Source organism: Tamandua tetradactyla, chromosome 6 (assembly GCF_023851605.1).
Source record: "Tamandua tetradactyla isolate mTamTet1 chromosome 6, mTamTet1.pri, whole genome shotgun sequence".
NCBI lineage: Eukaryota > Metazoa > Chordata > Mammalia > Pilosa > Myrmecophagidae > Tamandua > Tamandua tetradactyla.
The window spans coordinates 30,474,037-30,618,215 of NC_135332.1; the positions used below are offsets into that span (position 1 = coordinate 30,474,037).

Below are 144,179 nucleotides of genomic sequence, written 5' to 3' on the forward strand. Positions count from 1 at the left end.
ACCAGCTGATTTTTGACAAGGTGGCAAAGACCGCTCAATTGGGAAAGAATAGTCTTTTCAACAATTGATGTTGGAAAAACTGTATCTCCATTTGTAAAACAAAGGAGGTACCTCATACCATATACAAAAATGAACTGAAAATGGATCAAAGACCTTAGCATAACAACTAGAACTATCAGACTTCTGGAAGAAAACATAGGGAAGCATCTTCAGGACCCTGTGCTAGGTGATGGTTTCTTAGAATTTGCACCCAAAGCACATGCAATGAAAGAAAAAAATAGATAAATGGGACCTCATCAAAATTAAAAACTTTTATTCCTCAAAGGGCTTTATCATGAAAGTAAAATTACAACCTACACTATGGTAGAAAATATTTGGAAGCCACATATCTGTTAAAGGTTTACTATCTAAAATATATAAAGAAATCCTTCAATTTAACAGCAAAAAGAAAAACAACCCAATTTAAAAATGGGCAGAATAAAGGGAGAAAAGAAGTGTAAGAAAGTATCAGTGGCAGAAAGAGTTCAAATGGAGTTGAGAGGCTACTCTGGAGGTTGCTCTTACACAAGCTTCAGGTAGAACTTACTACCTGTCATAACCCGCCAAACCCCAGCCAGGACCATTCCAGCCAATCCTAGAGAACACCTAGGCAATATATGAGGTTCCACAAGGGTTCCATGCAGTAGAGTAACTTTCCAGAAACCTACAACCTCCAGATGGGTCCCCGGTCCAGATAAGTCCTGAAACCTAGCCCAGCCTCTCCAGAACATCAGATAATTCCATTTCCCTACCCCATATTAGTGACAGACCCTTCCAATATGAAAAATTCAGAATTGCTGTAGCCCAAATACCCCTAAAGAGAGGGATGGAAAGATCAAAGGTGATGGTGGAGTTATACAGAGAAGATAGGATTTAACAAATGAATATGAATGCTGAATCATTAAATTGATATCTCTTTTAGTCTCCAGTATTTTAGAGCAGCTAGAAGTGAAAATCTAAAATTGTGGAATTGCACCCCATGCCAAAGTCTGAAATATGTTCTACAACTAATTGTAGTGCTGTGCTTTGAAATTTATAGATTTTTTGTATATATGTTATTTTTCACAAAAAGAAAGGGAAAAAAATCGATTGTGATAAAAAAAATTATTTAAGCCCTCTAGCCTCCTTAATTCTGGAGTAGCTAGAAGGAAAAATCTGAGAGGATCATATGGTAGCCCATGACAAACTCTGGGATCTGTCCTGTAACCACTTGTTGAAGAGTGCTTTGAGAACTATTGCTTTTTTCTTTCTTTGCTTTGTATATATGCTATACTATACAATAAAAAAAGTTTAAAAAAATGGGCAGAAGACTTGAACAGACATCTCTTCAAAGATGACACACAAACCCTGAGTGTCATGCATGGGGAATGAGGGTGGCATGGTATTTCAGGGTTCTTCAAGGTTGCATGAGGGGATACATGGGCTTAGAATGATATCAACCTATGGATTTGTCTGCTCTAGTCATGATCAACCTTTTCCATAATGTACACAGGTGACCGGAGTAAAGTTAGTGAACACTCATTCATAAAACCTGCCTCCCTCCTAACTGTCACACTGATGGTCTCTCCTTGTTGTCAGGCACTTGTTTTTGTTTGAGATAGAACACTCTCAGGGTTCCAAGCTGGCAGTTATAGACCAGTAGCTACTGGCCAGAGGCAGATCTGAGGGTACTTTGGGTCCATGAATGTCCTACTTAGTGCCACAACAATGTCTTTTCAGCTATTACTAGTACAACTGTCCAATGTTTTTATGGTTTTACGTGAAATTTTCTTGGAAATTTTAATATGTGCTCCTTTGATTGCTCTCATAATACAAGTCCGTCGATGTGGTTTGAAAGCGAAAGCACTAGCCAAGCAAACTTCATCTCTGTGTGAGAAATACCATGAGTTCATTGAGCAGATAGGAGAGATTACCAAATTGTATGAAGAGCTCAGGTTAACTGCAGTGGAGACCTCTCCTCCAATGTTACAAACCCTGTGTCTTGTAACACTTAACAAGGACACAAACCGGTTCCTCTCGCCAATTGAAGATTTATTAGAAATTCTGGACAAAGAACAGAAATGTGAGTCTCCGAGATTTTCCTTCCAGAGAATGATTCGGGGTCATTGTCAAGGACAGAAACAGTCACTTGATGAGACATTCAAATCCCCGCAGTGGAATGAGACTGGGGCCAACGAGATATTAAAGTCATCTCAGCAGGATGGAGAACAATGCCAGGAAGAAATCCTTGAGAATTTGGATGAAAATGCTCATCTTCATGGAACCCTAAACCTGCATGCCTTAGAAGATGCTGTATGGAATGAACGTGTTGAGGGAGTAAAGGAACAAATGAATGAAAAACTAACAGTTCAGAGTAAACATCTGGAAAATGAGCAGGGGGCACAACAGCAAGATAATGAACAGTTAGGAAATGAGATTGAAAAGCTTCAGCACACGCTGCATGTCCTTCCTGAAGTACATCAGCATCGCCTCCTGCAACTTCACCGGGAATCAGTCCAGCAGGAAAGTGTCCGCTTGGGCATGGAGAACAACCTTACTAAGGTGTATAAAAACATACAAGATCTAGAGCAGCAAGCTGGCACTTACAGAAAGATGGCTGAAGAGCTGGAGAAGGAAATGGAGAGTACAACTTCTTACCATCAGAGATGGATTAGGCACCATGAGAGAAATTCTCAAGAAAATTGCCTGGCAGCTCTGGCTGCAGAAAGAAAGCTCATTGAGCTAAGACAGGAAAATGAGCAGAACTGGCAAAAATTGCGGGAAAGAGAGCATAAAATCCACCTTTTCCCAAGGGGTCCTTTGGTCCCCACTTTTCCACATGCAGCCCAGGGAGGCTGGAGAGGTTCAGGGCAAGCCCTGCATCATCAGGACCCCAGTTGGGGGGGAGGGGACAGCAGCGAGGGCTCAGAAGTCCAAGGTGATTCTCTTGTTTGACTCACCTCTGCATCAGTCAGTCCCTCACGGTTCACAGCACTTGAACTGAGGATGTGTTTTGCACTTTCAAAGAGATTGGGCTTACTAACTTCTTAGTGTATTTGAATTTTTAGTTTGTTTCTGTTAAGTATATCTGAATTTTTAGTTTGTTTTAGTTTGTTTCTGTTAAGTATATTTGAATGTTTAGTTTGTTTTAGTATAGTTAATTAATCTATGCTGTATTTTCTGTTATTGAAATTTTACAGAATTGTACTACAAAGAAAGATTTTTCCAGAATATATAGAATTGTCATAGTATTTTAGGAACATGCTACCAGCCTTTTATTGAATCCCATAGTTTTATGTCACAAAGTATGCATGTTAAACCTATTAATTGTCCCACCATTACTTACAGAATTACAGAAATTTGCCATGAATGGGTAAAATATTTGTGTAACATTCACGTTTGTAATTATATATGTGAGATAACATTTAAAAGATGTAAAAGAACTTAGTACTTACAGCATTCAATTTTAATAGTTTTTATAATCTCTAAAGAAATAACACACAGACCATTATTATTCTTAATATTGTGTCTTTCTATTCTCAGTGATTTAGTTTTGGTACTTGACTTTTTGTAACTATTTATTTCGTTTATCGTTTCTCTTTAAAGTTACCAAATTGTTCATGTTATTCTTAGCAATTGAAAAATGTATAAGTTTCCTTCAATGAACTAAAATTTCTTCACTATTCAAAAATATAGAAACCAAATGTGGAGTATTTCTTAACTTGTATAGCTAATAAACTTATACAGATGCAAAAAAAAAAAAAGATGACACACAAATGGCTGGAAAACACATGAAAAGATGCTCAATGTCATTAGCCATAACGGAAGTACAAATCAAAACCGCAATGAGATACCATTTCAAACCCTTTACAATGACTGTTACTTTTTAAAAAGGAAAATATATGTGTTGGAGAGCACGTGGATAAATAGGAACACTTCATTGCTGGTGGCACTGTAAAATGGTGCTGCTGTTGTGAAGGACAGTTTGGTGGTTCCTCAGAAAGCTAAGTATAGAACTACCAGATGACCTGGCATTCCAACTAGCAAAAGACTTAAAAGCAGGGACTGGAACAGACAAGTGCACACCAATGCTTAAAGTGGCAAAACAATGGAAGCAACCCAAGTGTTCATCAACCGATGAATGGATAAACAAAATGTGGTATTTACATGCAATGGAATAGTATTCAGCTGTGAGATACATGCAACAACATGGATGAACCGTGAAGACATTATGTTGAGTGAAATAAGCCAGGCATAAAAAGACAAATATTCTATGATCTCACTGTCACGTAGAAAACAGTATCTACAGGTAAATGTTCTTTATATCAGTCTAGACAACAAAGCGAAAGAAGTCGGCAAGGGCCAAAAAGGAGAGGCATGTCCCAGGGCTCAGCCCTGGCTGAGCAGAATGAGAATGAGAATTGGGACATGCAATTGAAGAGTATCCGCCCCCCCCTCCCAAATTCGTGTCCATTCAAAACCTTTAGAATATGAACTTATTAGGAAGTATGGCCTTTGCAGATGTAATTGTTAAGGATGTCAAGATGAAATAATTCTCGATTTAGAGTGGGCCCTAAATCCAATGATTGGTGTTCTTTTAAGAAGAAGAAAGGACATGGAGACACAGAGAGAAGGCTATGTGAAAGAGTTAGAGACTGAAGTAATGCAGCCACAAGGAACCAGGGAACACCAAGGATTACCAGAGTCACCAGAAGTTGGAAAAGGCAAGGAAGGATTCTTCTCTAGAGACTTCAGACAGAGCATGTCCCTGCTGACACCTTGATTTCGGGACTTCTGGCCTCCGGAAGTTAAAATAGCTTCTGTTACTTTAAGCCATGTAATTTGTGGTACCCTGTTATGGCAGCCCCAGGAAAGTAATGCAAGAGGTGTGGCTTTAGTAGAGTAAGAGAGGCTATTTGTGGTGGAAAAAAAAGGTTTGGTCTGTAGGAAAGCAAAGGCGGCAGAGGGGCACGCGGGCAGAGGCGCTGCAGGCAGTTCTGCAGTTACTGGTTAAGTGGACCAGATGGAGTCCTCTTTCCTATCATCCCCAACAACCCATGCTTCACCTTGTGGGACAGATCTCAGGACTCCCAAGCGTGGTCCCCCATGTCTGGGGAATGTTTCAGTCTCTCCACAATTGGAGTTCCAAGCTGAGGTCCCCAGCTTTCTTTTTGACCTTTCCTTAGGGACGGGAAATTTGGACCACAAAGATATGGGAAAAAATGACTCCCTTGAAAGGACCCTGTTCTTTCACTCAGGACAGTGGGTGTGGGTCTTAATAGGCCCAACCCAAACATGTCACATCATCTCCAAATACATAATTTCTATTCCCTTTCCTTGCGGTAGCAAACTGGGCAGAAAGATGTGGCTCTCTTAGGGGAAGGAAGGTAAATAGAAGAGTCTTAATTTGTAACTAGCTGATGTTTAAAGTTCTAATTTTGCAGCTTTCTAGGGTAAACACTATTTTGTGTTCTAAGTTGTCTGGGATGTTGTTTGCTTACCAAAGCCACCATCAGCCACCTCAGGCTACCTGCATTCCTGATTGAAAGTTCCACTGTCCCAGGCCTATACTGGGCTGGTATCCCCCCACTGAGGTCACTGGATTTTAATCTACCATCATGCTAGCCTGTAATAATGAATATCTTCTCACTGGAGCCCAGCATGAGAAAACAGAAAACAAACAAACGAACAAACAAAACACCCCAGCTGTGAAATCAATGCATCAGTTGAAGCAACTCAGTAGTTTCCTAAACAGATTTTCACAAAATCACAACCAGAAAGCAAGAAAAGCAATTTCTACATGCTGTATACCAAGTGTTCTCATTTTCCTGTTCAATATTTCTGACACCGGGGGAGCAGCCCTCATTCCACTGACAAGTCAATCTATCACTCCTTGGCCTCTGACCCCTTGCAGGGTTTGATCTGGTCACAAAAGAGGGACTGCAGGGGGCTAGTGCTTATATATTAATTTTACAGGGACTCCCCACCCCAAACATGAACATCAATCATTTACTCAAGGAAGAGACTTTTCAGCTAAAATCTTCTTTAGATTAAGCTGCACCCACCCACCAGACTGGCCACACTCTTGTGGTTAATTTTTCCATTTATGGACAGCATTACAAAATGTGATTTGCCACTATTTGTGGTTATTAACATTCACTGGCATCAGTGGGCAGCACAGAATACCAGCCCAGGGAGTTATGCACCAAATACAATTTTCTTCTTCCCCAGTGTTGTCCTTTAACATCAAGTCCATATTAATGGGATCCCACACGACACAGGTACTCAGTACAGGTTAGCTGTGGTCTTAGGTTGGGCGGTTTGTGAGTAGGAGTTTCACTGCCCATTGACATTCTTCCTTTGCTGTAAGCCCTCAGAGATGCTGGCAAAGCTCTGTATCAGCCAGAATTCAACCAGACAAATAGAATCAGTAGGATACATATGTGAGTGTAGGTAGGACAGACAGATAGTAGATAGATGGATAGATGGATAGATAGATAGATAGATAGATAGATAGATAGATAGATAGATAGATAGACACAAATTTATTGCAAGGAACTGGTTTATGCAATTGTAGGGACTGGCTAGCAAGTCCAGTACCTTTAGGACAAGCCGAAAGGCAGAAATTCTGAGGCGAAGTTGACACTGTAGTTTACAGGTGGAATTTCTTCTTCTTCAGGGAAAATCATATCGATGCCTAACATGATACAACTGTCCTGGTACAGCAAAAAGCAGGCTAACTCTTTCCCCAGAAGAACATGCAAATCCTTGGGTAATGTCCACTCTTCTCTTGATATACTATAACTTAAATACTGTGATGTAGAGTTAACTGTTATTAATACATGTTATGTTGGATGATAAGGGGATAAGAGAGGGAAGAAAACAAAATTATTTGACTTATGTATACCCCCCCACAAACATATTCATAACAAAATAAGGAAGAAATAGTCATAATAATTACTGCCCTCATATGTGCTACTGACCACATAATCATAGCTATTATTTGTAACTACCTTCCTCAACTACCCATTCCATGTTCCCTTTACCTTCAGCAAGCACCTCAGCTGGGCATGATTCTTTGCCTGACAGGATGACCCAAGCAATCATTCCTGAAGGGCCTTGGCCATTAGAATCTCCTATATTCCAGACATAATCTTCCTTATCTCCATTGTATAGTAGCAGCCCAATTTCCCCTTGGCAATCAGAATCAATCAACTCAGCCAACACAGTAACTTCCTTCTTTACCTCTTGATTCAGAGGCGCAAGATGTTCATAGTGGCCAGGTAGCAGTTGTAACTTCCGGTTCAGTGGGATCAGTGTTGTGTTACCTAGTGGAAGTGTTCCTTCCTTAGAAACTAAGACCTCTAGACCAGTAGAGCATAAGGTCACGGGAATGGGAAGCACAAATTTTGCTAGTAAGTCACTAGGGGTAATGATAAGTGGTACCATTCCATTTCCACCCTTTGATTTCTTGAATCCTGCCTATGGGAGAAATAGCAACATATATTTGATGCTGATTTACAGCACATCCGGCCTCCTGGAGGACACTGTCCCTGTTCTGCAGATATTGTTACCTAACTGGGTCTTTAAAAGGCCTTTTCACCATCCTACCATGCCAGCTGCTTCAGAATGATGGAGCACATGGTGATACCAGTGAGTTCCATGAGCATGGGCCAATTGCTACCCTTCATTGCTGGGAAGTGAGTTCCTTGATCAGAAGAAGCAATATTGAAAAATATATCCCTTCCAAATAGAAAATACATTCACCCTCTCCCAAGGTTCTCAAGGGTCTTATACTATTACAGCATCAATTCAAATTCCAAATATCTCACTTAAATACCATAAGCTCAAAAGTCTAAGATTTCACTTGTCATTCAAATCAGGTGCAAATAAGGCTCCTGAGTATAATCCATTAATTATGGCTCCTGGGCTCGATTCCTCTCTATCTGCGGACCTGTGAAGCTAAAGAATAAGTTCTCTTCTCGCAATATTTCTAATTTACATTGGTGGGATGGGCATAGGATAAGAGTTATAACATTCTGGTTCCAAAAAGGGGGTTACCAGTCCAATGCAGTTTTTAAATCCAGTCAAGCAAACTCCCTTAGGCTCCAAAACCTGAGAATCCTTTATGGCTCTTGGTTCTGCCCTCTGGGCTCTTGGTTCTGTCCTCTGAGTCATCTTTCCTTTTTCATGGAAGGTAGCACATGTTTGCCACTGAGTGGTTTCATCAGCCTGCTTCCTGCCAGTAGAATGTTGGGGAGCCGAAATTTTCCTCTCATTTTGTACTCTCTCTGTCCCTTTCAGTTCAAGCTGATACTGTTTGTGGTGGTATAAAATTCTCAAGAACCTTATGCTGTGCATGGATTTCACACAGATTGACTCCATTAAACAAAAATTCCACATGTCTTTCTCTAATTTTGGCTTCTGTGGAGATGGCTAAGAACCAACATCATGAAGCTTCCTAGAGTTCTTCTGGTTTGATTGAAAAGATCTATGAGATCTGGTGATTGAATAATCTGGCTTTTTAGTTTTTCTGAGCAAAAGGCTATATACTGGGCCACGGTGGCTCAGCAGGTAAGAGTGCTTGCCTGCCATGCCCGAGGACCCAGGTTTGATTCTCGGTGCCTGCCCATGTGGAAAAAAAAAGGCTATTCACTGGGCCTTTTCTTCAGGTCAGCTTTTGGCAGCCATTTCTGAATTTTGTTATCTTTTGCCATCGGGATAGGCTGAGAATTTCCCAAATCACCAAATCCTGATTCCATTTCATGGCACCAGCAGTGTCTTTAATGTCCACGATTTTACTAACTAAACAATCTAGGCTTTTTCTACATTCACTTCAAAATTCTTCCAGCCTCCACCCACTGCCCAATTCTAAAGCTATCCCCACATTTTTAGGTATTTGCTATGGCAGCACCCCACTTCCAGGTACCCAAATCTATTGCTGTATGCAAATAACACAAACTTGGCACTTTAAACAACACAGATGCCCACAGACTTACTTGCCTTCAGCTGGTGATTAAACACCTTCTGATTTTCATTGTTTTTCTCAAATGCATCAACTGCACTCATCAGGAGCCTTCAGAATCCATTGTTTTCACAGTTAGCACTTCCACCAACCTTTCAAAGTCTGCCATATTGCACCCCTGGGCATTCCCTTCTACAGGTTCCCCACCAGTGAAAGTTTTAACATTGCGCCACAGCAGCATGCTAGGGGTACGCTGTTCCACCCCCCATAGAGGAGGGCTTCTTCATCCCCAGCTAGCCAGTAGGTAATCTAGGTCCCAAATCCTGTTTTAGAGTCTGCTTCCCCGAACCTCTCCTGGCACCACTGTGTTGGCTCAGGTTCCCTAGAGACTGACTCTGAGTATTGAGAAATGCCCTCAAGATCAAAACTTGTGGGCGAGTAAAGAAAGAAGGATTGGATAATGGTCTTTGCGGACACAGAGCTGAACTGTGACACAGTCCCAACAAAGGCCTCAGCTGATCCCGTGGGAGTCCAGGAGTGGGGTGGCCTTTCAAAAGGGCCCTACGTTGTGACAGCAGGTCTGAGCCTTCATACCTCTGCATCAAGCAAACATGGCAAGCCGCCGCCCCCCACCCCCCCACCCCCGGGAGGGCCTGTGACCTCAGGTTAGGCTCTCTTCAGCCCAGAGCTATTTCTGGAGAGTGGCTCAGCTGAGTGCTGTCAGCAGGAGCACTCTGGAGCAGAGGGGAGAATGAGTGGCTCAACTCCAAAGGGAGAATGCGGGTGGAAGGCATAACACAGCATCCGCTGCAGTTATTTCCTGTTATCTCCTAGTAGTTTGTATTTATACTTTATATTAGTTGTCTGTGGCCACATAACAAGTTACCCCAGAAGTCAGTGGCTTAAAACAAACTATTCTTTTTTTCTGTCTCTATAGATTTATATTTACATTTCATATAAATGAAATCATACCACATGTCATACCTTGTGTCTGATTTCTTTCACTTAGTATAGTGTTCTTTAAAAATTATCGCTTTCTTTTTTTTTTACTAGGGAAGTTATAGGTTTATAAAAAGTCATGTAAAAAGTACAATGTTCCTATATTCCCCCTCCCTCCATTGATACGTTGCATTGGTGTGGTATCTTTATTACAATGGATGAAAGAATATTAAAATAGCACCATCACCTATAGTCCACAGTTTACATTAGGTGTATTTTTTCCCACATGCCACCCTAATATTAGTAAACCTGTTATTAATACCGTGTAGTGGTGTGGTACATTTGTTATAATTCACGAGAGACATTCTTATACTTGTACTTTGGTTAACATCATCCACAAAACAGTTCACTGTGTAATTCAGTCTCATGTTTTATCTTCTAATTTTCCTTCTAGTAACACACATGATCCAAAACTTCCCCTTTCAACCACATTCACAAACATAATTCAGCACTATTTTTATTTATTTTTTTATTTTTACATGGGCAGGCACCGGGAATCGAACCCAGGTCTTCTGGCATGGCAGGCAAGCATTCTTGCCTGCTGAGCCATGATGGCCTGCCCTAATTTAGCGCTGTTACTTATATTCACAATAATGTGCTACAATCACCTCTATCCATTTCTAAACATTTATAATCAACCTAAATAGAAATTCTGCACAAATTAAGCATCCTATCTCCTGGTAACCCATATTTCAGATTCTAACTCTATGAGTTTGTTAATTATAATTAGTTCCTATCAGTGAGATCATACATATCTGTCCTTTTGTATCTAGCTTATCTCATTCAACATAATGTTCTCAGGGTTTATTCACATTGTCGATGTATCAGGACTTCATTACTTCTTGTAGCTGAATAACGTTCCATTGTATGGGATGGATACCATGCTTTGCTTATCCATTCATCAGCTGATAGACACTTAGGTTGCTTCTATCTTTTGGCAATTGTGAATAATGCCGCTAAGAACACTGGTGTGCAAATATCTGTTCAAGTTCTTGCTTTCAGTTCTTTTGGGTATTTTACCTCGTAGTGGGATTGTCAGATTATATAGCAATTCTATACTTAGCTTTCTGAGGAACCACCAGACTGTCTTCCTCAGTGGCTGCACCATTTTACATTCCTACCAATGGTGAATGAGTGTTCCTATTTCCTCATATCCTCTCCACACTTGAAGTTTTCTGTTGTTTATATTTTTAATAGTGGCCATTTTAGTAGGTATGAAATGAAATCTCATCCTGATTTTGATTTGCATTTCCCTAATAGCTAGTGTTGTTGAACAACTTTTCATGTACTTTTTAGCCATCTGTACATCATCTTTGGAAAAATGTCTATTCAAGTCTTTTGCCCATTTTTGGGATGTTTGTCTTTTTATTGTTGAGTTGTAGGATTTCTTTTTCTTTCTTTCTTTTTTTTTTTTTTTTTTGCATGGACAGGCACCAGGAATTGAACCCAGGTCTCTGGCATGGCAGGCAAGAACTCTGCCACTGACCCAAGGCTGCACCACCCTGTAGGATTTCTTTATGTATATATTCTGGATATTAAACCGTTATTGGATATGTGGTTTCCAAATATTTTCTCTCATTGAATAGGTTGCCACTTCACTTTCTTGACAAAGTCCTGTGAAGCATGGAAGTTTTTAATTTGGGGGAGATCTTATTCATCTTTTTTTTCTTTCATTGCTTGTGCTTTGGGTGTAAAGTCTAAGAAACCATTTTCTACCTCAAGATCTTGAAGATGCGTCCCTACATTTTCTTTTAGGAATTTTATGGTCCTGGTTCTCATATTTAGGTCTTTGATCCATTTTAACTTAATTTTTGTATAAGGTGTGAGATAGCTTCTTTTATTCTTTCATATATGGATATTCCGTTCTCCCATCACCACTTGCTGACGAGACTATTCTGTCCCAGTTGAGTGGATTTAACATCCTTGTCAAATATCAATTCACCACAGATGTGAGGGTCTATTTCTGAACTCTCAATTCAATTCATTGATTAATATACCTCTCTTTTTGCCACTACCATGCTCTTTTGACCACTGTAGCTTTGTAATATGCTTTAAAGTCAGGAAATATGAGTCCTCCCATCTTGCTTTGCTTTTTCAAGATGTTTTTGGCTATTCAAAACCCCTTACCCTTCCAAATAAATTTGATAATTTGGCTTTTCCATTTCTGCAAAGTAGGCTGTTGGAATTTTTATTAGGATTGCATTGAATCTGTAAATCAATTTGGGTAGAACTGACATCTTAGCAATATTTAGTCTTCTAATCCATGAACACGAAATGTCCTTCCATTTATCGAGGTTATCTTTTATTTCTTTAGCAGTGTTTTGTAGTTTTCTGTGTACAAGTCCTTTACATGTTTGGTTAAACTTATTCCTAGATATTTGATTATTTTAGTTGCTATTATAAATGGAATTTTAAAAATTTTCTCCTCCTCAGATTACATATTACTAGTGTATAGGAACACCACTGATTTTTGCATATTGATGTTGTATTTCACCACTTTGCTGAATACATTTATTAGCTATTAATTTCCCATTTTGCAGATATTGAAAACAGGCTCAGAGGGGATAAAAAAACTTGCTCATGACCATGCAAATTACCATGTAGGAGAGAGAGGATTGAGCCCAGGTTTTTCTTACTCCTTTGATATACTGTGTGTTTCTAAGTCCATTCTTATAACCCTGGGAAGGATCAGAGCTGCTATAGAATATTGAAGCTAAATAGGTTACAAGGCCAGGGAATAATACTTTAGGCACATAGACTGTGTATGAGATGTACAAGACAGAGGGCTCTAAAACCAAGCATTTCCTAAGCAAAGTTCAGGAATACGATTTGGAACATGGAAGAGCAGAGTGAAGAGGAACTCTGAAATGGTTGTGGGATTGGTGAAATCTGATGTAGACAGGTGTATGCACTCCTTTTCTTTCAGTTCATAGTTGCTAAGTGTAGATTGGAAACAGAGGCAGCAGAGACCTAGAAACTAAAGAGCCAAAACCTCAATTATGGCCACAGAAAGTTAAGCTTCTCATGTAAGGGGCTGTGCAAAGATACAAGCTTCTAGTATTGTTAAGCCCTAAATTTAGGGACTGTTTTAGTTATCTATCACTGTGTTACAAACCACCTCAAATCTTGGTGGCTTCTACAACAGTAATTTATTCTTTGTGTTTCTGCGGGTTGGCTGGGTGGTTATTCTGCTGGTCTCACCTGGACTCCAGACCACACAATTTAGTGGATCAGCTGAACTGGAGTCTCTGAGTTGTTTTCATCCACATCTGGAGCCTTTCCAAGGACAGCTGGGACCTCTATTTCCATGATTCAGTAATCTAGCTTGCACTGCTTTACTAGGTAGCTAGGCTTGGAAGGAAGGAAGGTGGAAGCTACAGATGAAGAGGTTTCAGAACTTGCACAATGTCACTTCTGTCATATTTTATCGGTCAAAGAGTCATGATGCCAGCCCAGATTCAAGGGAGAGAACAGCAGGAGCAACATCATACTACAAATGGCATGGAAGCAAGGCAGCATGGGTCCTTAGCAAGGAGTCCTTGAAAAGGGAAGTGTTATTTAAATTGCAATGAAGTGGTCCAAGTTATCTTGGTAGTGACAGTGGGTTATAGATCCCATGAGGAAGGACTGTGTGATGCACCTGGGATTTGTATAGCCTCCTCTGTAGGGCACTGGAATGAGCAATGACTCATCTGTCAAGGCTGCTTCGGAGTTTGGATCAGTCAGAAATAGAAATGCATAAAGGCTTATAAGGTTGGAAGGTAGTTAGGAAAACCTGATCCTCCTATGAAATTAAATTCATGCTGCTGTTGGAAAGGGAATGAATAAAATATTTACACTGCTTTAGAGCAGAATTTTTCAAACTATAGATAGGACCCTTTAGGAGATCTTAAAATTAATTCAGTGGCTCATGATCAGTATTTTAAAAAGCAGAATAGAGAACATGAGAGCACAGCACACACAAGTGTAGTCTTTCCTGAAATTCTTTATTCATTTATATACTTCAGAACATGTATATGTGCACTGGATAGCCAACTATTAGTAAGATATATATTTTACTATAGGTCATGGTCAAAAGTTTGAAAGCCACTGTTCTAGTTTGCTAGTGCCAGAATGCAATATACCAGAAATGGAATGGCTTTTAAAAAGGGAAATTTAATCAGTTGCTAGTTTGCAGTTCCAAGGCCGAGAAAATGTCCCAATTAAAACAAGTCTATAGAAATGTCCAATCTAAGGCATCCAGGGAAAGATACCTTGGTTCAAGAAGGCTGATGAAGTTCAGGGTTTCTCTCGCAAGGGAGAAGGGCACATGGTGAACACAGTCAGTTTCTCTCTCATCTGGAAAGGCACAAGGTAAACACAGTCAGGGTTCCTCTCTCATCTGGAAGGGCACATGGCGAACATGGCATCATCTGCTAGCTTCTTCTCCTGGCTTCCCCGGGAGACATTTTCCTTCTTCATATCCAAAGGTCACAGGCTGGTGGACTTTGCTTCTCATGGCTATGTTGTTCTCTGCTCTCTCGGAGATCTCTCATTCTCCAAAATGCTTCCTCTTTTATAAAACTCCAGTAAACCAATCAATACCCACCCAAACGGCTGGAGACACATCTCCCTTAATCCAATATAACAACTACTCTTGATTGGGTTACATCTCCAGGGAGATGATCTAATTACAGATTCAAACATACAGTATTGAATAGGGATTATTCTGCCTTTACAAAATGGGATTTTGATTAAAACTTGCTTTTTCTAGGAGACATACATCCTTTCAAACCAGCACAGCCACCAAATTAGTATGTATGGGATGGAAGTCACTATTCTGTATCTATGAAGAAACTGCATTAATATCAGTATCTAGTCAGAGATAAAGGATGATAGAAAATAAGGTTGTAATTCTATGATTTGGGTGGTTTTGCTCCATTTTAAGAGGTTTCAAACAAAGGGAGAGATTTCCTTTCTATATGTTAAACTTCCTTATTAGAATCCTCAAAAAGGGCAAAACAGGATGGATCCTGAGTTGGAAGGCTTGTGTTGGATCTAATTTATCTTCTAATTGGCTACAGAATAGCCCTGAGGGCAAGACTTCACCCAGGGAGCAAGCCACAGGACACTGTAATTAATTTGTTCATTGTCGGATTTCCTCTACTGGAGGGCAGGGACTTTGTCTTGTTCACTAGTGGCCAGAAGAGTGCCCAGCACATATTAGGCACCCAATAAACATTTGTGGAATAAATGAATGAATACATGAGTGCAATTAGGAATAGGGAGAGGACCCTCATTCCAGTGCCATATTTTACAATCTTTGCTTTTCACTCAATATACTTTGTTAGGCAGGTTCTGTCTTTCACCTGGTTCAGAACAGGATCCTGATCCTTTTCCCAAACACTGTTCTCGAGAATATTTTCGGATTGCTGCTCCGGCTGGACAGAGGAGTGCTACTGAAACCAATCAGCACTAAGGCAGGCAGGACTGTAAAAAGAAAACTAATTACTCTAACTTTGGTCAACAGCCTTGAAGACATGTTATCACTCTTGAAGAAGTCAGGCAGGGTACGTGGACTGGAGAAAAACAGGATAGTTCATTTTACATGGAAAGGACAATTCAGTAAACAAGAATTCAAAATGATGCCAGTTGAGGGTGAGGAAGAAGAAAGAAAGACACACAGATATGGCTAGTTTTTTTTGTTTTTTTTTTTTACTTTGAACATTAGCATTAAGTTGGTTACCGTACACATCCAAAGGCCCAGCATCTCAGAAATATCATGAAGCGGCACATCGTGTACCAGAGTCTCACGAGAATAAAATATACAATACTACATTGAGTGGTTAAAAATACACAAAAAAGTAGTTTTAACAATCTATAATTTTTTTATACTTAAAATCATGATTGAGTTGAAATAAAAAAGTGCATTTCAATTGCTAAAAAAATAATATTGGTATAGTTAACACAAGGGGGGAAATCAGTATTTGAGGGATCTGGCAGGATGCTGAAAAAAAAAAAGAAGACTCAGGGAAGCTAGTCAGCAGGGGCTAGTTTGGAGATTAAGGAGGGAGCTTAGATCTACTTCACTGCAATTCCCTGGGGCTAAGCATCTCTCCCCTCCCTGGTGTTTTTACCATCTTAAGAGATCCTCTTCTGCCTACCTGTCACCTCCCCAACCAAAGACTCCTCTAAACCTCTTTGCAGTGTGAGAGGTACCTGCCCTACACTGAATCCAACTTGACCTTCAATTGCATCTCCGCAGAGGTAGGAGAGGACACTGCCCCGTTCTGGACTTGACATAAGTACCCCAGCCACACTGGCCTTAATTCTTATGACCTATCAGGCAGAACAGGGACCAAGCAGCTTCTATCTTGTCAAACTCCTTTGGACAAATATTCAACATTCAACAACAAGCTCTGTAAACCTAATGCTAAACAATTCTGGCAAACAAACTGGATATTCTTTTCTTTAAGAAACAAGGGAAAGTGCAAGTGATTTCAGTATTGTTGGGGGAAACAAAAACGAACACAAACAAGTTATACCAGGCCACCTGCTACCTAAACCGATCACAACTTCGGTTTTGCTTTTTGTAAAGTGTTAGAGTTGCAAGTTGACATCAACTATGTCTGGTATTGCTCAGGGTCAGATTTTGCTGGGCGAAAAGTGTCTAGGCAGAAATCGAGTAAGAGGCCATTCCAAGTATAAATGCCTCCGGGCTCTGTGGGTAAACTACTTCTGGAATTTTCCCATCATTGATAACTGACCTGCTTATATTGTGAAAAAGATGCTGCAATGAGCATAAACAAACCTCATGGTCAGAGATGATTCTGCCAGAGACAGAAGCCCTAAAACAAGAGCCAACAAAGGGAGAGCACCAAACCGAATTCTAGCTTGGAGGAGCACCTTCTGCAGGGCCGTTCTTGGGCTCAGGGGAGAAGAATAACCCCCGAGGACTCACAGCCTGGTGTAACAGACACCCACATAGAGCAGAGAAGGCAAGAAGCATTTCCTCATTCATAATCCAGAGTTGCTCTCCTCAGAGATGTTCTGTGGTGGTGAGATTGGGAAGAAAGAAGGAGAGTAGCCTTCCTGCTCTTGCCCTTAGCCCATGATGGATTCCCTGTGGAAAGGTCCTGGGGATCTGGGGGCACCATTATTTAAAGAGGTCATTATGATGCCTGACCCATTTTATGATCCAAGGCACCCTGGCACCTCACATCACTCTCTGCTTGCATCATGAAGGCTGAGCAACAACTGGACTTAGCTACGAGGACAAGATGTCTTAAAAATCAAGATATGTAAATAAACACTGAGCTGAGAGGATATTCAGTAAGAGATGTTAAAGGGAGATCTTTCTTCAGAAGGTGGAGATTAAAGAAGCTAAGTACTTTATTGCTCCCTTGTGGACAAAGCTGGTACTGCTCATGGAAGAGAATCAAACTGTGCATATGAAAAAAATCAATAAAACCCATATGAACATGGAAGATTGAGAAGAATTCTTCAGGTTTTCAGAGACTGGTGATCCAGCTTTAGAAGTAAACACCAAAATTATGCCACACTGATTCTTTTTTTCCTTTTCTTTTCTGTAAACTTATAACAATGAGTTGAAAAAAGAAGCATAGAAAGTTATTTTTTCCAGGAGGGTTAGAGGTTGTTGGAGAATAAAATACTTCCCACAACTTTTAAACGCAATTAAGCAGTGTCAAGTTCTATGTAGGATGTGAATTGGAGTCCCTGTCCTTTGATCACATAGTCCCTCTTCACCTGTAAAAGACAGGCAGTAGGAAGCTGTGCTCACTCAGAGGAGCTGGATGTTGAGAAGCAACACGATTTGTTGGCACACCCAGTACAAAGACAAGGCTCTTCAGTTGATTAAAACAACCAGTAATGCAAGTATCAGATTTCCTTCTGCAGTTAACTGAAATTAGCTTCTACCCCTCCTTGCCCAATCCCTATTTCCTACACCCCGCAAATTCTTTTCAAGTAAATTTGTAACAATGCTGACTCAGTAGAGATGCTAAAGTAACTAGCGAGATAGTAACCTGAAACTACTCTCTGCCACAACGCTTTTCAGGGGCAAGCCTTCTTTGATACTTGCACCAAAAAGTTTCCTACTGAAGACATTAAACAAGTCAATAGCTTGTCTCGAAGGATGTCACTCCTCCAAATGTGAGCCAAGTAGAGCTCTCCACTGTTTTAATGCCTGACTTCCAAGAGAAAAAAGGCATGAATTTAAAAGTAGATACTTTAGTAGTCAGTTACTGCCTAAAAGAGGCAAATTTATAGGTCAAAAATAGGGAAAATCAAGGCAAATTAAAGTGAAAAATAAACAAGAAACTCTTGTTATTTCTGTGACACAGAAGTCTACCTTTTGCATTTTGTAAACTAGTCTTCCCATTCCAAATAGCCAGCTAAGGCTTCAAATGTTTTGAATTTATTCATTTCAAACATAACCAATTCTCACAATTTTGCACTGTCCCACCAATAAATATACTGTTGCCAGACAAAAAGGATTAAAAATTTATTAACAGCTGCCTTTTTAGACTCCCATCTCACAAGGATTTAGTCTTGAAAACCTGAGTATTAATAGCTTTAAAGAAAAAGGCATGACATTTTAAATCCAAAGGAAAGATCGTAACTAAGGCCAAAACACTCTACTTAATAGCTTTCATTCACTCAAACAAACAAACCATAATCCATTTTCCTCATTTTAGAGTCCTTTTTGTTTTCAGTTTTGGAAGAACTAAAAGGGAGCAAGAGACCTGTACACACAGACAGCACAAACTTCAGCTTTGGCTGTGAAACAGTCAATTGCTAATATGTTTTATTAATAAGATGCTTGTGTCACATGGAAACACACAGCCATCCCCTTTTTATTCAACCTTCATATTCTATATCAATCACACTTTAAAAATGAATTAAATAGGAATGGGGAAGAAAAAAGAAACTAGAGGTTTTGAGGAAAATGGGGATGAGAGAGGCAGATCAAGAATTAATAAAGGATTTTCTGATAAATCCAGAGAGCAATTTTAAATTGATTAAAATAAAATTATAGGTACAGCTTTGCGAATGGTTTCTTAGGGAGAGAGGGCCTGTGGGAAAGGGCAGAGCAACAGCAGCAGCACCGAGGACCCCTTGATCAGAAAGGAGAGGCATTTAGGAAGACTTACGATGAGAAAAAGAAGTTCAAAAGAGATTTTCAATGACCTTTAATTTTAAAGGAACGTCTAGTTTCTGGTGAAAGAAAAGAAAGCGAAGAGCAAGGTAAGAATCAAAATTTTCACCACTAGGGATGTAATATGTGAAGAAATAAGATATAAATAAAAGTTTAAAATGTCATCTAAAAATCACATGACAGAACAAAACAGAAATACGTTCAAAATTCTTGTCCAAAGTTTTGGCCAGCTTGTAGACCTAAACCAACCACAATCAGGGTGAGTTCCAATACTCAAGGAGAATAATCAGAGGTAGGATTTAGACCAGGAAAAGAATTTTTCAGGATGCTGGCTTTTTGAAGGCACTCAAGAACAGAGTGAGAGGGACTGAAGCTGCAGTGTGATAACAGAGATTAGAGGGAGGTGTATATTCACTTTATCTACCATAAAGAAATAAAACTCCAGGAACGTTACGACAACACATATATTATTGAGTAATACATAGAGTAACAAGGTAGAAATTCATTTTATAAGTAGTTTCATACAACCATGTAGCTTCTACTTATGGAACAAGGAAGATAAGTTTGTTTTCCAGATAAGCAACTTTGCAAAAACAGTTTTAACTTAAAGGGTGAATTTGATAAATGGTACATTATCTGGTTCTTAAACCAAATTTACCAAAGCTAAAGTTTCAAAGTTGGGACAACCAAGGAGTCTGATTTTCCTTTGAATCTTGCAAAACCTATCCTCTAAAACAAAAAGATCTGATCATAAAGTCTATAAAAACGCTCCAGAGTATAAAAGTATGGATCTGTGAAAGGGGATATATTGATGGCAACTTTATGGCTTCCATAGAAAGTGTAGCGAGGATCTCTGGTTTGCTTTATCGAGGTAGTGTTCAGGGTTGGAAGGTAATCATTATTCATGATACATGCTACAGCTGACAAAGCAGGGTAGCTGGGGTGCTGCTTATTGCATAATGATCCCACTGTCTCTAGAGGCTTATGACCTTTCATTCTTGAAAAAAGTGACTTTGTGGGAAATGTCTTATCTTGCTTTATTTAGGCAAAGGAAAATTAAAACCCAATATTTACTTAGCTCAATTTCATAGTTTGAAGAATTCCAAATGAATTGATTTTCAAATGGTAGATAACTGATAAAATTCTTAAATTTAGGTATGTAACACAACCCCGTGTCATCAAATATTCCCCATATTGTCCCAGAATAGCATTAAATGTTAATCATATGGATCAACAATGCAATAAAAGTTGTCTTTTCTTATAATAGCTCAAACAAAAGGGTTTTTCGGCTTTTTTTTTTTTAAACATTAAAACCCACCTAACAGCCTGTATTTCACTGACCATAATCTGTAAAATGGGGTAAGTATCTATATATCTGCAATGGTCTTCTATCTGGCTTCACCTTCTCACAATTTAAAACTTTCATTGAAATCAAAATGAAACTATACATACATATCCACTCAACAAACACAAAAACTGAAAAGGATTTAAATTTAGTATTCTAGGGGCAATCAAAGGGAGAGTCCTGACCATCGTGAAAAGATACTTTCAATGCATGTAGTTTTAGAGAGATGGTACAACTATGGCAAAATCTGTGCTCAGTCATTAATCTAGAACATTAATGTGAACAGCAGACCATCAGAGTATATGTAGCTGATCTGCAAAGGCTTTTTTGAACTATGATAAAGTTTTATGAAGACCTCCTCTGCTTGCTAAATATAAGAATCAAATTACTCACAAATATATATGGTCTTTAAAATGTTCATCTCCTTTATTCAGATTTAAAAATCTAACTTAGCATGAGCCTAAATGACTCAATTTGGTAAAGCAGCAGCCTTTCATTAAGGCTAAGTAAAAGTTTATATTTGAATAAAAAATCTAGGAGAAAACAACAGAAAAATGAAAAAGGGGAAAAAAACAACAATGTCAATTCAAAAAAGCCCTTTGAATTTCCCTCAAATAGGTTTTACTTCTAGCAATGATAGAAGCCTTTGAGCAGAGTAAAATTAAGTAATGAGAGACAGCCTCAACTGATATCTTCGCATGCTGAAATGTGGCCTTTGTTTTCTTTAAAAGACTTATATAAGTACAGAGAACTTGAACTCCTCCACGGTTCTTTTTTCATAAACAGAAAGAAAGTAGGTAATGAGTTTTGAAGAATTTACAGAACTGGTGCCATATGTGGGAGGGAATACACCACATAATGCAACATTTATCTTGGTAAAGGACCTTGACCAAATTTCCAACCCTGAGTTTTTTGTCTGGGGCATGTTAAACCTGATGCACTACATATATATTTAAGGCTTAATCCTGTAGATGTTAAATTCAGAAGCATTAATGTTGTCAATATTTTTCATGCATTTAATTATTCATTTGCAATATGACACTGATGAGTCATTAAGTTCTGAGCAGTTTTTCTGAGAACCACAGTTTCCAAGTCAGGGAAAGTATTCTCATCCAGGAAAAAAAAAGCAGATGTTTTCAATTTGTTCCACAATACATTTCACTAGGAATTATATTGTGTGACAATGCTGATTTCTTTTTCCTAATCCTTTCTTGCTTCTGTTAAGGATGGTGGTGATTATTTGCTTAATACTGGCTTTTCTATGTAGCAGATATTTCCTTATGGCTATATTCATTTGAATGAAAAAGTAAAGATGACTACCTGAATTTTCCAATGTATAATTATAGTACACCTCATGAAATGGTTGATCCAATGGTCTCAAGTCTAGTATTCAGAAATGATGCCTAATACTGTAAATTCATTTACAACAAAATAAGGTATAACCAATTAACTAAGCTACAATTGACATTTTCTTTTGCCCCAAATCATTTTAAATATAATAGGTTTGATCATGAAAAAGTGACATACCTACATTAAAATGTAGATTCACAAACTTGTCATGGAATGCAAAGGATATTGTAGGGAGAAGTAGAGGCAGCCACTAGCAATATAACAGTCATAAGCAAGGAATTAACTCTCCTTGTTGGCTTGGGTACCTGGATGCTCAAAAAAATGTACACAAATATTAAAAATAACATTCTTTAAAACATATCCAAAAACAGGAAGAAAAGTAGGTATGAGATACTTTTCTGCCTTATTGCAAAATTTTCCTATGCTTATTATAGAGGACAAAGGCAATAATCAGAAGGAAGAAATTTGGAAATATTAAACCAAAAAACTAATAGGGAATGTGATTTTTAAAAATAGGGGCTTAACCTCAATTGAAAGAATTCCATTTTCCTGTTACAGAGTTAATTAGCCAGAAAAGTGCTTGAAGCATATCTGCACCTTTTATATTAAAAAAATAAATAAATAATGTCAGGGTTCTAAATAAGGCAATGATTTAAGGGCCTGAGGAGAGAAAGAGAAATGAAGGAATTTCAAGATTAAAAAATGGAGAGAGAGGAGAGAGAGTTAGAAAAAGAGAAAGAAAGAGAGAGAAAAGTAGATCTAGAAATTTTCAGCTATACTGAGTCAGGTCTAGATAAATTTGATCATTTAAATATAACCAATATGTTAGCCCTTCGGTTCTGCCTTTCCTATAACAAACTCCTGATTGAACATGCTCTTCTGAAGTTCCCCAATTTGAAAGTAACCTGCACATGTAAGGGTGCCGGAGGCGCTGCTCTCCTTGTCAGTTATGAATGCTGGTATCACATAATTCTCTGCAGAAGATAGGGCAGAAAAACTTAGGAGTTTCCCTCCCTACAATTAAACTGTGTTAGAATAGCTCAAAGTTGTTGCGCTATTCTATAAATTATAAAGAATGCTACATTTAAAGCTTAGGACCAGTTTGTGTTCTCATCCACATTTCTCTTCAGCCACTATGAGCAAGATTATGTTCGTGATTTTAATTTACTATTTTATCTCCTCTTAACAATTCGAGGAAAATAAAGCAACTTCAAAACAAGCAGTGTATTACATGAGATTCAATTTGTCATCCCATAAAAGTTAAACATGAACACAGTTGCTAAGGGAAGTGAGAAACGGACATGACTGAGAAGAAACAATCTCCACTACTTCCTCTTCTTGATAGCGAACAGCTGTACTCAAAATGTGCAAACTCTTAGGTGACTTCCAGAACAAGACCCAACCCTCTGCAAAGCATTTCATTTAACACACTAACTGAACTAAATGAAACTTGGAGCACAGGAACATGTCAGGGAGCCCAGCAGACATCTGAGTGTTAAGCAGAGATTCAATAACTACAAAGAACTTTTTTTTGTAAAGTTCTGAAAGCAAAACCTCATTTTTGCAGTAACCTGGTCTACAGACCCTCTCATATACACCTAGTCTCTGAAGCACCTTTGAGTTGTACGGACATAAGAATAACTTTGAACTATAGGAGTTATATGAATTTTTAAGAATCACATTTTGATGATTATAAAAATTTTTTCTATTTTACAACATAGGTCCAGCTACACTGAAAAAATTACACCGCTTATTGAAATACATTTCATTTTAGAAACAGACTACTAAAGAAGTCTATACAAAAACTCTAAAATAATTTCTGTAGTAAAATAAAGAGTGCATTAGGAGAACTACACAAAGAACATTTCTGTCTTTCTTTATAATGCTTGATATACTATGATACATGGCCAGCTCAACTTTGTAGCCAGTACCAAAAGCCAAAAAGAATTCATTATGATACACAGTGATACAATTAATGCTCTGGATTAATCTCACAGCCTTCCCGATTAGTACAAAGGAAACCAGGCCTAACCCCTCTTTGAGGAGAAGTCCAGGATATAAAAGCAAGCATACCTCATCAGTTGATATGAAATTATAAAATTCCACAAGTCTGAATTTTTTTAATTTATAAAAGTCACCAGAAAATGCAAGCAAATTGGGCTTTAGTTCATTGGTTCCCCTGGTTTAGGTGACAGTTCCCTCTGTGAGCTCATGGTAGTCTTCTTGTTCACTGCCTTCATCTGTGGATTCACCAAGAGAGTGACAAAGGTCTTGGTGGAGGCCGAGGAGAGTCTGACAGCTACAGAAATGCTCACCAACTCCCTCCCTGCAAACGCACACATAGGAACACAGCTCCCCTCCCAGAGAACACACTTAAGGAGACGGATGTTAATGGTGCTGTGCTGAACTGTTCTTCTCTGCCAGGTGCCGTAGGAAGTTGTCCTCACTCTGGCCTCTGTGATTTAAAGGCTCGCTCTTAAAGAGAGCGGGGGGTGGGGGGAGATGAGGGACTGGAGGGATAGGAAGGTGGTGTGGGTGGTGGGGATGTGGGTGAATGTGAAGGTGGGAGAAAGGGTGGGGGATGGGCCGGGGGGGAAGAGTATTTACGGGGTTCATATTGATTGAAGGGGCTGGGGTTGTGGATGTGTTCACCACAGAAGGAACTGGGGTGCCTGGGGAAGTTGTGAGTGGGATCTGGACAGCAGGTGGCACATTCACGGGGCTGGTCACCCGAAAGCACTTCTCCTTGTGGGCCTTAAGCATGTTGGAGAAGCGGAACCGCTGGCCACACACATCACATGGATAGGGCTTCTCGCCTGTGTGAGTTCTGCGGTGCCTCTTCATGTTGGGGCGGCTGGTGAAGCTTTTGCCACAGATTTCACAGATAAAGGGTTTCTCTCCTGAGATGAACACAGACACAAATAAAGTGATTAACATAGGAGGCAGTAACTTCCTCATATTAGAAAAAAAATTAAATTACTACTCCTCTCCTTTATTACATATTATATACTAAGAATTACAAAGGTATCCCCCAAATTTGGAGCTTACCAAGTAAGAGCAGATTTGAATAAAACATACAACCTACTATTTGGGCTTGGTTTTAAAAAAAGAAAGACATTATCTACAGTAGCAACCTTTACATTCTAAGTGAAGAATTGTTCACATGGCTTTCCTGCACTCAGAGAACTAACAGCACTGATGAATTCCTGTCTCGAACTTTAGGCAAGTTGATAGATCTGTAATCAATTTCTGACATTCCAACCAAAAATAAGACTGGAAATGCCCTGTGGAGCAAATCAGACTCTTCACCTCTACTCATATATAAACCTTAGCATGTAGCTTACTTTTCAGTTTTTGACTTGGAAGATACTGACTTAACTCATGTTATAACATGAATTTCACCCTGCAGTGTTTCTCAATATAAATGCTACTGGCATTTTCTGCAGAATTCTTCATTATGTGAATTACTGGGTACACTAAAGAACATACAGCATTCCTGGTCCCTACCTACTAAGTGCCCCAATGAACTAAATGAACAATCAAAAATGCCTGCACAATTCCAAATATCCCAGGGTGGGCGAGGGGGTACAGTTCCTGGTTGTGAAAGACAGGATCAACGAGCCAAAAAGGGAACAAAATCCCATAGTTCTCAAGGCATTTAAAAAGGAAATTAGGCTTGGGTTCTAAGGCTTAATTTTTAAGCTTCCTAACTTTCCTATGGACTCATTGCTTATTTCCATGCTACACCTGCCTGCTTCGCTATTCAAGCTATAGAGCAGACAAAAAAAGACTTCTGAATACATATGTCCATATAATGATTTCATATGGAATGCTGAGGTGAGGTGTGGAGTATCTGTGTACGCTTCATGTAACCATATGCTTGTATATATCAGTTCATTCATCACTTCTCAGTGTATGTAGCTTGTATCTTTATGGTAACACCTGCTACAAGATTTTGCTATCACTTCAATTATTGCTCCCTTTCTTTCCAATAGGTATATTTATTCTACTCTATATTAATAACTATTTTGTCCTGAGACTTACTGTGTTCTGGGCATTGCTCTAATTACTTTACATTTATTAATCCTGGAAATCCCAACAGGGACCCTATGAGGTCGGTATTGTTAAAAGGAAAACTTTAGATGCAATTTAGGATCTCATAGCTTTATCCAGCAATTTGTGAATGGTGGAGTACCATGCAGAGAGGAGATCTACTGAGGGGATGGAAAGGGGACTTAGAGCTTTTACAGGGAAAACAAAGAAGCCAGTAAGGAAGTGTTCTGACTGGCTAACATTAAGTTTTCATTTTGCATTGGGAAGGGTTGGATGAACAGATACCCATAGATAAGTACGGTATGCTTGCTTCTGATAAGCTATCTCTAAGTATTGCTCATCTGCAACCCTGTAGGGTATATTTCTGTTTTCTCAGAGTAAGTCAATTCGTTTTGTCTTAGAAAATCCCTTCTTAGAAAGGGGTCCTTCCTGGCAATACCCCATGTAGGCTACCATTTTATTTTACTTAACAGTGTTATTATTCCTATTTTACTGATGAGGAAATTAAGAAACAAAAGGTTAAGAATTTCCCCAGGGTTATACAGTTAGGGAAAGCTTTATAATAGAATCAAACCAGGGTCTCCCACATGGTAGGCAAGGATTCTATCACTGAGCTACCCTTGCCCCTAGGGTCTGTGCTTTTAACATGTAAACTACAACACTTCACACCTCATACCTTCATGCTTCCTGCACTTCTACAAACACAAAGGAATGTATTATTCTACTGCTTTCTTCCACTTTGGGAATCCTTCTTATACCAAAAGCAAACACCTCTTTACCTATGCCACAGTCCTTATTTCTTTGTGCCTCTCATTCTAGTAGAAAACTGAAATCTCCTTTGCCCTCTTCCAGGGAAACCAGAATTTTCCTCATTTCCCTAAGAGGATCAGTTTTCTCCTTAATCATCAATACTACCATAAACAGAGCTTATTTTTCTGCTTTTCATTATTTATTCACTGCCACCGCTAGGCTCTTCATTGCCATTCATTCATCCTCATCTTTCTAAATAAGTTATGAGCCCAGCTTGTTTTCCTTCTTTTTAATTCATGTTCTCCAAGCATCTTTAAAACTTCAAATTCTATATTAAATGGAACAGGTTAATTATGGTATATCCATGTTATGGAAAGTGCCATTGAAAACAATGTTATCAAAGTAACATGAAAATCTATATTAAGTGAAACAAGCAATGAAAAATGTATGCATAGTATTATCTAACTTTAAAGAAAAAGTTTGCATAGAAAAAGTATGGAAAAGAAACAACAAATGTTACCATAATTATCTCTAGGTAAGGGTATCATGCTTAACTTGATGCTTATTTATATTTTTTGTTTTTCTAAAAGAAACATGATTTACTTGTATAATAAAATGTTTTAAAAGTATACTTGTTTAATAACCTATTGAACCCCTTAATCTCCTTGCTTTGACTCTCGCACTCCCAAGAAATTTTAAGGGAACAGAGGAATATCCAGACCAAAGAACCTAATCTTTGATTTATTAGAAATCTACTATGAGAAAACACTCTCCCCAATTCACTAGTTGCTTCTTAGGTTTATTAGACACTTTATTTGTGAGCAGCATATATTTATCAAAAGTTTACTGAAGGGTAAGGGGTATGGTATGTATAATTTTTTTTTCTATTATTGTTTTATTTCTTTTTCTGTTGTTTTTTTTATTTCTTTTTCTGAATTGATGCAAATGTTCTAAGAAATGATGAATATGCAACTATGTGATGATATTGAGAATTACTGAATATATATGTAGAACGGAATTATATGTTAATGTTTTTGTTCTTAATTTTTTTAAATTAATAAATAAATTTTAAAAAAAGTTTATTGAATGTGGGTGCTCAGGTGGTTTAGTGGTAGAATGCTTGCCTTTCATGCAGGAGACCTGGTTTCGATTCCTGGACCATGCACCACCATCCCCCCAAAAAAGTTTATTGAATGTATGGGTACTGAACTTCCGGTTATATAATCAATCTTGGATTTCTCATGACTCACAGATAGCTCCATCTCCTAATTATGCTTAACAGCTGATATTAAAGTTACCCTGAAATCTCAAGGTGTGTGGCTGGAAGCTATAGTAACAGCTAAGTCCATCAAGAAACTAGAAAAGCACAACTATATCAATACACCTAAAGATATGACCTGTTACATACAGATAAAGCTAATTAACCTAATTGTAAGAAACAATATCATGTTGAGTTTGAAGAAAGAGCATTGTAAATGGAGAAATAATTGACAGAAAAGACAGAAAACAGCAAGAATTTGGCTAGCTGTTTCTTTCACTGTTCAAAGGAAAGAGCGATTTGGCCAAAAAAAAGCATTCCAATTTGCTTAATATGAATAATCTTGAGCAGCACCAGAAATCTATACATTCGTATTCTAACTTAAATCTCTCTCTTGAGCTTGAAATGCATTTTTCAAACTGCCTACTGGATATCACCACTTGAATGGCCCATAGATACCTCAAAACTAACAACTGCAAAACTAAACATCCCCCTACCTAGCAAACCAGTTCTTCCCCCCACTATTCTCTAACTTGGAAAATGATAGCCAAGCCTCAAATCTGGGACTAACCCTAGATTCTGCTCCCCCACACCACTCATATACAACCATTCAGCAAATTCATTTGACTGCACTTTGTCTATCTCATTTACTTCATGCACTGCTTTTACATGAACAGTCTAAATCATGGCAATTGTTCACTTGGATTACTGCAATAACTACCTGACTGGTTTCACCATCTCTGTTCTTACTCCCCACCTTCCAATCCATTCTCCACACTGTAGCCAGAGTGAACGTTTAAACATACTATCTGTATCATACTCTGCTTAAAACCATTCAAGTACTTTGCACTGTCCAAAATCTTTAAAGGACAGATGGGGTTTTTCGTGATCTGGTTCCTCCTGTTCTCTGGTATATGTGCTATCAAGTTTCCCTCTTCCCCCACATACATTCATCAAATTCCAGTCAATTTTTTTTTAGTTCTAGGTACTTACTATGCTCTCACTGCCAAATCTGTTGTGGCTTGCTCATCTATCACCCCAAGCTGACTACAAAGTTCTGTGGCCCTAGAGGTTATTTCAGTCTTGCTCATCACAGTAACCCCATTTAGTAGATTCCTAATAAATATTATATAAATGAATGAACATTTGTTCTAAGACATGCATTTCCACCCAACATTTTAATATCTCTGAAATTGGTATACATCTTACAATAGATGCCTTGTCATGGCTTAACGTGCAGCATTTTCTTAACAGTATATAAAATGTTTGTCTTAACCAGTGATGGCGTCTTAGATTTGGTGAACTAGGGGACTCACCATTAAAACCACTGAATCACCTTCTTGTGCTGTAATTTCCTGTTCTGACAATCTTCTTTGAGTAATTTAGTTTCTAAATATCGATTTTTTTAAGGTGAAGAATATGTTGGTCAACTAACATAACTTGGCACTCAGCTTTTTCATGGTAAATTAATAAACAAATAATTTTATTTATGTGTCATTAAAATTACTGAGCATCTATCAGGCCTTCTGAAACTGATCTGCTTGAGAACAGTAACAAATGCTGGTAGTTGAAAACCAGACCTTGGAATGGTGATTTTACCCTCATGATGTGTGTGTATCTCTTCATTTTATCAGTTACTATATTTAGATCAGAAATTTATATCAGAATCATTAGGCATGTGGGTTCTGGAATTAGACAGCCTTCGATAAGTTATTTAATCCATTGAGTCTCAGATTCCTCATATGAAATATGAAGATAGTAGTAATCTACTTAATAGGCTATTGTGATGAGTTAAAACTCAACTAAGTGCTTAGAACGGTGTCTAGCACATAGCAGACACTCAATGCATATTAGCTGCTATTATTATTATTGCTACCACCACTACCAGCACTATCACTACCACCACCACCATCATCAGACTAAGCTCCTGGAGGGCAGAAATTGGGTCTTAAGTCATCTTATTCCTTAAACACTTAGTGTTGTGCCTGGTACAGGGAGAATCATCCTTTCTTCTATGGTGAACTCACCCTATGTTCACATCATCCTAGGAAACCCTGTCTGAATGGCTCTTCAATTTTCCTAAATAAGATCTGCCTCACTTCTCTTTAACTGCAAAGAAACAGCTCAATCAATGTCAGTTCCTAAATTGGCTCTAATTTATCAAAATGTACTGTTGTCTCTAAAGGTAATTTCATCCACCCTTAAAAGAGCTTTTCTTCTCTAAAGCTAACTCTTTCCCCCACGTCCTCTTAGGAACTACTGTCATCCTCATTTATTCCAGAGAACCAGAGGCCTACACAGGTTGCATAATTCACATAAAGTCGCAGCTGTTAGCAAAGGGTAGAGCCTGGTTTATCCAACTCCATAGTCAGTTGCTTTCTTAACTTAAATTTGTATAAACAATATGAAAAGGTAAATGGCAAAAGAGAAGAAAGTATTTCAGTATAGGTGTTAAACAAGGTCCAAAAAATGTGCTATATAAACAGCTGTCATAAACAACAAGAAAAAGTCAAATAGTGCAAGGGAAAGATAAAAACAGAAAAGGAACATGCAATTCAGAAAAGAAAATAGATGGATACCCAATAAGCATAATAAAAATGTCTCACTACTTTCTAATTTAATAAGTGCAAATTAAAACAATAAGAAACCATTTTCCATCTATCAAATTATCAAGAATTTTATTTAACACTAGAAAGAGTTGGGGAAATGAGTATTTTCATGCATACCCAGTAGTAGTGTATACAAAGGGCTGTTTTGCAAGATATACCATAATTCTTAAAAATGTGCACATCCCTTTTCTCTAATAATCTCACTTCTAGGAATTTATCCTAAGTAAATAATTATGGATGTGTCAGCCACAAAGTTATTTATCCCACTGTTACTTATAACAGTAAAAAAACTAGATACAACCTAAATGTTCAACAAGGAACCAGCCAAACAAAATGAGGATAACATTATTTTATACTTTATAGGGTTGCAAGTATTAAATGAGATTCCAGAGAAATGGGAACTAAGTATGTTAAGTACTTAAGATAGACTTTGCATGTATTTACATAATAAATGATGACTGTTATTACAGCAAATTTACAAGGTGGAATACTATGCAGTCATTAAAATGATATTCTTAATGACACAGTACAAGAAATAAAAAGCAGGTTACAGAATATAAAGACCCACATTTTTGTTTTATTACTATACACATGTACACATGAACACATATGCATATTTGTCTTTATGTGTAATAAAAAACAAAATAATTCTTTAAATAGGTGTATAACTAAGTATTAAAAGTGGTGATCTCTCAGTAGTATGATTATAGATTATTTTATTTCATTGTTTGCCATTTTCATGTTTTCTAGTATGTTTTAATGAATATTTATTACTCCTGTTAAAAAAATTAAGTGATTTTAGATGGTTCTATTTCTTTAGAAATTATAGTAAATGTTCAGTTTGCCTATTTGGTCAAACTACATAACATAAATTTTTATTCAATAACTATAATTATCATATAATTTACATTTTGATTTCATATTGGAAGGAAGGAAGGAAGAAAAATAAGGACAAAAGGAAGCAGAGAAAGAAAGAAATGCAGAAGAAGAGAGGAAGGAATGGACGCACAAGGAGACATGCAGAGAAGAGGAGGTAAAAGCAGGTTCCTCTCAATCACGTGAAAAACGTTTACCCAGCACCTACCATGCGTGAATCTGATAGACTTTCTACCTTCAAAAAAAACTTAACGTTCTGTCTAGTTCCATAGTTTCTAGCCAAATAAAAAAAGAATGGAATCCTTAAACACGACTGACTCAGAACTAAGAGACTATTCAAGAACCACTAAATTAAAAAAGGAGAATCTGTTAAATACTCTGGTACAGCATGTTATCCACTCACACACTATTACTTCAAAGTTACTAGTTGAGGTTGATTTTAAGTAACTAATTTCCTCTCAAAATCTTCATCTAGTCTAACTCTTAAAACCTGAAGGGGGCTCTGCTTTGAATGGGAAAGAAGTCCACCAAGCAGGCATTTTTCTTAGGACTGTAACAGAGAAATGGGAACTAATGAGATCCAGCCACTGACAGAGTTTCCTTGCCAGGAGTTCAGCAGAAAGAACAGCAGGCGAAGCAAGATAATCTCTTGTGATTCTTTGTAGCTCTGCTACTCTGCAAACTAACAGAACCTAGAATCTCATGATTAGATTGTACTTAGAAACCTGAAAAACGTTTTTAAGCAGTTCAGTTTATACAAGACAGCTAATACTAGAGCATCAAGTTAAGACTGAGATACAATGATAGCATTTATAGAGGGAGCTATCGTTTTAACCAGTGCCCCAGAATCTGGAAAACGAAATGCCTTCAAAGATTCAAACCTATGCTATGGGGCATATACCCCTAAAAACACAAAGTGGTTAAAATATTATTTAACCTCATTTAATGGATATATTCCCCAGAGTAGTGGATTTTGGTAAATCAAACTAAATTTACTGATTTTGTAAATCAATCAGACTTCAAGCATATAGGGAAGGTATTCTATTTAAAGCAGTCAGTACCCTATATTTTGTCCTTTGGAGAGGTCCTTTCCTTAAGTAACATGCATAATAACAAAACAATTTTCATACAATTTTAGGAGGTCCTGAGCACCAGGTAAACAACCTATTGTTTAAAGAAATCTACAGTTTAAAGGCAACCACAGGTAAACTTTTTAAGTAAATGGACTTACAAAAACCTAATTTCTCAGCAGTATGTATTTGTATTTCTATGTTTTGGGTTTATTTAAAGTGGCATTTTCATTTAGAATGCAAATTTGTAGTTTAGATTGTTAAATAAAAAGACCCATAGATGATGATCAACAAGCAGTTGAGACATATCTGTACCTTTCCCAAGAAATTCTTACCAGTGTGTGTTTTCATGTGTTCGTCGAAGTACTGCTTCATGTTGAAGTCCTTGCCACACCACTGGCACATGAACTGTTTGTGCCCAATGTGGATGCTCATGTGGGAGCGCAGCTGATACTTGTATTGAAACCTTTCGTCACAGTTCTGCATTGGACACAGTGGAGATTTTTGAATGCCAAGCACTGCAGCTTCACTTGGGCTCACCTTAACATAATCTCAAAATAGTACCTGCATGTGTCAATTATTTGGATTTGCTAAATTTATACATCTGAATTTTTAATAAAAGGGACATTTTCTCGTATAATTATCTCTGAATCACTGAACAAAAAAAATTTAATTCATTATGTATTATCTGAAATTTAACCTAATCTAAAAGAGTTAATAGTGCTTTAAAATTTATCTACCTAGCCGTGAGGTAACACACAAAGCTCAGAGCAGGTGACTGAAGGTTTTGTGGAAATGTAGCCTTGTGTCCTTTACTGCAGTATACCACTTTCTTGCTGTTTCACCAAAAATACAAAAGCTAGCCCCGAGGCCTGGGCCTGGTGCAGCACATTCCTTACCTCACACCTGAAGGGCTTCTCTCCAGAATGCTGCAAGGAGTGCACCTTGAGTGACATACTGCGTTTGAATGACTTTCCACAGGTTTCACATGTAAATGGCATGTCTTTTGTGTGTGCTGTAACACAGAATGTACTTACACTTAAAATTAAGTCCACTGAAAAATAAACTGGAATAGACAAGTGTCCTACTGTAAGGCCATTACACCATCTTAATTTTCAACACTGTAATTTATGAAGCTTTCATATTAATGTCCTGAAGTATAAAATAAATAATGTTGAAAAGAAATCTGGATGTAGAAGACTATCCCATCCAATTTGGTGATGTTTACTGAAGACACACTGCATTTCAACAAGTCAAAAATTGATCAAAATAAGGCAGTTTCTCATATTCTACTCAGTCCAAAGCATACACCAAAGAACATGAAAAAATTACAGGTATGAGAAAAGAAGCAGAAAAAACTTACCAACCATGTGTTTCCGCACATGAGCCATGGTATAGAATTTCTTCTCACAAATTTCACAGGAAAATTTCTTTTCTGCATATCCATGGACAATCTTGATATGTTCGTGAAGGGACCAGAGTTTCTTGAATGATTTGTTACAGGAAACACACTGATCAGGATAAATAGAAATAATCTTTATTTATAGGTGCTTACAGGTAGCTGTATCTGCCTGATGGCAGATGAAATGGGTGTGGTTTGATTCACAGCACAAAGCCAAAACCCAGACAAATGCTATTTCCCTCCACAGAGTCCAGAGAGTGCGGATTCCAATACCAACATCAACGCGTTATATATTTTAGAGACATTTTGGGAGTATGAAAACAGAGGCAAAAGCTAAGACAAGAAGAAACGGAGAGGAGGAAGAGCAAGATGGTGGAGTGGGGAGGTGTGGAATTTTAGTTAGTCCTCTAGGGCAGCTCATAAATGGTCAGGAAATGTCTGGAACAAATGTTTGGGGGGCTTCCATGATCAGACACACATCATACCCCAGACTAGAACAGGTGGAAGGGCCAAGATCACAGCACAGAACCATGAGTTCCCCATACGGTGGACTGACACCACTTCCCAATGTCAGAGCAGGCTATTTTGGAGACAGTTACTAGTGGGAAATAGAAGCCCTCTTTACTAGAAGCAAGGCAAGGAAAGCTCAAACAGGCTCCAAATGGATTTAGTTAACAAATTCAAACTGTTGAATACAAGCTCTGAGCACAGATAAACCCAGAGCAAGCGCAAAAGGAGCCCTGAGGTCTCTTCTGGAAGAGGGGAGGCAGAACTGACAAGGGGTGGGGGAAACAGGCTTTTAGAGCCCACAGAGTTCAGAAAACTGGAAAAGGGCTGAGCCCTAAGAAAAGGTACACAAAGAACTGGATATCAACTCCAGCTCTTGACTAGCTAATCCATGGGGGTTGGGGGGTGGGGCTGGGGACTGGCTCTGAAAAGGATATCAAAAAAATTTTTTTTAGTGGTCCATTACAAAAAAAACCCTCAGGCATTTTCCATTTTTAGCACTGACCTAAGCAAAGACAGAGCCAAAATATGTCTGAAAGACAAAGTATCTAGTCAAGTGAAGGAGATAATCCCCTAAGGGGCATATCTTTCCCAGGAAAAGGGGTGGGGTGGGGGGAGGGCCCAGCACAAGTGGTAGCTCTCATTTACAGAATTCAGACCCCAGGATTGGGAAACAGAAACAGCTTAAAGCCCACCTTCTACCTCAGTCATGGTCTCAACTACATCCCTGGCGGGACAGGGGTCCCTGCCTGAAAATTAAAGACAGTGTAGCACTTTATGCTGGTGAGGAGCTGTGGGCTAACATGCACCACCTGCTGGGCGGGACAGGAAAACCCACAGAGTCAAGAGGCTTCCTGGGAGAGACTGCAACCTGCTGGGTCTCAACCTCAGGGAAACCTGATACTGATTACACCCTCTTCCTGAGACTTGGGCCTGTCATTTCTGGGAAAATCTGACTGGAGTCGATCATATCTGTGGAGACTCTCTTCAAAAAAAAGGTTCCATATAGGCAGAGCAAGAACCAGAAATACAAGAACTGAAAAATTCTGATCAAACAGAAGCTATGCTAGAGGTCTAGAATAAGTTGAACTGAACGTCAAAGAAGAGATCAAGAACAAAGCCAACCAACAAGAAAACACTAAGTAAAAGAGAGAAAATCATCAAGGAATAATCAAGGAAATCAGATGCCTAGACATGAGCAAAAAATCACACGTCATAAGGAAGAATGAAGATATGGCCCAGTCAAAGGAACAACCTAACACTTCAAATGAGATATAGGAGTTGAAACAACTCATTAAAGATGTACAAACAAATCTAAATAAAATCAAATTCAATCAATGAGTTAAGGGAAGATATGGCAAAAGAGATGAAGGATATAAAGAAGACACTGGGCAACCATATGGAACTCAAAGGCTTGAAAAAACAAATGGCAGAACTTATGGGAATGAAAGGAACAATAAGAGATGAAAAATACAATGAAGACATACAACAGCAGATCCAAAGAGGTAGAAGGATCAGTGAACTAGAAGACAGAACATCTGAAATACTATACACAAAACAACAGATAGGGAAAAGAATGGAAAAATATGAGCCCATGAAGTGCGTGAATATACATGTTATGGGTGTCCGAGAAGGGGAAGAGAAAGGATAAGGGGCAGAAAGAAAAATGGAGGAAATAATCAGTGAAAATTTCTTATTTATTTATTTATTTATTTTTCAACGTGGGCAGGCATCGGGAATCAAACCCAGGTCCTCGGGTATGGCAGGCAAGCATTCTTACCTGCTGAGCCACCATGGCCCAATTTCTTAACTCTTATGTAAGACTTATGTAAGACATAAAAATTACAGATCCGAGAAGCACAGCATACCTCAAACAGAATAGATTCAAAAAGACCTACTCCAAGATACTTACTAATCATACTGGCAAATGTCAAAGACAAACAGAGAATTCTGAAAGCAGCGAGAGAAAAGCAATCCATTGCATACAAGGGAAGCTCAATATGATGCACAGATTTCTCAGCAGAAATCAGGGAGGTGAGAAGGCAATAGTATGATATAGTTAAGATACTGAAAGAGAAAAACTCCAACCAAGAATTCTATACCCAGCAAAACTGCCCTTCAAAAATGAGGGAAGGAAAAAAAAAATGAGGGAAGAGTTTAAAATATTTTTAGACAGACACTGAGAGTTTGTGAACAAGAGACTCTACAAGAAATTCTAAAGGGCGTACTACAGGCAGACAGGAAAAGAAATGATTGTGTTTAAATGTACAAATATATGAAAGTTTTCATATGAAGGAGAACAAATCAATGTCAACATTGCAAGGTGCTGAAAATGGGATGGTATATGAAAAAAATACAATCAATGCAAACTAGGGTCTATAGTTAACATTGTAATATGCTTCCATATTAGGCAATATACCCAAACTAAATGTCAATAAGAGGGGGGTATGAGGGAAGGGTATGAGATTCTTGGTGGTGGTGTTGTCTCTCCTTTCTATTTTTTATATCTTCATTTCTTCTTCCTCTCCTTCTTTTCCTGTGGAATAAATGGAAATGCCCTCATACAGATTGTGGTGGTGAATGCATAACTATATAATACAAAAAGCCACTGACTGTTTACTTTGGATGAATTATATGGTGTATGAATAAAACTGTTCAAAAATAAACAGAAAAATAAAAGTGCTGGAGAAAATGCGGAGAAAAATATATAACTATTCACTGTTGGTAAGGAAGTAGAATGGTGCAGCCTCTCTGGAGGGCAGTGTGGTGGTTCCACAGCAGGCTAAAGTTAGGGTTGCCATATGATCCTGTAACCCATTATTAAAAAATACTTGGAAGCACCTAAGCAGGAACATAAATGGACATTCACACACAGGTGTTTATGGCAACATTATTCATGATTTGTAATGGATGGAGGTGGCCTAAGGGTACATCAACAGATGAACAGAAGGATGAACTTTAGTATATACATACAATGGAATATTGAGTGGCTGCAAAAAGGAATAAGTTGTGAGACATGTAACTAGGTGAATGAACCCTGAGGACATTATGTTGAGAAGAAACAAGCCAGAAATGAAAAGAGAAATATTGTAAGACCTCGTTAATATGGACTAACTATAATGTGCAAACTCAGAGAATCCAATTCGAGGATAGGTTATCAGGGGATAGAATGTTGGCAGAGATTCAGCAATCAACAATTAAGAATGTTCAATAAGGCTTATTGTAAAGGCTCTTTGATTGTAAGCTCTTCCAGCAGTCACATCTATTCCTGAGTTTTAACTGTTATTTCTAAACTCTGAGATGCATAGCTCTTTGTGTATAACCTGGTCCCTGGAACTCTGTATATCTGAGTGACAACTGAGACTCAGAGTTAGAGTTCTGCAGCTCTGAAAGTCAGCATTACCCCATACAGCAACCGTTAATGATGCTGAAAGAGATCGGATTTCAGTTAGAGGTATGAATGATCTGGTTAGGATTAAGGTAAATCAGACTAAAGGGTAAAGGATGATATTGACTGTGTTTTAAAACTTCAACTTCTATGTTCAACCAAAGGAAGAGATGTTTATTTGGTACAAAATTTCTATTTTCTGTGGCATACTATCTAATTTAACCCGTATGGTCAGTTTATTAAAACAACATATTTACATGGAACCTTGAATAGGGAACGAGATCTTGCTGTTTTGTACAGGCTAATATAATACCCAAATAAATTCCAGAATAATCTGGGCAGAAAATAAAGTATTTGCAAAGTCCCCATGAGGGCCTGGGGAAAATGCAGAAATATTAAAGTTCCCCACCTGGGATACAAAAAAATTAATTAATTTTTTAAATACCAAAAAACACCAAACAAACACAAACATTCTTAACTTTTGATCATTCCGGTCTACATATATAATCAGTAATTCACATATCATCACATAGTTGCACATTCATCATCATGATAATTTCTTAGAACATTTGCAACTATTCAGAAAAAGAAATAAAAAGAAAACAGAAAAAAAAAATTTATACATACCATACCTCTTACCCCTCCCTTTCACTGATCACTAGCATTTCAAATTAAATTTATTTTAACATTTGTTCCCCCTATTATTTATTTTTATTCCATATGTTTTACTCATCTGTTGACAAGGTAGATAAAAGGAGCATCAGACACAAGGTTTTCACAATCACACAGTCACACTGTGAAAGCTATATCATTATACAATCATCTTCCAGAAACATGGCTACTGGAACACAGCTCTACATTTTCAGGCAGTTCCCTCCAGCCTCTCCATCACATCTTGACTAACAAGGTGATATTTACTTAACGCGTAAAGAATAACCTCCAGGATAAACTCCTGACTTTGTTTGGAATCTCTCAGTCATTGACACTTTATTTTGTCTCATTTCACTCTTCCCCCTTTTGCCCACGTGGGGAATTCTTGATATTCTCACAAGCATTAGCAAATATCAATTTAATAAGCCAAGCCTTCGATTTTAGGGTTTGCCCTTAAGAAACTTATGTCTGCAAAGAAGCTAAGCCTGTTTACAATTATGCCCAAGAGTCACCCCCAGAGAACCTTTTTTGTTGCTCAGATGTTGCCTCTAAGCCAATTCCGCAAATAAACTCACTACCCCCCTCCCTACGTGGGACATGACTCCCTGGGGTACAAATCTCCCAGACAATGGGGATGAGCCTGGCCCTGGCATCATGGGATTCAGAAAGCCTTCCTGACCAAAAGCAGGAAAAGAAATGAAACAAAATAAAGTTTCAATGGCTAAGAAATTTCAAATAGTTAAGAGGTCATTCTTATGCACATATAGATATTCCTTTTTAGTTTCTAATGAATTTGAATAGCTAGAAGGAAACAGCCAGAACTAATGGATTACAGTTCAACTGTAATCCAATAGTTATATAACTTCTTCTCGAAGAAGATTATATCACTTATAGCATTTACAGCGTGACCATGTGATCATGAAAACCTTTTGACTGACATTCCCTTTATCCAGTGTATGGGCAGATGAGTAAGAAAATAAAGACAAAAAAAAAGTAAATAAAGGAGGGGATAAGGGGTGTAGGATTTTGGGGTATTCTTTTTAATTAAAAATTTTTTTTAGAGTAATAAAAATGTTCTAAAATTGATTGTGGTAATGAATGCACAATTATAGGATGATCTGTGAACCAATGCTTGTATACTTTGGATGATTATTATGGTATACAAATATATCTCAATAAAATTGTGCTTAAAATGTCTGCAATTTAGAGGGAAATTTAATCTCTAAACCCTTAATCACTTTAAACTTTACTCATTCAGATGGTGTCTATAAAGAGGAACTGTGCTCTAAGAAACCTATGAGACATTAAAAATCTTGCTCCTTCCACTTTCTTTTGCCAGAATAGAAAAGAGTGATTGCCAAAAGTAAATGTAACTTTACAATCAAAAAAGGAAAAAGAAGATGAAATGGAGAGTTCCACTAATATCAAAGGAGTGGCTGCTGTTATCAAATTAATATTATATCTATGAAAATAATCTTCAAGGTTTTTTGTTTGTTTGTTTTGCTTTTGCATGTGCAGGCTCCGGGAAACAAGCCTGGGTCTCCGGCATGGCAGGCGAGAATTCTGCCACTGAGCGACCATTGCCCGCCCAAGTTTTTTTTTTTATGTATGTATGGATTACCAAAAGTAGCTTCCTCCTACTCATGGATCACCATACAGTTAGTAGGTGCTTACCAGATAACACAAACTAATTTTAAATTATAATAATAAAAACTAAACAAAACACATATTAAGGGTTTTAGAGCTGTTAAGGGTATACAAATGTTTTGGTACCTTGGAGAATGCATGTGGAGCCTCTGTTATAGCACAAATAATTGAAATTTTACTCCATTTTCCCAAATCTAATTTACTCTATTAAACACTTCCCCCTGGCAGAATTTAACATGACCTCTTATTTAACTAGTATCACTCTCCCTTTTCCCTTATAGTTCAGTCCAGATCTGTCTTACATATCTATAGGAAACACATGCCTTCCTATCCTTGTGTCATGAAGCATAATAGCCTGAAATATCTGGTATAAAGTGTATCAAAATAAAATACTTTTGGATAAAGCAAAATAAAACCAGAAAGTTCTTGGTGATCTCCAAACTCTGGGATACCTATGGGAAAAAGTAAATATTCATTGTAAATAAAGATCCTTGACCATCACTGTCATTTTAGGAAACAAGAAACTGAGAAGAGTTAAAAAGCTAAGACTCTAGGTGGCTTTTGCTCAAGAAAAGGACAGACCACTCCTATAACTCCTTCTGTAGGTAGGGTTTTAATTTTTACCTACTACCACATCATTAGGATTATCAGGGAATAAAGGAAGAACAAAGTACAATGTCCTTTAAGAGTATAAAGAGAGTTCACTCAGCAGAATTCACACAAAGCCTAAACACAAATTTAAATGTATTATGGTAAAGAACAGTGAAGAAAGTTACAAAAATGATTTATTAAATCTTCTTTACTATAACTTAATAAAACAAATTAAAGTAAAAAAAAAAAGCTATTGTTTAAAAAGATCAAGAATGCCCTTTCAACCTGAATCATTACAGAACTTCAGTTTGACCCCTAGGGTGCAGCACTGTATCACACTCCCTTTGGCCTTAACTGTTGCAATCAATTCATCACCAAACGGAGGCCATAGTCATTATTGGAGGATATGAGCACCACAGTTCAGTCTTCTTTTATTTACACAAGGTTCGGAGATCAAGTCACAATTAATGAATGAAAAGCAGTGGATTTTTAGCAAACGCAATTTATATATTTTTAAAAATCTCTTTAAAGTAAAGCAGCTATCTCAGTTGTTGAGTAAAAGCAACAGAGGAAAAGTAAAACTTACAGGTGACTACCAATCTGAGCAGCATTTCCAAAAATCAAAACAATTTCATCTTTTAAAAGAAGTTTAGCTTAAATACAGAACAAAATATTTCTATTTTATGTATCTTATGGAGAAATAAACTTACCTTTTATGAATATTTGTTAATATACATTTACATGTACAAATGCAATAAAGCCACAATCCGCTCAACACAATACAATTAGCATGCCTCTCAACCTATCACAATACAGTCTTTTCAAGGCACAAGCCTGGTTTGAATTCCCTGTTTTGTTATCTTATATGTAACCCTACTGCCAGGTGGGCAACATTTTCAACCAGCTTAGCCTCTGTTTAAAGCTTGCATATTTCCATGGGCTCAGCCTCTTGACAAATTTAGTGTTGTCATCTCTCCACTGGTAAAAGCAAACTCACTCCTGGAGATCTTCCATTTCCACCGATCTGAGTCATATGATTTTTGTCCCCATCAGATGCACTAGAATCTGGCATCCTTTTAAGCCTAAAAAGGGACCTTTCTCTACTCCTGACCCTTATTCCATATCCCCCACTTTGGCAGAGAAGATGCCAGAATGAATTATATTACATGTCCTACAACAGTGAATCTCAGAGCAAAGTTGGTGTTGACTTTACCTCCTGGGCAATCACCTACAACAGATCTCCCTTTCAGTGTACCCGGGTTCCCACTAGTCCAACGTCAGTTAAATGTAATGTTTTTGAAATAAATTTTTAAGCCTCAGTTTTGAAAAACCTAAAGCAGGAACTTTAAAAAAAAAAAAAAAAAGTGAAATCTGTCCCTTCAGCCTCTACAGCATTTATTCTCTTGGGCAGATACTAGATGAGTCTCAACAGCCAGGTTCTATCCTGGAAAGCGTGCCCTCTTGGTGATGAGACCTACCTGAATATTTTTTTCACAGTCTGTTTGCTGGTGAAGGGACAGCTCACTTTCCAGGACAAACTTCTTGCCACATTTATCACAAATCTGCATGCGCCTATGAGTAACGTTCATGTGCTTCTCCAGGTACCAGCGAGTATTAAACACCCTGGGGCACTTCTCACAGGTCAGAGTCTCTTTCTCTTCACACTTAGCTTTCTGGACTGGTGCTCTGGGCTCTTTTGTGGCCCGCTTCTTACGCTTAGGTGGTTCTACACTCTTCCTACGACCTCTTGTGGTTCTGGGAGTAGGGGAAGTAGTAGCTGCAGCAACAGAGGCAGCTCTCCTTGTTCTCCTTTGTGCAATGCTGACTTTCTCCACTATCTTCTCCTTTTTCTTCTGCTGTTCATTCTCGCCATAGTCATTGCTGTCATCTGTGGCCTCTTCCTCACTCTCTTCCTCTTCCTCCTCACTACTTGTTTTAAGAACAGGAGTCTCTTTGGACTGAGAAGAGACACCCTTTTCCCCTTTAGACACATTTAATGTTTGATTATTAAGGTTTACCTCCACTATGATCTGCTCCCTTTTGTAAGAGACTTCTTCCTCCTCTTCCTCTTCTGTGTCATCAGAATTCTCCTGGTCTTTAACAGGATGCACGTCGGACACTGATCTTGTCTCCCTGAAATATGGTTGTTCCTCTGTTTCATGGAGATGCGGTTTGCTCATCTTGGTGTCCACTACCACAGAATAAGGACTTCCTGATTCCCTTTTGTACACTTTGGTGGACAGGTCAAGTTCTTGGTTGGCACCATGATAAAAAGTAGATGGCACTTGACCACGACGGCTGTCTTCTTGTGCCATCCCGGCTACATGCACAGCACAGTTTTCAACCAGCTCTTCACAAGAGCTGGCTGTGTGGCTCATTGGTAAATGGCCCAATTTATTAAGCAGTTCAAATTACAGAGAAATAGCTTTAAAATAGAGCAATTATTAAGACTTAAATTTTTTTCCATCCACAAAGAATCACTCGAATGCAAAAAAGGTATTCCTGGAACCTGTGTGCAATTCTTCTAGTGCTACAGCACCAAAGCATAAGTCAAAAGGCTTGGTAATATGGCAAGAGTGAAGCACTAGTGATTTTTCTTTTGAAGACAGCTGCCAGTGGCTTGGAGCATCTTATCTACAAAGAAAAGCAAAAAGGAGAATAAAAAGTCAGTAACACGATTTCTTTCTTATAGCATGCACTTCAACAAAAGCATAGCTAAAAATTACTAAGCTCTTTATATACAATGCTTTATATGGATTAAATGGTTCAGTGTGGGCCATTACTTTATTGGATCTCATGAATTCAACAAATACTTTCTGTATTTGTACAGAAATGTAGATTCTATGTCAAGAGCCACATATCTATCCAATTCACCAAGCTGCAGAGCTTAGCACAATGCTGTGCACATGGTAGGTGTTAAGTATTTATCTGATGGATAAAGAATATCTAGTATTGCACAGCATTCTCTATTCTAGATGCTATGGACATACTGATATGGCAGAATATATGGTCTTCGTTCACAAGGAGTTTACAGTCTAGTTATACAATATGCACTCCACATGAAACACACAAGGGCTTTATGCTGGCTGGCCCCCTTTTCAGTATCAGTCATCAACATCCACCACAGTGATGGCTCATAGAACAAAGGTGGTAGTGGGGTAGGCACTGTGAACCAGGGAAATAAGCAACTAATTGACATCATTATATAAGAGAAAAAATGTCCCTGGCCTTAAAGAATTTATAATCTAGTTATAGATATTGTTTTAAGGTTATTAGAGTAATTTGAAGTTGCTAAGTATATTTAAATTTGTTCTATGTATAGCTCACTAGAACCATTCAATAACTGGGTGATTTTTCATATGTCATTTGCACAGAAATCTAAATTCTAAGTAACAACCATTAGGTCGATATGGTTCCAAGAAAAATAAAACCATCCACTGAAAAAAAGATCAGAAGGGCAAATAATTTGCTTTGTGACATATACCTCACATGGCTGTTTAGCCAGCTCCCTAACCTCTGAGTCATCTCAACATTACTGCAAACACATACCCCATCGAGTGGGCAAAAGGAGGAAACTAATATGTACTGAATGTCTGTTACATGGTGGCACTGTAAAAATACTTACTGCTCATTATCTCGATTTAATCCTCACAAAATTTTGGGGTAGATTTTTAAATTCATTTTTTATTTATATCAAAGTCATCATAAAAAAAAGCACACATAGTTTTAAAAGCCAAAAATACTACTAGGTTTGTAACAAAACTCAGCAGTTCTCTGTTCTATTCCATCCCATCCGAGTTCCATACCCCAGTGGCAATAATGCCCAACAATTTTTGCTGTTTTCCTCCTGATATTCACTTCCAGATTATGATATGGAATATGATTATATTCCTATTTATTGACTTTGCTTTTCAACTTTAGATATTATTTCTTGTCTTCCACTATAGTTTTCTTACCTTATTGCTCCCAGTGCTTCCCTTATCCTACCAATATGCGTATCACAATTTTTTGTTAAATCAGTTATGTATTGTGTGGTAGTAGTTTGTTTCAGGTGTCAACTTGGCCAGGTGAAGGTGCCTAGTTCTATTGCTGTGGACTTGAGTCAATGGCAGGTGAACCTCATCTGTTGCTAATTACATCTGCAGCTGGCTAGGAGGCGAGCCTGCTGCAATGAATGATGTTTGAGTTAATTGGCTGGTGCTTAAATGAGAGAGCTCAATGTAGCACAGCCCAAGCAGCTCAGCATACCTCATCTCAGCACTTGCAGCTCAGTCCAGGCCTTTGGAGATGCAGAACGGAATCACCCTGGGGAAAGTTGTTGGAACCAAAGAGGCCTGGAGAGAAAGCCAGCAGAGATTGCCCTGTGCCTTCCTGTGTAAGAAAGAACCTCAGTTGAACATTAGCTGCCTTTCCTCTGAAGAACTATATGTTAACTAAATAAATCCCCTTCTATTGAAAGCCAATCCGTCTCTGGTGTGTTGCATTCCGGCAGCTAGCAAACTAGAACATACTGCTTATATTATATACATTTATACCAAATTTTTGCTATCTATGCATTATGACTATGTATACCCACAACTAACATTTCTATCATTTCTCTGCATTCTATTCCTGTGGATTTCTTCTTCCTTTTTTAAAAATTCTTTTATTTTCATTTTAGTGAAATTTCAGAAAGGAGTGGTGATAAATGCTACTTTTACTTGGCATCTGAGCAGATATATTCATACCTTTTTTTTGTATTTATAAATGAGGAAATCATGGTTCAGAGAGAATAAATAATTTGTTGAAAATCACATATTTACTAAATGACAAAGGCAGTGTTTGACTCCAGGCCTGCTTAACTCCAAGCTCACAGTCTCCATATTTCTACTATGAAACCATCACCTGTTGCATCTCAGAAGGCAGATAATATACCTCAAGAGCTTGTGTAGCTCTAGTGGAAAATATACTATTTAGAGACTGTGTTGTTTACTGTTGGCTGTTTGTGAAAAATTATTATAGAAAAAGGATGAATTCAGAAAAGAATTGCTGAGTTTACAATTAGAAATAAAAGGAGTCCAGAATGTCAGGGATTTGTAGGGTTAGAAAAGGGAAATGCTTAACATAAAACTGAGAATGTCTTTGAGCTACAAAGACTTAGAATTCACCCTTAAGACAAAGGTCAAATCAATGATTTGGCCTCCACAATCACTGATAAACTCTCTTAACTGAATTAAGGTAGTATTCAGCAAAACAGCTTCTCTAAAAAGAGGCTAATGATGAAGCTCTTTCACCAAAGCAGTCTCTCAACACAGCTTTTTTTGCTACGATGCATATTTCCTTAATGTGAATGAGTGTAAACACTATAATAAATAGGGAAATGGTATCAGTGTAACAGAGAAGTCACGTTAGTTTATATTGAATTTTTTACTAGCAAGTTAATGTTTTAAGTGATCAGGAGCAAACTTTCTCACAATTAAAGAAAAGACCTTAGCAATATGTGAAGACCTTAAGAAAAAAAGGAAGTATCCTACTTCTGTGCTTTCTTTTAAAGCCAGCAGTGGCTGGTTTAGTGGCTTCATGAACCACTACACTTTCCACTTTATAAGATATCTGGTGAAATTGAAAGTGTATATTTTTCTTCCTGTGTTTAAAAAATAATAATAGAATTTTTGATTGCTGAAGCCTATCCCATGGATCAAATTTTTTATTTTTATGAAACTGGTCCCTTTGGAAGTGAATGTCCTCAAGGCTCCATATTTCAGAGGAGGAAACAAGAGTCCTTGAGGTTAACCTATAAAGATGCAATTGACTGACAGAGGCTACAAATGCCAGTGGCAATTTAATATATACTGTATTTATAATTGTTATTGTTTTTATTAGTGCATTGGTTACTGCATTCCACAGATTTTGAGTGGTCTGTATCAACTCTATAATTTCCTATAAGCCCCATGACTTCAGTGTACAATTTTGCAGAATGTGAGTTTTTTTGGAAAGCAAATGTGGCATAAGAGCAGAGATACCTTTACTGGGAGACACCTTTACTCAAAATTAAGTCAACGAAGACACATTGGGACCCATAAAGCATAGCTATACAGCAAATCTAAGAAGTATGGCTAGAAAATAACTGTGGATATGGATAGGACACATGGGGTTAACTGGAATAAAATAAAAACCCAACTAAGTTTTTGAGTGAGTTTATATTGGCAAAAGAACTACCAACTTGGGCTAAAAGAGACTGTGACTATTTAAGACTTAAAAACCTTTGGATTCCCAACCACATATTGCAAGAAGTGGGCTAAGAAAGCTATTCATCTCCCAAAGAGGGCATTTTCCCCAATGTCTATTTGGCACTGACCAAGGACCAAAGAAGAAAGAAGAGGAGGAAAAGGAGGAAGGCGGGGGAGGGAGGTTGGGAGGAGGAGGGCTGCTGCTACCACCACCACCACCACCACCATCCATGAGGATGAAGATACAAACAACAGAAAAAATAGATGAGAGCTTTGTCTAATGAGCAAAATCAAGATCTATTCAACAACCTTCTCCAACCTGGGGTAGGTGCCCTATCAGTGACTTCTCAGAGGTAATTCAGAATATGCTGCAGTCCAGTGACATCTATATGTCCCCTATTCTCTCCCTTTCAAATGGGAGTGTTTCCTTTTATTATCCTATCATGATCATTAGCTATATTGAGGGCAGGAGTGGTTGGGGCAGGCAGCAGATAACCTGCCAATTTCTTTCATCAGTTTCTGGATCAAGAGGAATAATATCTTGACCTGATGTAGAGACTACTGTCCATCATCTCTTCGTGAACAGACCACCAAGTATACCCTTGCATCACTCAGAGATCCTGGACTTTGAACTTGATGCCATGATTGGCCAGGACGTCAGGGTTCTCTACCTTGGAGAGGAAGTGAATCTATTTTGCCTGTATGAGAGAGAGAGTAGACTGAATACAAGATGACCAAGAGGACAGTCTGTGGTAGATGACCATGCTGCTCACCAAGTATTATCAGTGCTCTGTCTTCCTGGCACAGGTGTACTATGCTTCCTGGCCCTGTTGCAGTTGTGTGGGTCGACATAATAGTTCTGGCCATCATGTTGTAAAGGTAAGTGATGTGACTTACTTCTGAGCTACTGTATTTAATTGCTAATGAGAGACCTCCAGTCCTCTTGCCTCAACATGGTGACCATCTGCTTGGATCACTGAGTGATGATATAAGCAGTGCCCCTTTACTGATCTATTATGGTCACGTAGTGTGAAAAAGACACTTGCTTGTTTTAAGCCACCTAGACTGGGGCATAGTTTGCTATTGCAGCATAACCTAGCCAATGTTAAGAACTATGAGTTATCTGTCAACCAAAACCACTGATTTTAATGTTTTCAGTCTTAAGCCAGAATGTAGACAGCAGAATTAAGTGAAAAGTTAAAAAGCAGAAAGACAAAGGGCTGAGTTCACAGGGGAATCTTCTATCACAATAAATTAGAAAGTATCTTTCTTCTAAAAACTTCTAATTAAAGCCCTTAATTCTATTGTAAATGACTAGCACATACATGCAACCCCACATGAACCTCAAAGTGACATCTCACCACCATTCAAATCACAAAACAGAAATGTCAGTAAATCATACTGTCACAATAGAAAACTAATTGTTCACTTTGAAATACACATGGGCTCTCTTCCCATATTTTACTTTCTTCATTCGATTTTGGCAGCTTTTCACTGAGTTTTGGTAAGAATTTTCTTTTTCTTTCCAGAAAACTTAGAATATGACTGAAAGGCACAACAGAATAATCTTTACAAAACCAAAACACACCAGTGAAATTAGGACCTTCCATTTTTCATTATTCTACTCATTGTTTATTCTCCACCCCCAACTTATTTAACACAAATCACTTTAATTTTGTATAAGACTCTCTAGGTGAGAGCTCTTAAGAATCTGAAAGTAGGTAGAAGAAGCAACTAAGAAATAACCTTGACATTTGGAACTGTTTAAATCCATCTCTCTATGGTATTAAAAAGTTCATCTGTTCTCAGAGATAATTTTCTACTCTTTCATAAAATAAATTCCAAAATAAAGTCAGTCACTCTTTAACGTCTTGCTGTACTTAATATACACATTATTCTATACAACTCAGGGGAAAAACATGGTGTGTATGTTGAGGGATCCTGGCACTCTAAAAGCTTGACCAGTTACTGGGAAGAAAACAGAATTTTAAGAAAAAAACTAGAAAATATGACAGCATATTATATGAAGTAAATTATAGCTTCCAGAAGGTTTTTCAATAACATTTTTTCCAGGTATATAATCTTCAATTGCTTATTTACATTGCTTTAAAAGGAAAATAATTAATTCTGTTCCTTGAGAAGTTTTAATAGTTGTTGTTTTTTGAGAAATTCAACCATTTTTATTCTATTAAAATATCCTGCTGATGGCAGCGCACAGGTCAGATTTGGCAAAAAAAAAATCCTGCTGGCAAAATAATTGAAAAATATTCTATTTATGACTAATCTTTTTTATTAATTTTTTAACTTTTTAAAAAATATAACAAAACACATTCTTAATTTATGATCATTCCATTCTACATATATAATCAGTAATTCACAATATCACCACACAGTTGCATATTCATCATCATGATCACTTCTTATAACATTTGCATCAATTCAGAAAAAGAAATAAAAAAGACAACAGAAAAAAAGTCATACATCGCATACCCCTCATCTCTTCCTTTCATTGATCACTAGCATTTCAATCTAAATTTATTTTAACATTTGTTCCCCCATTATTTATTTTTATTTCATATGTTTTACTTATATGACTAATCTTTTCAAGGCAAAAGAGCAAACTACAAGGCATATCAGTCTGCTACCTCTGCTTACTCCACTCCTTTCAGAGCCAATTCCACTGACCTGTTTCCAAAGCTCACACTACCCATATGCTTCCAGACCATTGAATAGAGAGCATACAACCGTCTACAAGGATCAGGTCCAAACTAAAGTTATTAAGAAACTGAAAGGAACAAGGAGGGAAGCATAAGTATTGGCAAAGTTCTTCCAAAAAAAGTATCAACTAGGAAGACATCTTCATGTCTGTGATAGTGATGGTCTTATACTTTATTCAAAATTTTGCTACTTTTGCCCATTTCACCTTTCTCTTCATTAGGAAAGTATGCCAGTGACACATATATCAACTGACAACTATGTTCAAAGTTTTGGACGACTGAATAATAATTTAACATCTACTATTTGCTTATTATAAAGCAAAAAAAAGAAGTATAAAGTAATCCAAAAATTCAGAAGTGAGGTAAATAACAGTTAGTTGGGAAATTGGGAAAGGTTGATGAAGGACAGTATATTTCAGAACAGCCTTGAAAGGAAACAGAGTTTAGACTGGCAAAAAAGGACATTTCTAATGAAGAAAACTCGGAATAGCATAATAATAGTGTATATTCCTGAACAGGGGGCAATTTAAGTTGTTTAGTTTTGCTGGAATACAGGAATTGTGGATGGGAGATGTGGCAAGGCATGTGAAATAATGCAATAAAAAAGGTGGACAACATGGAAAGCTGTGCTAAAAAATTTGTAGTTAATTTGATAGGAAAGATGGAGCCACTGCAAATTTTTAAAGAAAGGACTAGTATGATTAGAACTGTGTTTTAGGAGTCAAATTATATAACAGCAAACAATTATAGGCCTATATTTAAGTATATTTTTTGAAATATATATATAATAAAAACAAATACATAATCAAGCAAGACAAAATACATTTAAAATAAGAGACTGACGTAGAAGAAAAATAGAAGATAATGCCAGAAACTAGGATAATAAATAAAATGCAAGTACAAATCATTCTATACTAAATCCTATGATATATCAGTACTAACTAGAACAAAACAAATATCTGAATTTCAATTTTTTAACTTCTATAATAGGCAAATGGTGCTCCTCATAGGAGATAATTAATTGCCCTACCTAATAATTAAATAGAATCTAAACTCAATGTCCATACTTAAAAACTTTATTTTTTTTCTAGATACAGTAAGTTCTACCTGTTTGAAATTAATGAAATCTTGCCAAGTCCCGACTCTTCCTTAAAAGTAACCTCTATCAGTAGGAAACCCGTCAATAAACTTTATGGTGCACACTGGAGTCATGAACCACTCAGGGCACTCAACTGCCATATAATTTTAACAAATATAGTGAGTCATTTAGATCCCTTGGTCTTGTTTTTTAAATAAAACAAACCATATTATGGCAAAGGATGTGAGGACCAAAGGGAGTAATGAAAGGACCAATGAACTAACTGGGTTCAATTTTAACCCAATTTTTTTTTTTTTTTTTGCTTGGGCAGGCACCAGGAATCGAACCTGGGTCTCCAGCATGACAGGTGACAATGCTGCCTGCTGAGTCACCATGGCCCACCCAATTTTAACCCAATTTTTGATAGTCAACCCTTAAATTTTAACAATCTATACCTTCGTCTATCAACCAGAAAAACGAGAGCCAAGGAAACAAACTACATAACTGAAAAGCTTGGTAAATTCTACTCTCTTATCTGCAAAATGCATATGGGAATGATGATTTTAAAAAAACTGCCTATTAGGGCAGTGTAACGGTGGCTCAGTGGCAGAATGCTCATCTGCCATGCCAGAGACCTGGATTCGATCCCTGCAGCCTGCCCATGACAAAAAACAAACTGCATTTTATGATGATTAAGTTTACATAAAGCACATTTGTCATAAATTTTTTAAACATTTATTAAATGCCTACTATGTGTGAGACACTGTAGGAGCTTTGAACACCCTTAAGGTGTTCAAAGGCCTAACCAGGGAGACAGACATAGAAACCAGTAACCACAACAGTGTTACAGGTACAATAACAAAAGACAGCATAGCATAACGGTTAATGAGACAGACTGCTTGCATTAAAAATATGGCTCTGACACCTACCATTGGGATAACCATGGACAAATTACATAACCTCTCTCTCTATGCTTTATTTTCTGCATCTATAAAATGGGGATAATAATGGTACCTATACCTCATGGGCTTATTACTGGGATTAATATTTACAAAATGCTTCATTGCACTTAGCAATAGTAAACACTCTTCTAAGTGTTAAATAAACACTCATCTATACATATAATGTACAGTGGCAGTGTGGAGAAGAAGGTGATTAGTTGCAGAAAAGATGATGAGGGTGTCAAGGACAGTTTCAGAGATGAAATAAAGCTGGAGCTGGTCTTGAAGACAGGCAGAAGTCAGACAGTTGGAGAAGAGAGACAGGCATGTTGCATACAAGAAATAGGTATGAAAAGATGGGTAATTTACCACACAGTATGCTTTTACTAAACTTATTTAAGCATTATTGCTCTATTGCTGTATAACAAAAGACCTGAACTGCTGCTGCTCCTAATTTCAGTTGAATAACCTCCCCATTGTCATTGCTGGTAAGTAAAGAACAAGGGCTAGAATTCTGGTCTTCTAACTTCTAGTTCCAGTTCATCCCACTGTCTCCTACTGAGCTAAATAGTAAACAGCATTATCTCAACAGATGCACTTAGGCCTTGAACAAATAAATACCTATATGACACAAAAGTAAAAAGTAAAAAACAAAGTATTCAAAGGTCTAAATTTTATCCTTGGCAATGGAATTCACACTTCCCTTCCAAATGCCCTGCATGTGAGATTAATTCACATACATATGTTGTGAATTATACTTGATACACCTGCAATTTGTGTTTCATATTAACCATTTTTTGACACGCTAAGGGCTAAAAGCTTAAATTACGTTTTAGTTCATTTTCTTGCAACAAAATGGTTAAATTTTCTAGTGCATATAACTAAATAATTTTGTGGTCTTTAAACGTGGTGTTCAAAGTAGAAGTTATAAAACAGAATTTATAATGAAAATTTACAGTAAAAGTTTCAATATCACAGCATAGTGATAAGCATCATTCATTTCCAAAGGTGCTCACAAAATTGGCCTGGAAAGTACTAGTTACCACCACCAATTTACATAAGTCAATTTTACAATAAAACCTCAAATGACATATATCACTGGGCCATATTTTAGATAAGCTTTATAATACATTCTCAGATGTCTATATTTTATATAGCTGAAAAGCAAACTAATTTAATACAATCTAATCAAATAAAAATTGACATGTCAAAAATTATTTTTTAAATCAGTCCATCTACTTCATTCTTTGTAAGAAATGGAACTGAGAAATGCCTGTCACTTTTAGTTTTGTTTTGTTTTGTTTTGAACATGGGCAGGCACCGGCAATCGAACCCGGGTCCTCGGGCTTGGCAGGCAAGCATTCTTACCTGCTGAGCCACCGTGGCCCTCACTTTTAGTTTTGACAAGCTTTATAAAACTAAAATTTCTCTCTCCAGCCACCACAACAAGCAATTTCACCACCCTCCCCCTGTCTACGTTGGACATGACTCCCAGGGGTGTTGACCTTCCTGGAAACGTGGGACAGAGATCCTAGAGTGAGCTGAGACTCAGCATCAAGGGATTGAGAAAAACCTTATAATGAGCTGAGACTTAGCATCAAGGGATTGAGAAAACCTTCTTGACCAAAAGGGGAAGAGTGAAATGAGACAATGTGTCAATGGCTGAGAGATTCCAAACAGAGTTGAGAGGTTATCCTGGAGGTTATTCTTATGCATTAAGTAGATATCATCTTTTTATTTAAGATGTAATGGAGAGGCTGGAGGGAACTGCCTGAAAATGTAGAGCTGTGTTCCAGTAGCCATGTTTCTTGAGGATAACTGAATAATGATATAGCTTTCACAATGTGACTGTGTGATTGTGAAAACCTTGTGTCTGATGCTCCTTTTATCTACCTTGTCAACAAAGGAGTAGAACATATGGAATAAAAGTACATAATAGGGGGAACAAATGCTAAAATAAACTTAGTTTGAAATGCTAGGGTAAGGGGTATGGTAGGTATAATCTTTTTCTTTTCTGTGTTCATTTTATTTCTTTTTCTATTGTCTTTTTATTTCTTTTTCTGAATTAATGCAAATGTTCTAAGAAATGATGAATATGCAACTAAGTGATGATATTGTGAATTACTGATTATGTATGTTGATGTTTTATTTGGTTTGTTAATTTTTTTAATTAATAAATTTAAAACTAAAATTTCACTGTATTTTTACACATGCATTTAAATTTAAATTTAAAGCTATAGTGTTTACTGAATAATATGCAAATACAGCTGAAGGAAGAGGACAAAGGAGAGGTGGTCCTCCTAGATACTATCTAATTACCTTCAAGCATCAATAGTCTCTGCATTTCTTTATGACAATAAAAACTAATGTACATTACTGATTCTATAGTCAGTTTAAGCAATTTAACGTTCACCAATGCCCCCTCCACCCCGCCCCAGGGGCAAAGAAGAAATCAAATACTGAGTAGGCTATACTGCAGGACCCAGATGATTACAGTGCATATTCAAAACATTTTTCCAATATTCAATTCAATTTACAAATGTCCCTTGAAGATAGGAGAATATAATTTAAACAAAGGAAAACATTTTTAAAGGAGGGTAAGAAGTTTTGTGTATATTACTGTGATCTTTTCTGCTAAAAACTAATCAGCAAAGTCCTGGCTACATGAATGTTCAAATAAAATTCAATGCCCTTAGAAATAACCAGAAGAACAAATCTACAAGATATATAATCTTAGAACTTCTCAGTCTAGCTTTGACTGAATGCAGTTATTTCATGCAGTAATCCATTTTCAAAATAACGAACTATGCAAGCTCTTACAGAAAACACATTTATTGCAGGGTTGTAACTACTATTTCTAAATTCTGAGATACTGAGATATTTTTGTATAACCTGGCCATTCCCTGAAACATCAGGTATTTATATGACACCTGAGACTCAGTTAGAGCTCTGAAACTATGTAAGTCAGCATTACTCCATACAGCAACTGTTTAAAAGGATGAAAAAGCCATCAGACTTCAATAAGAGATATGAATGAAGCTGATCTGGATAGGACTAAAGTAAATCAGAATTCAGGATAAAGGATGAGCTGGTCCATATTTTAAAACTTCAACTTCTATGTGAGACCAAAGGAAGGAGATGTTTATTTGGTGCAAAATTTATATTTTGGGTAGTGCATTATCTAATTTGACTTGTATGGTCAGTTTATTCAAAACACCATAATTACATGGAATCTTGAATAGGGCGTTGAGAACTTGTTGGTTTGTACAGGTTAGTGTGATGTCCCAATACATCCCAGAGTAATTTGAGCAGACAATAAAAAAGTATTTGCAAAGTTCTCTTGGTAAAAAAGAAAGGAGGAAATATTAAATGTCCCCATTTGGGGAATTCTTGATATTTTCACAAGTGGTAGGGACAACCAATTCAAAAGGCTAAGTCCTCGATATTCGGGTTCAACGCTATGAAACTTATTCCTGCAAAGGAGAGAATCTACGCCTACTGATAATTATGCGTAAGAGTCACCACAGAGAACCTCTTTTGTTGCTCAGATGTGGTACTTTCTCTAAGCCAGTTTGGCAGGTGAACTCAATGCCCTCCCCACTATGTGGGATGACTCCCAGGGGGATAAATCTCCCTGGCAACATGGGACAGGACTCCCCGAATGAGCCTGGACCTGGCATCATGGGATTGAGAAAGTTTGCTTGACCAAAAGGGGGAAGAGAGAAATGAAACAAAATAAAGTATAAGTGGCTGAGAAATTTCAAACAAAGTTGAGAGGTTATCCTGGAGGTTATTCTTATGCATTATGTAGATACCATTTTTTAGTTTATCATGTTTTAGAGCAGCTAATGGGAAGTATCTGAAACTACTGAACTGTATTCCAGGAGCCTTGATTCTTGAACATGACTGTATAATGATATAGCTTTTACAATGTGACTGTGTGATTGTGAAAACCTTGTGTTTGATGCGCCTTTTATCCAAGGTATGGACCCATGAGTGAAAAAAAAATAAGGACAAAAATAAATAAATAATGGGGGGCTAATAAAATAGGGTATACTGAAATACTAGTGGTCAATGAGAGGGAGGGATAAAGGTATGAGATGTAAAAGTTTTTTTCTTTTTTCTTTTTATTTCTTTTACTGGAGTGATGCAAATGTTCTAAAAATGTTCATGGTGATGAATTGTGTATTCACAAATGTGATGATACTGTGAGCCACTGTATACTTTGGATGAACTGTGTGTGCGAAGATATCTCAATAAAAATAATTTTTTAAAAAAGTAAAAAGACAACCTACAGAATGGGAGAAAATACTTGAAAACCACATATCAGATAAGGGTTTAATATCCAGAATATATAAAGAAATCCTACAACTCAACAACAAAAGGAGCAAAAAACTTGAATAGACATTTCTTCAAAGAAGATCTACAAATGGCCAAAAAGCACATGAAAAGATGCAAAACATCATTAGCCATTATGGAAATGCAAATCAAAAGCACAAGTGTGATACCATTTCACATTCACCAGAATGGCTACTGTGAAACAAATGGAAAATAGTAAGTGTTGAGAGGATGTGGAGAAATAGGAACACTCATTCAATGTTGGTGGAAATAGAGTATGATACAACCATTGCGGAAAAGTTGGTCAATTCCTCAGAAAGTTCAGTATAGATTTACCATATGTAGTAGTTAGGTTCTGGGGTCAACTTGGCCAGGTGAAGGTACCTAGTTCTATGGCTGTGGACCTGAACTAATGACATGTGAAGCTCATCTGTTGCTGATTACATCTGCAGTCGGCTAGGGGGCATGCCTGCTGCAATGAATGATGTTTGATTTAATTGGCTGGATGCTTAAATGAGAGAGCTCAATGCAGCACAGCCCAAACAGCTCAGCGTACTTCATCTCAGCACTCAGCTTAGCCCAGGCCTTTGGAGATAATCACCCTGGGGAAAGTTGTTGGAACCCAGAGGCCTGGAGAGAAGGCCAGCAGAGATCGCCCTGTGCATTCCCGTGTAAGAAAGAACCTAAGCTGAAAGTTAGCTGCCTTTCCTCTGAAGAACTGTACATTTTTAACTAAATAAATACTCTTTTATTAAAAGTCAATCCATCTCTGGTGTGTTGTATTCTGGCAGCTTAGGCAGACTAAAATACCATATAACCAATCCCACTTCTTGCTATATACACAAAAGAATTTAAAGCAGGGATTCAAACAGATATTTATATGTTCATGTTCACAGTGACATTGGTCACAACTGCCAAAAGATGGAAGCAACCCAAGTGACCATCAACTGATGAATGGATAAACAAAACGTGGCATATACATACCATGGAATATTTTTCAGTCATAAAAAAGGAATGAGTTTCTGATGCATGTGACAACATGGATGAACCTTGAAGACATCATGTTGAGTGAAATAAGCCAGACAAAAGGATAAATATTGCATAATCTCACTGATAAATAATTAGAATAAGCAAACTCATACATGTCAGATACCAGAATATAGGTTAACAAAGGGAGAGGTGGGGAGAGGAAATGTGGAATTAATGCTTAGTTGGTATTGAATTTCTGTTAGGAGTGGTGAAAGAGTTTTGGTAATGAATTGGGTGATGGTAGAAAATCATTGATGAATGTAATTAAAACTACTATACCATATATTTGAATGTGGTGAAAAGAGTAAATTTTAGGTTATAGAAACGTTACTAGAATAAATTTTTTTTTAAATCATAGGACTGTAAATACAAACAGTGAAAGCCTATGTAAACTATAGACCATAGTTAAGAGTACAATTATAATAATATTCTTTCACTGACTGTAAAAAAAGTACTACCCTAATGCAAAGAGCTAATAATTGCAGGGTTTATGGGAACTCATATTTTCTGCATGATTTTTCTGCAAACCCACAACTTCTCCAAGTAAAAAGAAATCATACTAAAAAAAAAAAAAAAAAAAGACAGGGTAGTCAGGGACAGCTTCTTTGAAAAGATAACATTTGAGGAAGGATCCTAATGTAAAGAAGCCAGCTAGGTAAAGATCTGACAAAAAAGTAGCCTTCAGAAACAGCCAATATAAAAAGACTTGAGATAGGAATCAGGTGGAAAGAAGGTCAATGAGGCCAGAGCACAGTAAAGGATGGATTGGGCATTACAAATGAGGTCCAAGAGATATGTAGGCACCAGTCACATAGGGTCTGGTATACCCCAGTTTTGGATTTTTTATTCTAATTACAGTTATCAGTCATAGAAGATTAAATTCAAAGTACATGACTGATATAATCTGAATTGTTTTTTTAAAAAATCATTCTGACTGCAGTATAAAAAATAGACTATAGGGAGGCAAATGTGAAATCAGATCATAAAGATCAGTAAGATGTTTTGATAGTCTAAGTAAGTGATAATGATGGCTTGGACTCAGATGGTGGAAGTGACAATTGGGAGAAATGTTCAGGTATCTACTTTGGAGACAGAAGTAAAAGAACTTGCTGAGAGTGATGGAGAAAGTGTGGAGGGGAAAAAAGAAAAATAATCAAGGCTAATGCCTAGGTTTTTACTTAAGCAAGCAGAGAGATGCCAAAGACTAGGAAAGAGCAGTTTGTAGGAAGGAAAGGAAAACAGAAATCAAGAGCTGTATTTTAGATGCTGCAGTAAATAGTTGGTTGCAGTAAATCATGGTAGACTCTTTGATTTTGTCCAGATATTTACCCACTAGGCAAAGTGATTTCATCCCTTAGCTGGAGGGTAAATACTAATTTCTTATCCCCTCCCCTTGTTAGTAATTGGTTAGAAATGGATCTATGGCCAAGTTTTGGACACTGAGATTTGCGTGGAAGTCTGCTGCAAGGTTTCTAGAAAAGGTTTCCTAATTCATAAAAAAAGCATAAGGAAGAAACAACCACCATCTTCCGCTGCACGTCATCTTGTCTGGATGTGATGCCTGGAACTGTGGTACCCATCTTGAAATCATGATGGAAGCTGGCCAAAGGACAAGGCAGACATGTTGAGGCTGGTAGAGCAGAAAGGTGGAAAGAACATGGATACTGGATGTTAACCACACACTTAAATCAATCCTAGACTGAGGCATCTTGTTATTTGTGATCATAAATTTTCCTTGTTTTGAAATTATTTTTAATTTGACTTTCTAGTATTTGAAACCCAAAGCTTCTAATTTATACAGTCATGTTGTTTGAGGGGCAAATAAGACATCTAAGTAGAGTTATCAGTAGAGAATTGGATATAAAGGTGTGGATATCAGGGTAGAAGACGGGGTTGGAGTTATACATTTGGGAAACACAGGCATACAGAAAGAATTTAAAATTTGGGGTGTGGAAGACAGAATGAAGAGAGAAACGGGGCTAAACACCAGGTCTTAGGGCACCCCAAAGACAGAGGAGAAATAGTTAACAAAGGAGAAAGAGAAGAAATTAACACAGGTAGAAGGAAAACCACTCAATTGCAATGCACAGAAGATAAGAAAAAGATAGAAAAAGGTGAACGTTGAATTTAGTGACTGAATAATTCCTTAACATGAGGCCTCTTTCCCTTTCTTTGTTTTTTTTATACATGGGCAGGCACCGGGAATCAAACCCGGGTCCTCTGGCACAGCAAGCAAGCGTTCTTGCCTGCTGAGCCACTGTGGCCCACTCTGTTGTTCTTTCACTAGATCTCTTTTCCCTGGAAAAACAGTCTTGAATTAATTAGGACAATGGTTAAGGCTCATACTTGAGCTGAGTTCTAAAACTATCATTGGGGCTTATCTATGGGGCCTACTTAGCCTCTTTTAGCCTTGATCTTTTTGTTAAATGAAGATAATAATGATATATCTCTAATGGAGCTAGTGTGAGGATTAAATATGATGAACCTAAAGTTAATACAACACTTGGCACAAGAAAAGCAAAAATGTTAGCTACAGTGGTTGTAATTAGCCTTCTTTACTCCTCCTCCATTTAAGTTGTTAGAAGAAAAAGCCACACTGGTGTGCCATAAATTCCTGCTCTCCAATCTCAGCTCATTGGCACTTGGCAATATAGTTAGGACTCAATTCCCTCATATCACAATTTATTCCAGATACCCACCATTCTCCTCCAGCCTTTCTTTCATTCTATCCAGGTCTCTCTTTCAGATCTCTCTTACTTCACAGGGAAAATTAAGATTATTAGGAATGTATTCTTAAACTTGTTTAAATCTGTTTCTTCTATCTGCCCAATTTCTAGGGTGACTCTTCATTCAGAGATTAGGTGCTCAGGCTTTGTTGATCCCTTTCCCTCTGGCTCTTGCAAGCACAAGTTTTTGTTCTGTTGATAATAATGCCCCACCCCTCTCCTCATTTCTCTACAGGACTCCATCACCCATCATAGTAAGTCACAGTCAAATCTCTATCATTAAAAATAAAAAGTAAAGCAAAGCAAAACTTCCATGGCTAACTCCATCTCTAACCACAACCCTCCTCTCTTCCCTTATGTTTCCAGCCAGGATCTTGTCCACGTTCCTATATTTTATTTCCTCATCATCAATTTACTTTTCTTTTTTTTAATTAAAGAAGTTGTTGGTTTACAGAAAAATCATTCACAATCTACAGAGTTCCCATATATCACCCTATTATCAATCTACTCTCTGACTCACAGCAATTGGATTTCTGTTTCCATCACTCCACTGAAACTGTAAGTTAGTGACGACTTCCCATTGCTGAGTCCAATGGGCAACTTTATTTATTTATTTTGCATGGGCAGGCACCAGGAATCGAATCCGGGTCTCCGGCATGGCAGGCGAGAACTTTGCCTGCTGAGCCACCGTAGCCCACCCAGGCAACCTCATTTTACTTCACTTCTAGCTGGACCTTTCAAACTAAAAATTCCATCTCCTTAAATAATTTTCTTTCTTATCATAATTTCTTCTAGGTATTTGTTTCTGACATTCCTTCTAAAAGTTTTTCTTCCCCCCTGCCCATCTCCTAAATACTGATTTCTAAAGTTCTGTCTTTAACAGATTTTTTTTTAACTTTTCCAAGTGATAGCTCATCATTCTTATGGCTTCAAATTCTATCTAAATACTGAGAACTCCCAATCCTTATTTCCAGGGAAGATCTCTCTTTGACAATTCTCCATCTGGCCAGAAATACAATGGTAGAAAAAGGAGGCCCTTTGATACTCTTACCACCATGGTTGATTATATCCTCTTCTGAGCCTCAGTTGGAGATAATATAGAAATAGTATCTATCATGGGAACTGACCCACTAGTTATAGATGCAAACAAACAAAACACACCATTTTACAGTCTTCAAGAAACAACTGTCCAGAAACACCTTTTAGTTAAAAAAAGAAACTGCAGTCCCACCTAAACTACTAAACTACCTACCAAAAATGTACATATGCTAAATCACTACAGAAGAGATGTATGTGCCTATTTGGTGGTGGTGGTGGTGGTGGTGGTGTGCCTATAGAGAATATTACTTCACACAATCACTAAATATTAACAATTCTGTTCTCTGTGTAAATGGTATCAGAGGGACAGTCATGTATAAATATGGACAAGATGTACCCTGCTTTTGAGGACCTCAGACTCTAATGAGGAGTACAAACAAGCAATGACCACATAATATGATAAATGCCACCATAGAGGGTGCACAAGGTACCCAGGGAGCCAAGAGAGGAGTGTCATGGAAGGGGGAAAACTTCATTAGAGGACGCAATTGCCAAAGTGTAATGCACAGGAAGAGTAAGAGTTGTTAGCCAAGAGAAAGTCAGGAAGTGAGTAAGTAGCAAAAAGGTGAGTGTGAGAATAAGACTTACGCAGGCAAGAAGGGGCAGCATGCACACAGACTAAAAGGGGGAAGAACCTAGACTGTAATGTAATGAGGAGTGGGAGCTGAGGAAGGTGGTGGAATACAAGCTAGAATGGAGCTAAAGACAGAAGAAAGGTTTGAGTTTGATTCTTTTTTTAAAGGGACAGTCATGAGCATGTTTAAATGCTGATGGGGAGAACACCTCTTACCACAGAAGAACTCCATTACAAGAAAACATTTTGGAATCCATTACAACAAAAGTTCATCAAATTTTTAAAAATTATATATAAAGAAAGAAAAGTATGATAAAGTTATAATCTTCATTTCAGAACACATCAGCCAAAGGAAAAAAGATGTATACATTACAAAAAATACAAGGAAAGGTAATATAGTGCCTAGTTTTCTCTTCCTTATATTATAAGTATGATTCCAATATTAAAACACAAACTCCAAGTACTAAACCACAAACGCCCAGGTATTTTTTAAAATGCAGTTTTATTGAGATATATTCACACACCATTCAATCCTTACAAAAAATGCCCAGTTTTTTTTTTTAAGCTAAAGACATCTATAATATACCTACTTAAATCCAATTTCATTTGGAATAGCCTCCTAAAATACTTTGTATTCATCACTTTCTCAGATTTGGAAAGTTTTTTTCTTTCCCTTTGGTCTTATTGAAGAAATATGTTGTCTTGAGACAAACTTTCTATAAACTAGTGTACAACCACATAAGAAAATATTAAAACATTTTCATGTTCACTTCAGGAAATTCTAAACTTTAAAACCACTCCAAATTAAAATATGACCACTTCAAAGAAAAGGGGACAATATCAAAGGTAAGACCAAAACAGCTTTTGATACAAACCACTGCATGTTGCAGAAATAGTAAGTTAGTTTCATTTTGAATGTATTGTTTGTTGCCCTCAAGGGATATGCAACTTTCGAGCAAGAATTTTTTCATTAACTGCCAGGTAAAGCAGAGAGAGAGAGAAGAAAAAAAAAATCAATATTATCTTCATGTGGAAACACATCTCAACACTTCATTTTTAAGGGAAGAAAGGCACAATCTTTATGCACACAAACATACACATACATGTATCATATCGGTTACGTCTCTGTTACTGGTGACATACCACTAAAATTTTAACTCAAGGCTAAACTATAGAACACAAGGCAATTTAACAATCTGTTTGTGAGGAAGAAACATCCCTCAGCATCACATAAAATTATTCTTGGCTATTTGCTCCGTGACACGACACAGTAATAACCTGAGCTGGTAAAGCTGATGGAACACGTTCAAATATACAAAGGTTTTCTCCACACTGAATTCTTAACTACCTTTTCAGAAAATGTGGTTCTCTATATGAATTGTGAATGACTGTGCATGTTTCAGTAAACAAAAAAATAAATCCCAAACATCCAAATTTCGGAATGTACTATCTGTTCAGGACACTATCTCCTCTCAAATTACAAAGGAGCTATTTTTAGGATATAAAATTAATTAATTAGTAACAGTAATTCTGGACATCATCTCAACTGCACTGAACATCTAAAAAAAAATGAGCCTATGAGCCTCAAAGGCACTGAGCCAAAGAGGAAGTGAACAGACTCCTGGCTTGCAGACAAATGAGTAGGTGGAGGAAGTATTTACGTGGGGAGATGATTTTTATACAATGCCTTTATTAATCTAAAGAAAACCACAGCTCTTCACAATATATGCACTATAAGTAGATATAATCAGTCTAAAACCTTAATAAAATGCTCTGTTTGTTTGCTTTGTGAGTGTGTGTTTAACTTTTGTCATAATCCAAATCCAATGAGTGGTCAAAGAATGCTGATTTATTGCCAATATGATGAAGCATTTGGACAAATGCAGTGAATGCTCATTTAATGCCAATATGACGAAGCAGGCTGCCTAGCCAGAGACCTAGAGACATGGGAGTAAGTCTAAATCCTTTTCATTTAATTATGGTAAGAAAATTTTTTAAATAATAATGCGGATTTTTACTGTAATATCTTTAAATATACTTCCCTTGTCAAAAGAATCAAAGAATTTTCACCCAGTTCACATCAATCAAATTTTCTATCACTACTTTTGACAATATCTTTAAGAAATGTGCCTAGAACAACCAAGGATACTTCTGTGGTTTTTTTAAAATTTATTAATTAAAAAATTTAACAACAAACAAACTAAAACATTAACATGAGATCATTTCGTTCTACATATAAAATCAGTAATTCACAATATCATCACTTAGTTGCATATTCATCATTTCTTAGAACCCAAGGATAGTTTTGATCACAAAGTGTATTTGCTTCCCCGACCAAAAAATTTATCTAAGAATCAGAGTTTCTGCAAATAAGTATTACTCTTTTATAAATGTAAGAGACTTGTTGAGAGAAAGAACTAATCAAGTATATAATTATTATCTACTTTTCTCCGTTAAAATAAAATCCAACTAGATAACAGATGAAATTTTTTTTGTGGCGGGGTAGGTAGAGGCAGTGATGAGGTTTTCTAGATTTTCTAATTTTTCTATAATGAACATGTATTATTTCTGTAATAATCAATGCTAAACTTAAAAAATAAAAATAAAAAATGAATTCATTAAATCCGTTCAGATTCAATGTCTAAGCTCATTCAGATCTAAGTGTTGATGAAAGGAAGTCAACAAAATATGCAATCATAATTTAACCAGGCGCAAAAAACACTCCTCAGAAATAATTCTCCTTCTATCAAACTTTTATATCAGTGCTACTCCTATAACAAGCATTGTGTTACACTGTGGTTGTTTTAATATAAATTATACCTCACCCACTATAAATTCATTGAGAGAAAGGAAAGAAATTTACGCTTCCTCATGATGCCTAATGCAATGCTCCACACATAGACACTCACAGACACAGAATTCAGAACTTAGCTCTTTAGTTTAAATAACAGACACAACAAATACTGTTCCTTTTTCCTCCTCTTTGACTCTGCAAAAGGAAGGTATGCTTCAGATTTAATATGTGTTTTCTCATCAGAATGCCAAGTTATCTTTACACATTTTCACTTGTTTCCTAGAAAGCATGAGGATGTTTTACTTTTAAAAAATGTGGTATGCTGTACAAAAAATTAACTCAAAATAGGTCAACAACCTAAATATATAGTGCTAAAATTATAAAACTACTAGAAGATAACAATAGGGAAGTATCTTCAGAACCCTGCATTAGGCAGTAGACTTGGACTTTATACCAAGAGCATGTGTGACAAAGAAAAAATAAGTCAGATTTCCTCAACATTAGAAACTTTGTGCTTTAAAGGACATTACCAAGAAAGTAAAAAGACAATCAAGAGAACAGAAGAAAATATTTAGAAACATATATTTAATAAGAAATGCTACAACTCAAAAACAAAAAGAAGGGTGCACGGGTGGTTCAGCGGTAGACTGTTTGCCTTCCATGCAGGAGATCTGGGTTCGATTCCCGGACCATGCACTCCCCCCAAAAAAGACAACCCAATTTAGAAATGAATAAAGGATCTGAATATACACTTCTCCAAAAAAAGATATACAAATAGCAAAAAAAACCCAAACAAACATGAAAACGTGCTCAACATTATTAGGCACTAGGAAAATGCAAATCCAAACCACAATGAAGTAGCAACCCATGCCCACTAGAATGGCTACTAATAACAAAACAGAAAATAACAAGTGTTGACAAGGATGTGGAGAAACAAGAAGTATCATATATTGTTGGCGGGAATGTAAAATGGTACAGCTGCTGTGGAAAACAGTCTGGCAAGTCCCTCAAAAAGTTAAACTGAGAACTACCATATGACCCTGCCATCCAGGTATATACCCAAAAGAATTGAAAGCAGGGACTCAGACAGATATTTGTATATTAATGTTCATCACAGCATTATTCACAATAGTCAAAAGGTGGAGGCAATCCAACTGTCCATCAACAGATGAATGGATAAACAAAATGTGATAAATACATAACATGGAATATCAATCATAAAAAGGAATGATGTTCTAATACATGCTGTAAAATGGATGAACCTTGAAGACATTATGTTGAATGAAATAAGACAGACACAAAAGGACAAATATTGAATCATCTTACTTATATGAAATAACTAGAATAGGCAAATTCATAGAGATCAAAAATAAAGCACAGGTTACCAAGGGTGAGAGGTAGGGGACAATGGGGGAATTAATGCATAATGGGCATAAGGTTTCTGTTTGGGGTGTTGGGAAAATTCTGGTAATGAAATGGAGTATAACATTGTGAATGTGATTAATCACACTGAATGATATACTTGGGAATGGGTGAGATGGGAAAGTTTATGTTGTATATATGTCCCAACAATTTAAAAAAAAAAAAAAGAGCAACAAAAGACAATAAAAACTAAACACAATCCATGATCCTGGACTGGAACCAGTAATGATTGACAAAAAGCCCCAAAACATTGGAACCTATGAAAAAACTGGAATATAGACTGTAAGCTTCATATCAATGTTAAATTTCTTGACCTAGGTAACTGTGCCGAAGATGGTTAAATAAGTGAATATCTTTGTTCTCAGGAAACATACATGGAAGTGTTAAGTGTTCAAGGAATATGATATATACAACCTACTCTCAAATGTTCTAGAAACAGATAGCCAGATTAAAGGGAAAAATGGATGGATGAATGGATGGATGGGTGGATGGAAGGAAGGAAGAAAGGAAGAAAAGAGAGAAAGAGAAGTAGAAAAGCTATGAAGTTGGTGGATTTGGGTATCTTGGAGGGGAATATGTTGGAATTCTCTGTAGGGGGGTTGCATTATTTTTGCAACTCTCCTGTAAGTTCGAAATTAAAATGCATAAATAAATAAATACTTAAACGTAAAAAACTTGCCAACAGAAGGAATACTTACAAGTGCCATTTAAGCTAGAGGGAAAATTATTTTAAAAATCCATACCTAATCTGCAAAGCCCCCTTCGGGGAGTGGTGAGAATGGGGAGAAATTCAACTTCCCCAAGTTGAATTCTTGATATTCTCACAAGCAGTGTGGACAACCAAAGCTATAGGCTGAGCCCTCAGTCTGGGGGTTTGTTAATATGAAACTTAACCCCAAAAAGGATAGGTCAAGTCTACTTAAAATTTAGGCCTAGGGCGGGCCACAGTGGCTCAGCAGGCAAGAATGCTTGCCTGCCATGCCAGAGGACCCAGGTTCGATTCCCGGTGCCTGCCCATGTAAAAAAAAAAATTAGGCCTAAGAGTCACCCCCAAGAGAGCCTCTTTTGTTGCTCAGATGTGGCGTCTCTCTCCAGCCAACACAACGAGCAGTCTCACCACCCTACCCCCTCTCTACGTGGGACATGACTCCCAGGGGTATGGACCTTCCTGGCAACGTGGGACAGAGATCTTGGAATAAGCGGAGACTCAGCATCAAGGGACTGAGAAAAACCCTAGAATGAGCTGAGACTTAGCATCAAGGGATTGAGAAAACCTTCTCGACCAAAAGGGGGAAGAGTGAAATGAGACAAAGTGTCAATGGCTGAGAGATTCCAAACAGAGTCCAGAGGTTGTCCTGGAGGTTATTCTTATGCATCAAGTAGATATCATCTTGTTATTCAAGATGTAATGGAGAGGCTGGAGGGAACTGCCTGAAAATGTAGAGCTGTGTTAAAGTAGCCATGATTCTTGAGGATGATTGAATAATGATACAGCTGTCACAAGGTGACTGTGTGATTGTGAAAATCTTGTGTCTGATGTTTCTTTTATCTACCTTGTCCACAAAGGAGTAGAACATATGGAATAAAAATAAATAATTGGGGGAACAAATGCTAAAAAAAAAAAAAAAATCCGTATCTACTTGATGTTGCCAGTTCCTTCCTCCTCTGCTGTAAATTAAGCTGTTTCAAGGAATGATTCAAGTTAATACTGTGAGTTTTGGTTGCTATGGTTTGTCTCAGGACATTACATTAGCAAGTCTGGAGTGAAACATGCCCAAGTAATACCCTATCTACAATGGTATTCTGTCTTATTACAAGCATCTTTTTTTTTCTTCTTTAGGAATAGTCAAATACTTAAATACTCTCAGTAAGATATTAGGGACAGTTACACCAGCTTTCTAGAGTAGAGTTGTGACCACTACTCTTAACAGGTAAGTTAATTTCCTAGCAAAAAAAGGTGGCTATTTTCCACATGCTCCTGGAAAAAGTGGCTTATAATCATGCTGAAAAGGGTACTATAGAGCGAGAACTAATAGATATTATGAATCATGTTTCTGCAGAGAACACAAGAAGGGTGAGGAAAAGGATCATGAACTCTACCTTAAAATGGCCTGGGGAGCAGACCTGTGAATGCCAAAAGATAACTTTCAAAGAAATTAATGTCAAAGATAACTTACATTTATTTAAACAAATATAGAAATCCAAATTCAATATATATAGTATATAAATATCTAGAATGTATATTATAATTAAAATAAATCTAAGAATCTAGATTCAAGCTCGTTTAAGTACAGAGTTTAAAAGCTTGATTTAAGATGTTTCCATAAGTGGAAAAACTGGTGAAATGTGAATAAAATCTGGAGTTTACTCCAGATTACTACTAATACATCAGTGTTGGTTTCTTGGTTTTGAGAAACACATCATGATAACGTACGACAGTAATAACAGGGGAAACTGGGTGAAGAGTATACAGATATTCTCTTTGCAACTTTTTTGTAAATCTAAAAATAAATTATACTAAATAAAAACTAAAAATTCCTTTTCTAAAAAAGCACTTATTGGGTGGGCCATGGTGGCTCAGCAGGCAGAGTTCTCGCCTGCCATGCCGGGACCTGGGTTCGATTCCTGGTTGTCTGCCCATGCCAAAAAAGAAGCACTTACTGGAATAACAAGTATTCAGTTACCACTTTAATTAAAAGATTTTCTTTGAATCAAAAGTGTGGGCTGCTTTACAAATTATTTTTCTTAAAAGTGTGATTTTTTTTTTTTTTTTTTTTTTTAAAGGAAAGACAGAGAGAAGGAAGGAAGGATAGAAGGAAGGAAGGAAGGAAGAAAGGGAAACATTTTTTAAACATTTTCTTGTTTTTATTGTATTCTGTTTCTCCGTTTTTGTTACATGGGCTGGGGCCGGGAATCGAACCGAGGTCCTCCGGCATAGCAGGCAAGCACTTTGCCCGCTAAGCCACCGCGGCCCGCCCAAAGTGTGATTTTTTAAAACTGACTTTTTTTTAAGTTTTGGTGTTTTTTTGTGTGTTTTTTTTTTTTTACATGGGCAGGCACCAGGAATCTAACCCGGGTCCTCGGGCAAGGCAGGCAAGCATTCTTACCTGCTGAGCCACCGTGGCCCACCCAGCTTTGGTGTTTTTAAACATACTCAGTTTTACTTGGTAAATACTATTTATCAACTTACAAACAAGCTGAGTTTTTTTCACCAGGACCATTTACAAACATATGTAATTATGTTTTACGGCTTAAACCCCAAACTGGCTAATATCAAGATAACCTGACTGACTTCCGACATTAACTGGCATGGCCAACTATGGCTTATGTATATAATGCTATGTGACTACGGAACAGCCTTCCTTAGAGCAAGACAGAACTACTTACCTAAGTGTGAAGTATGCATATTTTCAGACCCAGACAATGTGGAATTCACAACTATAAAAAGAAAAAGATGTGTGTACAAGGATATTATAGCTTTATTATAGTAAAAAACTGAAATAAAATAATTGTACTCATGGATGCTGGCATACTATGTAGCCATCTAAACTATAAAATATAGATTTACAAAAACTGACATAGAAATATGTGCCTATGGAATAAAAAAACAGGTTAAAGAACATGTGGGAATGAGATTATGCAATCCCATTTATATAAACTATGTACATCATGTACATATACGTGAGCTCACATTGTGAAAGAGATGTTCGAAGGATGTTTATTAGAATAACAATAATGACTGCACCTCAGGATAGAGGGGAAGGTGGAAAAAGGGCCTCTTTTTTCCTTTATATTTTTCTGTAATCCTTAAATGGTTTTAAAATAAGCATGTATTTTTTTTAGAAAAATGATAAAGTTATTCTTTTTTAATGCTATATAGAGGAAACTAGTTTCACTCCCAAATAAGATATTAAGGACCTAAATATGTAATATTTTAAAAAAAGATCCCTTAATCATGACAAGAAAACGGTAAAATGTTTGTTATTAAACAGCATAAAATTGTAACTCTAGGGAAAAAATAGTTGCATTATGAAAAACATCAGCCATTAACCAAAGACTCATTGCAACACTAGCTGTATTTTTAGTTTACAAATACAATTATACACCATCACAGTATTATTGTATTTAACTCCAAAGTCTAAAGTCCCAACTGTATTTATAAATATCGTTATTTTACATGAATTCCATTTAGAAAAAAATAAACATATATATACATACATATATTGCTAATAGTGTTCCTACTTTAGCTGAGAAAATCAGACTATTTTGTACAAGCAAACACAAATCTGTCCTCTTGCCAAGGATTTATCTTTCCACATATTTTCATGAATTTGAGAGCTAAAAGAGAATTTATAACCCATTCACTATAACCCTATTACATGAGAGACGAGAAAACAGAGGGTCAGAAAAGTTAAATGGCTCCCCTAAGGTACCAGTAGCTTGCTAGGTGCCTGACAGCAGAGCTGGGCCTAGTACCCAGAAGTCAAATCATAAGGCTCAAAATGAATTATTCCTCCTGTGCCTGTGAGAATGGTACATCATTCAGGCCAGCCTACCTACCTAAGTATTATGACCTGTCAGCCTTCCCCTGTGTCCGACTCTTAGGCCTAGAATGTGGAGCTCCCAACAATACACACCCTTCTGCGGAGATGGAGCCAGGCGGGCTAACACCCCCTCCTGTCCAGCATACTCATTACTGCTACTTGCTCAGTTGCCGTGGTAAACACTCAAGAGTCACCTGAACTACTGTAGGGCCAAACATGCTCTTTTTGTAAAGTATGTCTCATTAATCAATCTATAAAATTGTTCTATTTTTTAAAAATGCTGACACTATCAAGTGCTGATGAGGATGCAGAACAATTGGAGCTCTCATACATTGCTGGTAGGGATGCAAAATAGTATAGCCAACCTGGAATCGGTTTAGCGGTTTCTTACACACACTTACCATATGACCCGACAATTTCATTCCTAGGTGTTTATCCTAGAAAGATGAAAATCTATGTTCACGTAAAAACTTGCCCAGCTTTATTCATAATCACCAAGAACTGGAAACAAGTTGAATGTCCTTCAACTAGTGAATGGATAATCTTGTGTATGGCACTTCCATACAATGGAATACTGCTCAGCAATAAAAAGAACAAAACTGTTGATAAACACAAAAACTTGGATGACTCCCAAAGATATTATGCTGAAAGAAGCCAGTTTCAAAGGTAATATACTGTATGATTCCATTTACGTAACCATTCTCCAAAAGACAAAACTAGAGTGATGGATAATACATCAATGATTGCCAGACGGGAGGGTGGGGGAAGGTGTGAATGCAAAAGGACAACACCACTGGGTTTTGGGTGATGGACCTATTCTATAGCCTGACTGAGGCAGTGATTACACAAATCTATACATGAGCTCAAATTCATAGAGCTGTACCTATACCAAAAAGTTGATTTCATTATATGATAATTTGAAAAATAAAGCAAATGATTTACACAGCCTCTGGTTTCTAAAAGCCAGAACTTCATCAGAAAAAAAAAATTAAATTACAGATTTTAAATTCTATTTTTTTTAAAATAAGTTTTCAATTAGTAAGATAAAATGGATCAATGGGTCTTCTCTTATGATATTCCATTGCCAAGAAAAGAGTACATTCAACTTGGGAAGTTACTTAACTTTACTTTGCCTTAATTTTCCGACGGGTAAAATAGGGATAACAACATACCTACCTCAAATGGTTATTATGAGGATTAAATGCTAGGTGCTATGCAAAGCTTTGACAAATACATATATATATTTACACACACACACACACACTGCATACACCTTTGGTACATTGGTACAGAAATGAAAGATAATTTCTGGCCAACCAGGTCCTGCTCATTGCTTTTCTGATAGAAATGTCTCTGAAATATAGTCTCAAATCCAGAGTCTGATTTTTTGCAGAGAAGCAAATGTTTACTTTTGAGTCTCTAATGTTTTTTTATTCTGTAACCACTCTACACAAGTAAATTATTGTTTAAACTAGGCTCTATTAAGTTTATACTATAAAGTTAAAAAAAAATCCTTTTCTTCATATCATTAATCATCTCAGTTCCACCTAACGTAAAATAAACAGGTGGACTATGTGTGTGCATTTGTGTGTGTAAAGCAACACCACCTCTCTGAAGAGCAACCAAACTCAACCCTTTTCAGAGTTACGGATCTTTTAAGTTTTACTCGTCTATATGGAGTAAGGTCAAAAATAAATTATTTTCTTCAGTCCACATTTCTTAGCTTTCTAGTAATCCCATACCTCCAAGCAAAGCTTTCCATTTTATCACTCTCTTTTGTTTATTTAATACAATAAACATTTGTTCTGCATCTACTACAAGAAAATAATTTTTAAGCACTATTTAAAGCAGTGATTTTCAAAGAGCCTGTCTCAACGCAATTTTTTTCTAAATGAAATAGAATAGAACAAAAAATAACAGACTGCCTCACAGACAGCAAGGGTTAACTACTGTTTCACGAGGCTTTTGTTTCAGCTGTGGGTGTGGACGTGAAAGTGAGTGAACATGGGTAGCTAACTGCTCGCCCTCACTGCTCCTTACTGTGGATCATGGACAAAACTTTGAGAAATACTATTATAGGGAATTAAATAAACATCAGTTCTAGATTAAGAACAGCCCATCCCTGCAACTGTTCTCTTCTGTGACAGCGTGTCTTTTAGTGCCAGGTGAACCACCTGGTCTTAGACACACAGGTCATCTTCAAAGAAAAAACTATCTAATTTTCCATTTGGGTAACAAAAGGATTGAGGAGATACAGGAAGGCAAAACAAACGATCTTTTCAATACTGATTAAATACCTGACAAGTAGGAGATGCAGACATTCATATATTCGTTACCATAACCTGACAGAATTAGCCGATTGAAATGAAATAATTTCTTTCTACTATGTGTGTGTTTTCCAAATGTAATTGAAACATTTTCTACTCATTAAGTATTTTTTTAAAAGCTTACTATAATACGTACAATTTAAATATATTCTGTCCAACAATCAAATATTTTCCTTTAGAGCAGAGCAAGACATAATTAAGACCACAAAAAGAGAGCCATATGCTTTTTAAAAAATTATACCCCTATTATATACATAACTTTGCTATGTTATATACATATAACATTAATCCTTTCTGTGATTAATCTTTTAGATAACAGCTGTATTCCAAGGTAATTTGCCTTTATCCACCAGGGGACAATAAATAGTCTCTCTCTCTTTTTTTTTTTTAAAGATTATTCACCTACTTAGACCCATACTAAAATCAATTTCCATATTTAAAATCCTATTACCGTTTAGGCAACTATCTAGTTAGTGTTCTCTAATAAAATAAACTAAAAATGAGCTTCATGTACTAAACCTAACAAAGTCAATGCTAAATTGCTTCTTGCCTACAAGCATCAATTTAGCCACTAGTTGCTTTACAGCAGGATTTTTCAACCTCAGTATCGACATTTGGGCCAGATAATTATTTGTTGTGGGGGCTGTCCTGTGTTCTACAGGATGGGTAGTAACATCCCTGGCCTCTACCCACTGGATGCCAGCAGCAGAGATCCACTCCTAGTCATGACAATCAAAAATGTCTCCAGACATCACCAAACGTCCCCTGGAGGGCAAAATCATCTCTGACTGAGAACCACTGCTTTACAGATCTATAGTTTATTCTTATTTCCATGTTTGGGCAAAAAGAGAGGAAAAATGGCACGACTGGAACTAAAGCAAAAAAATGATCATATGCAATTATTTTAACAGAAATGACGATGCCTCTGTAGTTTATATTCAAGTATATGGTTACTTATAATTACATTCCATCAAGCACTGGTTGAAATGTCTACCAAATTTCAAAATATTCAAAACAAAGTTAACTACATTTATTTTAAGTAAGTTTTCTCATGTTGCTTTTTGTTTACACCCTTGGGTTTCCAAAGAGGTTTAAAGATACCAAAAATGTTATAAGAATTACATTAAATATTTTTAATATTTAGTAATGCAGGAAAGATTATGATTTCAATATTATGAACTGAGACAGCAAAAGAAATATTTGGCATTATAAAAACAAATATTTCAGGTATTGTATTTATTTTTAAGGCATTTTCCATCATATTTAACCACTCTTTAAGATAAAAGAACTGTATTTGTTGACTTGGAATCCTCTTAATTCTGTGAAAATCCAAATTAGGTCTTTAAGAATGTACTTAAAAAAATTGTTTGAAATTACTTTTTCCCATCATATATTTCAATTTTTATTTTAAAATAGTACATTACAATTTTCCTATAGCTCAGTTGGAGGATACATTTTTAAATACAAATAAGTATTTAATAGATTTACATTCACATGGGTCAAAAATGTTCAGTATAAAAGAATATATAGTGAACAGAATAGTATTATTCATTATAATCAAAAATCAGAAAAAAATCCAAATACCCAATAATGACAGGATAGGCAAATAAATTACAATATATTCATATAATGTAATATATGAAAAACAAATTGTTACAGACAAAATATGGGTGATCTCATAAACATAATCTCCAGCTAAAGAAGTAAGATATAAACTTAGTACATACTATATTCTACTTATACACAGTTCAAAAAAAAAAAGCAAAGCTAATCTATGGTGATAGTTCTCTGGACAGTTGTAACTTTTAGCGAGTAGTAACTGAGAAAAGACCCGAGGCTTCTGGGATATTCATAATCTAGTCCCTGTTCTAGGTGCTAGTTACAAGAGAAAATTCATCAAGCTATACACTAATAATTTCTCTACTTTTCCACTTTAATTAAAAATTTACTTTTAAAAAAAGTATGTATCTCAAGTGGATGTTAATTTGTTCAGAATTTCTATTTAGGCTGATTATAAAGGTTTGGAAATGGATGGTGGTGATCGTAGCGCATTGTTGGGAGTGTAATTAACAGCACTGAATTACACAAGCAAATATAGTTAAAAGGGTAGGCTGTATGTCATTGGAATAAAAATTAAAACACAAAACATAGGACTGTATAACACAGTGAACTCTATTGTAGACGATGGATTATAGTTAAATAGTACAAGTAAATGAATGTTCCTTCATGAATTATATGTAGGATACTAATACAAGATATCAATAATAGAGTGGTATATAGGAAAAATTATACCTAATGCAAACTATGGACAATAGTTAATAGTACTATTTTAATAATCTTTCATCAATCATAACAAAGGTAATCACTGTTGAAAAAATAGTACAATTATAAAAAGTGCTATCATCAATTGTGACAAATGTTCCACACCAATTTAAGGTGTTGGTGGTGGGGTGGTATATGGGAATCCGGTATTTTGTGTATGACTGTTCTGTAAACCCACATTTTCTGTAATTAAAAAAAAAGTTTTATAAAAAGTATACATCTCTCTCCAACCCTGGTTCCTGAGTCATCCAATTCACACTCCCAACAGACAACCAAATATTATTAGTTTCTTATGTGCTTTTATAGTTATTTTACAATAACAAGAAAATATCCAAATATATTCTCTCTCCCACCCAAACTTTTTATACAAAGTAGTACACTTTATGCACTACTGTGCACTGTGTTCTTTCATTAACACTATATCTTAGAGATGTTTCCACGGCAATATATAATGAGTTTCTCATTCTTTTTTGCAGCTATATAATACTTATTCTATTGTATGAATATACCATACCCAATTTACCAATTCTGTACTGATGGATATTTAAGTTGTTTCCAAACTTTTGCTGAGTTAATTTTAATTGAAATGACTCTGCATGATAAAAATAAAAGTGTGGGGTTTCCTACAACAAGGATCTTTCAGCAAGGTAATTTCAAATATCTGTATCACAGCTGTAAGAGGAATGGGGGAAACACACAGATTTATCCACAGAACTGAGATCACAAACATATACTCTCCTTACCCCCCAAAATAACATAAAATAAACATTTAACCATCTGTTCCAATGTTCATAACCCACTGGTATTACTTAAAATATATTGAAATGATACATTCAGAAGGGTGAAAACAATTCATAAGACCTAGTTATAAATCTCATTTTTGTAGACTCATTTCAATTGACTGCCAAACTGAAACAAAATTCAAAATTGGGCCATATCCTGTACTAGCATTAAAGGCAAAAGGAATCACACACCATATATCTTGTTGAAATCAAGCTGAGAGTCATAACCCTCTGATGCCACTGGCATAGTTAAACCAAGAAATGAGGCTATAACGCTATTCTTTGCATCATTTCCATTTCTGTTCTCTTTCAACAATTCCTTCTCACACCACACACTCACTGGTTTATCAAGAAACTGACAAAAGCAACCAGTTATCTGCTAGTTCACTTGACTTTAGAGGACCAGGGAAAACAACGGTTAAAAAATAATAGGTTCCCACTTCCCTGTCTCCCTTTACACTCTAACCTTCCCCACAAACAAAAAAAGTTTACTTAGCAAAATGTACTAGAGTTGAGGAAAAAACATGTAACTCAATCACCTACAATTTGTATTTAGTCATTCTGAACTCACACAGCATAAGTGCTGTTATTACTACTCATACACTATGGCTAAGATTAAGCTTTCTCAAGTGTTCTGCAAAATCCAAGTCAAAAACCATTATTTGCCAATTCCTTTTTAATAGAAAACCAATATTAGTGAATGATTTCTCTAATGGGCAAGTCCCTAGGTATCTCAGTAATAAACGAAAACAAATATTCCTTTGAGGTAAAATTTAATGAATTAATGTCGTGCATCTTAACTCAAAAGTTTCTAGGTAACCTGTGGGCGCACAGATTTATCATGATAATCTGTAAAAATTGACATCATAATTTAATTCTATAGTAACCCCCAAAATCCTATTTTTAAAGCCGTATGCACTGAGTATAACTGTATACATGCTCTTGAATCTACTTTTCAAAGTAATCAATCTCTTAAATTATGCTCAGAAAAGGAAAATGGTAATGTCACATTTTACTATAAAACTGCCTTTTTATCTAAAAACAAGGGCAGGAACTACATACACAATCGACTGGCCTAAAGCAGAGAGCCGATAAAATATGACAGGAAAAGGGACCTACTTTTTTTTCCTTCCCCAAAATAAAAATGCCTAAGGCACTCAAACTTATAGTTTCTATAACAAACCTGAGAAGAGCAATGGGATTCTATAGGAGAAAATGTTTCTAAGCATTTTTAAAAATCAAGATAACTGCTATATAAACAATCAGATTAACTAAAATAAGCATCTCATGTCTCCACTGATTCTACCAAACACTTTATGGTTTGCATTAACCATGAAAATTTATACAAGGCTTTGCATGTGATTCAACTCTGGACACAGAACTCATTTAGATACAGTAATGTCCTAAAACATCTCTTTCACCACTAAGCTCTGAACAGACTGAAACAAGCACAAACTGGAGGTAACACTGTAGAATCTGGAGTTCAGTTTTACTGTCTCCACCAAGTTCAGCCAGCCACAGAGCAACGAATCAAAGTTCGAATAAGCCCAATGCACCTGCAAGACTCAGTTATGCTCCAAGTCAAATATTTGCAATTTTCTCATTCCCAAATCTGCCCAAATGAAAATATGCAGATCACAGTCTGAAACGAAGCGCAATTTACTCCCATTTACTGAGTCCCTACAGGTGCATGTGCCAGGAACTGTGCGAGGAGCTTAAGTACATTATCTCTACTCCCCCTAAGAAATCCCATTCTGCTAATTAGGAAACTGAGGCCAGGCAGGTCAGTGCGACCTGTGAAACACCACAAAGCCAGTAAATGCTGGAGCTGGGATTCAAACCTAGTTCTGCCTGGATCCAAGGAACTGTCTCGCTGATCCTCCTTCAGTTAAAGTCACAAAACGCAACACCAACTCACCTCTAACAAGATATATTTAAGTGCTAACTATCTGAAATGATGACAATAACTGAGAAAAATATACCTAACACAGTAACATAAGACCCAAGAGTTTCCAACAACAGAATGCAGTCACCTCCTTTAGAATAACTCGTTCCAAAATATGGATCTAAAAATAAGAGAATTCACTTCCTACCCCCCAGCACCCCCACCCCTCTTTGGGGTCTCTCAGTTGAGTTTTCAGAACAAGGGAAATGAAACTCAAGCATATATTCACATTATTTAGTAAAATTACTTAGAACCCTTGAGAAAAGGGATTTTTTTTCTTTCTTCTTTTTTAATAGTTCAGGTTATGGTTTAGTTCAGCAGGCTTCAGAGATTCAAAAACAAAAATCACATCAGTAGTATTACTAATCAACTTTTTTCTACAGACTTGAAAAGTATTTTCTTACCACACTATAAGATTACTTCCCATACTTAGAGCAGAAATGGCAACAGCTCTGGGTGTCATGAATCACATCTTGAGGCCACAGTTGCCGAAAGTAGGTGCTGTTTCCCTTGAGTAGTAGGAGCTGCTGATCCGAAACCTCCTAAGGGAAGGGTGTCTGAAGAAGTGTGGAAGAAACTACAGCCATCTGTTTATATTAATGAGACTGAACTGCTAGCACTACTCCTTAAGTGTTTCACTGCTATGCAATTGTTTTCCAGCTCTGAATCTGGCAGGGAGAATGCTTTGTCACAGCCATACCTGTTATATGATCAGCTCCTCTGTGGCGTGTGGGTGTTTAACTAGGTAAGTGTCTGGTTAGAAGAGGTTCTGCACTATTAAACCAAGGAAGCACGTTGTTCCAAGATTATAATGGTCAATTTCTATGCTGTGCTGACAAAGTAACATATTTGCAACTTTAAAATGGTTTTGGTTTAGGCTAGGCAAATAATTTCCAACAGTAAAACTTCAGACAAGACATGAAGAAACAATACAACCTGTAATATAAGCCACTTCAAGCATGTTTATTAGATAATTTTTTTAAAAAGCAAAATTTGCAACCTCAGCATGCCTTCCTACTTCATAGGGTACACTGCATAATTATTAGAATAAATGCTATTGTTCAGGTGTGTGGAACAGGTTCTGTGCAAGATTCTAAGGCTCCCCCACCTTCCCAAGAGCTGTTAATACCATGAATTCCTTAGCCTCTCAGAACCCAAAACATGCAAATATATATAAAACCTTTATGGATTCTTTAACTGAAACATAGTATGAGAATCATAAGCTGCAAGACAGAGTTGGGGGCTGTGTTTATTTGATGTCATTGCCCATCACAACACTATCACAAGCTGGAATAAATGTCTTACTTTAAATATTATCAAAAAACAAAAGGCAGGTGCAGAGTAACTCAAACAAAAGTATCTGATATTTGGGCAGTACAATGGTGACTCAGTGGCAGAATTCTTGCCTGCCATGCTGAAGACCCGGGTTCGCCCACCCATGCACAAAAAAAGGGAAAAAAAGCAGCTGATATTTATCCCCTGTTTAGTGGGTGCAATGTGTTCATTCCTAGTTCTAGATTCTAAATGTGGAAAACTGAATTCTCTAACTATAATGAAAAGCTTGTCATTAAAACAAAATAAAAAATTATGCCAATGGTTACGTCATCCTCATTAAAGACATAAAATCATATTTAATAAAATGGAAAAAACTCTTCTTCAAGGAGCAGATGTTTTACTGTGGAAATGATAAAGCTTTCTTTTAGAAGATCAACCTCAACCAACACGTCACAATTTCTAATGGGCTTTACAAAACAGGCCATGTACTCTGCAGTTGAAATTGTTACAAATACAATACAGTATAAGGAAAGTACATATTAATTGATCAAATGCAAACATGTTATTTTAACTCTCGTTTTAACTTTTTCTGAGACTCTCTCACATATACACACACATCTGCTGTTTACAGGAAGACTGAGAAACAATACCTTACAAACATCTAACTCACTATACTAAAAGAACAAAATATAAGGGTAGACACATAATCTACTATGTTGTTTATGTTTCAGCACCAAAGTAACGCCAATACTTAAGAAAAAGCAAAACAAAATACAAAACTCAAGTTCCTTTCACTTCTGCATAGATCCTAACCCAAGGCCCAGGACCAGCTTAAGATGACTATAACTGCAAAGAAAATGCAAAGTGTCTATTTCACTGAGAAGTGGGCCCTAAAGATTTCTATGACCCCAAAGAAAGGTTAAGGACCACTGAAGTAGTATTTTCAGATCACTAAAACTTAGTGGTGAGCATTTTAAACAAAATTATCCTCAAAGGCAGTATCTATCTGAATGGCTGTGCAAGTTCTGACACAAACAGCCAAGCTGCCAGTGCTGACAATCTGGCAGTACAGCTCTCTATGTACAATTCAGCCGCACTTGGACACATCACCTGCATACAGCACATACACTCACACATCCCAGCAACAGCAGCTCTTCTTTCCCTAAATATACACAGGTTGTCAACAAAGCATGTGCTAGTTGCCATTCGCAGAATAATACGGGTCTGGTCACCCGCTGGAAAACAACACACATATTTTCTTCCCAAAATATTACCTATTTATTTTTTTATGTCTTGACATGTAGACATTGAACACTACAACAACAATAAATTAAATTCCCACCCACCATATGTACGTAGAGTAACTGGAAAAAAATCCATTCAGCTATTACTGAGAGTCCATGGGAGATGCATACAAGGGAAACACAATAATAATGATGCTTGGACACGAAGACAATCTGCCAGGAATCCAAAACAGACTCACTCAGGAACATCCTGAGAATATGATTGTGGAAAGCACCCTTTTCCAAAGGCAAAAGCACATTCCTTTGATACGCACAAGGCATTCCTGACAATAGATTCACGATGACAGGGGCTGCTGGCAATCAGGAAGTGTGTGTGTGTGTATGTATGTGTGTGTGTGTGCGTTGGAGGGGAGACGAGATGTAGTAAATGCGATCAAAGACTGACCTCTCCAAAGAAGAGCATATGGGATTTTAAATCGTAAAGACAGGCTTCGAGGGTGAGGTAGGGACATTTATTTTTTCTACAGAAGACACCCCTCCACAATGAACATGTTATGTAGAGATATAACGGGGGGGTGTCACTACCTTTAGTCTCTCCCATCTAAGAATCTTAAGTAGAGCCTGATTGGAGGGCGGGAGGAGGTGGAGGTGGAGAAAGGTCCCCATTGGGGTGAGTGCTGGACTGTTGGTGGTGGGTGTACATTAGATGCATCTTATCCCCTGGCGGCACAATACTCCCGGGGATTGGAGGTTTGGGCACAACCGCAGGGCGGGGGAGGCAGCGGGTGCAAGCCACCAGCTGCAGGGCAGGAGAACGCTTGCAGGAGGTCCGGCGCAAACCTCCCCCCCCCGACCCGCTAATCCGTGCAAAACCCCAACGTCCTCTCAGGCCTCGGGGAGTACCGACTGGCTGCAAAACTGCAACCAAGCCCGGATCCAGAACAGAGGGGTCGAGAGGGCAGAAGCGGGGCGCCCCCGGCCTAACCTCGGTGCCAGATGAGCGAAGCGCCCGGGGCCTCCCTGCCGAATGGGGGCTGCTCCGGCCTAGTGCGCGCAGCTGCCTGAGCGAAGGGTTAACCGGGTCCCCACAGCTCTGCCCGACCCCGAGGGCGGCGGAAAGGTAGGGCTGCAGCGGGGAGCGAAGCCGCGAGTGCGGCGTGTGCATGGGGGGGAAGGGGCCCCTACTCACCCGGGCCGGCCGCCTCCGCCTCCGCCGCCCCGACCGCCGCCTCGGCGGTCCATCCTGCGGCGGGGGCCTGTAGCTACGGCGCTCGAGTAACAACCGCCGGCCGGGCCGGCCCCTCCCCCCCCCGCCCAACGTCTGTCCTCAGGGCCGCTCCTCAGACCCGGCCTCGGCCGCCACCGCCGCCGCTGCCGCCGCCGCCGCAGCGCTACGTGGCCGCCGCTCCGACGTCTCGCGACTCCCTTCCAAGCGCGCGAGGGCGAGCGAGGCCGGCGGACGGGCGGCGCGCGGGGAGGGAGGCAGGGGAGAGGGTGTGCGTGTGTAGATGTGTGTGCGGAGAGGGGGGCAGGGAGGAAGGGAGAGCGGCGGCGAGAACGCGCGCTCGCGCGCCCGCGGCTCCTTCCCTCGCCGGCCCCCCCGCCCAACAGGATCCCGACACCTCCCTCCGCCCGCTCCCCCCTCGGCATCCCGGTCATTGGAAAGGGCAGCACGCATGCGCAGCCCCTCCGGGCTGGCCCTGGCGCACCTTTTCTCTCTTCTGCCACTTTGTGAGCGTTCCGCCGCCCAGATAACTGCCGACTCTCCGCTCCGCCCCCGCCCCCTCCCACTCCGCCCACTCCCTAGTGCCCAGGTAAAGGCGTGGGTTGCGCATGCGCGCCGCTTTCCTTGGGTCGGGGGCGTGGTTGCTGAAAGGAAGCCAAAACGTAGAGTGGGAGGTTGCTATGGGCGGAGGGTGTGGGATTGCCCAAAAATCGGGGACGGGCTCAGATTAAGGAAAGGTGAAGTGAAGGGTCAAAAGGAAAGGGGGCCGAAGTGAGATTTGGAAAGTGAAAGAGACTTTGGTTTTGAAATAAAGTAAAACAATCTGACTGCCGGCCTCCTTGTTACTGGAGGGCAGTGTGAGGGATAGAGGACGGAAATACAGAAGGCAAAATACGAGCAATAGTGGTCATTCACAAGATAAATGGGACTGTTAATAAAAACTGGAAAAATTTAGGGATTGCCAAAGTGGTCAGAGAAACAGTAAGATTTAGAGTAGCACTTGTCCCATGGCCAGGAATAGGGAAGAAGTTGTGTGTGTGTGTGTGTGTGTGTGTGTTTGAGACATAGAGCTGCTACAAGAAAGGAAGCCTCTATTATAAGTATTACAGCATTGTGACTAATTAGCTATTAATCATTAATATAATTAATGGTACTGTTAGCTAACAAGGTAGTATTTATCCAAGTTGAGAGCCAAGAGATTGTGCCCATAATGAAAGTGCTGGGGATACAGGGAGGGAAAATGAATCTTTCAGGGTGAACGCCTAGGGCAGAGAAGACCCAAGACAGCAACTCCGGGTCAGGATGACCCTTTCCCACCATAAACCAAACTTTCCTGACATTTTCCAAATGTTATCTTGATTAGAATTCCTTATCTTCCTTCCACTATTAAAAGCCAGGAATAGGGCTTTTAACAAATATTCCTGTACTAAGGCTGACCTCCCTAGCACATAAACATTTTCTATAGAGATGCAGCTACTTCTCCACAACCTAACACTTCCCCCAAAATAAGTCTTGTAGGGAATAAAACTACCTGAGTGTGGGGCAAGCTTAAGGAAGAGATTGAAACTTTATAAATAAAGGGATCCGAAAGCTGGCTCTGAGCTTGGCCCCCTCCAAAAACAGATGCTTGGTTCTTATAACACTTGGACTCCATACTTCAGGGATCACAATTTTGGCAACTTTGGGTCATGTTCCTCAATAGTGAGTGTCTTCAGTGGATAAACACTAAAAGTAGTATCATATTTCAGCAGTTAGAGAGAAATCTTCAGGCAGAACAGGAGGAAAAAGATAAATAATAAAAAGAAAGGCTTAGATTCAGGGTAAGAAAGAATTTGGCATCTGTGGGGCCTGACGAGCCTGGGATCTTGACTGAGATGTCCAGCTTTGCCTTCTTGGAAACTTGATCCATTTCACATGCTCTGCCAGCCAGGAACTATCCTGCTTGAAAGAGGCATGTGCGGCGTGATGGCTAAATAATGAGGTGAACTTCCGAGTATCTGTGCCTTCCCATCCACAGGGCTCCTAAGTAATAATATTATCTTCCATTTGAAGGGTGCTTTATGGCTTTTTCAGGGCGATTATGTCCATTATTTCATCAGATCTTCCAACAACCCTGCAAGGCAGGCAGGACAGGTATTATTCCCAGTGGAGGAAATTCAGGCCAAGAAAGATTTAATGGCTCTGCCTAAGTCACCCTGCCAAGTAAACAATAGAGCCAGGATAGAACCCAGGACTCCTGACTTCAGTGTGTCGTTCCTTGAGGTCTGGCAGACCCATTCTGAAAAACTACTACAGATTCCTGTGGGGGTAAAAGCAGGTACCCTTTGGCATGTAATGGAGAATAATTCTAATCTTCAATTCCACTTCTGCATCTCCTTAATTTAATGGGTTTTCTCCTCCTTTCATTCTACAGGACCTTAGATACAATGTAAGACTTGCCCTCTCTTTCTGGAGCTTTGGTGGCCGGTGCTTTGGAGGGTCGCAGGCCTTGGGCCTGGCAAGGTCCCTCCTTGGAGATGCCAGTTCCTCTGCTCTGCTTTAACTCTTCCCCTTCACATACTTACCAGAGGGTGGTGGGGAGTGGGGCAGGGGTGTGTGTGTGTGTGTGTGTGTGTGTGTGTGTGTGTGTGCACTACCAACCAGCATGGTCACTCATCAGATGGCAAGAAAAAGGCATTTACTCTTTGACAGACTCCCTTGAAGTTCAGCTGCTAGCACTGCAGCTTGGTGGAGTCATAGCAAGCAACATTTAGCACCCACATTTGGCCTTATCAGGGTCTGATTGGCAGAGAATCAGACCTCTGTCATCCTGTATTCCCGGCTTTGGATTATTCATCATTATTTTCTTCATTAAGGCAACGGTCAGAAACCAGCAGAACCCAATTTTTTAAATTCAAATATTTTATTACAAATTCCATACAGTTTGATAGCTCTTAAAACCTTCATACATTTTATTTAAACAGCAGTGGAGATATTTGGTTTCTATAAGCTGAATTGAATGGTCTGAAGCAAGCTCCCTGCTCACCACATTTCCTCATTAAGTTTCCAGGTAGGTACCCCAAGTCGGTAGTAGTTCTTGCCACCTTTACTTACACACGGGCAGTGGCCATAGCTCTCTGCTCGCCCATTAACTAATATTGCCTTGTCCTTCAGCACCAGACTAGCAACCAGTGTCCATGTCATGGCCTCCTAGGTTCTCACACTTTGCTCAATCACTTCATTTTTTAGGCTGTAAAAAAAGGATTATGTGGCATTTAGGGAGATCTGATACTTAATATTCTACTGTAGAAATTTGACTACGTTCATTAGTATCTTGCAATCCAATCATTTCCTAAGAATTGCTGTCCAATTCTCATCTCTTAGTCCTTCCTACAGAAAACTGCACCTTATATAGAGTGAACAAAGCTATCCTAGCTTTCCCCCTATTTACTAGCTTTTTCTTATATCTCTAAGTAACAGTGTTCAGACACAGCTCCCAAAGCGGGACTTTTGTTTTTTCTATCATAGGGTTTGTGTGTGTGTGCGTTTGTGTGTGTGTATGTGTGTATGAAGAGTCAAAGCCATTCTTAAAGGGACGTCTGTGCCATAGCCACCTTCACTTTGTGTCCCCTCACCTCATACCATCCCCACTTGAATTCTAGTGAAAAGTTAAAATAGGATACCCTAGAAGAAAAAAAAGGGGTTGCACTAAAAGGTCGTTTGTATGTGTGGGCGCAGCTGTTCTGCCCTGGGGATAGAGACGAGGGAGACCGTTGGAATTGGCCAATGTCTCTATGCTCTAAAGTTTGGTTTTAGCCACAGCGCTTTCTACTCTAATAGGGCCCCTCTCTGACAGCTAGCCATTTCAATATGGCCTGGGGCCACATATGGTTCCTAGCACCCTGCAGTACCTTGCAGCTGTGGTCTCTGCGTATCAGCTTCTCTATCTGAAACATCTCAGAGTTTGGATTTTGATTATTCTTACCATCAAAATGTGTTTCATTATTTTAAAAAAAACATGTTTATGTCACAATTTCTACAAATCTTTCTCCTATATCATCTCACTGAATCCTTCCCTCAACCCTGGGTGGTAGGAAGGGCAGAAAATGTTCTTAAATTTTTTTTAACACTGAAAAAAATGAGACTAAGATTTTAAGAGCCTAACTGAAACCAGGGTCCAAGTCCAGCACTTTTCTGTGTCACCATGCTGCAGCCATTTGCTGGGTACTATATAAAACTGATTAAACACACGTGATCTCTGCCCTCTGGAAGTTTGGACTCGAATGGACAGCCACGATTTGGACAAACATAAAAGAACAGTGTGATTCTCGGTCAACTCATATACACCAATAAATAAATGTGTTAAATAGGTAAGGAAAGGCATATTTACCTGGTCTTCTAATATATATATATTTTTTATTCCATTTGGATAGAAAAGACAATTTTAATAAGGCTAAGGTTTGGGGCCTATTTGCTTTAAGAATGGAAATATATTTGTAACTCTACTGCAGACTCTTTCTCTCCTTGCCTTCGACATTCTATAAACCTTCCTTGAGCTTCTGCTAAGAGTGATACAAGGTGGAAATCAAGGACAATTAAGAAATAATCTCTCATAAAATGTGCATGCAATGGAATATTATTGGGTTGTAAAAAGGAATGACATTTTGACACATGCAACAACATATTTGGATGACTTAAGGATGAAACTTAAGACATCATGTTGAGTGAAATAAGCCAGACCCCAAAAGACAAATATTATATGATCTCATTTATATGAAAAAAACTAGAATATGCAGATTCATGGAGAGAAAGAAGATTATAGTTTATGAGGAGTGGGGTGGAGGAATGGGGTGTTAATGCCTAATGAATATAGAGTTGTTTGGGGTGATGGAAAAGTTTTGTTAATGGGTGATAGTGATGGTAGCACTGCTTTGTGAATGTAAATTACTGCCACGGGAATTGTATACTTGAAAGTGATTAAAATGGAAAATGTTATGTTGTCTGTTACCACAATTTAAATTTTTTAATTAAAAAAACCAAATCACCTCTGCCCTCATGAAACATCTTCAACCGTTTTCCTAATTCAAACCAATTTAAAAACGCATGCTAATCTTACATATACTATCTCTACTGATAGAAAAAGGATAAATCAACCCAATACCCATCCTATTGTCAGTCCATATGAGATTTATCTTCATCCATACAAGACAGCCAGTTAGGATAATGGAAAGGTGGACTTTTGAATTTGAGAGAAACTGGTTTTATCCCAGAGAAACCAGACCACTAGCCCACCTGCAGTGGTTTAGCTTAGGTGGTTATCTGCTGGATCTCTAAGGAAAGGCACAGAGGAAGTCTGGAGTTAGGGAGTGTGGGCAGTGCAGGACCCCATAGCAGGGAAAAGTCTCCCTAGCTTTAAGTGGACTTTTGCAGTCCAGTTCTCCCCCTGGGAGTCCTGCCGCAGAATCTTTCTACAGCAGAGCGATGCAAGGCAGTTAGGAATCTTTAACAGGCTCCCAGATTATTTTAGACAGCATGCTTAATTGTTGCCTGTAATTGATGTGACATATGCCCCAGAGGCATGCACCGAGGTCCAATTCAAGGGATGTTTTTTTTTTAAGTTGGAATTAATTAATTAAAGAAGGCAGCTGCATGGGGCTGTGCATTAGTGCCAAGCTCAGTAACCCTAAACCGGCCAACCCACCCAACCGGCCACGCCACCTAAGGAACAGTCCCCGCTGTTCTCACCTAGGTGGGATGGGAACCTGGGAGGCAGTGCAGGAACTGGAGGTTGCAGGGGGGAAGGTGGGTGCAGGGGAACATCTTTTAGTTTTCATAACCCCTCAAAAGACTTTGTGCTTGAGAACCAGTTGATTGCAAAAAAAAAAAAAGATTGTGTTGGGAGAACTAGGAACCGGCGGAGAAAAGGCCAAAAAGAGGTATGTGAGATTACGGGGGTGTGGGAGCGGGCAAGGAAGTAGCAAAGAGCAGAATGGATGTCTCTGGAGTAGGGGGGATGAACTGGGAGAGAGAGTTGTTGGCAGAAGTTGAGAATGATGGAGCTGCTCACGTAAGGACTGGGAAGATGGAGGCGGTGGGGAGACCCTGTGGGCAGAGCTCAGAGGAGGTGGAGGCGGATGTGGAAGCCGTAACATGGTGCCTGAGGCCCTGGCGTTCAGGGGAGGTAGTAATTAAACCCCTGACCTGAGGTCATTAAGAAAGCTGTGGCAGCTCTTCAGAAGAGTTGGGTTAATCACAATAATAACAATAATAATAACAATTAACGATAATGAGACCTTATCTGGAGCAGGTTGTTCCTAGAGCTTTGTAGGCATTAATTAAGTCATTAATTCCCCTGGCCCCTCAGGGCCGTCTTTTACTAAACGGTGAAGGAGAGCGCAGCTAGTATTTGTGCACCTGTGGACCAATCTGACATCCCATTACCTGTTCCAGGCCTGCTGCCATTGGCTGGGCAGGTTACTTGATTTACAGAGGGATAAAATCCAGGGTTCTTTGGGGGCTTCATAAACTGCTACAATCTTTATTTTTACATTTTTTTCACTATAATCTTTTGCATTGGTTACACATCTCTGAAAAGATGCGTAAATGGGGTGAGTAGTACAGAAAGTAGAACAACAACCCCCCCCACCCCAAGGTGGCTGAACAGCTTTGATGTGAAAGCTCAAGTCGCAAGCCGAGGGCACCATATTGAACAGCATGGTGCAATGAAGAGTGGCCTGGAAACCCCTGGCCGTCTGCTGTGGTGGAACAGACCCAGCCTCACCACCAAGCGGGGTAAGGTGAAGGACTTATGGCATCTATCCTTACAGACCCAGGAGGGGAATTTAGACTCAGGGCTTGGGGGAAGTAAAAAAGAGGAGAGTTGTTTTAGATTGGGGAACTGCCTGGGACAGAGCCTGGGCACAGAAACCTTGAGGAAGCCTCAGTGTTAATAGTGACTCGCCTTGCAGATTGCAATTTCTCTCTCTCTCTCTCTCTTTTGTACTTCAAATACCAATGGTTACTACAAATTATGTGCACCTAATTAAAAGGCAGAGTTGCAGTCGAACCCCCTACAGTGGTGAGTCATTATTGTTATCCTAGTCAAGTATCAAAGGCCAATAATATAAAGCATGCATTATATAGCATTAAAAAAAAAACTCAGTGTACTTAAAGTGGGTATCCCAGTGGTCCCCAGATCATGGGATAGCGGGGATGATGCTCCCCATTAATGAAAGGGGCAGGTAAGATCCAAAGCAAGAGCTGAGTTTATTGGAATCTAAGTGTTGGGCAGCAGAAGGATCTGCATCACAATTGAGGGCCATTGCCATTTGTGACAGAGAAATAAGAGGGACCCGTCTCCACTCTCCTGATCCTAAGTCCCTCACCATCCCTCTAGAATGAATCTGTCGCCCTTTCCCTGAGTTACTACAAAGGAAATCACCTGGAAGTAGGTACCTACCGTAGCTTTTAGGGCTTAAATACCAATCTGCCTTGTAGACTGCATGAAAGAACATACAGTGACGTGTTCCATAGTGAGGCTGGGGGACAGAGTGTTCTGGTTAATCAAATATTCTGGTTAACAACACAGTATTAAGCACAGTAATATTTGAGACATACATACACTAAAATTATTTGTTGCTTAACTGAAATTTAAATTTAACTGGATGTCCTGTACTTTATCTGGCACCCCTACTTGCGGGTGACCTGCTAGGAGATAGATATCTCCTCCTTTGGAGTTCCCTACAGGAAAAAGCAACAGGGAGGAGAGAGATACTTTAATAGCTTCAGGTTCACAGCCTGATTTTCTTTGCGTATAGCCTGATTTCTTTTAGTTTGATTCTAGGAAATGGGGACTGATGGTATGTTAGGGGAGCAAGGGACACCCACTGACACTGACAAACACAGTCATTGTCACACCCAGTGCATGGGTAAGATGTTCCCAAGTCCTTAACTGACCCCATGTCAAACAGTTTTTTTTCCCAGAGATCTCAGGAAAGAACATCTAAGATGAAATATCATCTATTCTTTAATATTATCTGCCCAACATCAGAAAGAATCCAACAATAAAATGGAAACAGATGGGATCAGCTTCTCCTCCTCATTTCTTTTTTTTCTTTTTTCTTTTTTTTATTAATTAACGGAAAAAAAGAAATTAACCCAATATTTAGAAATCATACCATTCTACATATGCTCTACATATGCTGTACATATCCTCCTCATTTCTTTATTGCAACAGAGAGGAAGCAAGCAAGGGTTGCACTGACCAACGTGGCACCATTCAGTGGGGCTGCATGTTTCCCCTGTGCCAGAGATTCCCTGATGCTTGGTACCTCCTTCCAGATCGTGCTGATGGACCTGTGGAAATGGGTCCCATAGGGAGATGGGCTTTGTTCAGCACAGCATTGACCATGACAGTCCTTTTCCTCTACCTGGTCTCTGCTCTTAGCGCTTACTAAGTGTCACTATGTTCCCAGTTTTTGAATGCTTTCCACATGCCAGGCACTGTCCTAATAATTTCATCTCTATTAACTCATGTAATCTTTCCAGCTACCATTTTATAGTTGAGAAAACCAAAGAAAATAAGTAAAAAATGGTTCAAAGTCACCTAGCTTTTAAGTGGCAGAGTCAGGATTGAACCCAGGTTGTCAGACTTCTAGCACCCAATCCTATCAAACCATTCTCCTGCTCAGAATTCTTCAGTGGCTCCTGTGGCACACAAAATAATGCCACCACCCCCAACCCCACCCAAGATGTTCACACCCTAATCCCCAGAACCTATGAAATGTTGCTTTAATTGGCAAAAGGGACTTTGTAATTAATCTAAGGATCTTGAGAAGAGAAGATTACCCTGAATTATTCTGGTGCAATCAGTAGGGTCATGATAAGAGTCAGTGAAGGAGATGTGATGAAGGAGGCAGAGGATGGAGGGATACAATTGTTGGCTTTGAAGATGGAAAAGAATCACAAGCCAGGGAATGCAGTCAGAGTCTGGAAGCTGAAATAAGCAAATAATTGATTTTCCCTTAGTCTCCAGAAGGAACCCAGCCCTGCCAACATCTTTTTTATTTTTTAAAAAAGATGCAAAAGTTTTTATTGGCCATCCATTCCCCAAAGGGCACCCTGAGTCTGCTGCCTCAATGCCTCAGAACTTTGGTGTCGTTGGTCTCTGATACCACTTTGCAGTCCAGAATCCTGTGGGTGGTGGTCTTGTGGATGGTTTGCATAGAATTGCTGCTGCCCAGGGTGCCGCTGAGACTGAAGTCCTTCCCGTCTTCTAGCAGGCAGCAGTAGGTGGAGATCTCAGTCTCCAGCTTGACCTTGATGTGCAGCAGGGCCTTGTATTCCTGGGCCTGGCGCTGCCCCTCTCCCTGGGTCTGTGCCAGCTCTGGCTCCAGCTGCAGCAAGACCCCATTGAGCTGCTCCATCTGCAGAACGTAGTGGGCTTCCACCTTCCACAGGCTACTCTCCAAACTAGCCTTCAGATTTCTCATGGAGTCCAGGTCAGTTTCCAAGGACTGAACAGTACATCTCAGCTCCATGAGTGTCATCTCAGCAACTCCTATCTCAGCGAACTGAGAGGTGACCGCTGTGGTGGTCTTCTGAGACCAGTACTTGTCCAGTTCCTCTTGATTCTTCTGAGCCAACTCATCATACTGGGCCCAGATGTCTGCCATGATCTTGCTGAGGTCCTGAGACTTGGGGCATCCACCTCCAAGGTCAGCTCAGAGCTGCCAATCTGGGATCATGGACCCTTTACTTCTTCCTCATGGTTCTTCTTCATGAAGAGCAGCTCCTCCTTAAGAGCCTTGATCTCCATATCCAGCTGCAGCCGAATGATGTTTGTGTCATCAATGACCTTGAGGAGCCCATGGATGTCATTCTGTACAGACTGGTGCATGGCCAGCTCAGTCTCGTACTTGACTCTGAAGTCATCAGCAGCCAGTTGGGCATTGTCAATCTGCAGAAGGATGTGGGCATTGTCACGGAATTTTCAAAGATCTGAGCCCTCTGTTCCTCAATGGTCTTCAGGTAGTGGCCCCAGTCCCTGACCTGGGGTCCCTTCTTTTCCAGGTGTTCCCAAATTTTGCCCTCCAGTTTTCATTTCTAAATCTCCAGACTCCTCACCCTGTCCAGATAGGCCAGGCCGTCAATCAGGGCCTGCGTGGTCTCCTTCTTACCCTGCATGCCCTCCATTCCCACCAGACCCCTGACCATCCCACTAGCCAGGCCCCCAGGAGCTAGAGGAGCAGGACACAGAGATCCGGGAGCCCAAGCCGCCAGTGCCCACATAGACGCTGGCCATGCTACTGGCCAGCCAGACCCAGTAGCTGGGCAATTGAATGGAGCCCAGAGATTGGTAGTTGGTGGAGAAGGTGATGGAGCATGTGGTGAAGCTCATGTTGTCTGGGGAGAAAGGTGAGAGGCCAGGATTCAAGATATGGCTGCCCAGCACCTTGATTTTAGCCCAGTGAGACTTCTGACCTTCAGAAATGTAAAATAAAATTTGTGTTGTAATTTGTCACAGCAACAATAGGAAACCAATACCACTCCCCATTGTTTAGAGGAAAATTTCAACTGTATTGCAAGTCATTGAAGGGACTTATGTTCTCTAGCCCCTGCCTAACTGCCTAGCTAGACTCATCTCATCCTCCCTGGACTCCCACTGAGCTTTATATAATGAACTTCGTGAGGGTCCTCAATAGTCTATCATGCTCGATTTTACTCCAAAACCTTTGCACATGCTATTTCTTCTGCCTCACACAACCTCTGCTCATTTGTTTGTCTGGCGAACTCCTCATGCTGCAGATCTCCGCTCAGACAATACCTCCTTTGTGAAGCCTTTCCTACTTCCCCCAAAGAGACTTAGGGCTCTTGTTCTTTTGCCTCTGCTGCATTTTGTACGCACTCCCATTAAAGGAGTTATCCTATTTGAAGAACCTTTCTGTTCCCTCTCTGGACTATAAGCAACTTGGGGAATGGAACGTCCTGTTTCACCTTTGGACTGCCTTAGCACCTAGTACCACCTCTGGTGATGGCCTCCTAAGACTAGAGCTCTTATCCTGACTGCCAACATGCCCTGGACCAGTGATGTAGCCTCTCTGGCCTTGTCTATCCAGAGATAACATGCCCTAAGCTTTTCACCCCTTCCCTTCCTTCTCCTAGTGAGAGATGAGGACAAAGGAAATCAGATATGGAAATGTTTCAAGTTCAAAAAAGTAAAGGGTGCTAATCAGTATTTTATAATATTCTAACTGAACTGCTTCTTCTCTTCGTCTCAATTTCTTCAACTGGGAAATGGATCTAGACTAGAGACGTCCATGAAGCCAGAAACCATGTCTGCATCTCAGTCCCGGTGTCTACCCCATTGTTCTTGATGCTCTCAGATAAATTCTCTGGTGTTGGTTGGTAAAGATCTTAAAGGAGGGTTTCCCATATTCTTTGGATTCAAGGAGTTTCTCTCTAATGTAAATGCTGGTGCTGGGTGACATCTTGAGCAAAGTTTTCCCCACAGTCACTGCATTCATATAACTGAGTTCCATGGTATTGAGTAAGGTCTGCTTTCCAAGTCTCCAAACTTACCCTGCAGGCTTTCCCATGGACATATCCAGATTCAGAGTTTCTTTCCAGTAGGAATTCTCTGATGTTGTGTAAGATCGTTACTCCACCCAAATTAAGGCTTATTCACATTTATTAAACTTATTAATGTTTTTCTCCAGTATGAATTCTCTGATGTTTAATGAGAAGAGAAAGGTAAATGAAGGTCTCAGTAAAGACCTATTAGGTGCCCAACCCTATGCTTAGTGTTCTGAGGAACTCTAAAATGGAAGGAATGGTCTCTGCCCTCTATGAGTTTACAACCTTGTTGGGGAGACAAGACTCATGCACATAAAACAGCTGGAGAATATGAGACATTATATAATCATATCAAGCTGCGTAGTTGAGTGGAATTAAGTGGAAATTCAGAGAAAGGAGAGTTCAAGCAGAGCTTAACTAGGTGGGGAAGTTGTCATGAATATTTTCTTGGCCTGAAAGGATGGTAGGATTGAGGCTGGAAGGAAGAGGATGGGTGTTCCAGCCGTGGCTGTACAGCAATATCGAAGGCATCCTTCAGTAGGAACTCATTATTTTAGGAATGCTTTTAAAAGAAAAGGGAGGAAGGAAGGGAGGGAGGAAGAAAGGAAGGAAAGAAAGCTAAAATACAACGCTTTTCAATGGAGTGATTTTCCCCTTGATTTGGGAAACTTCCATAAACGTAGGGCAGAAGCCTTTGAAAACTGTATTTCTCTAATGCTTTACTCGTTTTAGAACTCAAGCCACTTTCACATTTACCCAGAACACCTAAAAAGGAGCAGGTTACCACTTTCCTCCATATGCACAGCCAGTCCTGCTCAGCATTCTTGGGACCTATGCCTGACCCACCACCAGGTACCCCCAGAGTGGCAGAGGCACCAAATGGGAAGAGAACCCCACTCAGGAGAGAGTCCCAGGAGAGGACCCGCGAGGCCTGTATTGGTGCCTGTTTGTGTCCTCTGTCTTACACCACCAACACCACCCCCCACCCATAGCACAGCCTCTAAAAAATTTCCATATGGGATGTTGACACTTCAAGAGGGTGAGGGTCATCAGGGCTAAATGCTTTCTGCTTACATCAGTTTTATAGGTCTTTTCAGGAAGTATTTGAAGTAGAGACCTCTATATAAACTTGGCCTTTTATTCTCCATCCTGCAGAGGGTTGGGAGATAAGCAAGAGAACCGAATTCGCAGCTTGTCATCTGGGTCAGCCAGTTGAAGATTTCTCTCCCAGTTATAGTGGTTACTCAGTGACTCAGCATCAAACAACTGCGTGAGGGATGAGAGCCTTCACTGGTGCATGAGTTTCTAAAAATCCGGGTGTGTAATCAGGGCCGGGCCGGGTGACTGTGGGGTCCCCTGGGAGCAGGGGGCAGGTGGGAGGGACCCTCCTGAAAGTGTGAGCCAAGCGGCTGGCCCAACTGGATGCTCAGGTTGGAGAAAATGAAAAGGAGGAAGCGAGATGAAGGGAAGGTGTTCTAGTTTGCTAGCTGCTGGAATACAATATACCAGAAACAGAATGGCCTTTAAAAGGAGAATTTAATCAATTGCTAGTTTACAGTTCTAAGGCCAAGAAAATGTCCCAATTAAAACAAGTCTATAGAAACATCCAATCAAAGGCATCCATCCAGGGAAAGATACCTTGGCTCAAGAAGGCCGATGAAGTTCAGGGTTTCTCTCTCATCTGGAAGGGCACATGGCAAACACTGCGTCATCTGCTAGCTTCTTCTCCTGGCTTCCTGTTTCATGAAGCTCCCCGGGAGGCATTTTCCTACTTCATCTCCAAAGGTCGCTGGTTGGTGGACTCTGCTTCTCGTGGCTCTGTCGTTCAGCTCTGCTCTCTCTGAATCTCCTCCATTCTCCAAAATGTTTCCTCTTTTATAGGACTTCAGAAACTAATCAAGACCCACCACATGGGTGGAGACATGTCATCACCTAATCCAGTTTAACAACCACTCTTGATTAAATCACATCTCCAGGGAGATGATCTGATTACAGTCTCAAACATACAGCATTGAATAGGGATTAGAAGAAACGGCTGCCTTTACAAAATGGGATTAGGATTAAAACATGGCTTTCTAGGGGACATACCTCCTTTCAAACCAGCACAGCAGGTGAAGGCTGCTGCACGGCTGGAGATGCCACCGTGGGCCTCGAGCACCAACTCAGCCACCACCGTGAGGAGTAGGCGTGGCGCGGCAGACACGAACCCGGGTCACCCCTCTCCTGGAAGCCGGCTTCCGAAGCTCTGGCTTCATCATGTGCAGGGGCAGAGAGAGCCCGGACAGAGAAGCGGGCCTAGGTGCGGATGGGGATGACACTCTGGAGTGTGGGAAGTGGACTTCATCCCCTTCACAGGTGAGGAGAGAGAGGCTGTGGGTGCAGTCCTAAATGGTCACCCTGCCAGCACCCACGTGGGCCTGAGGTCTCTACATGGGCCAGTAATGAGGTGCCCTCCACCAGCGTCCGTGAGAGCAGCGAGCATGCCACCTCACAAAAGATCTGCAAGAATGGTGGCTGTGCTGGTCTGAAAGGATTATATACCCTAGAAAAGCCCTGTTTTAATCCTAAACCATCTGGTGGAGGCAGCCGTTTCTTTTAATCCCTGTTCAGCACTGTAGGTTGGGAACTTGATTCAGTTATCTCCATGGAGATGTGACACGCCCAATTGTGGGTATTAACCTTTGATTAAAGGGAGGTGTGACTCCACCCCTTCCAGGTGGGTCTTGATTAGTTTATTGGAATCCTTTAAAAGAGGAAGCTTTTTGGAGAGAGCCACTGGAGAGCCACAGAAGAGCCAGTAGAACCAGGAGAACCCATCCAACCAGAGACCTTTGGAGATGAAAGAATATGCCCCTGGGGGAACTTTATGAACCAGGAATCCTGGAGAGAAAGCTAGCAGATGTCGCCATGTTCTCCATGCGCCTTTCCAGTTGAGAGAGAAACCCTGAACTTCAGCAGCCTTTCTTGAATGAAGGTAACCTCTGTTGGTGCCTCAATTTGGACATTTTTATAGACTTGATTTAACTGGGACATTTTCACGGCCTTAGAACTGTAAATTTGCAACTTAATGAAGTCCCCCTTTTAAAAGCCATTGTCATTCTGCTATATCGCCTTCCAGCAGTTAGCAAATTAGAACAGTGATGTTGAGAAAATCACTGTCGACTCAGCTGTGACCGCCTTTGAGGCCCTGAAGTCTCGAGTCAGGGAGCTTGAATGGCAGCTATCCCATGGGGATGGGTACAAATGTCTCATCTGCAGAAACTCCAACCCCATGCCCCTGCCATCCGTCCAGTGCTGGCGTGTGCACTGCAGGGCGTGCTGGCTGTGGACGCTGGGTGCCAAGAAGCTCTGCCCTCAGTACAACACAACCTCAGCACCCATGGCCTGCAGAGGATCTACTTGTGCACTAGGTTCTCCAGGCAGGCCTTACCTCGGCAGCCCCCAGCCTCTGTGACATGGACCCTCTCCCCTTGCACATAGGCTCTCCACGTACATACATGCACATGCTTACACACATACACACACACATACACAACACACAGGACTCTGAAGCCAGAGTAAGAGGCTGAGGCCCAGGCTGCTGGCTCCCACCAAGTTTGGGGGCCTTACCTGTTCCCGGCTCCAGGTTGGGGCAGGGAGGCGGGGGTGGAGGGAGCAGGCAGACAAGGCTTCCAAGATGCTGCCCCAGACAGACAGATAAACAGACATGCAAACATCAGACTGAAGCACATGTAATATAGACTGTGTGTGTCTACAATGTTGTTTATAAATGGGACAACTCTTCATCCTCTATCTCATCCCTTTGCCTTTGGTTGTATGATTTCCTTCTTTTTCTAAGAACACCTGGCAGCAGTGCGGCTGGGACTCCTGGCTGCCAGTACCCTCCTGGGTACCTGCCTCTCTCTACCCCTATGGTGTCCCATTCTATCTCCCATGTTCTCGGTGTTCCGGGGTGCCTGTTTCTTCTCCTAGACATACGGCACATGCCCCAAAGGACATGATCCTCACCTTAGTCTTATCTCGTGGGGCTTTTTATAAGGAGTCAGCAGGGGTGGGGTGGGGGGTGAAGTGGGGGTGGGGGTCAGGAAATGGGAAACCAGCAAAACAGATTGGGACTAGAGGAGGGTGCTCTTAGCTATCCAGCCTTCCACTGAGAGCCATTCCTGGGATTCAAGCTGCTGATCCCAGGGAAAAGTGTGGTCTCCTCACCCCCACACAGGCCCCATGGTGAGCTGCTGTGTCTGTATATTCTACACAAAAGTACTTGTCCTTTCCTTTTGTAAGCTACGTTTGCCTAGAATTAAACCAAAATAAACAGCAAAAAAAAAAAAAAAACCCTCAAAACAAAGCAAAAAACACGGGTCCACCCCCTGCCATGGGCAGTTTAGTCAGAGAGCAGAGGCAGCAGGATTTCACACCCAACAAGGTGAGGTCTTCTACAGAAGCTTTGGGATCTGATATTTCAAACACAGTGAAATTGTGCAGTGCCCTTTGGGCACCCCCAGATGTTTTTTTTTAAATCACTTTAAAAAAATTTTTATTGATAAAACATTGTACAAGCACATACATTCTTAACATACAAACATTCCATACATGGTATACAATCAATGGCTCACAGTATCATCACATAGTTGTATATCCATCACCACAATAATTTTTTGTTGTTGTTGTTGGTGTAGAACATTTATTCATTTTTCCATGAAACACTCAAAGTTTAAGTCAGTGGGAAATATTTTTAATCAAAGAATTGTACATTTTCTTCCCACAAATTCTGCTTTGTATTAGGAAATGACATTGTGATCCATTTCACTACAAGTAAAATATTACAAAATATTTACAATAAAATATTTAAAATAACTCAAACACAAAAGCCAAGATGGGGTGAAATAAACTGGTTCCTCAGAAATCTCTACTCCAGTGCCAACAACATACAAGAGAGTAAAAACAGATTAAGTAACTGAGATCCCCCAATGACGTTTCAAAAGAATTGGAGAAGGGAAAGAAATGGGATGGAAATGGTGATATGAAAGGGAATGGATGTTAGCAGCACTGCTTCAATAATCAATATATTCTGAGTGAAATACCCCTGCTTATATGCAGTAAATTTTGACCAAGGCTAAACTTTAGGATATTCTTTCACTGAAATTAAAATATACCTTGACAGTGGAAGTAGCTCTTTCACCTAATCTTAATAAGAGCCTCTTTCTCCATGAACCACTGATGTGAACAGAAACCTGTTATAGAATGAAAAGCTGTTACAGTAACCCTTCCATTTCTTTCATGAAAGCTTCATACACATCATCCTTAGTTTGTACTAAGACAGGAACAGAAGGACCAGATTTGGGGGCTGCTTTGGCAAGAGGTACAGCAGAATCATCCTCTGACTTTCTTTGGGGAGCAGCAGTAGCCCCTTTATTCTCCCGACGTACCCTCAGTGCAGTGGGCACAGATCTAGTCATCTCCGCCTTGGGATTAGTGATCTGTGGCTTGGCACTGATGGTTGCTGTGGCTTTCTTCTCAATGGTGGCTGCACTTGTATCATCTGCCTTGGGTCGCTGAATCAAACTGGGTGGGGCACTTGAAACCCCTGGGTTTGGCAAGGGAGCTGGTGGGAAAAGCCCAGGTGGGGCAGGTCCAAGTGGAGGCACCAAAGTTGGGCGCATCATGCCAGGACGAGGTGGAGGGATACCTGGAGGTGCAGGGGGAGGTAGCCTTGGGGGAGGTCCCCAAGGAGGAGGGCCGGGGGGCAAACCTGGAGGTGGGCCTGGGGGAGGGCCAGGTGGTCGGCCTGGTGGGGGTCCTGGAGGTAAAAGTCGGGGCAAAGGCCCTCGGAGTCCTGGCATTCCAGGTGGTCTCAGGAATGGAGGTGCTCCTGGAGGTGGCCCAGGAGGAAGGCCTGGAGGTGGTCCAGGTGGCCGTAAAGGTGGTGCTGGTGGTGGCCCAAGAGGAGGTGGTCCTGGCATGGGAGGTGCTTGTATCTGAGAAGGAGGAACAGACTGTGGAGGAGCCTGCTGCTGTGAAGAAGCTGCAGATGTACCATCTGAAAGAGATTCTTCTTTATGCTGTTTTTGTGACTGCTTTTCTGTTTCAGAATCATCAGAATCATCTTCATTATCAACCTCTGAAAATTCCTCTACTTCTCGTCCCTCCTCTGGGATTTCCTGACCTGCCATTCGAAGCATCATGGCTTGAAGAGGAGTCAGTTCCTTCATGTTCTTCTTTTTTTTTCTTGATTTTCCAGGCATATCTGCAAATCGTACACTCAGACCTGACTTTTTTTCTTCAGTGTTGTCTCTCTCACTATCATCACAGTGCACAAATTCATCTACCTCACTTTCTCCATCTGACCTGTCAGTATCACTGTCATCAGTGCTGTCATCATGTTTATCTTGATCCATGTCCTCAGGATAGCCATCATCCTCACTGGTGCTGGAAATATCATCATCATGCCCTCGCTGAGCAAGTTCAGGACTATATAACATACCTTCGTCTCGCCTACGAGGAGGAAGATCTAGGGCAAAGCCTACTTTACGGCCATATATCTGCAAGACTTGAGGAGGAGGTGGACCAGGGGGAGGACCAGGAGGTTTTCTACCAGGGGGCAAATGTGGAACACCATGTCCAAGAAGAGGAAGTATAGAAACTGCCCGAGTTGGAGGTCCATAGGCTGAAGTCTTTTTAAGGATAGAAGGTGGCTGGGCACCAGGAAGTGCAATGTCCTGGATCAAGATGTTGGAAGGAGCATGAGGCATATCTGGCAAAGGAATACTCTCAACTTCCATGTGCTGAGCATTCTTGACAGCCTCAAAATATTGACTAAGTTGAGCCCTCTTTTGTTCATATTCTACTTCTAGCTTTCTCAATTCTTTGTAAATATCTGGATTCTCTTTTTCATAGAGTCATAGAATACGTTCAAAGGTTTCACGCAGCTTTTGACGTTTGTCTTTCAGCACCTTCTCATTTAACTGGGGCTGTTGCACAGGGTTAAATTCCATTTCGTCTAATTTCTCCGTGTCTCGGATAATCTGTTTGGGATCCTTCATCTTCAAAACTGCAGCTCGTACCATCATGCGCTGTTTTTTGTTTTTTTTTTTTAAAGGAAAGACAGAGAGAAGGAAGGAAGGAAGGAAGAAAGGGAAACATTTTTAAACATTTTCTTGTTTTATTGTATTCTGTTTCTCCGTTTTTGTTACATGGGCTGGGGCCGGGAATCGAACCGAGGTCCTCCGGCATAGCAGGCAAGCACTTTGCCCGCTGAGCCACCGCGGCCCGCCCCTTTTTGTTCTTTTTTAATTCTCTCTTCCGAGCTTCCTTTCGGGCCTGGTCTGTGGGGTTCATAAATTTTCCACTCTTGGTGGATGACGTAGATCTCCGTCCCATGTTTAAAATCTGTATTGTTTACTTGTTCATCAAAAAAAAAAGGCAACACTTCTGCTGAATTCCCAGGACTGCTAGAATTGGGGTGTGGGCGATTTCTGGCCTCTTTTACTTTGTAGGGGTCTTCACCTCAGCCCCTCGTTCAGGTAGTCAGTCACCGCCATCTTGAAAGCTTGCGCCCCTCCCCACAATAATTTTTTAAAACATTTGCATCACTCCAGAAAAAGAAAAAACTCATACATATCACACCCCTTACCCCTCCCTCTCATTGACCACTAGGATTTCCATCTACCCGATATATATATCTTTAAATTTTAACATTTTTGTTCCCCCATTATTTATTTATTATTAATCCATATGTTTTAGTCATCTGTCTATACCATACATAAAAGACGCTTCAGACAAAAGGTTTTCACAATCACACAGTCGCATTGTGAAAGTTATATCATTATACAATCATCTTAAAGAAACATGGCTACTGGAATACAGCTCTACAGTTTCAGGCACTTCCCTCTAGCCTAATCCACCTTAAACTAAAAAGGTGATATCTATATCTAAGAATAACCTCCAGGATAACCTCTCAACTCTGTTTGGAATCTCTCAGCCACTGACACTTTATTTTGTCTCATTTCTCTCTTCCCCCTTTTGGTCGAGAACGTTCTCTCATTCCCTTGATGCTGAGTCCCAGCTCATTCTAGGATTTCTGTCTCACGTTGCCAGGAAGGTCCACACCCCTGGGAGTCATGTCCCACATAGAGAGGGGGAGGGTGGTGAGTTTGCTTGTCGTGTTGGCTGAGAAAGAGAGGCCACATCTGAGCAACAAAAGAGGTTCTCTGGAGGTGACTCTTAAGCCTAATTTTAAGTAGGCTTGACCTATCCTTTGTGGGGTTAAGTTTCATATGAACAAACCCCCAATACTGAGGGCTTGGCCTATTGATTTGGTTGTCCCCACTGCTTGTGAGAATATCAGGGATCCTCCAAATGGGGAAGGTTGAATTTTCCCCCTTTCTCACCATTCCCCTAAGGGGACTTCACAAATGCTTTTTTATTCACTGTTCAAATCACTCTGGGATTCACTGGGGCATCACTCTGGACAAACTTACAAAATCTCATGCAGGGGGTTAGCTTTTGCATGGGATTCTTAGGCCCTTAGTCCTTCCCCTGTTTCCTGTGCCACACTTCCAGAGAGGAGATTGAATTCGGCCGTGGAGGAGAGTAGGATGGGAACGGGTGCCTCTTTGGTCTTACCCTGTGGACATCCAGCTGGAACATCCTCTTTCCTCCCCAAGCAAGGCCCTCCCCTGTCTGTGAAGAACCCAGGCAGGAGGTGAGAAGATCCATGAAGCCACAGCGGAAGTGCAGCTCAGCCAACTCTCAAGGACCTCATGACTGTTGCCCCTGGTCTGACTGTTCACCACATTCTATTTTTGTCATTCGTGTCTGTCCTGGCTGCTAGATCATGGTCTCCCCCAGGGCAGGGGCATGTCAGGCCTAGTCTCCATCAGAACTGTCTTGAACCAGTGCTGGCATGGTACATAGCAGCTGCTCAGCCAATGTTTGTGGAATAAATCAGCTGTGAACATGGAAGTGGTTTCCTTAAAGCGGTCTCCACTCTTGTTCAGATGAAGGGCGTCCTATTGCATACTCTCATGTGCTGGGGATAGTCCATAATAATAAGAGCTAGAAAAGTATGGGAGGGCCCTGGAAAATGGCCTAAAAAGTTTAACTTGTATCTGATAAGCAAAACACGGGTTCTTCAGGTGGTCAGTAGGAGAAGGCAAGCCAGGGGAGGTCTTATAGGCTGAAGGGTGTATTTCTTCTGGAAGACAGTAGGGTGGCAAAAGGATAGTGCCACTTGGAGTGACCTAATCACAGCAGCAGCTCCAGAGACAGCTGTGGTGGCTGAGGGCTGGATGTTTCATCTGCCTGGATATCAAGAAATCAGCAAGGATGCTGGTGAGCGTTGCTCCTGGGTGGCCTTGGGACCTGAGGAAGGGGGCCGAGATGGCCAGGAGGAAGAAGACACCTTGGAATTCAGCCCAGGATTCTAGTGTGGAATTACGTGAAGGAAGATCTTCTTCCCAAAGACAGCCTCCAAGGATAGCGGCCACGTCTACTGCACCTGCACCACCCACAGCTCCAAGCAGAGTGCTCTGCAGGTAGCAGTGGCTTTCTACATACTTGATGAGTAGACACTTGGCTGGTTGGTGGCCCTGGGAGGCATGAGGAAGTGTAAGCTTGAGGAGGCCACTGAAGCCCTGCTTACTATCTTCTCTTCCCCAACCTGCTCACTCCGTCTTCTGTGTTGTCTGACTTCTCTCATTTAAGCCAGAAGATGCTTCCCAAAATTGTCACTGTCCAGGTGGACCGCACATAGTGGGAAAGGTGACTCTAGCAGAGCCTCTCAGGCTGCTCCCTCCTTTCTTTGGGCCCCCACTGTCCGACAGGATCCATGCTTTTTGTAAGATTTCACATCTAATTGTCGTTCACCTTCCCTTCTAGTCTCTCTTCGTTTGATTTCATCTCAGCAGGTCACAACATGTCACTGTTGGAAGCCTGGTGTTAGCAAGTGGAATATCACACAACGCACACAACACAACACACACACACAACTCACACCTTTCCCTGTCATGGAGCCGTCATCTGGCCCTCTGCCCTGGGCCTGGCCCTGACCAATCTTTACATGATGGGCTCTTGCTGTTCCACGTTGCTGAATCTGGCCTGTGAGGCGAGAGACCTGGGCACTTAGCACGTCTGCTGCATTGCCCTCCCTCGGGGGCTCAGGGAAGATCCACCCACATGGCAGGACCTTCCAAAGAGACGCGAAACCAGGCGTCTGACCTCATGATGCCCGCAGCACCTGGCAAGGAGGGCACTGGCTCTGCTGCCCTGGCCCCAGCCCAGTTCTCTCTTCTAGAATCCACACCTCCTCTGGCTCCCCTCCAGGCTGACAAGATCTGCCTCAGTTGGGCAGGGATAAGATGACCTAGTGAATAGGGGATGTGGGGAAGGGGTCTCTGCCTCAGGACATCAGTTAAGTCATGCCTTGGCTCTGTGCCTCAGTTTCTCCCTTGAGAATTCTGCCCATGTTTCTAGGGTCAAGGAGCATAGCACTGGAAAGTTCCCTGAGCTCACTGGGGAAGAAACCCACAGTCACATTGTGTTCCCTTGCACCAGGAGCCACCCGCCCCACCCCACCCCAGGAAGCTTTGCTAGTTGGTGACGCCAGCCCAGCAAAACAGGGTCTTTCAGGATGAAAGGTCGGAGAAGCCAGAGCAGAAATAATAATGATAATCATCAGCTGCCGCATCTTAACCATCTTGGAATGCAAGGCCCCACGCCCTGTGCGCCTCACACCCCGGGACACTCCAAGGGCTCCTCTCCCTTCATTTTATTACAGTGATCCCAACACTCTGCCATTCCCAGCCCAACCCTCTTGGGTTCCCAAGACCGGCAGTCCAGCCACCAGCCTGTCCACCACCCAGGTGGACGCCCAGCTGCTTGGAAATGCGGGCTCCAGTTTTCCCAGAGAAGCAGTCTGCCTACCCCTGGCATTGCGCCCTTTCCCACAGATTTATCTACATCTGTCGGTGCAAAGGCCAGGTACTTCTCCTGTGACAATCTGAATCTGAATTCACATCATTTCTGGGCCACGAACTAAGTCATTCTAGGACCCTGGGCATAATTTATTTTTTCTTTAACTTCTTTGGGCTCAGTTGCCTCATCTGCTCAAAAACTGTCAAAGGCAGGGTGCACGGGTGGTTCGGGGGTAGAATGCTCGCCTTTCATGCAGGAGACCTGGGTTCGATTCCCGGACCATGCAGCCCCAAAATAAAGAAAACAAAACTTTCAAAGGCTCCCCATTGCTCACTGAAGGTAAACTCTGGATCCCTTAGTCCACAGGCTATTTAAAATCTGTTTCTAACACACCTTTCCAACCACCTTCTTCTTTACATTCTATATGCCAGCCAAAAGGTACTGCTCACTGCTGGTCATATGTACCTGCCTCGCTCTTCCATTGGGCTTCATCCCTTCTCCTGGAATACCACAGCCTCCGTCTCCATGCAGCCAGACCCTTCCTTCCTGCCTGCAAGGCCGTGACTATGCCTAACCCTCTTTCCAGTTAGAACTCACCTTCCCCAGAACCTCAGTGATATTCTTTGGGCCTTTCAAGCTCCTTGGAACTGCCCACCTGTGCTGTGGGGATGGACATTTCTTAAGTTGCTCACTAGATCACCAGTGTCTTTTGCATGTCCATGGAACCTAGGAGACAAACCTGCACAAAGGGCATGAGCTCCATAAATAAGTAAATAACCCATTAACCTCTCCAAATGTGCTTTGAAAAAGTAAAAATAACTATTTTAATATAAAAATGTATGGGTGTGTGTTCTTGGCTTGAAGGAGAGAACAAAGGCCAGGAAAGTTCCCCTGTGCCTCTCTAGTTTGTTCTGTAGGTAGGATGCAGATACCCGAGTTTCCAGCAAAGGAGTTAGCTCTCTGGCTTTGGTTCGTGGGCTGACACCACAGGAATACTTTCCTCAACCAGTCACTAGTCCAGTCCAGACATTGTCATGGAGCTCAGCCTACTAGGAGGTTGGGTGTTCCCTCCTCGGAGAATGGCAATCCCATCCTTTTGTTCTGAGGTTTGTTTATGTTTATAATTGTTGTCTTCTTGATGGGTTGAACCTTCTATTGATATGTAATTTCCTTCCTTGTCTCTTGCAGCCTTTTAATTAAAAAACAAAAACTGCTTCATTGAGAAATGATTGAGGTACAATAAACTGCTTATATTTCAAGTGTACAGTTTGGTACATTTTGACATCTGTATAATTCATGAAATGATCACTACAGTCAAGATAATGAACCTATCCATCAACTAAAAATGTTTTCTAATGCCTTTTTGTAATCCCACTCTTCATCTCCTTTCCGTGGTATCCCTACCATCCCAGGCAGACACTGATCTCCTTTCTGTCACGCTAGTTTAGTTTGCATTTTCTAGAATTTTCCAGAAATAGAATCATAGAGTATGTGCTCATTTTGTCTGAATTCCTTCACTTAGCATGATTGTTTTGAGGTTCATCCCTGTTGAGGTATATATTCCTTTTTATTGTATTTCGATCATATGACTAAACCACAATTTGTTTTTCCATTTTCATACTGATGGACATTTTCTTGTAGCTTTTTTTTTTTTTTTTTTACTTAAAATCTATTTTGTCTGATAATAACATAGCCACTAATCCCACCATTTGGGGAGCTTCAATTGTTCTCAGCAGCAGCTTCCATGCTCCGCATGGAAGGGCTCATGTGCAGGAAGGATCTCTGGATTCACACGGTATTACTAACAGATAGTGGTTGGAAATGTTTAGAAGTCCTTGCCTGGTTCCTTATTAGAAACCCTTGGAGCCATGTACATCACCGCTTCCTACTGATGTTGTTAATAACAGTAACAATAACTTCAGCAACGCCTTGTATTTACTTAATGCTTTTCTCCAGGGAGCTCAATTAATCTTTCCCCCATCTCCAGAAGGAAGAGATGGACCAAGGTGATGAAAGAGAAGTGAGCCTTTGCAATTATGCTCTAGAATACAAGTATCCTTTGTTCTAAGAGGTAAATGCAATGCATACTATTTCAGGTGAATTGGACTGATACAGTAGGAAATCAGTTTATTCCCTGGGACCCTAAACCTCTGACTTAAATTTTTTTGTCCAAATCAAATCCATATCCCATCACTAGTAAAATTTGAGCCTGCTCCCTGAATGTTTATTTAATTTATACATTGTATACATAGCCTACTATCACTAGCCAGTATCTCAAATCACGATATATTCTTGGGGTAAATTTCATTTTAACAATCATAGAAGTGTGGGTTCACATCTCAAATAGACACTTCGATAATTACGAAATTTTTTTAGCATCTGCATGCTAGGTCTGGCTCCATTGTTCTGTTTTAACCTCATAAAGTGGCTGGCTTAAAGAGCTCACATGGGGAGTTGAGGTGTTGGCTTTGCCACTTTCTTGTTTGCTAGTGCTTGCTGAATTAGGATGATCTTTAATCTGCAGGGATTTTTGCATGACTCTTCTTAAACCCTTTGTCTATGTTATAAAGGTTAACTTAGTTCAAATTAGGTAATATAATAACCCATTGTTTTACTTAACCAGGCAATGTAAATTATGACCCTTTGCAGTATTCTGGTCATGAACTAAAGAGTGAGGGACCCCGTTAAGCCCTCTGGCACCCTGGCCATGTGTTCCCCTGCAGACCTCTCATGTTGCACGTGGCCAAACTCATGTATTAAAATAATAGTCAAGCTTTCTGGAGTCGGTCTGAAGGGAGAATCTTTCACCTCCCCCACCCCCCAAGACACTTTATCCCCATACTGCACCTACCATTTTTATTTTCTTCAGTGCCCTCCTGGCTATCTCAGCTGCCTCCAGCTCACCTTTCAACCCTTTGTAAAACTCACTTCTCTGCCTTGATTCCTCATCACCATTAAAGACACCACTAAATGCCCAGTTGCCTGGACTTGAAACCAGAGTCAGTCTCCACACCTTTCTTTTCATCATCCCTCCAAGCTGACCCACTTTCTACACGCCGTCCCCTCCATCCCCACCGCTGCCACCACAGCAGGGCCCTCATGCCCTCTTGCTCCGACTACTGCTGGGGCCACTTAACCGGTTGACCTTCCTGCCACTATTCTCTTCCCCTCTCATGTCCCCTCCACATTTCTATCAGAGAAACCTGTAAAATGCACAGCTCTGATGGGGGTCTCTCTCCCTTCCCTAGTCTCACCCTTTTCCTCATGCCTCTAGGACAAGGTACCAATTCCTGGCAGAGCATCACAAGGCCATTCCCTGTTGACTTTTCCAAACTTGTCACCCCCAGATGCTCTCCCTGCTCCCGACTCCCACCCAACCCACCAGGAGCCACCCACCTTGTAGGCCACGTTCCCTGTTGCTTGGAGTATCTTTTCCTGTTCCTTCTTTCCTGCTTGGTGAATTCCATTACTTAACCTCCAAGGCCAGCTTGTCCGGCACCTTCTGAACCCCGTAGGCAGAGAAAGTTCCTCCTTTTCTCTGCACCCTCGCACTTCGCACGAAACCCTCTTGCCTTATGCTGAAAGGTGATAGTTTAGTTGTTGTATCTTCTCTAAGGTGTTGGTTCCTGACTGCTTGGGCCCATACCTTATTTATCTCTAAACTCTCCTTTCCCCCACCCACTCTTGCCTGTGGTGGAGGAGCTCTGTGCAGAGCTGTTCCATCCACACGAGGTGTTAGGACTTCCTTCCCGCCCATCGCTGCACTACCCCCCACCCCGAGTGCCAGTAGCCAACACTTAAAAGCAATTACTAGGTACCAGCAGGCTGGTATGTGACCTCACTTAATCCTCACCACGACACTACCAGGTAGGCACTGTTGTCGTTCCCATTTCACAGATGAGGAAAATGAAGCCCAGGGAAGGTACTGACAATCTGAGGTCAGACAGCTCATAAATGGCAGAGTCAGGAGTCGAACTCAGGCTTCCTGGATCCAGAGCCCCGGTCTTGACCTTGTCACTGTAGGCTCTGTGCTGCACCCACCTCTCTCAGCCTTCTTGCTGTCCCCAAGGTCGCCCGAACACCCTTCCACCCTGCCCAGGGCTGAGCGGCTGGTGGCGCAGGTGGCTCCCCAGAGAGCCTGACAGGAGTGACAGGCTCCCCTCAGGTCGTCCTGGACCCATGCCCCCTGTCCTGGGGTGAGCCCTCTGCCTGCCCATTCAAATCCAGAGCCATGGCCCTTCAAGGGTAGCTCAGTCCTGGTCTCGGTGGGTCAAAATAATTTTCCCGGGAAGGCCTGCTTGAACCATTCCCAAGAAGGGGAAGCCCTTCACGAGCCGGGCCCTGTCTGCCCTCTACTCAGGCGCCTGGAGGGTGCCCCCCACCTGCTCTACCTGATCCGCACCGACGATTAATAATATCTCATCCCCTTCTCTGGGGCTTTTTGACTATTTGGCCTTGCCTCCCCACACTTCCTTCCTGTTCTTATTTTTCTTGACAACAGGGCTGGATATTTTTAACCTGAAATGGTTACTCACCTCTCATTGTCCGACTGAGGCTGGATGGGGTGCTGGGAGGGCCAGGGCTGTTTTGCCAGCCTCGGTGGCCACAGTCTGCATCCCACGCTGCCGGGCCCAGCCTTTACCCCCACCCCTTCTGTCTCTGTTAAGCGATCTCTCCATGGGCCGCATAGGGAGCTGAACTGCCCCCAGGATGCTGGGAAAGCTGTGGCTGGAGCTACATGATGACCAAGGAGCAGCTGGGCCTTCACACGTCCCCCGAACAGCCATGGGGGTTCACCCCTCGGGCCACTTGCTTGGTCCACATCGTGAGCATTGTGTCCTTCGGAGGTACTTGCGGAGCCGCCGTGTCAGCCCCTGCATCAGTCTTCTCAGCCTTTGAGCTGCTGCTCAGAGAATCCGCACTCCTACCCTGCCCTTCTCTAACCTGTCCCTGAAGCTCTCTGCTGCCAGGCAGCCCTTTCGGCTTCAACTTCATCTTACCTCAGCACCCAGCCTGCCCCCACCCCTGTCGTTTCCCATTCCATTCTCCACTCCATCCTGACCTGCTATTCTCAATCCCTGTGGGTCTCACTCCTCTCTGCACCCCAGGTGCTTAATAGAGTAACTTTTATCTGAAGCCCAAACTGCAAAGGTGACATAACTGGGCTTTTAGGGTTCTGTAGTTATCACTGTTTGCGTTTGAGTTTGGCTTCTGCACCCAGCTTTCTTAAGAGGAGAGTGGCAACTAAACAGGTTGATAGAAGAGGTTTTTTTTTGTTTTGAAAGCATCACTATTCACTCCAGGCTACTGGCCCACATCTAATGTTCTCCAAAGTAATTGAGGTGAGCTCTGAGTCACTGCCAAGGATTAAACATGTTCAGCATTGTTTTCATGTCGACTCTATTTTTAAAAGTCTAATCCCTTCAAAACGGGGCCCTCGCTATGAAGCATATGTCACTCTACAAGTAGGGAACTGTTTTTCCAAGTAGTCTGTTGGGCATTCAGGATATATTGACTGGACAGAATCCTTGCAGCTTTCATCTCCAGCCTCCACCCAGCCACATCCCTCTGCTTCCCCCTTTCCTAGCTGTCCATGCCTCTCCCTCGGGCTCAGCTGCATTGTGGTCCCACATAGCAATGCCTCTGGCCCCAGCGGAGCCGCAGCTGCAACCCTGTTCCTCCCCTTCGTGCCCTGGAACCCCTTTTGGAGTTGGTCAGGCATTCAGTCCACAAACACTTACTAGCATTCCCCATAATCAGAGAGAGCTGGGCTGGGTGGGCCCTGGAAAAAGGCAGAAGAAAAACATGGCTGTGCTGCCTTCAGGGAGGAAATACTCTCAGACCACAAAAACCCAGAGAGTGGCTTGCTTTAAGTTCAATAAGTACCAAAGGGGACCCCGGGAGTCAAATCAAGGTGGGGTTTTTCAGAAACTTCCTGGCTGGGAGTTTTGCGCCTAACTTTGATCGTCAGTAAGGCTGCCCCCAGCCAGGCAAATAGGTGCCCAGAAATGGGGAGCCCGTTCTCACGGTGGGACCCAGAAAGCCCCTGTCACCTCTGCCAGGAAGCACCTTCTGAATCCTGGGCTGCCCCTTCCCCTCTGGGCTAACTTGGTGATAAGGTCGGGGGACCAGCCACAGCAAGGAGGAAGTGGACTAGCTTCCTGTTTGTTTGTGAATCTCAGAGCTGCACCATACAGCTATGAGCACCAACCGAGCGGAACAAACCCGGCCTGAGCCAAGAGCCCCAGGGAGCCTGTCCACCGGCCAGCCGGGCAAGCACTCAGCCAGCTGGGGGAGGCGGGGACTCCGTCCCAGGGCTGGCCTGGTGGCAGCCACACCGGCTTGCCAGGAACAGGAGGTGGAGGAGGAACGACTTCCCCCACAGGCGTCAAAGACACGTAATCACAATACGAAGGCCCTGGACACTACCATGCCCCCACCCAAAGGTCATTTCTCAGGACCCTGGGCACAACCCTGTTGCCCCATGGAGAAACTGTAAGCAGAGATCACCTGGCTGTTTAAGAATCAGGCAGTGTACACTGCAGCTTTTTGGTGGTTGTACTTTTTTGTAACAGCGAGATGCCTGAAAACCACCACCAAACCTCAGAAAGGCAGATTGGTGACAATAAAATACAGATCTGTGTGATAGAAAATGATGTAGCTGTTAGGAATGAATGAGGTGGATTGGCGTGTGGAGGGACATCTCAGATATTTCAATAAATGAAAACAGCAAGGTGCAGAGAGGTGGGTACGGAGTGATCTCTTCTGGGTAAATAATCAAAACATCTGAGGGCACAGAGGCTGAGAGAGAAGTGCTGCTAAATGCATGATTTTTTTTTTTTCTGGAAGGAAATTTAAGCAGCTTAACACTGGTTATTTTGTGGAAGAGGGATTTGGGGAGGAGAGTGGTGGGAAGGCTTTTACTTTTCATTATTTGTCTTTCTGTACTATTTGCACAATTTAGTGATGTGTATGTATTCTTAAAAATATTATCTGTCGGTAATGGGGATATGATCCATTCCGTTTTATTCTTTACGCTTATCTCTGTATCATTTAAAATAAAAGGACCACAATTCTCCAGGAAAATTGATGGGACGAAATGGGGGAAGTGTTTTGCTTTAATGTGTATGCTCGTCAGTAACAGGTAGGGTAGCCAATTCTAAAGTCCACTTCATGGATTCCTTATGGCAGATATTTTGAACTGTCTCTGGCTTTCTCCCCACCACTTCCTTTCCCTATTACTTCCCCATTTCATGTCTCCATCATTGAAATTTAAACTGAGCCAAACAATAAGTAACGGAATTCAGAAGGAAGAAGAAAAAAAAGCAATAGAAAGCTTCAGAACACATGACCTGACCACCTATCGTTTGGGCTAAGTTGCATTAAATCTCTTTATAAAAGACTGGTGTCTGATTCATCTTTTGCTCCCCTGAAGCATCTAGCCCAGGACAGCCTACAGTAGGGACTTGGTAATATTTGTTGGGTGAATGAATGGACCAATTTACACATCCAACACTCATCCTTCTGAAGTCTGTTCATTCATAAGAGCACTCACATAAGGGGTGCATGTTGGTTCAGTGGTAGAATGCTTGCCTTCCACGCAGGAGACCCTAGTTCAATTACTAGACCATGCAAAAAAAAAAAAGAAGAGCACCCATGTGATAGAAGGTCAAGCCTCCCCCAGCACCTATCAGTCTGTGAGATTTAACCACATGCCTTGTCATGAGTGTTATGGGAAATTGGAAGAGTGACTTCTGGGACCTCAGGAAGAGAATCTGATACCCCCTATGTGGGCTACTAACTCGTTGACAACTGGCAATCTCACAACACTGACTTCAGACCTCTAAAGCCTGAGTGTCCAGCGGCCTTGGAGCTCCCTGGTTTAAGAAAGAGTTAAAGCAGAACTGGGTGGCAGCCTCCCACCTGGCAAAGAAAAGGGTAGCACCAGTTCGGCTGGTGGTTGGGGCAATACAGTTGGTGTATTTATAGCTACAGATGCCCACGGGGTTCAATATCAGGAAGTCGCTTGCAGAGGGTCACCTCAACCGATTTACCTATCTCCAGTGTTGGCGCAAACATCCTCTGGGACCTGTTCCCGAGATATTTTTCTGAACGTCTTGTACTTGCAGACACAGCTGATGCCTACAGCAGCAAACAAGCTACCACCACCTAGTGGAGAAGGGATGCGTCAGCCTGCTGGGTTCATGGTCTGAAACTGACTAGAGAGAGAAAAGGAACCTTGGAGAAAAGCTTCTAGGACAGCAGATTTCAAACTTTTGCAGCCATGGAAGCCTCTCTTCAAACAACAACAACGACGGCAGCTCTCATGTAATAGTGATAAACTCACTGCTGCTCTGGGGGCAGCAGGGGAAAGAGGGGCTCAGCGTCCTAGAGGACCCGGTTGACACTTCTAAGTTCCCCCATTGTGAACGGAGACCTAGAGATGTGAGAAAGACTGACACCAACAGCAGCATAACAAAAACTAAAGCACAAATCGCTTGTATACAACACCTTTTGGAATCTGCTTGGGTAACTTACACCCTCAACCTCAACGATGGCCCCTGCTCCCCCTTCCCGATGGCGGGCATGGTACATTGGGCACAGAAGATGTCCATGGCTATCTCAGGATTCCAAGCTCCCCTGATGCTTCAGGGGAGCAAAAGATGAATCAGACACCAGTCTTTTATAAAGAGATTTAATGCAACTTAGCCCAAACGATAGGTGGTCAGGTCATGTGTTCTGATAAGGACTGAACACAGCTTTCCAAATGCTTAGCCAGGCCACATATACCCAGACCTCTGGGCTCCTGGGGAGGGGGAACCCAGAACTCAACCCCTCCTGCTTGTTCAAATCACATACCAGGTTTGGATCAACGATGGCCCCTGCTCCCCCTTCCCGATGGCGGGCATGGTACATTGGGCACAGAAGATGTCCATGGCTATCTCAGGATTCCAAAGAACTTTCCTGTCCTCTGACCAGGGAAGATGCAGGCAGCTTCCTAAACACAAATAGAGAAGGGAACTAGAATATTTTGAGCACCTACTGTGCGCTGGGCCCCCTACTAAGCATTCTCACATCTATCCTCTCATTGACTTCCAACAACACTGCAAAGTAGATATCCAAATCCTCAGTTTTTTTGGAAGAGAAAATGGATGCATGAAGTATTTAAGTAATTTTTCTCTCTAGCTAGTAGGTGGCAAAGCCAGACTCAAGACCCAAGTCTTTTCTAACTCCAAAGCCCATGGCCTCTCCACTCAATGAGTTGCCTTTTAGAGAAGCCCAGCTCAGTGTTTCCTAGTGTCGGCATGCTTTGCCATGTTTGCTTGTATGAAGGGGCTTACAAAAGAGAAGACATTGTCCCTACCTCCCACCTAGCTAGGGACAAAGTGTGTTAATGAAAGGAATGAAGTCTAACACGCACCGTTGCTTCTGTGAGTGCAAAGGAAGCATTTACACAAGATGTCCCAATATAAGAACATTTGGAAGCCGAGAGAGGTGACGGGAGTGACACAAGGCTGAGAGCCTGGAGACCTGGATTCCACCCCAGCCTCAGCCCCCCGCCCACCCCCGCCACTGTGGGATGCTGCGCAAGTTCCCTTTCCTCTTTGAGCTTCCTGCCTGCCGAATGGAAGGGTTGCTCCTGAAGACCCAAAAGACCCCTTTTCAACCCTGTGCTGCTGTGATCTCAGTGGGAGTGGACTTAGACAGGAAGTAAGTGTTCAGCAGGATCTTGAGGAGGGAAGTGTCATTGCTACAGAAGAGGGAAATGGCATGTCACACCGAGCAGTCGGCAGAGGCACCAAAGGAAAAGACCCACTCTGTAGCCAGCAGGCTACAGATGAGACAGCAGGCTCATCTGTTCTTGAATGTTTGGGGAAGGTTAGGTTCTGCACAGTGCACAATGACGAACACTGATAGGTTCTCTGGGAGTCTGGAGCCTGCCTATCCCGGGTAGACATGGTCTTAACCAAGAAACTCCTCTGCCCAGAGCCAAATGCTCCCAGAAGCCCCAATTTCTGGATTCATTGCTGCATTTGTCTCCCTTCCTTGGCTGTGGCCTCTTCTTGCTTTGGAAAGACGGTCCAGTAGCCAACCCTTCCCTGAGGAGCAGAACAGGAACGGTTTTACCCACACTTGGAAATCCTCAGACCTCTAGAGAACAATAGGGCTCCCCATCCTCCCTCCCTCCTTCCCTCCCTCCCTCCTTTTTTGGCTACCCAAGTCCCCACCTTCTGCCTACTTCAGAATCATATGCCGGCCATGGGCAGCAGGGGCTGCAGATCTGTGTGCAGGGCCCACAGTCCAACTTCCTTTTGCTTCCTGAATCACCAGCGCCCTGGACTCAATTTAGGTCTCCGCTGACTATTACACTGGTATCTGACTTAAACCCCTCAGCCCTCCTTAGTGCCTGAGACTTTCAAATTCCAGGTTTCTTTCCTTTCACCAGTACCCCCACTCTTTTCCAAGGCCATCTAATCCCCTAAGTCAGGGGTCAGCAAATTGTTTCTTTAAAGGACAGATAGTCAACATTTTAGGCTTTGTGGACCACATCGCCCCTTTGTGACTACTCGCCTCTGCCGTTGTAGCATGGACGGGCATGGCTAGAGCCGGATAAAATGTTACATACCGACACGGAAGTTTGAATTTCATATATTATGTGTCCAGAAATCTTCTTCTTTTGATTTGTTTCCCAGCGATTTACAAATGTAAAAACCATTCTTAGCTTGCATGTTATACTAAAACAGATGGTAGGCTAACTTTGGCCCACGGGCCAGAATTTGCTAGCCCTGGACCTAAGTGTCTACTGTTCCTTCAGCCAGGCTTAGATGGCTGAAGCCTTTCCATGATCATGGCTTTTCTGGCTAATCTAGATAGTTTATCATGTCCTCCAGGGGATAACAGCTTGAAGTTCTCCCAAAGTAGTCTTGTCCTTTCAGACGTACTCTCTCACCAAAGTGGTTTCCCTGTAGGGTGCTGGAGAGACACACTACCTCCCCATCTGCCCAGTGTCACATGCAAGGCATACAGTCTTCCAACCACAAGCTCGTTTCCCCAGGTCCAATGCATGTGCATTCATTCTCTCCCCAGCTCTGTGAGTCTGGACCTTGCCCAGGCACCCTAGCCCCCACTGGCTGGGGCAGGCCACATCACTCCTTTTTCCTTCTCAGTACCAGTGTTGTCTGAGGTCTATGCAAAGGAAAGTTTGTAAGAGATGAGCCAGAGGTGAATTCTTAGAGAAGGGAGACTTTAAGCTGGCTTGAGCCAGAAGAGAGAGAGCAACTAAAGGATGGAGGGGAGAGAAGAGTGGTCGTCCAGACAGAAGCTGGGAAAGCAAGCTGTGGACAGGGTCAGCAGAGACAGAGCCCACATGTGTACGCCATGAAGTGAGAGTGGGTGAGCCTGGGGCATTGTCCGGGGTAGGACATGAGTGGATGGGTTGGTGTGCCTAGGTCTAGAGAATCCGAGCCAGAGAGATATCTGAATGTAGCTGGAGGTATCTGAATACATGAGCCTGGGGTGGGGGGACTAAGAGCCTCACCTTCCAGCCGTCCTTGCTAATGTCCGTCCATCACTCCCTATCTCCTCATCTATTCAGCCGACAAACACTTGGCAGTTCACACAGACTCAGGCACATTTGGCTTGGGAAAAAGACCAGGGATGTTTGGGGGAAAGCAGAGAAAGGGGGAAAGATGAATTATACAAAGATCCTGCCCTCCATCAGTTCAGAGTAGGAGATAGAATACGCATACACAAAGACACGCACACACACAGAGACACGCACACACAAGTAACTGCCTCACAGAAATGTGAATAGGAGTTCAGGCCAGGGAAGGGTCAAGCACTTCTGCTTCCGTGACAGAAGCTTTGTGGAAGAGAAAGAATTTGAGTGAGAACTCAAAGGATTGAGGGCATCTGGACCTGTGGTGTGTGGGGCGAGGGGCAGCCCAGGGTGAGGTGACACTGTGAGCAGAGGTGACACAGTGAAAGCATGGGGCGCATGCAGCGAGAGCGAGGAGCTCAGTCCGACACGTGTTCCCATCAGGCGTACAGGCCTCTCCTCTGAGTCAAGTCTCCGCCGTGAGTCTGTCTGCTCATTGCAGGTCACGCAGCAAGTCCTGGGATTTTCCTGCATCGCATGCCACTAGCCACTGCCCCTTTCCGTTTGCATTTTCAAACAACACTCCCCATCCCGCGAGGACCACGGGGTAGGTTAGTGAGGGCACACAGGAAAGTATAATGTTAGGCTAGAAAGGTAGTGAGCGGGAGGCAGCCCACAGAAGGCCTGAATGCCAGGGCAGGACATCTGTACTTTATCAAGTGTGCAAGGAAGGGCTGCTGTCGGCTTCTCAGCAGGGAGAGGATGAGATCCGAAGTTTGCAGTGGTGTGCAAGAATGGAAGGCCAAGGAAAGGCAGGGAAATCAGCTACAGCTTCCTAGGCTCTTTTCACCCATGTTATTTTCAGCCCCAGTGGGCGGCTTTGCGCAGTTACAGGCACACGGCAAAGGTCGAGGGGAGGTCCTAACTGCACCCCTGCTGACCGCTGGACCGTCCGCTTAGAAGAGCATTTGCTAAATCACGGTTTGACTAATCTTCTATTGGCTTTCCCGGTTTTTCAAACAAACCCACCTAGTGATGAAAAAGGGACCTCTCCCCATCAGTTCACACTGGCAGAATTTGCATAAAACTAGTAAGAGTAAGAAGAACGGCCACCTTTAAGGGTTATTCTCTCATCTCCCTGCCCAGGGCCCATGAACTCCTTAATAAGTGACCCCTCAGAGCTTGAACAAGGGAACTATTCAGCCTGACCAAAGGAGAGAGGGAGGAAAAGACTTCCTGCTCTCCCCTTTCCTGGTCAGGACAAGACAGGGCTTTTGGAATCCTGAGCTGATAAAGGACCTTTGTGGCAGCTTCTGAAGAAACCCTGAGGCCATCAGGGGACTGGGGGCTAAGCAACCAAACAGCCCTTGAACATTTGTGAAAAGAATTACTTGGCGGAAGTCAAGGCATAGCGGGCCCCTTGGGCTGGGACATGCCTCTGCCAGGATGACAAGCAGAAGCAGCAGGAAGCCTGAGGCGGTGCTGAAAGGACAGACCTGAACAAGGGGAACCCCAAGCTGTGGAGGGGAACGTCAGCCCAGGGCTCCCCTCCAGACACCTGGAGCCTGAAACCCAATCGCCAGTCAAACACAGGAAACACAACTGCTCTTTTAAAAAGGGTCTGGGGAAGACAGAGAAGCCCCTGACCCCACCCCACCAAAGGGTGTCCACAACAATAAATGGCAGGAATCGAGGAGGGTGCAGAGTGGAAGCTGGTCTGGAACTTATTTAGGAACTATGCTCTTTCTGCTCCAGCCTTCAGGGTGCTCTGTGAGTCCAGGCACCTCATCATTTACACTCCTTGCAATTTTTACAGCAAAAAAATAAAATTAGGGAGAGGTATCTTGAGATAAATGATTCTGGGGGAGATGGACTAGATGGGAGGTTCACAGGAGTATCAGAGAACAAGACTTTTGCTGGGGGTCTTGGGGTTCAGCTTATGGTCAGGCCCAACACACTCCTGTCTGCTCGTGGGGCTGGACTGGAAGGGACTGAAGCCCTGCTGAGAGGCCCTGGAAGGGGTACGGGGTGTTGGCAATGGGATAACTCAATCTCAGATTCCAACACAAATTTGTACATGGGGTCCCTTTCCCAGCTGACAGCTGGTCCTATCTGGGAAAGGAAATGCCTGGGGGAGGAAATTCAGAGTCCTCTTGAAGACTTCGCCTGCCTGCAGGTGCTGAGTTCAGGGATTAAATTGAGAGCAGAGGTTAAAGCACAGTCAATGCTCAGTTCACTCACTGCACATTGTTTCCCTTTTGTTCCTAAAATGGATATGAGGTGGGTTGACTGGCATGGTTCATCTGTCAGATTTTGGTCTGCTTTCCCCCTCTCCCCCCAAATGCCAAGTCATTTCAACTTCAGACAAAACAAAGCAGAAGAGGCAACAAATGGGAGATGTTATGTTCCATTTCGTTAGCACGTGCTTGTGTACACAAAGGATAGGCAATATAAACACACTGAGGAGGACCCCAAGCCATGTACCGCATCAAAGTCAAACCAGAGTGTGCTAGGGGCTATCTGCCACGCCATGTGTATCTTAATGTCAATCTATTCTTCCCATCAGGGAAAAGTGTTGCTGACAGTTGGTGGGAGGCCTATAGGTACCCAGTCAGGAGTAGTGTTTCCAAAAGTCACAGAAGGGAACGAACCTTTACCCTCTTGCCTCCTCCGCATTAAGAACCCATCTCACAACAAACTTCACCTGATACCACAGAGATTAATTTCAGGCTTCAGACAGATCTGGAACACAGCACAAAGCATTTCCTAAAACCAATGTGCTTTCTGCCTTGCCGGAGACTCTGGACCAGCTGGTGTTACATACGTGCACACCAACTACTAGAACGCTCTGTTCTGATCCCACAGCTCTCACAAACAAATCCAGAAGACTGAGTTGGAAGGTCTGGGTGTCATTTATTAACAGAAGTTTACAAACATCTGCTTTCCTCCCATGGTTGTTTCCTTCAAAGCACAGGCGCAGAGGCCCCAGAAGGGCAGTCTCTGAATGAGGGAGCAGAGAACTCAGGACGCACATGTCTTTGGCATGTTCAGCTACAGCAGGATGCAATCCTTCAAGCTGGAATTCCACTGAGTATTTGAGAGGAACCAAGGAGGGGGTGGAGAGTCTTCAACAGGGCTCACGTTGCAGTCCAGGCCTTCTGTCTCACTCTCTAAGTCCATCCCTGTTTGAGGACCCTGGGGGGCAGGAAAACCAGGCCCACCCACCTCAACAGGGGCAGAGGCTTCACTCCACGCCCAATTTGCATGCACCTGCTCTTGCTGGCCCCACAGTTAGAGAAAGTCAGCCTTATGGTAAGACACAGGCTACTTCCTGTCTGTCTCTTTCCAGCACCTCTCGTTAGCTAGAAACAGCTGGAACAACTAAGGTCTGCCTACTCGGTTCAGCTGCATGTGCCATCCTTCTCAAATCTTCTCTAAATGATAAGTTTGAGACTACAAGTTTACTCAAGCTGACACTGTGCTCCTCAATCACATACACTGCCCTGCCTTTCTTCTGCCAATCACCAGTGCCTAGGCAGGAACTCCAGCCCGCCTCAATTAGGGGACTCCAGGCCAGTCTGCGTAGGCACTTGGCAATTTTTTATAGGGAGGTGGGGGTGGATAAAAAGGTGAATGAATATGGGAAAAATGAAAAAGCTTCATCTGATAGAGTAATTAGAGATCTGAAGTGATTCAATTTTATTCCCTTCACTTTAAGCCAATCATGAAATTTCACAGTGATTTCTGGGGTGGGAGCCTAAGGAAGGCTATGTTAAGAATCAATGGGGCTGTGGCCCAGGCAGCCTGAGGTGGGACAGGCAGGGCAGGCCTCACTGGGGCAGCTGGAGGAGCAGTGACTGCCCAGATGGCAGGTAGGTGATGTTTCGAGAGCGAGAGAGCTGGTACGCAATGTCCTCTGCAGCTTCCAATTTGCGTAGCTCAATCAGGCCATCACCCGCGGTGGCAAGCGAGTTGGCAATCAGCTCAGCTGCCTTAGAGTCACCCTCAGCAGAGATGATGGCTGCCTTCTTCTGCTGCTCCGCCTAAGCGAGTAGAGGTGAGAGAGACCAAGATTAAACTTCTGGGCAGTACACGGCAGCCTCCAGCCTAGAAAGACCCGAGTAGGTAACTTCACTGCTTCCAGAAGGAAACAGGGATTTACTGATTTCCTTCCTCCTTCTGATGGAGTCAACAAGCACTTTTTCCACCCAGGCCTCCTCTTTTCATCAATGTCCACTTCTGATAATTGCAGGGATACATTTCTGTTGGCCCCATATATAGAGGCTCATTTCAAAGTCTTGTTTAATATTAATAGCAATGCAGGTTGGTTACCCCACTCTGAGCCAGGAGGACCCAAAGCCAGAGAAGTATAGCTATGGAGGAACAGTTTGCACATGCAAAAACATCCTTCATGGTGCCTATGAACTAAACTAGTGATTCCTCTAAGCAATTCCTGACCTGGAACCCAGCCGCCCAGCATGAGATCTCGGCTTTCCCTACCAATATCTACATGATGACATCTGTCTGCATGACTTGTTCAGCATCCAGTCTCTTTGAAATTAACACACAATTTTGAAGCTGCGAGGCTGTGTTTGCTCCTTCAACAAATGTTTATTGAGTACCTAGTATCACCAGACAGTTCTAGACTTGTTGTAGAATAACAGTAGATAAAAAGTAAAACCGTTCCTATTCCCACTGGGTTTATAATCTCCAAAATTAAATGTTGGCCCTCTTATGCCCAGTTCTAAGGGGTCTGAGATTAGGAAAGCTGGTGCGGGGTGGGGGCAGCAAGAATATACATTAATATACGTTTGCAAAGATCAGGAGACAAGGCTGCTATACAAATGTATCATGCCTCACCACACTGTCTGACACATCTGGATGAATTTAGCACTTGAAAAAAAAAAGACTCCAGATAGTACATCTGGAACAACGTTTGATTCTTTTTGCTGTCAGCTTTCACATGTAGCCAAGGTTAAAAATGACTTCCCAGTGAGGCCGAGGATATTCCAGGAGAAACATTTTTATTTGTAGGAGAGTGTTTTTGATCTTAGGGAAGTTGGGAAAAAATTACCCTTCAGTGATTTAAGAACATAACTTCACATATCCCTGACTAGCCCCCAAAGACTCTGGAACCAACTGCAAGAGTAAAGTCCCTTCAATCCCCTTCCGATTATCTCGGAAGAAGAGATGACAGATGATGAATTTCCAGGCCACCCAGCAAATGGGGAAGCTGAGCACAGAAGAAGGGGGAAGAGATTCCTGCCATCTGGGTGAACACTCACCTTTTCCACCACAAATCTGGCCCTCTCTGCTTCCTGCTGAGCCACCTGTTTGGCTTCCACTGCTTCTGTGAATTCCTTCCCAAAGGTCAGATGCGTCTAAGGGTGAGCACAAGATGAGGCAGTGTAATTGCTTAGACAGCGTTGCTGTGAGGCCCCCATGACTGCTGGAAGGAAAAGGCCGGGAATGGCTCTAACAGCTGGAGGCATCCGAGAGGCCAAAACACCTTCCACCTCCACATCCTTGTCCAAACTCAGTTTACACCTCGCATCCTTAGCTGCCCCAAACTGCTCCCACCCAGCATTTTGTCACCCTCAGTGTAGCGAGTTCATGCAAAAAGTGGCACCCAGGCTTTTGCTCAGGCACCCAAGTGCCAGAAGAGATCTACTCAAGAGACCACCCCCTCTAGGGAGAAGAGCTGGAGGTACCTAGGACCCCCACCACTGACTGGTGCTCTTCCAAGGTCCACTGATTCCCTGTTCAAAGCCCCAGTGGTGGCCAGATAGAAAACTGAGCCCCGGAGAGTGGGGGATGCAGCTGGTTCTCAGAGTTTCAGGAGCCTAACACTCTGCTTATGGATTAACCAGTCTACTTCTTTCTCACTGCACTTCCACCACAAAACAGCAAGAGGATGGGATGGTGGAACACAAATCATGGTGTTCTCTATGTGTGAGTGGTTCTGAGGGAGGGTTTTAGAGAGAAGGCAGGTAAAGTCATTGGTCAGAGTGTGGATTTAAAATTCCAATTATCCACAGACTATCCCTGACGACATATATGACTTGGCTGTGATGACCATCCCTAATGACGGTGCAAATAATGAGAACAGATCTCAAAATTCCTAATGCCCAGTCTAGAGTGAGTTACTTACTCATCAAACTTTTTATTAAAAATGAAGAAATAAAGGGAAGAAAAGCACTGGTTTTTCTATCAAATTCTATTTGTTTCATTTCCTCCTTCACCCTCTCAACCTCTACATTTTTTAAATATAAACAGTCCAAAACATCTTCTTAAGAGTAAATCTTGGTCCTACTTTCTTCCAGAATTTTTAACACCTCTAATTTTTAAACTGCAGCTATTATATTTTGCCTCTTCCATTTCTGGACTCTCATTCAAGGAAGGTTTGGGGAAGAAAATGCAGCCCTGAGAAATGAAAAAATGAAGTATGTAATTAAAGAATAAAATTTCACTCTAAAAAAGGCCAGCTGAGGGCAGCAAATTCCCCATGAAACCTAATTTTTTTCCTCACACCTCTTAGATAGGGTTTCTTGTGGTCAGCCCACATTTCCCAAGGATAGAGTATGTGGTTAAACTCTAGCAAAATGCCAAGCATCTTGTTAGGTTTTTACTTAGCATTTTCTCTCAGCCAACGTGTTCAGGCTAACAGCAACTGGGAGGGCCTGAGCCAGACGGCTGCAGTCTGGCATTATGCCCGCAGAGGGAGCCCACAAGTTCTTCAATTTCCAGCAACTGAAGCAAAGTAGAGCAGTGTCTGGCGGTTTAGTACTGGGTGTCATAGAGCATGACTGTTTAAACAGCTGCACAGATGATGAGGGGGAAATGGTGCCTTTCCCTAATGGTGCACGGGAGAAGTGAACAGGAAACATTCAACCTCCCTACCCGAACAAATCACTTCAAATTATTTTTCCCACAGAATTTAGAAACATGACCCTTTCCCCTCACCCTCCTCGATCTGAAATGCTATCCTGCCTGTATTGCTTTCAGTCTGAGTTATGACATTCAATATCACATAAATACATAGACTATAATGTCTCAAGAGGCTAAATTATGCCTCAGAGATGTCCCTTGCCCCCATACCAGGCTTTGGGGAACAGACCATTCATTTACACTCTATCACCTTTCTCTGGGGGTCGCCAGAACTCACTTTACTGAATTCTGCCCAGAGTGTTAGAATTCCCAGGGGTCAGGCAGCCGGGAGGTCTGAGCTAGGGAAAAAGATTATTTGAGCAGTTCTCTAGGCTCCAGCAGGCAGTTTCTTCCTGTGTCCAATAAGGTTAACACATTGCTTCCTGGGAAGCTTTGGGGAACACGTGCATTCTGGAGAAAGTGACAAGTCTAGTAGTTAGGGACCATCTGGGTTGGGCCAGAGTTCATAAGAAAAACGTGTCTGGCAGAGGGGGGGTAACAGAAACTTAAACAGAAAACAAACCCAAGGAGACCACTTCATGTTGTCAAGAAGCTGCCATGTTGACAAGTTATCTGAGAAGGTGGAAGGCAGGACCTAAGCGTTTATCCAGAAGTGAAGCCAGGCACCTGACTAAGAATGCAGCCCATTGCCCACAGGCTCCCTAAAGATCTTACCAAGGACACATCATCCAGGATGAGCCCAAACGTCGCCGCTCTCTCTGTGAGGTCATCGCTCACCTGCCTGGAGACCAGTTCTCTCTGGGTGATTAGTTCTCCAGCATCAAATCGAGCCTGGTGTCAAAGGGAGGGGCAGAGGAGCAGGTCAGGGTGAGGAAGCAGAGAGGGAACCAGCAAATTACACGGCCACGTTCTCATCAGTCCACTGCCAAGCTCTTCCTGCCACCAGGCAGTACAGTGGGGGTGTGCTCTGGGCTTGAGGCCGATGGGCCCCTGTTCACTCACCACCACTGATTTGAGGATCTCTGTAGTGATGGACGGCAACACACGCTCATCGTAGTCCTCTCCGATGCTGGTGTATATGCGGGGAAGCTGGCTGGCAACTGGCCGGAAAAGGATGCGTAGTGTGATGTTGACATTCTGTAAATCTTAAGTGAGGGAACAAGCACTGGAGTTAAATAAAAACCAAAGAGCATTTTATATAGGCTCTTCATATCCCCAAGTTGTCAAAATTAATAAGTAAATCTGATTATCTGACCTGGAGAGTAAGGACCAGATATGCATGGTATCAGATCTAAGAATTTCTTAAAAGTTTTTGGTGATAACGGCTTTTCCATTTTTCCTGAATGACCTCTGGATCAAGCAATTAAGAGTACATGTCCAATAGGTGCCACAGATTGTTTGCTACAATGAACATTTCAGGAAAACTGACAGACCAATACCAACACCAAGGTTAGGATAAAGCCTTTCTAGGGACTGGTCAATGGAGCTCAGGTCAGGAGTGTGCCCTAGAGAGGTCAATATGAGACCAGTGGAAACCGCACTGGACTAGCAGCTCCAAAACCTAGGCCATAGTTTCACCGTGATGTTCACTGATTACAAGGCCCTGATAAGTCTTAGCCAATCAAAGCTTGTTTCCTTGTCTGAGAGAATGGGAATGGTTTCAGCTGCCTCCCAGGACTTGCAGAAATGCTGGGGGAAACTGAAGGAGAGAACAGATATAAAGGCAGTCTATCAACTGCCTAACAGTTGCAAGTGCTTGTCAAACTCTTCTACAACCTGCTTCTCATTACTTGGTCCAGACGAAGGACCCAAGGTGAGATATGATACCTTCACTTGACAAATTCAAGTCTGCTCGGAACTACAGAGCTTGCCTCAAGTCATATACAATATGGACCAGGTGCCCATGAGATGGTCCTGAACCAGATACCAACACAGGTGGGAAAGCACATTAATACATGCAAGCCCTTGATCTCTGGATTCTCCCAAAAGTTCCTGAAGCAGGCATTCAACATAACCAGACAGCAATTACCAAGCGGGGGGGAAAAAAAAGAAATTTAAAAGAAGTGAGAAGTTTAGAAATAGGTTTTTAATTCTGGATTTTATGTTTTTCTATTATCCCCCTTTTTTTATTTCCTCTTTGTAGTAGGCAAGCCAGATTCTTTACTACTTTGTTTCCCTAGCCAGGAATTACAGAACAGGTTTTGAAATAGCAATATACCCTTCCCCTTTTTCTCTGGCAAACTTCTCACTCTTGAAAGACCCAGCTTTCAGCTCCTGGCAGGGAACCTCACCAGCTAGCCAAGGCAGTCAACGGCTCTTTTCTATGCTTCCACAAGACTGACTGACCTTGACCCCATTACTGATCACACTCTACTGTAATTGCTTGTTCACATATGTAACTCTCCAGCTATATTGAGATCCGGACCCCTGCTTTAGTCACCTCTGAACTACCTCCATCCTCCAACCCAGCACAAAGCCTGGGACACCACAGTAAGCAGACACACATGGAGGAACAGCACCACAGTCATCGAGTATTATCACAATAATAGGTCAGTGTCCACTGGTTTATTAATTACTACCATCTGCTACTCCATTTACTGCCTATGCACCTCCATGTGGAAGACAGGGGGAGAACAGTGGCAGCAATTCATTTTAAGCTCAGACTGGAAATCCAGTGGCGTGTACAGCCACCAGCAGACGGGTCCCAGGGAATGCGGGCCTCAGCCCATAAGATAACAATATGAGGTCAGCACTGTTAGAAGCTGAGACCTTGGAAAGCAAGGCAAATGGTAAGTCAGCTACAAAGGCAAAAGCACAGTGAGATTGGTTTATACAGTCAGTCACTCTGGGGAACAGTAACTGATGGGAAGGTTCAACCGAAGGGACCAAAGACACACTTAGATTTCTTTAAAATCAGGTTACTATGTAGCTCTTAAGAAGTACATTTGTATATTTCTCTAAATTTGTACAGTTATGCGTGTGCCATCTATGGGAGTCAGCTGCTCTCTTCCTTTACATATAAATGTCATTTTTTTTATGAACCATATAAAACTCTCTAGGGCAAATATGCTAGGTGTTATTATTCTGTGATCTTCCCTTCTTCTGGATCCTAGTGTCTCACAGATGATTCTAGATCTAACAAAAGAACACAGCACCCCTTCCAAACTCCCTTAGTTCACCTGGCACACAGGCAAGACTCACCTTTGCTACCAGTGATGACAGGCACATTACGTGGTCGAGAGCGGCAGTCAAAGATAATTGGTTTCTGTACCCAAGGGATGAGAAAGTGAGTCCCTTCCCCTACTACAATGTCTTGGACTCCACGGAACCGGTCAAAGATAACAGCTCTGTGTCCAGCATCCACTAGGAAGGAAGGATAACAGGTCAGAAAAACTCCCTAACCCTTTAGCCAAGAAGAGTATGTCTTTGAGAGATTCCTCGTGCTTTCTGTGCATTTATTAAGTCTTCTCTCTCCTGCTCTATCTTCCTGCACTTCTGGTCTCTAAAGGCTTCTAAATAGCTACAACACTAAGCAATCACTTCCTGTCCCATGTATCTCCCCTAGGACTTTGGTAATAGGATCTGCTCCTCAGAGTCCTTTCTCCTTGAAAGAAATCTGATTAACCATCTCCTCTGCAAGTCCCCAATAACACATTTCCAGGAATCACCTCCCAAAGTTCTTTGAAAAACTCACCAAAGTCTTCACTGTCATCATGCTCTACCATGCCTCCAGTGTAAGTTAGTGCTCCCATAAGCAGCACTCTCACCATGGGAATCCTCAAATTTAGAAGGCCCCATCCTTTCTTCCTAATACCTTGGCTTCTCTAAGGATTTTTAGGGGCTATACAGCTGTCTTGTTGATTCAGAGATACATTCAATGATAGTAGTAACTGTCTAGTTGTATAGGTTGTTGCCAAAAGGATCATAGTGTTAAGATACATCATATAAAGCAAGCAAGCTTTTCTGATCAGCTGCTTTCTTCCTCTGTTCTTTGGACTTTATGGATGGTCTAAATATCTCAGCTCTGAAAGCAATCTGCCTCATCATATCACTACACACGAGGTGGGTTGATCTACAACAGAATGTCAGAGTTGGAGTAGGTCTGAAGAGATAAACTACTTCATCTCCATTGCTTGATTAGTGAGGAAGCTGAGTCCTAAAGGGAAAGTGATTTGCCTAAGGTCGCACAGCAAAGCAGAAGAAAAACTGCTTAAACCCCTACTATACTGTTAAAAGTTGGGCAATGCATCTCAAAGGTATTTTTTCTGGTGCTACTCAACTGCAGCAGAGTGAAAGCTCCTGCTCAGGACAAGCTCATCAAATGGGTCAGAAGTACTTGTTAAGTTATTTCACATGCAGGTAAAAGAAGAGAACAAATGAGCTCTCCATTTCAGCTAGCCAGTGAAATCCTGGTACTCGGCTAACATATACTGGGGAGTGCAGCATCACTTGAAATCAGCAAAAGCAGCAACCAGCAACAGGGTGGGAGGCTCTTTTTAAATTAAGGCTCTGAGAAGAACCTATGGCCCAAAGAACCCAAGACTCTGGTAACAAAGCATGGTATGGGACAGAGGAGGTCAGCCCTCTTGGCCACAAGCATTCAGAAACATCAGCTATAATCAGGAAAGTCACAAGGTCTATGCAGGGCAATGACCCACCATCCCCTACTGTCTCACCATTATACAAGGCAGAGTTCACCACGCCTCCTGCAACAGCTAAGGCCAGGCCAAACTTGCCGATGGACTCAAATACTTTGGCAGCCATGTCTCCTTCTGCTGGACCTTGTCTTTTAGCTCACTCACTCCTAAGGGGGGTAAAAACAAAACAAAACAACTTGACCCCCAAATCCGCAGAGACAGTCAATCATCTATGAGGCACAGCATTCACTTCTCAAGCTGGCTACTTATTCCCCCACTCATAAGAGTTCTAACTCACCTGCAGAGGGACACAACTCAACAGCCTGGAAAAGTGTCTCAGCAATTTCTCTGCTTTTCCCTTTTTCAGTGCTATCACTTAAAGGAAAAGGCTCTGGAGCATTCTGTTCAATAATGGGAACATGAAGTTAAAAAGGTCGAAGAATGGGCTTGATACCACCAAGAACTTTTAGCTCCACACTAAAAAGTCCTCCCATTCCGAGGACAAGTAAGCCCCAAGAGGAAGTCTGTATAGTTGGTTCTGTGCAATTCTGGTTTGGAAAAACAATTAAAAGAATATGCTTCATGGCGATCCCAACAGATAATATTTATATCAAGGAGTGTTCTGAGGGCAATTTAATTAATCCTCATTAATTAATCCTCACAACAATTCAACGATTATAGATGAGGAAACTGAGGTATACAGAGCAGTTACAAGAGCCCCAAATCATACAACTATTAAGTGGTGTAACAGGATTCAATGGGGTTCAGCTTCAACCTTCCCCATATTGCTTCTCAACATCAAGCATTAATAATGCCATTTTATTATGGAAGCAGGAAGTTGATGACATTCTGGGTCCAAGAGAATGGAAAAAACAATTTGGGCATAAAGACTATAAACTGCACAGCCAGAAACAGCTCTAGTTGAGGAGGGAGGGCAGGACTGACGCGAAGTGGGTGGGAGCACAGGTCATCCAACCAGAAATGACTCCAGCATTTTAACTTTTAATACCCTGACCCAACGTCGACGTTCACCACTGTCTCAAATTCTTCCTCCCTCTCTCTCAGACCCCAAATCCTTTAAACTACCTTTATCTCTCCTCGAGCATTTAAATCTTCCTCCCCCGGGGCCACGATACCCAGTCCTTACCCCTCGGTCTTTCCATTTCTAATAGTCTCTGGATTATTCCTCACCCTGCCCCCATACACACCTCCCTTAACGCAACCCTTAGCTCATCCCGGGCCCACCTTTTTTTCCCTCCCTCACGAGGCCGACCCGCATACGCACCCCGCTCTCCCGGTACGTATGGAAAGACAGAAGGATTAACAAGACGCCGAGACAGAGGCCTGAGCCACAGCGCACAGTCCTCACCTACTTACACTCTGACCTCCACATGAATTCCCCAGCCACACACATTGCGCGTGCGCCCAGCGGCCACCCCTTCTCCGCCCCCTTCCAAGATCTGTGCCCCCGATTGGAGGAGAAGAACGCTATGTATTCTGGGAAGGGTGGTTCGCAGCCTTACCAGACTTCCTCCCCTCTTCCGAGGTGGACTATAATTCCCTTCAGGCCATGCAGCCGCAGGCGCGCGCAGAATAGCCGTTTTTCTTTGGCGGTAATTGCGGGGAAGTTGCCGCAAAGCCTTTTGGGCTCTGTAGTTTCTGGGGGATGATGCACGTGCCTGTACTGAACCGATGCTGGAACCTGGGGAATGGAGAGGAGCTTCAGGACCAAAGATAGGGATAAGTGGCTGCGCCTGCGGCTAGTGGCGCGGCAGGGTAGGGGCAGATTTATGGCTAATGAAAGAAAAAGAGTGGGCATCGTGAAGAAAGTTGTGGCGAATTAACTGGTGGCAAAGAGACCTTGCGGGAAGCTGAGGTACCGTGTTCTTCCCCAGGCCCAATCTGGAAACTTTCTCAGAATTGTGGGAGATTGGTTACCAGAGACAGAGGCAGTCTTAGAAACAAACCATCTACTCAGCACAACAGAAGTATGAACCCACTAGCAATTCCTGCCTAATGATCAGAATATGGGAGCAGGAGTTGTTTGGGGGCCACTAAAAGGGAATTTGGGGCTCACTGACGGAGTGTGGGAAATGGGAAGAAGTACAGGTCTGTTTATTCGATAGTCGAATATCTGGGGCCTACCAGGATTACTGGGGCTTGTAACAATGTTTAAAAACTCCGAATATATAAAGAAAACCTCAAAGGCAAAACAAAAAATTAAAACAACAACAAAACATCTGAACTAGAAAACTAAGGCGCGGAATGAAGACGGGATTCATTCAAGGTCATGTACCTAGTTAGCAAAGGGATTCAGTGTAGAGTCCAGGACAGGATTTTTAAAGTACGTTTTATTTGGAAAAGTTGCAAGAATAACAGAAAAAAACGTGTAATCTTTATTTAGATTAACCTTTTGTTAACATTTTGCTCCACGTGCTTTTTATCATTTGTTATCTAATTTTCTTTTCCTAAACCACTTGGGAGTAAGCTGCATACCTCACGGTCATTTATCCCTAGAGTATAAAGTGTGGATTTTCTAAGAATAAAGGTATCCTTTTACATAACCTGGGTAAATTTAACACTGATATAATACTTTAATCTGCCATTTACATTTTGTCACTTAACAAAATAGCATTTCCCCTCCTTCCCTGGCAATTCAGGATGCAGTCTAAGAAAAGATGCTGCTTTTAGCTCTCACTTCTCTTTAGTCTCTTTTAATCTGGAAAATTTCCTCAGCCGTCTGTTGTCTTTATTACTTTAAAAAATTAATTTTTAATAGAGAAATCGTATGTTTACAGAAAAATCATGCAGAAAATATACAGTTCTCATATTACCCTACCCCTACCCCCAACACACACACACGTATACACTGCTGCCTGTTATTAACACTGCTTTCAGTTCTTTGGGGAATATACCTAGAAGTGGAATTGCCAGGTCATATGGTATTTCTGTTCATAACTTTTTGAGGAACCATCAAACTTTTCAACAGAGGCTACAGCATTTTACATTCCACCAGTAATTCCTATTTCTCTACATCCTCTCCAACACTTGTTATTTTTCGAGTTTTTTTTTTTTTAATTGTAGCCGGTGTAGTGGTTGTGAGATGGTATCTCCTTGACGTTTTGATTTCCATTTCTCTAGTGGCTAATGATATTGAATATCTTTTCATGTGTTTATTGATCATTTGTTTATCTTTGGATAAATGTTTATTCATATATTTTGCCCATTTTTAATTGTACTGTTTGCCTTTTTGTTGCTGAGTTGTAGGATTTCTTTATATATTGTGGATATTAAACCCTTATCAGATATGTAATCTTCAAACATTTTTTCCCATTGTGTAGGTTATCTTTTTACTTTCATGGTTAAGTCCTTTGATGCACAAAGTTGTTGTTTTTTTTTAATTTTGATGAGGTCCCATTTATCTATTATTTTGTTGTTTGTCCTTTTGTGTAACATTTTATTACATTTTAAAAATAGAGAATGCTTCTCATTTTGGATTTGTCTGATGTTTTCTCATGTAATCATGAGAAAATTCAGGTTTTGCATTTTTAGCTGGGATTCTATATACATGTTGTTATGGACACCTAATTTTGATGCACACAAGCCCATTTCTGGTCTGTAACAGAATTAGAGTCCTTTAACTTCATTTTCCTACAATTTTCTCCTCTCCTCTGCCCCTCTTCCCTGCCCCACTCAATACAGTCAGTCAAATGACCAGAAATATCCACTCAGTGAATATTTCAGATGATGTGTGTTTATCATCAAAAGCGCAAAGGAGGGAAGTTCTATGAGAGCTGGAAATCTAATCTATTATCTTCATTCTTCTGTTCTCAGCACCTACAACAGTATCTGGCACCCAATAACCCTCAATAAGTGTTTGTTGAATAACTGAGTGATGGAGGGCATTAAAGGGAAAGTGACTGGTTAGTCAGGTTGTGAACGGGAAAGAAGCCAGGATGCTTCAGAATCCTGCAAAATTACTCTTGATATCATTTGCTTCTAATCCAATGTCAATCTCAGGAATGCTTAAAATATTAAAATTAACCAATTTTTATAGAGTGCTTTATAATTTTCAAGTGTATTTATCTAAAGATCCCACTAGGCATTATCACCATCTATTAATCACATTTTACAATATGGAAACTGAGGTACAGAGGTTAAATGATTTGCTCATGATCACTAACTTAGTCTGAACCAGGCAGGATTGGAACCAGGTCTTCTAGGTCTAAACCCCGTATTCTTTCCACTCCCCCCACACTTTGTCTTGAGAAACAAAGGCAAGGGGAAAGCTCAGGTGATGTGAAAGCTATATGTGGACTTGGACTAGTGGTTGGTAGAGAAATGGGGAGGGGGAGGGTATGGATACTGAGAAAGGTATTTGAAAATCATTTAATTGTGATGAGGTGAAGAATAGATTGGCACATTAACTTTGGGAGTGGGTCCAATTTGTTCCCCTTCAGTCCCTCTTCTTCGTGATGGAGGTTGGGATTAAGAACAAATATCTCTTGAATGCCTACTATGGACTAGTTGCATTATAAATACAATCTTTTTTAAAAAAATATTTTTATTGAGGTATCTTCACTTATCACACAGTGCATCCAAAGTGTACAATCAGTGGTTCACAATATCATCACATAGTTGTGTATTCAGTACCATGATCATTTTTAGAAAATTTGTATCACCCCAGAAAAAGAAATAAAAGGAAAACTCCATACATCCCAAACCCCTTACCTCTCCCTCTCATTGACCACTAGTATTTTAATCTACACATTTTTTTACCCCTTATCTACCCTGTTTTAGTTTGTAAGCTGCCAGAATGTAATATACCAGAAACAGAACAGCTTTTAAAAAGGGAATTTGCTGAGTTGCAAGTTTACAGTTCTAAGGCCATGAAAATGTCCAATTAAGGCATCCAAAGAAAGATAGCTTAACTCCAAAGAAAGGGCTGATGAAGTTCAGGGTTTCTCTCTCAGCTGGGAGGGCACATGGCGACATCTGCTGGCTTTCTCTCCTCATTTCATAAGGCTTCTCAGGGGGCGTTTTTCTTCTGCATTTCCAAAGGTCTCTGGCTGTGTGGGCTCTGTTGGCACTGAGCTTTTTCCAAAATGGTTCCCCCTTAAAGGGCTCCAGTAAGCAACCCCATATTAAATGGGTGGAGACACATCTTTGTGGAAACCATCTAATCAAAAGTTACCACCCACAGTTGGGTGGTTCACATCTCCATGGAAACAATAAAAAAGATCACCCAGCAATATTGGATAAGGATTAAAGAGCATGGTTTTCCTAGAGTTCATGACTGTTTCAAATAAGCACATTCCACCATTTGGACCCCCCAAAAATATGTTCATTCCGAATGCAGAATACAGTCATTCCATCACAATATCACAAAGCCTAAAACCATTTCACTAAAACTACAAATACAGTACAGTCAGAAACAGTACAAAATCAGCTACAGTCCTGGTCTGTCCTAAGGCAGAATTCTCCTCTGGCTGTGGACCTGTAAAGCTCAGAACAAGTTAGCTGCTACCAACATACAAAGGAAGTTCAGTCATAGGATATGTGTTTCCATTTCCATAGGGAGAAATTAGAAGGAACACGGGGGTCACCACACCCAAACAGTTCCAAAAAACTGCAGGGCAAACTACATTAGATTTCAAAGTCTGGGAGTCATTTATCCTAGGGGCTTTAGAAAGCAGCAATCTGATGCTTTCCAAGGGCCTACGTAGTAGCCCTGCTCTCTCCAAATGCTGGCACGGAGTTTGCAACCCTGGAGGACATTGGGGAGATCACTATTTTCTTGGATCCCCCCTCTCCAAGCATTGAGGCAACATTCGGCTCTCTGCCATCTCCAGGGCACACAGTCAACCCCTCCAGAACAATGGGGTAGCAGCCAGGCTCTCCCCAATCACCAAGGAATGTGCTCCACCCTCTCCAAGGCCTGGGCACAACTCTTCCGGAACATCAAGGTAAAAGGCCCACCCTTTGGCTTCAGATCTTAGCTTCCATGGTTCTGCCTCTGAAGTTATTTTTCCTTCAGTTTGTCCCTTTTCTGTCCCTTTTAGTCCAGACTGGCAGTGGTTCCATTTATAAAGACCCTGCAACACTTTTGTTGGTTTTCTATGCAGTATACTGAGATCATGCCCATCAGACAAAAGAACTTTCCGCAAGTTCTTTCTGGATAGTTCCATCTCAAATCCTCGCTTGTCCTGTAATGGCTGACTGTTTCCATGTTTAGTTAAATCCTTATGTGGGGTACGATTATCTGTGGTCTCCCTTTCTGGAAGCTTAGAATTTTCCAGACCATCAATTTCTGGTTTCCTTGTACTCAAGAGTTCAGTTATCAGCTTGTCTCTTTCCTGTCATATTTTGCTATAAGCTGTAAGGAGAAACCAGCTGCACTTTCCACATTTAATTTGGAAATCTCTTCTGCTAAATATCCAAGTTCATGGCTTTTAAAATCTGATTCCCATCGAAAACCAGTAGTCAATATTGCCAGATTCTTTGCCACTTTAAAACAAGGATCGCCTTGTTTTTGCAGTAACACATGCATCATTTCTTTATCTTTAAAGTCCATATTTCTACCAACATTCTCTTCAAAGTCTTCTAGGGCTTCTCTAGATCCTCACAACTCTTCCAGAATCTTCCCCTTATCCATTTAAAAGTCGTTCCAACATGTTTGGCATTTGCAAACCACAGCACCCTACTTCTCTGGTACCCAAATCTGTTTTAGTATGTAAGCTGCTGGAATGCAATATACCAGAAATGGAATGGCTTTTAGAAGGGGAATTTATTAAGTTGCAAGTTCACAGTTCTAAGGCTGTGAAAGTGTCCAAATTAGGGCATCCAGAGAAAGATACCTTAACTCTAAAGGAAGGGTCAATGAAGTTTGGGTTTTTCTCTGTCAGCTGGGAGGGCATATAGTAATGTCTGTTAGCTTTCTCTCCTCATTTCATAAGACTTCCCCGGGGGCATTTTCCTTCTGATTCTCCAAAGTTCTCTCTGGCTTTGTGGGCTCTGTCACTACTGAGCTTTTTCCAAAATAGTTCCCTCTTGAAGGGCTCCAGTAAGCAACCCCACCTTGAATGGGTGGAGACACATTTCCATGGAAACCATCTAATCAAAAGTTGTCACGCACAAGTTGGTAGGTCATGTCCTCATGGAAATAATAAAAAAGATCCCACCCAGCAATATTGAATGAGATTAAAGAGCATAGCTCTCTATTATTTATTTATTTATTTTTGTCCTTATTTTTTTACTTATCATTCCATATCCTGGATAAAGGGAGTGTCAGCCACAAGGTTTTCATAATCACATTGTCACACTGTGAAAGCTATATGGTTGTACAATCATCTTCAAGAATCATAGCTACAGGAATACAGTTCAACAATTTCAGGTATTTCCTTCTAGCTATTCTAATACACTAAAAACTAAAAAGGGATACCTATATAATGCATAAGAGTAACCTCCAGAATAACATCTCAATTCTATTTGAAATCTCTCAGCCACTGAAAAGTTATTTTGTCTCATTTTTTTCCTTCCCCTTTTGGTCAAGAAGGCTTTCTCAATTCCATGATGCTGGGTCCCAGCTCATCCCCAGGATTCATGTCCCTCACAGGGGAGAGAGCAGGGAGTTCATTTGTCAAATTGGCTTAGACAGAGAAAGGCCACATCTGTGCAAGAAAAGAGGTTCTCTGGGGGTGATTCTTAGGCATAATTATTAGTATTATTTTAGCTTCTACTTTGCAGGAATAGGTTTTCTTAGGGGCTAACCCCAAGATCAAGGGCTTGACTGATTAATTGGTTGTCTCCATGCTTGTGAGAATTTCATGAAGTTCCCAGGTGGGGAAGTTTATTTCCTCCTTTCTCCCAAGTCCCTCAAGGAGATTTTGCAAATACTTTCTTTATTCTCTCCCCAAATTACTCTGGGATGTATTGGAGCATCACAATAACCTGTACAAACCAAGATCTCACTCCCTATTCAAGATTCCATGTAGTTATGGTGCTCAAATAACAGTTTATATTATTTAAATAACCAACAAGTTAAATTACTGTGCTACCCCATGTTTCATGAGGATGATTGAATAATGATATAGCTTTCACAATGTGACTGTGTGATTGTGAAAACCTTGGTGTCTGATGCTCCTTTTATCTACCTTGTCAACAAATGAGTAGAACATATGGAATAAAAATAAGTAATAGAGGGAACAAATGCTAAAATAAATTTAGTTTGAAATGCTAGTGATAATGAAAGCGAGGAGTAAGGGGTATGGTAGGTATAATCTTTTTTTTCTTTTCTGTGTTTGTTTTATTTCTTTTTCTATGGTCTTTTTATTTCTTTTCCTGAATTAATGCAAATGTCCTAAGAAATGATGAATATGCAACTAAGTGATGATATTGTGAATTACTGATTATATATGTTGATGTTTTATTTGGTTTGTCAATTTTTTTAATTAATAAATAAATTTTTAAAAATTACTGTGCTACCAAAAATGTAAATTTTGCACCAAACATTTTAAAATATAGACCATATCATTCTTTACCCTGTATTCTGATTTACCTTAGTCCTATCCAGGTCAACTTCATTCATATCTCTAGTTGAAGTCTGATCACTTTTTCAACTTTTAAACAGTTGTTGTATGGGGTAATTCTGACTTCCATAGCTTCAGAGCTCTAACTGAGTCTCGGGTGTGACACAAATACCTGAAATTCCTGAGAATGACTAGGTTATATGCAAATAGCTCAGCATCTCAGAATTTAGAAGTAACAGTTACAACTCAGGAACAGATGTGACTGCTGTAAGGGTTTACAATCTAGGAACTTTTACAGTAGTTCTTAATCTGATAACCTATGCTCTCGATTTCGGTTCTCTGAGTTTGTATGTTATAGTTAGCTTATATGAGTGAGACATGATAAAACTTGTCTTTTTCTTTCTGACATTTCATTCAATATGCAGTCCTCAAGGTTCATTCACCTTATTACATGCCTTACTACTTCATTCCTTCTTGCACCTGCTCAGTAGTCCCTTGTATGTATACACCACAGTTCCCTCTTCCAATCCTCAGTCCTGATGTACCCTTAGGCCACCAGTATAGTGCTGCTGCCATAAACACTAGTGTGCAAATGACCATTTGTGTCCCCACTCCCAGTTCCTCCAAGTATGCACCTAACCTCAAGGTTGCAGTATCACAGCCTCCTATGAAACCACCACACTGTCCTCCAGAGGGGGCTGCACCACTCTACTTCCCTACCAACAGTGAATAGATACATTTCTCTCTCCACATTTTCTCCAGCACTTGTATCTCTGTGTTCATTTTTAAACAGTTTTACTCACACATAGTACAATCCAACCTAAGCAAAAAATCAATTGTTCCTGGTATAATCACATAGCCATGCCTTCACCACCACAATCTATATGAGAACATTTCCTTTTCTTCCTCAAAGAATCCCATATCCCTCCCCCATATCCCATGCTTATTGACACTTATTTTTGGCATATTGCCTTTGTTACATTCAATGGAGGCATATTACAATGTTACTGTTAACTATACATGCTAGTTTGCATTGATTGTATTTTTTCCTGTATAACATCCCATTTTCAACATTTTGCAATGCTGACATTCATTTGTTCTCCCTCATGCAGAAACATTTTTATATTTGTACATTTAATCACCATCATTGTCCACTCCAGGCATCTCTAAATTTTATGATCTCGGTCTCTATCCTCTACCTTTCCTTCTGGTGTCATACATGTCCCCAGCCCTCCTCCCTCAATCACATGCACACTCACCTTTGTTCAGTGCACTTCTATTATTGTAACCACGATCTATTTTAACACTGTGTTCATATCTACATTTTAGAAATGAAGAAATGGAAATCTAGAGAAGTCAGGTGACTTGCTTACAGTCCCACAGCTGTTAAACGGCAGATACATCTAATACCATAGCCTGTGCTTTTCCATAACTCCAATCCTTGGGAAGGTGTAATCTGTAAGTAATATACAAACAAAGATTGAGTCTAATCCCTAATTCAATGCCAACATGGGAGGGGTGGTAATTAAAGCAAATGGTTATAAAAGAACATATCTTTGCATTCATTCATTTCAAATACATATACTGGAGGCCTGTCATGTCCCAGACACCTTGTTAGACATTGGGGTTACAGTGGTGAGCAAGACAGAAAAGTTCCCTCCCTAATAGGGTTTATATTTTGGATTGGGGAAAGCAAAAGACAGGGAAACAAAGAAATAAACCAAATTTTGTGAAATTTTGACTAGTGCTGTAAAGTAAATAAGCCAATAATGGGAGGATGTATGAATCAATAAGGACGGTTTTGAATGTAAATGACAGAAATTGAATTCAAATGGCTTAAACAGTAAGGAAATACTTTGTATCATATAACAAGAATTCCCAGGGTCAGGCAGTTCTGGGGTTGGTTAATTCAGTGGCCCAACAAGGTCATCATTGATACAGGGAGTTTCCATTTTTTGGCTCTGCCATCTTGAATTTTGCCTTCATGCTTGTACTCTCAAGGTTGCAAGATGACTGTAGAAAGTCCAAATTTAATATTCTCGCATAGCAATAATTAAAGGCCGAAAGCAGGAAAAAGGCATGTCACATTTTTAAGGCTCTTTTTAAAGAATGAGGTAAAGTTTCCCAGAAGGATCCACTAGATGTGTGTTATTGGACAGAATTGTATCACCTGCCCATTTCTAGACCAGGCATTGGCAAAGGAATAGCATTGCCATCTTTGGACTCAAAGAATCGAGAGGGAGGGGACGGGCTTCTCCTAAGTCACATGACCTCCCAACATCCTAACAAATCAAATTTGGGGTTCTTGTCAGCAAGGAATAAGGATGGAAGGAAAGGCGGGTATTGGAATTACAACCAACAGTGCCTGTCACAAGGCGCTGTGAAGGTTGGAGGCTTTATGAGCCCCAGAAAGTATGTTCTTAAATTAATCCATTCCTGCAGATGTGGACTTGTGACAGTAGGATCTTTTGGTGAATAGAATCTTAAGACCCACTTCATTTAGGGTGGGTCTTAGTTCTCTTACTGGAGTCCTTTATAAGAGGACAAAAAATAGAGAAGCCAAGAGAAAAAGAAGAGAAACACAGAAAAAGCTCCACAGAAGCTGAGGAACGAGTCCTTTATAAGAGAACAAGATTCAGACAGAAAAAAAAAGGCACAGACGCTGAGATAGACGCTGAGATAGAAAGCCATAGAAGCAAGAAATTGAAGCAACAAAACCCAGAAGAGAAGGGACAGACTAGTAAACACTGCCATGGGCCTTGCCATGTCGCAGAGGAGTCCGGAATCACTGGCAGTCCATCCTCGGGGAGAGAGCATTGTTTTGATGATGCCTTGATTTGGGCATTTTCCAAATGTAACCCCCATGTAATCCCCATTGTTAAAAGCCAGCCCATTTCTATATATTGCTTTTTGTCAGACTAGCAGACTAAAACAAGGTCTATTTTGAACAAGCTGGTCAAGAAGGTCTCTATGAAGAGATAAAGAAGTGAGGCATGGAAAAGTATAGGGTGGGAGGAGGGCATTAAGACAGAGGAAATAGCAGGAGTATGTCAAGCACAAGCAAAGTAAGACTGATATCTCACCTGTAAAAAAACAATGAGCCTTTAAAATTCAGACAGTTTATTACTTATGTAGAAAATTAAATGAAGAGTAGCCATAAGTGTTGCTCCTAGTGACCCTTGTGCCTGTGACATGAAAACAAAAGGGGCCTGATTAGTACAGCAGGAAGATGGGATCCCTGTTGCAGGGGAGCCAATGTCATGGGGCAGCGAAGCAGTTTATAGCGTGGAGCTGTATCCTTAGGGGATTGGGGCAGAATGCCTCAGACCTCAGCCGAAGGCAGGAAGCCACGTGCAACTGTCTCATGACAGCTTTCCTGATAGATAGAGAAGTGAGGGAGAAATGGTGTTTCAGCTGCTCACAAGTCTCCCTTGTGTTCTGGGAGGATCAGAAAGCATTCACTAAGACTCAAGATTCAACTGAGGTTTAAGCCTTGCCAATGTTGCCTGTGTGCGGATGTGCAAGGTTGTCAGCGCACCAAGGTGGAGCCATTTCCCAACAGTGCAAAGACCCTGGGCCAGGTTGGAACTTAGTCCACTGAAGAAACTGAGCGAAGAAGAATGTGGCCAAAGCCGAACAAGTGGATGAAAGAGTTACACAGGATTACAGTGGTGAATTAAGCAGGTGGCAGATATTTTAGGCTTTGCCAATGAGTTTTATTTTACTTTAAATGCAATGGGAAGTCCCTGGATGTTTTAAAGCAGGAGAGTGGATAATTCCCCTGTATGGAAACCAACTAGCCCAAGAGAAAAAACAACTCATTCTGACAATTGGAAACCCCCAAAGAAAGAGTGCAAATGTTGGTGAATTAAGTGAGACATTGCTTTTTGGAATGTAAAATGGTACAATCACTTTGGAAAACTGTTTGACAGTTTCTAATAAAATTCAACATGTATTTCCTATATGGGTTGTGCGGGTTTAAAAGGATTATGTACCCTAGAAAAACCATGTTTTAATCCTGATCCATTTTGTGGAGGCAGCGTTTCTTTTAATCCCTATTCAGTACTGTAGGTGGAAGCTTAATTAGATTATCTCCACAGGGATGTGACACACTCAATTGTGGGTATTAATCTTTGATTAGAGGGAGATGTGACTCCACCCATGCCAGGTGGGTCTTGATTAGTTTACTGGAATCCTTCAAAAAAGGAAACATTTTGGAAAAAGCTTCAGAACCACAAGAATCACGATTCCCACTCAGCCAGAGACCTTTGGAGATAAAAAAGGAAAGCGCCCCCTGGTGAGCTTCATGAAACAAGAAGCCGGGAGAGAAAGCTAACAGACATTGCCATGTGCCCTTCCAGCTGAGAAAGAAACCCTGAACTTCATCAGCCTTTCTTGAGTGAAGGTTACCTCTTGTTGGTGCCTTAATTTTTTGAACATTTTTATAGACTTGCTTGACTGGGACATTTTCATAGCCTTAGAACTGTAAACTTACAACTTAATAAATCCTTCCTTTTAAAAGCCATTCTGTTTCTGGTATATCGTATTCTGGCAGCTAGCAAACTAGAACATGGGTCAACAATTTCATTCCTAGGTATTTATCCAAGAGAAATGCAAACCTATGTCTATGCAAAAATTTGTACACAAATGTTCATGTCAGCTTTATTTATAATAGCCCCAATCTGGAAACAACCCAAATGTCTATCAACAGGTAAATAGATGAAAATCTGTGGCCTACAATGAAATACTATTCAGCAATAAAAAGGAACTAATTGATTAAAAAAAAGGGACTAATTGATACTAGAGCAACATGAATGAATCTCAAAGCCATTATGCTGAATGAAAGAAGCCAGAGACAAAGGAGTTCAAATTATAAAATCGCATTTATATGAAACTCTGGAAAAGACACATCTAATCTATAATGTCAGAAAGCAGATCAGTGTTTGTTTGGGCCTAGGTAGAGGGTAACTGCAAAGGGGCTCAAGGGAACTTTTGGAGTAATGAAAATGTTCTGTATCTTAGTTGATGTTCTGTATTTTGATGGTTACATGTGTATGACTGTGCCAGCTTGAAGCTTTATGTACTCCAGAAAAGGCATGTCCTTTAGTCCTCATTCAATATTGCTGGGTGGAACATTTTTTTTATTATTTCTGTGGAGATGTGACCCACCCAGTTGTGGGTGGTAGCTTTTCATTAGATGGTTTCCATGGAGATGTGTCTCCACCCATTCAAGGTGGGATTGCTTACTGGAGCTCTTTAAAAGGGAACCATTTTGGAAAAAGCTACAGAGCCACCAGAACCAACAGAGCCCACAGAGCCAGAGACCTTTGGAGCAGAAGGAAAACACCTCCAGGGAAGCCTAATGAAATGAAGAGAGAAAGCTAGCAGACATTGCCATGTCTGAGAGAGAAATCCCAAACTTCATCAGCCCTTTTTTTGGAGTTAAGGTATCTTTCCCTTGATGCCTTAATTTGGATATTTTCAAAGCCTTAGAACTGCAAACTTGCAACTTAATAAATTCCCTTTTTAAAAGCCATTCCAGGGCGAGCCACGGTGGCTCAGCAGGCAGAGTTCTCGCCTGCCGTGCTGGAGACTTGAATTTGATTCCTGGGACCTGCCCATGCAAAAAACAAAAAAGAAGAGTTTCTGGTATATTGCGTTCCGGCAGCTTTTGCAAACTAACACAATGACTTTATCAAATTTGTCAAAAAACACACTTACATCAGTGCATTTTATTGCATATTTTATAAGGAACTAAAGTATAAACTCCTAAAAGTATGGAGTATTTGTCTTTGTTCACTGCTATATCCCTAGCACCTAGAAAGTTTCCGGCAAACAGTAGATTCTCCATAAATATTTTTGAATGTTTCATTGAAAAAAGGTCATAGAGATTAAAATTTGGGATAAAATTTAAAATTAAAATTAAAATTTAATTTTTAATTTTAAGGCTTTGGAAGATGAAATTTCTCCAAAAAAAAAAAAAGAAGGAACAAAAAGGTAAAGGGATGGATAATAGGAAAGAAAAGGTAAAAACTAGAGAATCAATTCAGGATGTCCGACATCCTACTGAAAGGACTTGCAAAAAATCAGAACAGAGAAAACAGAGGAGGATATAACTAAATACATAATATAATGGACTCAAGTCCATGAGTTTTAGATTGAAAGGCCTCACCAAGTAGGGCATCATGAATAAAAAAGCCCCAGACCAAATCTCATCATTACGACATTTCAGAACAAGGACAAAAGCTCCTAAATGCTCCCAGAGAGAAAATAACTGGAATTAGGCATTGAAAATCACAACAGCCCCACTGGCATCTAGAATACAATGGAGCATAGCTTTCAAATTATAAGAGAAACTATTTTCTTACCTAGTATTCTATATCCAACCAATTGCTCAAGTGAGGTGGTAGAATCAAAACATTTTCAGAGGGCGCATAAGTGTTCAGTGGTAGAATGCTTCTCTGCCATGTGGGAGATCCAGGTTCGATTCCTTGTCTACCCCCCAAAATTTATTTTCTTTTTCAGATATTCTGGGTGTGCTGGTCCGCAACTATTATGTACCCCAGAAAAGCCATGTCCTTTTTCCTGATCCAGTCTTGTGGGGACAGCCATGTTCCTTTTCATCCTGATTCAATATTGTGGGGTGGAAACTTTGACTGGATTGTTTCCATGGAGATGTGACACACCCAACTGTGGGTGTGGCCTTTTGATTAGATGATAATGTGATCCTGCCCGTTTAAGGTAGGACTTGATTAGTTTATTGGAGTCTTTAAAAGGGGAAACACCTCAAGCTGCTTAAAAAAAAAATAAAAAATAAAAAAATAAAATAAATAAATTAAAAAAAAAAGGGGGAAACATTTTTGAGACACCTCAGAAGCAGCAGAGCTGACAGAGCCTATAGGCACAGACATTTGGAAATGCAGAAACCCCAGGAAATGCCAGGAGCTTTTTGAAAGCCATTCCATTTCTGGTATGATACATTCTGGCAGCTTTAACAAACGAATACACTGGGTCTCAAAAATTTTACCTGCCATGTACCATTTCTTAGGAAGCTAGTTGAAGATGAGCTGCGGTAAAAAGATGGAGGGAAAAAAAAGACACAAGATTCAGGAAGTAGGGGATCCAGCCACAAGAGAGGCAAAAGTATTTCTCTGCAGTGATGATGAAGGGAGCTGACAGCAGCCTAGAAAGCACTGGTCCAGATGGGGGTGGGAGGAAGAAGGGTTCCAGGGAAGATGTTGTGAAGAAAATAGACGGACTTGAAAATACTGAGAGAAGATTTTAATTTCTATCAGAGAGTATGGGGATTAATTAACAGTAGGTAAATAGAAAACTAAGGGGATAATTAAAAGAGTGTGAGAGATTATTTAATTCCAGGGAAATGAAGTTACTCAATATAGATAATGGTATCATAGTATACTACATGGCTCAGCTGTGAATAATATTTTCAGTCATAATATTGTAAGCACTTTAATAACCTCATAAAAGATGAAATAGCAGCTCTATTGGGAGGCTGAAGGAGGGGAAAGTTGATGTGTCTGTGTACACAGGGTGAGTATGAGACTGACTCCTCACCTTCCATAACAGGAAGACAAAAAAGAATATCTACAGCTGAAAATTCAGTAAATAGTAGTGTAGGCATGTAGTTTAGAAACATGAAGGGAAATACCAAAAGAAATAGATAAAATAATTGAAAGGGTTTGCCTCTGTGGAGCAGGAATTGGGGTGGAGAAAGGAGAGGCAAGTTTTTCTTTATGAGACTTATGGAACTATTTTACCTTTTAAATCATATATATATATATACCTTTGATAAAAATTAAAATTAAAAAAGAAAGATAGTATAAAGGAGAAAGTATACTCAAGAATATACAACGAAAGTTGTCTCTCTGAGTTGCTAAAAATCATTACAGAGGATAGTTAGGAAGTATGAGAAGACACATGTTCTTATGCAGAAACAACAGACTTTTACTGGAGGGGAGATTTCTTTCCTTTTTTATATATAATGTTTCTTTTTTAAAATTATAAAAAATATAAAATATGTTGATTTTGGAAAATAAGAAAAAACATACAGAAGCAAAAATTATCTGTAACTCCAATATTCAGAAATAATTACTGTTAGTGTTTTGGTGTCTCTCCTTCATTTTTAATATACAAATAATCGAGATCAATTATAAATTGGTTGGTTTTTTTGTGTGTGCTGTATGTCAGGGTCATATTTCATTATTTTTCCATGTGAGTATCCCATTATTGCAGCACCATTTGTTGAATTTTTGTTGGTTTTGTTTGTTTGTTTGCTTGTTTGTTTTTTGGGGAAGTGCATGGACTGGTAAACCAAGTTTTATATTCTACTTTTTCCTCTTTACATTCTATTGTGAGAATTTTCCCATCATTAAATACTCTTTTTAAGTATGGAAGGAAAAATAGAATGGAAAGTGAGGAAGGGGAAACCGAGTGCATCAACAATTCTTTGGGGAGGGCGAGGAGAGAAATGTGGTAGGAGCAGGAGGATGTAGGAAAAGGGCGGTCCCTCTGCCTACCCATGGGAGATACTAGGGCCTGTTTGTAGACTGAGGAATTATCTGGTAGTGAGAATGATGATTCAGGAGAGAGGAGGAGCTTGTTGAAGGAGCAAAGTCTTGGGGAAGGTGAGGGATGTGGCTTTAGGGCACAAGTGTAGGCCTTGGCCATTGCAGGAGTTGGGTAGGATTAACAGATGGGCAGAAATGCAGGAGGGTTTAAAGTTTTGGGGTGGGAAACGGCAGAGTTACAGCAGACTCTCTGTTAACTATGTGATTAGGTCAGCAGCAGAGGGGGAAGGATGGGAGGTTTGAGGA

At 40.7% G+C, this 144,179-nt stretch overlaps 2 protein-coding genes and 3 pseudogenes across 13 annotated transcripts; 1 reads left to right on the forward strand and 4 right to left on the reverse strand.

The window, feature by feature from the left end:
* Positions 1-15,648: 15,648 nt before the first annotated feature.
* On the reverse strand, positions 15,649-81,393 carry ZNF652 (zinc finger protein 652). Of its 7 annotated transcripts, XM_077164690.1 has the most exons (9): positions 81,191-81,257; positions 68,950-69,000; positions 58,472-58,578; positions 44,885-45,007; positions 42,115-43,270; positions 33,814-33,961; positions 33,350-33,465; positions 32,786-32,930; positions 15,649-24,734 (listed from the first exon to the last, which is right to left on the reverse strand). In XM_077164690.1, exons 5-9 carry the CDS (start codon positions 43,012-43,014, stop codon positions 24,223-24,225), a joined length of 1,821 nt encoding a protein of 606 aa, XP_077020805.1. In that variant the 5' UTR covers positions 43,015-43,270; positions 44,885-45,007; positions 58,472-58,578; positions 68,950-69,000; positions 81,191-81,257; the 3' UTR covers positions 15,649-24,222. The 7 variants fall into 7 exon arrangements, with proteins under 7 accessions (XP_077020805.1, XP_077020806.1, XP_077020812.1 ...); XM_077164691.1 differs by lacking the exon at positions 68,950-69,000 and having other exon boundaries at positions 81,191-81,268; XM_077164697.1 differs by lacking the exon at positions 44,885-45,007.
* Positions 81,394-90,339: 8,946 nt separating this feature from the next.
* On the reverse strand, positions 90,340-91,664 carry LOC143685925 (keratin, type I cytoskeletal 18 pseudogene; annotated as a pseudogene).
* A 1,948-nt stretch (positions 91,665-93,612) lies between these two features.
* Positions 93,613-96,734, forward strand: LOC143686613 (E3 ubiquitin-protein ligase RNF220 pseudogene; annotated as a pseudogene).
* A 593-nt stretch (positions 96,735-97,327) lies between these two features.
* Positions 97,328-102,838, reverse strand: LOC143687594 (WW domain-binding protein 11-like; annotated as a pseudogene).
* Positions 102,839-118,185: 15,347 nt separating this feature from the next.
* On the reverse strand, positions 118,186-128,436 carry PHB1 (prohibitin 1). 6 transcript variants are annotated; one of them, XM_077164702.1, is made up of 8 exons: positions 128,187-128,254; positions 127,116-127,218; positions 126,857-126,984; positions 125,382-125,543; positions 123,183-123,325; positions 122,895-123,011; positions 120,578-120,673; positions 118,186-119,335 (listed from the first exon to the last, which is right to left on the reverse strand). In XM_077164702.1, exons 3-8 carry the CDS (start codon positions 126,942-126,944, stop codon positions 119,123-119,125), a joined length of 819 nt encoding a protein of 272 aa, XP_077020817.1. In that variant the 5' UTR covers positions 126,945-126,984; positions 127,116-127,218; positions 128,187-128,254; the 3' UTR covers positions 118,186-119,122. The 6 variants fall into 6 exon arrangements, with proteins under 6 accessions (XP_077020817.1, XP_077020816.1, XP_077020818.1 ...); XM_077164701.1 differs by having other exon boundaries at positions 128,103-128,222; XM_077164703.1 differs by lacking the exons at positions 127,116-127,218; positions 128,187-128,254 and adding an exon at positions 128,341-128,436.
* Positions 128,437-144,179: the final 15,743 nt, after the last annotated feature.

Bases quoted from the DNA above. Each gene is read 5' to 3' on its own strand.
- ZNF652 (XM_077164696.1), bottom strand. From the start codon at position 43,014: ATGAGCCACACAGCCAGCTCTTGTGAAGAGCTGGTTGAAAACTGTGCT. The intron at 33,962-42,114 runs GTAGGTCTCATC...TATCCTGATCAG, and splicing joins ACTGTGAAAAAAATATTCAG to TGTGTTTCCTGTAACAAATC. The intron at 33,466-33,813 runs GTAAGTTTTTTC...TCTGTGTTACAG, and splicing joins TGTGCGGAAACACATGGTTG to CACACACAAAAGACATGCCA.
- PHB1 (XM_077164703.1), bottom strand. From the start codon at position 126,944: ATGGCTGCCAAAGTATTTGAGTCCATCGGCAAGTTTGGCCTGGCCTTA. The intron at 123,326-125,381 runs GTGAGTCTTGCC...CCCTCACTTAAG, and splicing joins TGTCATCACTGGTAGCAAAG to ATTTACAGAATGTCAACATC. The intron at 123,012-123,182 runs GTGAGTGAACAG...CTTTGACACCAG, and splicing joins AGATCCTCAAATCAGTGGTG to GCTCGATTTGATGCTGGAGA.